Source organism: Poeciliopsis prolifica, unplaced genomic scaffold (assembly GCF_027474105.1).
Source record: "Poeciliopsis prolifica strain line A6 unplaced genomic scaffold, Auburn_PproV2 SCAFFOLD014, whole genome shotgun sequence".
Taxonomy (NCBI): domain Eukaryota; kingdom Metazoa; phylum Chordata; class Actinopteri; order Cyprinodontiformes; family Poeciliidae; genus Poeciliopsis; species Poeciliopsis prolifica.
The window spans coordinates 7,780,988-7,910,250 of NW_026562389.1; the positions used below are offsets into that span (position 1 = coordinate 7,780,988).

General features: G+C 36.9%; 6 protein-coding genes across 7 annotated transcripts; 3 read left to right on the forward strand and 3 right to left on the reverse strand.

Annotated features, from left to right (window-relative positions):
• Positions 1 to 32,754: 32,754 nt before the first annotated feature.
• Positions 32,755 to 63,862, reverse strand: nf2a (NF2, moesin-ezrin-radixin like (MERLIN) tumor suppressor a). The gene is made up of 16 exons (XM_055039740.1): positions 63,193 to 63,862; positions 61,938 to 62,063; positions 61,709 to 61,831; positions 57,849 to 57,932; positions 52,113 to 52,181; positions 51,867 to 51,949; positions 50,248 to 50,323; positions 48,593 to 48,727; positions 48,350 to 48,424; positions 48,150 to 48,263; positions 47,101 to 47,223; positions 46,533 to 46,750; positions 45,274 to 45,379; positions 42,532 to 42,650; positions 41,691 to 41,850; positions 32,755 to 33,953 (listed from the first exon to the last, which is right to left on the reverse strand). The coding sequence occupies exons 1-16, from the start codon at positions 63,304 to 63,306 to the stop codon at positions 33,903 to 33,905; spliced, it is 1,776 nt and encodes a 591-aa protein (XP_054895715.1). The 5' UTR covers positions 63,307 to 63,862; the 3' UTR covers positions 32,755 to 33,902.
• Positions 63,863 to 64,382: 520 nt separating this feature from the next.
• Positions 64,383 to 72,108, forward strand: fbxo21 (F-box protein 21). Its single transcript, XM_055039934.1, has 12 exons — positions 64,383 to 64,632; positions 65,139 to 65,274; positions 66,145 to 66,254; positions 66,428 to 66,549; positions 67,225 to 67,371; positions 67,563 to 67,696; positions 67,769 to 67,905; positions 68,700 to 68,879; positions 69,176 to 69,308; positions 69,518 to 69,708; positions 69,790 to 69,947; positions 71,170 to 72,108. The coding sequence occupies exons 1-12, from the start codon at positions 64,409 to 64,411 to the stop codon at positions 71,394 to 71,396; spliced, it is 1,899 nt and encodes a 632-aa protein (XP_054895909.1). The 5' UTR covers positions 64,383 to 64,408; the 3' UTR covers positions 71,397 to 72,108.
• A 636-nt stretch (positions 72,109 to 72,744) lies between these two features.
• Positions 72,745 to 81,549, forward strand: tesca (tescalcin a). The gene is made up of 8 exons (XM_055039256.1): positions 72,745 to 73,015; positions 74,129 to 74,198; positions 76,209 to 76,289; positions 76,821 to 76,960; positions 79,586 to 79,647; positions 80,584 to 80,691; positions 80,775 to 80,822; positions 80,900 to 81,549. Exons 1-8 carry the CDS (start codon positions 72,955 to 72,957, stop codon positions 80,981 to 80,983), a joined length of 654 nt encoding a protein of 217 aa, XP_054895231.1. The 5' UTR covers positions 72,745 to 72,954; the 3' UTR covers positions 80,984 to 81,549.
• An 85-nt stretch (positions 81,550 to 81,634) lies between these two features.
• On the reverse strand, positions 81,635 to 103,039 carry fbxw8 (F-box and WD repeat domain containing 8). The gene is made up of 11 exons (XM_055039253.1): positions 102,195 to 103,039; positions 101,472 to 101,581; positions 100,180 to 100,339; positions 98,963 to 99,051; positions 95,638 to 95,795; positions 94,698 to 94,894; positions 94,373 to 94,591; positions 86,544 to 86,671; positions 82,678 to 82,851; positions 82,458 to 82,574; positions 81,635 to 81,992 (listed from the first exon to the last, which is right to left on the reverse strand). The coding sequence occupies exons 1-11, from the start codon at positions 102,630 to 102,632 to the stop codon at positions 81,827 to 81,829; spliced, it is 1,956 nt and encodes a 651-aa protein (XP_054895228.1). The 5' UTR covers positions 102,633 to 103,039; the 3' UTR covers positions 81,635 to 81,826.
• Positions 103,040 to 104,738: 1,699 nt separating this feature from the next.
• rnft2 (ring finger protein, transmembrane 2) lies at positions 104,739 to 117,116 on the reverse strand. Its single transcript, XM_055039255.1, has 10 exons — positions 117,002 to 117,116; positions 116,834 to 116,902; positions 115,842 to 116,356; positions 115,662 to 115,738; positions 115,094 to 115,194; positions 114,638 to 114,791; positions 111,270 to 111,419; positions 107,443 to 107,508; positions 107,175 to 107,276; positions 104,739 to 105,324 (listed from the first exon to the last, which is right to left on the reverse strand). Exons 2-10 carry the CDS (start codon positions 116,878 to 116,880, stop codon positions 105,190 to 105,192), a joined length of 1,347 nt encoding a protein of 448 aa, XP_054895230.1. The 5' UTR covers positions 116,881 to 116,902; positions 117,002 to 117,116; the 3' UTR covers positions 104,739 to 105,189.
• On the forward strand, positions 116,831 to 120,681 carry spring1 (SREBF pathway regulator in golgi 1). 2 transcript variants are annotated; one of them, XM_055039258.1, is made up of 6 exons: positions 116,831 to 116,910; positions 117,623 to 117,806; positions 118,592 to 118,748; positions 118,839 to 118,990; positions 119,265 to 119,378; positions 120,165 to 120,681. In XM_055039258.1, the coding sequence occupies exons 2-6, from the start codon at positions 117,708 to 117,710 to the stop codon at positions 120,246 to 120,248; spliced, it is 606 nt and encodes a 201-aa protein (XP_054895233.1). In that variant the 5' UTR covers positions 116,831 to 116,910; positions 117,623 to 117,707; the 3' UTR covers positions 120,249 to 120,681. The 2 variants fall into 2 exon arrangements, with proteins under 2 accessions (XP_054895233.1, XP_054895232.1); XM_055039257.1 differs by lacking the exon at positions 116,831 to 116,910 and adding an exon at positions 117,148 to 117,265.
• Positions 120,682 to 129,263: the final 8,582 nt, after the last annotated feature.

Consider the following 129,263-nt stretch of genomic DNA (forward strand, 5'->3'; position numbering starts at 1 on the left):
GGGCCGCTGGCACTAGGAGCCTTAGGGGAAATTTCGAAAGCATTTTACCAGAGCAGGCATGCGTATCAATGTCATGAAAGTTTGATACCGATAGGGCGATACTTGTGGGCTTGACAGCGATTTAAAAATTTATTTAGGGTCAAAAATCCACTTCATTTGTAGCTCTAATGGAGTGGCAGTTGGTGGCGTTTATACTCTGCGTTTCGGCAGTTGGAAATTGTAACTCCAAATCCCAATAAATGTAATATCTCCCTTCACCAAATCAAGCTGCACGTTTTGATATCATTTTTGTGGGGGGGACACGCAGCGGTGCGAGCCGCATTAACATAAAATGACGATATTTCCAAGACTAAATGTGGGGACATTTCTCACTCGGTGATAAAGTGAAAGCAAATTTACCAAAATAAAATGGAGAAACTGGGACAGTTACTGTTAACATATTTATTAAACTTCAAACATTAAAGGCAAATATAAAAGCAGGAGCGTGTCTCTCTACAAAGTAGTAATATTACTATTAATAATAATAATAAAAGTCATAGAAAACTAAAAATGTAAATATGGGGGCAAATTGTGTACATAGTTTGTAAGTGAGCATACATGAAAAACTGGTACCTTCTGTTAATGAACGAAAAGCCCACAGTGGCAAGTAGCTTGAAACTGACAAAAATAGTAAACAATTGTTTCCTGACAAACTGATTTTCATTGTGGCTCAATTAAATGATGGTAGTTAAAACGTATTAGCGTTTTTGTGTCTGTGACCATAGAGCTGATGGACATTTTGTCTCATCTGTCTGAAGGTCAGATGAGACCGCCTCACTTTTTAATGATTTGCTTTCTTCCTTGGTCACCTCACATGACCTTGACCTTGTAGTTCCCCTTTACTTCCTGGACGTGGTTGTTCTGGACTTTTAGTAACAATTCATATCACAGTTCTCTTGAATTTGTCATTAATTTTCCTCCAGCCAGGGAGGATTGGACCTTAAGTTTAAGATAATCTGTGTAATTGTAGTCATCTTGCTCTGTCATTTTCTTATTCTGTTCAACCTCAATTCAAAATAATTTTTTTATTGGTTAATTTCAGTAAATCTTCATTTATCCCTTTTGTCAATTTCAGGTTGTTTCAGTGACACTGTGGGTCCATACATACATGAGGTTTGTGTAAAGTTATGTAGTTGATATGTAAAGACATTGTGTGTGTTTGATGAGTGAACTCTGGTCAGGAAGTCCACTAACATGAGCTCATCTCTTTATCTCTGGACCTGAAAACCACCCTGGGTCTGAAGAGCCTCCAGTCACATGATCAGGCAGAGACGCCTGGATAGAAGAAGAGCAGAAAACATGATGTGAGAAACACCATAATATATATACACAAGAATAATAAAGAGAAACACTTAAAATCAAAATATAAATAAATAATATGTTTATATTTCATATTTCTCTTCAGCTTTGCCAGTTTTTCCATTTTCCTCAATCATTCAGTTTATCAGAATATTAGATAGTATCTCATTATAGATACTATCTCATATTATGAGATAATTATATATTACATTGAGATATTATCTCATTATGTATATTATGTCATTATAATGAGATACTATCTCAATGAGATACCCTGTCATTATTCTGAGGTAGTATCTCAAAAATAGTGAAGCTATAATACTAAAGTTATAATGAGATACAATCTCATTATAATATATAATTATCTCATTATAATAATAATGAGATATTATCTCATCATAATAATATAAATAATGAGAGGGGTATATCATTATAATGAGATACTATCTCATTATTATTTTAATGAGCTAATTTATTTTGATTTTGTACAGGGTGGAGGAAACGGGCTTCCAAAAGTTTGAGTTCATGCTCATCTTCATTCAGTTTTCTTGTCACTGAGTGATTCCATTTTTTGTGAGAAACTTCACATGTATAAACTCATATCTAGCTTGGAAAATACAACTTGATGATCACCAGTTAATTCCCAAACATCTTCCTTTACAATGAATTTATTTATTTTAGCCTTCCTACTATTTCTAAGATAATGCAAGTTAATATCATTGCAGTGCCTATGGCGCTGCATTAGCCACAGACACATATTAAGGCTTTTATTGTGAAATTTTCAGTATGTTTGATTTTAAATGGCCAATCTAATCCCATGTGTAACAGTGATTTGGTTAAATCAATTATATAATGGTCAAAAGAGCAATTACTTGATGGAAATTTGTCAAGGCTTTTATTTTGAATTTTTTTTAGGTTAATTTAAAATGTACACACTAATTCCATGTGTAACAATGGTTGGTTAAAATCAGTTATAAAATGCCCAAAACACAAGCAGTTTTAAAGTCCAGCTTTTTCCTCAAAGTTCTGCCATAGTAAAAACTACAGTGATGCGTTTTTGTAGTCCTAATCAGCTGCTCGGCCCTCTGTGTTCCGTTGCTATGGTAATGGATCCTCTGCCAGCTGTGAGTCATACAGGGGGAGACGATCAGTTTTAGGCAGCCATTTTCACTAAAATAGGCATGAGCCAGAAAGGAATCTTAAGGCTTTTATTTTGAAATTTTCAGTAAGCCTCGTTTTAAATGTCCAATCTATTCACATGAGTAACACTGATTGGGTTAAATCAGTTATAAAATGCCCCAAACCGCAATTGATATAAAACTTGTCAAGGCTTTTATTTTGACATTTTCATTAAGCTTAATTTTTAATCGCGACACTAATCCCATGTGTAACTATGGTGTTTTGAAATCAGTTCTAAAATTCCCCAAAAAACAAGTACTTCTCATGGCCAGCTCATTTCTCCTCAGTAGTAACTGACAGTTCTGCCATGTTGTAGTTTTGACAATCAGTTCAGACCTCCTCTTTAGGCACGGAGTGTTCCGCCATGTTGTAGTCCTAACCTGCAGTCACTGTAGTTCTAAAGAGGAGGTCAACTGTCATGTCAGTGTGACACACAAGGAGAGACTTTCTCCAAGGGTGTTCTCACACCTGATAATCAGGTCAAAAACCTTCAAATATTTTTCTCGTGCACAATCTCAGTTGATACATGCTTTAGACTTGTGCATCTTGTAAATACAACATATATCAGGATGCAGCTGTTTCAGTGAATCAAATCAAGTGAATTTCTGAAGATTTGCAAAGACTTGAGTAATTAATTTGACCTTATAACTTACATTCGGGGTCCATTTGAACAGTAAGTTTATTGAACTGTTAGTTAAAATGAATCAGCTATTTATCTACATTTTGTATCTATTTATTATTAATTGTTTATGTAAAAATAATCAGTTTTAGATCTAAAGCTTGGTTGATGATGGAACGTAAGTTTCCTAAAAGGTCTTTGGTTTTTGAATCCCATAGAAATGAAAACTCATCCTTCATTTTATTTCCCCAAGATTAAAATCTTGTACTGATGTTGTGAAAAGCAAGATCCAAATTGTGACAGCTTAACAAACGAAATTTTATAATGTTCAAATACCATATCAGGCTTTTGCATGTTGCTAAAATTCAAAATAAAATACAAAATTTTACTCATAATAATTCTACATGCACATTTACATGCAAATAAAGTGTTATGCTTCCTTTTAATCAGTCAGGCCTCCTCTCATTAAAACAAGAATCCCTGTGAAGTGTGTGAATGCAGAGCTCCTCCCCTGCCACTTTATGAAGCTTAATGCACCATTACAAACCAGTCAGTCACATTTTAAATTATGTGGAAGCTTGTTAAACCTTTCCAGCACTCCACTGAGACCACTCCTGGTGTAATAATGGTGAACAGTCACAGGAAGCCTTGTCTTTTAAATGCTTTAATGTTAGGCAAAAAAATGCTAAAAAAAAAATTGAGAGATCGTAGCAGCAATGGCAGAATGTGAGAAGTGCTTAGGCCTCAAAATTCTGTGTAGACTTCTCCACCTCCCGCTCCAAGGTTATGGAATATCTTAAAAACACATCACAAAGCCGACTCTCCCTCTAGAATGTTAATGTCATCTCCCAAACATCAAAGTTGAGAAAACTGGGGTAAGAAAAGCCTCGTCATGTTTACCTCCTGCGTGAGCTTGCTGAGTGTTTACACACCTTTTTCTGCAGGAACTGTCTCCACACATCAAACATGCCCAAGTCTGTTTTCCCTCTCATGACCCAGAAATGAAAGACAGCACTGAAGGCAGCAGGAAAGCAAAACCACCGGGGAATTTAACCTTTTGAAAAAAGTTAAGCAAACTCCAACTTCAGTTAGGGTATAATGAGATCTGATTAGATAACTGACACCGGTGAAACTGCCTTCCGGTGAAACTGCCTTCTTCCTTTTTTTTCTTTTCTTTTTTTGCATAAGTTTTTCCATGAGGCTAAAATGTCCCAAACAAAATGTTTAAAGTGACATTTTATTTATGTGCTTGTTTTTCTGAAATGAGGTCATGTCAAGTGTTTATGGACAGACAGTATCTTACCTGCAGTAGTCAGCTGTCAGACATGTTGCTACCTGGAGAATAACAATTCTAAAGATGGAATGGCTTAGAACTAACATCTTCCTGTCTTGTTGATACAGAAATGGGTCAGCAGCAAACTCTCCTGACGGTACGTGTCTGATAAGACTCAAAACAACATAAGTGAGAAATCATTTAAAACGAGATAAATTATAGTAATTCAAGAGTATCACAAATCAATTGTTCTTATTCTGAGTCATTTTGATTGTTTAAAGAATTTTTCAGCATTTGAATGTAAAACAATTTGTACTTTGACAGCAAACTGTCTAGCATTTGTGTTCATAATAATTTTGGATCTGTACCAACAGTTTGGTCATACAATAGTTTCCTCCAAACAGATTTTTTGTGAAGATTATTTAGACACTTTAAGTCTTCTGGCGTTCACCTGTGGATGAATCTCCCTGCGTTTAAACACTAACTAAAATCTAATATTTTCAATGTCCAAATGTCTTTAATCATAGAATTCAATTTATTTCTTCACATTTCATTAACTACTCATTTTTGTAATACGATTGTGATGAAAGTAACATCACTTCCATTTTCATTTAACTTTGCTTGTGTAAATATGATCAATTAAATATAATTGCATTTTGATTTTTTTTTTCTTATGGTTAATATTTTCATTTGTGTGTTTTTGTATTTTTAATATGTATGTATTTCCTCATCCTGAGTAAAAATTAAGGAAATACAGCCAAAACTGCCTAAACTTATAGTTTATATAAGAAGTTTTAATCCAAATGTTTAATAATTATTACTTTTTTTTATTTAGTTTTTGAATTTTCAATGATGATTTAACATGAATTCAAACATGTAGTTCACCTGGTATCAGCTCAACTGATTTCAAAAAGAAAAATCTGTGCAGCTTTACATCTGGAATCAAGCAGACTTACAAATCTAACATTTCTTCCAAAGTGTTGCAAGTGTCAGTCAGCCATTGAATCAATTCCTGAAGGTCCCTCTCTATATGGAAATGGGTAAAAATTCAAACTTCTCCCTGGGAAAAATTGATTATTCACAGTCTCCTCTAGGGACGTGCAGTTGTTTTTTTTTAAGATGAGTGTGTCCATGTGTGTATGTGCATGCAAAGCTCACAATAAACCCTTTAGCAGCATGTAAGTAATACTCAAGAAGGAGAAAGTGTTCGGGGAAACACTTCCTCTGAAACTGCGATCCAATGAGAAAACAGTCAGATCTGTGATGCTGATAAAACATTACAGTGACTCCGTGGAAGGGATTCTTACGTAGTTGAAATATATGTTAATTAAAAAAGAAAAGCTCCTCACAAATGCTACATATCCTTCCATGGTTTCACATTTTTGTCCTCTTCTATCACTTTCCTTAAATTTATCATTTTCAGCTACGATGATGCAGGGGTAAAGAAGAGACTGCAATACTTATGGCAAATCAATTCTCACATTTATTGGTGACAAATAATAATTGGGATACTTACTCTACTGAGTAAGTTCTCATATACATAAATACTGCACTAATCTGATGTCTGCTTCATGTTTGTTATATCATGACAAATCTTGGGGAAATAAGCCTGGATTAGGTTGCAGTTGTTCTCATTGTTGCCTCATAGCTAGAAGGTCATGAGATTAAATCAAAGTAGGACGGATTGATGCTGCATCTAAAACTCTCCGCTAAATCCAGAATATCTGAGTTACCTTTGCTGCAATACTTCATTCTGTGAATGAGAGTAGAAATCCCCTTTCACAGGGTGAATCATCCAGCAGACTCCTGTGAGAAACTATCTGCCTTGTCAAAATGACAAGTTAGAAATTTTATTGAAGTGAAATTTAAAGACTTTTGTTTTTATATGTCTCTGTAAACGTATCATTCTTGCAGTCTAGCAGCATACAGCATTCGTGCCTTTGTGTAAAATATGTGGAAGGATCCAGGAAGAAAAGCACCCTCATGACACTGCACTGCCACCAACATATTAGATTGTAAGATGATTTTTTTTCTAAAGTTATGCTAGTTTCACTTTGTTGTCTCATTAGTCCACAAAAATATATTTTCACAAAAAACTAAAAATTATATTGGGTCTGCAAATACATCTATAAGCATGTGCATGTTCTCTGATATATATATATATATATATATATATATATATATATATATATATATATATATATATATATATATATATATATATATATATATATATATATATATATATATATATATATATATATATATATATATATAAATATAGTAGACTGGATAGCTCAATACATAAGGCATCAGTATCACCCGAGAGGGCAGGGTTCGAATCCAGTCTGGGTCCTTAGGCAAGACCCTTCAAGCTACTGCCTACCTCATACCATGAGAGATACTAAGTTGCATAACATGCCGGCTCAGACGTCGCCCGGCCAAACAAGGTCTGCGTCAGGTGTTGGGGAACCAGAGCACCTTCATGACAAATGGGCTACTGGAACAAGACGGAAATGGGCGAGAGATGAAAATGTGGATCTGTTGGAATGCTACTACTCAAGTAACCCTAGTGAGAGAGGTTACATGCAAAGACTGGGGAAGGAATGGTTACTTCGACATCCCCAGTCAACACTAAGCGCTAAACAACTAGTAGCTCAGTGTTCCAACATCCGCAAACGGCAACTGCTATCACAACTTGAGATTGACGAGATACAACACAAATGCTACGGCAAAAGGGAGGAACCCGGATGTCAGGACTGTGGGACTTAACTACAAGTCCCCACCCAGTGAGGGGATACACGGCCCCAATGAGCAAAACAGAGCTGAACGAGACAGCTGCTGACCTGAGAGAGAGAATCATGACCCGAATGACAACCAGGCCTCCCCGGCGCCAATTACAACGGCTGAGTGAAGTACCATCTGAAAGTCTCATTGAGAATGTGAATGCAGCATTGAGAACGATCCCTACCAACACCATAACAGAAACCAATGAGCTGATCTACAACTCAGCATCAGTGATCCTTGAGATACTTGGCTATAAGAGCAACCATGAGACCCAATACCCACCATGGAAAAGACGGTTAGAGGCTAAAATCAAGGTAACAAGGAGGGAAGTGAGCCAACTGTCAGAGCTCCACAAGGGTGCAATGAAAAGACCAGTACCCAGAAAGTACAGGCAGATACCCATACCTGAAGCACTTGAAACTGCCAAACAGAGGCTCCAAGCCTTGTCCAGCCGCCTAAAGAGATACACAAGGGAGAATGAATCCAGAAGGATTAACCGGCTCTTCTCCACTCAACCAGCTAAGGTGTACTCTCAATGGCAGGGTAACAATAACAACAGAGCAGACCCACCAAGGCTGGAGACGGAACAATACTGGAAAGGCATATGGGAAAGGGAGGCGTCCCACAACAGCAATGCACAGTGGCTGATCTCTCTACGAGAGGACCACAGCAACCTCCCTGAGCAAGCCCCGGTAACCATCACTGACAGATGTTCAAGAAAGAGTCTCAGGTATGAAAAATTGGACAGCACCAGGGCCTGACATGATCCATGCCTACTGGCTAAAAACTCACTGCTCTCCATGAGCGAATGGCAGCCCAAATGAACCAGCTGCTACAAAGTGGGACTCACCCTGAATGGTTAACTGAAGGGCGGACAATCCTAATCCAGAAAGATCCATCAAAGGGTCCAGTCCCACCCAACTACCGACCAATAACCTGCCTCTCCACAACCTGGAAGCTCATGTCAGGCATCATAGCGGCCAAGATAAGCAAACACATGGATAAACACATGAGCACGGCACAGAAGGGTATCGGTGTAAATACCAGAGGAGCCAAACACCAACTCCTCGTAGACCGCACAGTTGCCCGAGACTGCAAAACCCGACACACCAACCTGTGCATGGCTTGGATTGATTACAAGAAAGCCTATGACTCAATGCCGCATACTTGCATCATTGAATGCTTAGAGATGTATAACATCAACAGGACTCTGAGAGCCTTCATTGCAAACTCGATGAGGCTGTGGAAAACCACCCTTGAAGCCAACTGCAAACCACTTGCACAAGTGTCCATCAAATGTGGCATATACCAAGGAGATGCTCTGTCCCCGCTACTGTTCTGCATAGGCCTGAACCCCCTCAGCCAAGTTATCAACAAGACTGGCTACGGATACAGACTCAAAAATGGGGCCAATATCAGTCACCTACTCTACATGGATGACATCAAGCTGTACGCCAAGTGTGAGCGAGACATCGACTCACTGATCCACACCACCAGGATCTACAGCACTGACATTGGGATGTCATTCGGACTAGAGAAATGTGGTCGGCTGGTCACAAAGAGGGGGAAGGTCATCCACACGGAAGGGGTCTCACTCCAGAAGGAACAATAGCAGACATAGAGGACAGTTACAAGTACCTAGGTATACCACAAGCAAATGGCAACCTCGATGAGGTCACAAGGAAAGGAGCCACAGCTAAATACCTCCAACGAATAAGGCAAGTCCTGAGAAGCCAGCTCAATGGCAAGAACAAAATCCATGCGATAAACAGCTATGCCTTGCCAGTAATCAGATACCCTGCTGGAATAATTAGCTGGCCAAAGGAGGAGATAAAAGCCACAGATATTAAGACCAGAAAGCTACTAACAATGCATGGAGGGTTCCATCCCAAATCCAGCACCTTGAGACTGTACACGAGCCGCAAGGAAGGAGGCAGAGGACTAGTGAGTGTGAGAACCACTGTCCAGGACAAAACAACTAAGATCCATAAATACATCAGGGACAAAGCCTCAACAGACAATGTGCTCAGTGAATGTCTCAGACAACAGGGAACGGAGGTTGAGGTGCCAGAGATACCATCATGGGAGGACAAACCCCTACATGGGATGTACCACCAGCAAATAACTCAAGTGGCTGATATCAGTAAATCCTACCAATGGCTGGAAAAAGCTGGACTCAAGGACAGCACAGAGGCCCTCATCCTGGCCCCCAGGAACAGGCCCTAAACACCAGAGCAATAGAGGCCCAGATCTACCACACCAGACAAGACCCAAGGTGTAGGTTGTGCAAGGAGGCCCTGAGACAGTCCAGCACATCACACCACAGGGTGCAAGATACTGGCAGGGAAAGCGTACATGGAGCGACATAACCAAGTGGCAGGCATATGTACAGAAACATCTGTGCAGAATATGGACTGGAAACCCCAAGATCAAAGTGGGAAACACCCCCAAAGGTGGTGGAGAACGCCAGAGCTAAGATCCTGTGGGACTTCCAGAACCAGACAGACAAAATGGTAATGGTGAACCAACCAGACATTGTCGTAGTGGATAAACACCAGAGGAAAGCCGTTGTGGTAGATGTAGCAATACCAAGTGATTGCAACATCAGGAAAAAGGAGCACGAGAAACTAGAGAAATACCAGGGCCTCAGGGAAGAACTGGAGAGGGCCTGGAAGGTGAAGACCACAGTGGTGCCTGTGGTCATCGGGGCCCTCGGGGCAGTAACCCCCAAACTGGAGCAGTGGCTACAACAGATCCAGGAACAACATCAGACATCTCAGTCCAGAAATGTGCAGTCCTTGGCACAGCCAAGATACTGCGCAGAACCTCTCAAGCTCCCAGGCCTGGTAGAGGACCCGAGCTCAGAGGATAAGAACCACCCGCGGTGGGTGAGAAGGGAATTTTTTATATATATATATAAAGTAAATGTTTTTTAGTTTTAGCTCTTTAATTAAATAGTCTTTTTTCAGCTGCCTGCAGGTATATTAATATTTGGCAGAGCACAATAATAATTAAAAAAGTTCATGCTTTGATTGGCACAGTCCATTATCAAAGTAACTGGAAAGAACTAAAGAAATTATAGCTAGTGGTCAGGGTTTGTATGATTTTTTGTGTTTTTTTCACAAAACTTCTTTGGATAGTTTACTATCCAAAGAAGTGCATGTCATAATTTGCAACAGTTAATTACATTATATCTTTTAACTAAATATAATGTTATGCTTTTCATTAATATAATTGTTTTCAGAATGCTGGCAATTTATCAGTTCAAAAATCAGTAACAGCAAGTATGACAGGAACAGTAAGAGTAATTCAATCTGGAGAGACTCAGATGGAGAAAGAAAGCGATTAGAAAAGTTTATTGACATGCATGAATTAAAGTCTTTGGCGCTCGGGCCCCGGCTGAGGACATCGAGCTGTGATTTGCGATAAGCTTGGATGAGCATTCCCGATGCTGATAGGAATGTTATCCCTTGGGCCTGACACTGGTAATGGAGGTCAGTGAAGGAAGGGTGCCTGGAGAGCCAGGAGAGTAGAGGTGGAGAATGGGTGGAGGTGGGTTGAGTGCAGCTGCAAAGCGGAAGACGCCATGGATGGAGGTCCTTATCAACTGGGGCTTGGTTGGTGAGTGACCATGACGTGGTCCAGCGTCGATGGATCGTCGGTGATGACCGGGATGCGTCGATTGGATAATGTAGGTGGGGCTAAGTTTGAATTTATGCCTAAGCTTCATACTACCACAATTACTACTCAGTCTTCAGTGATTCTTTAAAGCTGCCAAAGCCTCGTAAAAAATAATGAATGGAAAAAGCCTGTCTATGTGTCAAACAGTCTACCCTCCCTCTCTCCAAACCAGGTTTTCCCTCAGAAGAGCATTTTGTCCTGGTAACAGCCTGTGGTCGAGACGTCCCTATTGTTTAAGAGTCCATTTCACTGTGACACCATGACACTGTGACGCTATGGACACAGATGGACTCGTGTCGACTGCCCGCTCTTCACTCAAGCTGTGTTGGATAGAAGCATGTTGAATAATGTGGCACATTTGGCCTGCCTGAATATTCTGCAGTCATTCAGATCTTCATCTCAATGTGTACTTGGAGAATTGAATTTTCATTATCAATTTTAAATGGTCAATTCACATCCAAACTGTCAGTGAGGGACATTTGTTGCATATTTTAAGAAATTCAAAGTCCAAAAAAAGTTCAAACATTATGAAAACATGATCAATAAACATGATCAGTTCAGTTGTTTAATGTTTAACTAGGCCTCTGGCTAAGCATCTTGTGTTGTTTGGGCTGTTAAAGGTAATTTTACACAGTAGTAGTGGTTCCGGAGGAACTTACAATTGCTGACCATATAAGCAGCAAGCACATAAATGAACACTCATTCCTTCATTCCTCAGATGTTACCAAAACTTCATAACAACTCAGCTGTGTTGTAATCAGCAGACCACAAAATCTGCGTAGCCTGCATACAGAACATTGTGCTGACTGTTAAAATCTGATTGGCTACAAAGAGATGAACCATTAACCATTCAGGATCAAATAAATTTATGACTGCTATGCAACAGACAGGGTCAACTCCTGTATAATCTCATACTATACTGTCTTCTGCATTCCTAATGGTTTCTGCTCATCCCTGTTGTTATTTGCTTTACCGACAGCGATGACTCAGGCTCTCAGTGAGAGCTTTACAGGAAAATGACAAGAGGGAGTTTCCAAGGTGGTCTTGATCCGTCTGTGCCTTCCCTTGCCTCTGTCTGCCTGCATTGATGCCACATGGCAGCTGGAAAGACAGAGGATAATGCATTTCTGCCTGTCAGGAAATATCAAACTGTGTGTCTTGTGGGAAGGTTGACGTGCCATCATTAGTGTCAAGAAGCAAATAAGAAATTCTCTACTTTCCACAGCTGAGATTAGGGATTCTGTTTCTTTCTGCATTTAAGGAAGCTAACAGATAAGATGTAAGATATTCAGAAGGCACATCTGTAGCTTTAGGTTTCTAAAAGAAAAGCAGATTGTTAATGATAAGCAATGAAGTGGGTCATCTATATGAAGCCTGCGTTACTGAACTGTATGCTGAGAAGAATAGATATATATTGGCATAAAATTATTTCTCAAGATATTTTAAAGAGAGGCTCACATCAGCACACAGGCCTGAGATGTTGGTAAAAGCTGATGACCCAAGATGAAAAGAGCAACGGGAGAAAATGACTCCTGAGAGACACTGGAAGTAAGATTCATGTACTTTTAATATTCAGGTAGTGTTACTATTAAAGCCAAAAACTTGTATGGATATCACAAATAAGGACATGACAAATTTTTATTTCTATGGGATTTACTCTGTGTAGACGAGTCTAAAGTTGAACTTTTTGGTTTTCATCCAAATCAGTAAAATCAAACATAGTGGTAGAAGGATGTAGAACATCTGTTTTATGCAGGAAAGGATTTGAGGCTGTCACATTCCAAACCAAAATCGCAATAAGAACATGTGGCAAGACTTGAATCCAGACTAACTGAGATATGTTTTCAAAAAGGAATGGGCAACAATTTAAATTCTGTGTTCAAAGCTGGTAGAAATGTTCTCCAAAAGACTTCCAGTTATAACTGTAGTGAAAAGTCAAACTATTCACTAGTATTTCTATTTCAGAAATGTATTTGTATTTATGCATGTACTTTATGTTTGTCTACCACATAAAACTCCTGTAAAATACATTGAAGTTTGTGTCTGTAATGTGACAAAATGTGAAGGAGTTCAAAGGGAAATGAAAAGTTTTACAGCACACTATGACAGTCACGCAACTGTTGGAAATACGCATTCCAACAGCATTTACAGACCTTCGTCCTGCAGCCACGTTGCTTCTCCATCTGTTAATTCTTCTGACAGCTGATGTTGCATAAAGATGAGCCAAACTGATCATGCTTAAGTGGTTTTGATTGTTGCGTTTTTGCTTTGCACTCAGTGTTTCTGAACGGGGGCCACCCTGTCAGACACAGCCTGAGGCGAGGGCCCAGCCGAGACAGATACCGCAAATCCATACAACATCACTCACGGCTATCGTCAAGTAAATGAAGCCTTTGCACGGAAGTGAACGACACACAGCTGAAGAGCTTTGATGTGGTATGACTTCAGTGGTGACAAGAATGTTGTTGACACATCAGCAAAGGCATGTTTATTTCTTGCAGAAGACGAGATACAGAAAGCCAAAGACTAAAATCTTCTAAAAAGTTTAAACTTCATCTAAGAGGAAGATTTTTACTGTGGCAGTCACATTTATTTTCTGTTCTATGTAAGGAGAACAATTTCAGCAAGAGTTAAAAATCCTAAATATAAACCACAGACTATCAGTTGTAACTGTGATGAACAAAAGAACATTTTCTCATTCTTCTTATTATGGATGCCAACATAATGAAAGAGCAATCAAATGTTTACTAATATGAATTTAATTAGAATCCATAAAGCATATCTAGCAAACTGTTTTGTATGTCTGCTATGAATATCCAGACATGCAAAATATGAAGTCATTTGTAAAGGCAGCCTCGTCCTCATCTCATGAGTTATTTAATCAAGATTTTAAATAATTTTAAAAAAATGTCAAAATGTTCTAAATCAATCTGATACCTGTATTTTTATAGCAACTTAAAACAGCACATTGTCAAAATGAAGTAATTATGCTCAACAACATGTATAAAATATCTAATATGAAACATTAAAACATTGCCTCAGGCTTTAGACAACATTGGTGCAGAACCAACCTGACTCATGGAGGTACAGCCACCATACTACCATTCTCCTGAGACCAGACATTGTGTCTTGCTTCATATTATCTTCTCAGGTTTTCTCTCCATATGTTCAGCCTTAGAGTTAAATCTTTATTATATTACCACAACTTATTTCCTTCCACCATGCAATTTACCATCTGGGTCGTATCCACATTCAGCCAAGCAAGTGAAACAGACACCTTTTCCAAACTCATTATGTCTGCACAGCTGTTCCAGTGGGAACTTTCCAAAATCAACAGTCACTTTCTGGACAGCATTTGACAGTCACTGCTGGCTCGGGTGGCACTGCTGAAGCGACTCTTGTGCTGCCATTTTCAATTCTTAACTGATCTCAATTTGGCATGCCAAGGTGCTGTTTGGCCGGTAGGAGAGCATATACAGAGCTGGCGCTTATTAATGTTTTATGAAGTAAAAGTGAAGCGGGAAAGTCCACAGCAAATTAAAATAAGGAGATCGGCACTTTCTATTGGAGATGCGCTCTGAGTCCACTTGTGTGTAAATGAATGTACATGACCACGTACTCCCACTGAGAAACAGCAGCATAATGGTTATTCTCTCTCAATACTGCAACACACTATGAATCCTATAAAGAGCCTAAAGTGCCACAATTAAATATACGAATAACTTATCAAATATTTATGTGACGGTTTCAAAAGAAAAACAAAAACTGTATTTATATAAATATGCCAGCAGTCTATTAAACAAACTTATAAAATTATACTTTATTGAATAATTTCATATTTCTTGTGATTAATTAATTTAACCTATTAGTATGTTCTATTTTAATATTTGATTAACATTGTTAATGGAAAAGGGTGATGATATATATTAAGAATATATCAAAATAAAATTATATAATAAATTAACTATATTTGATGGATGTTATTTAGATGATCACATACAGTAAATATTTAATGAGCATCTGAAGTTTTAGTACTTTTAATGATAAACATTAAGAGAGCTTTATTTGTCAGAGAGTGGATGTAAACAGATGTTCAGTCTGGTGAGCTGGTGAGAGAAGAAGGGGTCAAGGGAGACTGGAAGCCGTTTGCTGACAGAAGCTCAACCATTTCTAACATTCATTTGCGGCCTGTTCTGCAGAGCCAACAGCAGAATGGGAGATGTGGTGTGGTCAGTCCTCAGTGGACATAATGTATGTGTGCACAGATGTTCAGCTCCAGTTGAAAAGGACCAGCACCAGACTGACGTACAGCTTCACTTCTGCGTAGTCTGGACAGTCTGTATTAATGAGGTCTCCATACGCATTTGTTTTTGCACATCTACTGCTTAATTTGGCTTTTTTTTTTAAACATGGACCATCTGTGGCAGGAGTACGAATTGTTTAATGATTAAACAGCTCCAACAGGTCAGTCCATGAATTTCGATGGAGTTAATCTCTCAGAAAAGCCCCTGGAGTTTTCACAAACATGGTTTTTCACTTGTATACATTCAGAAATTATGAATTATATTTACCTCTCTCGTGCTTGCATTATAGTTATTAGTAGCACTGATAATAAGTAAAATCATAATACAATGAAAATGGCATGTGCCAGTGAGGTAGATTGTAACCATATCTTTGTTTTTCATGTACAAATATTATCTAACTACTGTGTGCTCTGGAGTCAAACTATTTGTTATGAAACACACCATCAAACATGTTTAAAAATACTTAGTTTGACGGTTCATTCTTTTATGAATTGCTTCGATCAGTTTGACTTGCACAGAACGAGTTTAGTGTTTGCCTACCAATTACTTTCTGTAATAAAACACATAAATTACATTCACTAACTTTGTGACAGGTGTACCTCTGCTACCCAGCTCCATAACTTTTGTCTAATTGTCGTTTCCTTGTTGTAAACAACATAATATATCATTATGCAAATCTCCACTTATGAATGCATTTGCAGTGCGATGGTGTCAGGGTCTCCTGAATTGGAGCACTCAAGAAAGAAAATGCCAACAGCTTTATCAGTATGCAGGAATGTCGCTCAAACTCAGAGGGAGAGAAGTAGTGCTTTCCTAATTTCTGGCTTATTTATAGATACTAAAACCTTCCCTCACTTTGGCTCTAATGAGGACACGCTAACACAGTAACCACTAACACAGACAATATTTAACGGAGAGATTTTTCAGTGCCATAATCCAAACCAAATTTTCTAATTAACCCTCTCAGGCTCAAATTACTTGAAAAGACTGTTTAAGTTGTTGCAAATCTGCAACCCCTGCCTGGAAAGGGTTAAAACAATATTAGAAAAATATTGTGCCAGTCTAAAAAACTAATTAATATTACTAATCAGATCAGTTGGAAATCTTGAAATGTGTGATAGCTAAACATCGATATTGCAAATACTGAAAATGACTGAAATATATTTCCTAATCAGCCAAGTTAATCAACTTTTACTTTTCTAAATGTAGGTGTATGTGTCGACAAATGGTGTTTATTTATTATTCTTTCATTCTAAAACTTAGTATGAACGAATAAATATTATTTAATCTGCGACACAATAGCAGATTAAAATATCAAGTTTTGCATATTGGTCCAAGTCATGAAAAATTAACATGTTATGATGTCTGTAAGACAAGAATATATTCCTTGAGAAGCATTTGCTTTGTCCAATTGTAATGTTTGCATAATGTTGGTATATTTTTATAAAATATACCAAAAGTATATGATACTTATAAAAGTTGTTAGTCATATAAAAACTATTTAATTATAAAATATGTGGGATAAATTGGGCATTTTTCAAACAAAAACAGACGAATGGATGACAAACTGACACAATTGTTTGCCAAATTAGATATAATAACTAGTTCTGAAAATTTAGGGTGAATTATTAACTTTTCTGTCAAGCATTGGAGATATGTGTCAGTGTTTTGATAAACAAAAATAAGTTTTCCTCAATGCAATATTTTTAATTGATTTTAAGATTGTGGTTGCTGACAATTCACACACCAACTCACCAAAAAAATGCACATGTAATCAGATTCATTTAAAACCCATTTTCACTATCAGCTGATGAGCAAAATAACTGTAGCCTGTTCAATAGACCTGCAGGCTTGTTGGGATATCGAGGAAAGATAATTGAACATTGGTTGACAGAACTGCAATCGCCACATTTTCCCTGACACTATTTTTGCACGAAAACACAAATTTGTGAAAGAACTTTATCTGCACTGGTGCATTTCCCCTCCCCTAAGTCCTTTGTGTGAATGGGTGTATTTGTGTGTGTGTGCCACTATGCATCTGTGTGTCCTTTCTGTGTGGAGGCTTGGATGGTGAAACCCTGTATCTGACAGTGGAGTCCATTAAAATTCAGCTCAGCACACTGAGGTTTCACTTGAGGGTGGAAGGGGTATTCTCAGGTTTTACCTTCCCTCTGCTTCTCTCTTCTCTCCACCTTTCAGCTCTATCCTCCCCCTGCTCTCTTATGAGACAAGGCTCTGGTCACATCCACACACACACATTTTATGGACTCTTTGCTGAATCTGATAACATTCTTCTTGCCCAAATAATTCATTTTTTTGTTTTTTTTTAGATGTTCTTCAGCTGGAAACATTTTTGTCCGTGGAGCTGCAATGTAACATCAGCGCAGTCCAGTTAAAAATCTGTTTACCCTGTAGGAGAGTTCCTACACCCCCAACAAGCCCCTCTGGCATAACAATGCTTATAAGATAAAGGAGGGGAAAAAAGAGAAGAAAAAAAGAGAAGAAGAATAGATTAGGCTGTAGGGTGATAAACTCTCAACCCCTTTTCTTGAGCCAGCATTTCAGAAGAATCTTGCTTTTTATTCCCCTTCTTCTTTTTGTCAAACACAATCCATAGTCCTTTTGAAGCTTCTTGAATTTTGAAAGCGGAAAAAAAGGGATGATAGCTGTTTGTGATATTGTTGAGAAAGAACTCAAGATGGGCAAACATTTTTCTTTCTGTCTGAATTTTATGATGATATAAAAAAATTATAGTTTTACATGTCAGAAAAAAGGTTAGAAGTAACTTGAGAATCCTGTCTCTTCAACCTTGATGCCCTAATTGCATTTTTTTTAGGCTTTTTATGAATGCAGGGCCGGCCGCCTCCATGGGGCTCTAAGCGAAATTTGGCCTTGGGGCCCTTTAGTTCTGCTAACAATGTGGATTGCTGGAATCAACAGTGAGACAATTAGATCATTCGCACACCTGCTATAAACTTATTGTATTTCTGATATATTATTGTAAAAACAAATTCATGATGAAATTGTGTGTATTTGTTATTATAATTACATAGAAATCCATACAAAAAAAATAAAGAAATAAAATTAGCTCCACTGAGGGGCCCCTTGGTAGCTCTAGGGCTCTAAGCGTCTGCTTAGTTTGCGTATGTTTTGGGCCAGCTCTGTATGTATGTCTGGAGGGCTGCTTTTGCCAGTTTTGCCCTCTCTCAAGACTCAAATCCAATCTAGAGGCTCACTTCCCCTGCAAATTGTTTTTTATTAATAAATCTTTTAACTTTAACTCTGATTCTGTTTTCAATTCTGCATGTGGGTCAAATAAAATCCTGTTTTCGTGAAAAAGAAATGCATCTAAAAGACGCAAGATAATAACTCTTGCATCTTTTGTTGTTGTTTTTTCCTGACCTAGATGTTAAAGTCATTTATGTAGCAACCTGAAATGTGTTATTCTCATTCTAACATGATAAAAGTTGAATTCCCTCCTCTTTCATGAAGTTACACAAACATTGCCTAACTCTTTCTACGGGAGACATTCCTTGATCTTATTTTTTTTTTAATGTGGGGTCTATTCCTTCGTTCCAAAAAGTCTTAAGAGGAATAATATTTAAGTTATTTAAAATATATAAAGAACCACAGGGTGCCTATACTTGGTAATCCCTAAGGAAACTTTTGCAAGATTATTCTTGGTTCTGGGGAAGTAGAATATAAAGAAACTCTAGTGACTTGGACATTTTTAACTGTTCAACTGATTATATTCAAGTGTAATTGTCAGAGTTTCTTCTTGGTGCATGGGAGTTTGTATTATTCTGGATGGACAATGGTTCTGTGTCCCAATGATGAACATTTTTTGGGTGTGAAATTTTCACTTCAATCTCAGAACAAAAGATAAACACATTGTGATGTGCTAGGTGAAGCTGAAAAAATACTACCTTTATCCATAGAGTAATGAGTCCTATTGGCTGAACTACCACTCTGACAGGAAGAAGATTTTACTTCAAAAGCAAAATAAAAAGCCACCCAAGGATGAAAAACTTGATTTTTGGAGACAAAGTTAAAGTCTTCGGCCATAAAGTTTGTAGCAGCCATAATTGTATTTATATGTGTTATGATTTCATAACATACTGTAAGAAACAGTATTTTGTGTCATTTTCTACAGTGAATGGAAATACCTGTGGGTATCATATCTGAGAAACCAATATCTAATTGATATCATATTAAAATCTATCAATATTTAGAATTTAATTTCTTACTTTTATTTAAATTAGGTCCCTTTGAAGCTAAGTTGAAATCATAAACAATAAACAAAGTTTGTTTTATATTGTCCAAGCAACAATGTCCATTTGTCAAAAGCTATTGTTTTCCCTGAATTGAGCCATCTGCTACATATGCAACAACAAAGAAAGGACAATGTGGGACAGTTATCTTTTCAAGGACATATGCTGTCCTCAGGGTGGACTTCAATATAAAACCAATGACTTATATAATTAAGCATCCACATTCACACCACAGAGAGCAATTTACAGTTAGTGAGGACTTAAACAAACATTTGTGAGTTGTTCTGGATACTTTACAAGAAACAGATGCACTCCTATGCATCTCATTCTGTCTCATTTCAGCAGCCAATCAAAAACTAAATACGCCTAAGGGCTGCATTTCTCTTCTTCAGTGGTTTAACATGGCAGCATTTTGCTTTCTCCGCACATCTTTTTTGTGTAACAACATTGTCACCATGATTGTTTTTTAATGACCTTGAAGAACTTTAGGTAGTCTTCTGCACCATTATGCAGTGTCTTGCAAACGTGTTCTTTCTCCTTAAATGTTTCCACTTTTTCAAGACAAACGTCAGTTTGTTTAGTGTAAACTCAAATGATAAACCAACACAAACTAAATAAGTGTAGAATTTTGAAGTTAAAGGAAACATAATTATGCATTCAAAAAAGACTAATTATAATTATAAATGAATAATGTTCAGTAATTAGTTTACAAAAATGAAATATTTGTATGTACTACATGTAATTTAAATAAAAGAACACTAAAATTAACCACAACAGGACAACAAATAAGGAGTAATAGCAGTTTTTATGTGAGAGATTGTCTTGCATGAAAACTACAATATTATGACTTCATTACAATTATGCGGGATTAATTAGATTTGCTCCTGAACATAAATTGGCAGCTGAAGTGTGAAATAGTCACAAACGCATCTTAATTCCCATTTGACTGAATTGCTTCTTGCAGTTTATCCACATAATCCTTAAAAAAAAGGAATCTCATGCTTTTGTAACCAACCACATCTCATAGGAGAGATATGAAGGACATTTTCCCCAAAAAAAGTTATGAAAAAGGAGAGACGGTGTGAGCAGAAGGATACATGTTTTGTTGAAGCCAGAACACTTGCAGAACAGATGAAAGTCCCCCAGATGGTAGCGACTACAATGATAGACGTGAGAGGAATATTTTCTGGAAATGTCTGAAAATGTTCCATCATCCATGTCAGCTGTTGTTTCAGTAAAACCAAAAGTTTGTTTTGATTTGCAATACGGTTACTGACCACAGTGAGTTGATTTATGCAGTAGTTTTACTTTGTGTGAACTGGTGAAAGTAAAACAACAGAATCAGACTGCTGTGTGAAAATGTTTATGCAATGTTTTGAGCTGATCAAGGTTAAACATTAATTAATGCTTGTTGGAATGATAAAATTTCCTTTCCCATCTGCTTTTTCCTAAAATTTTGTTTGAAAAACATTAAATGTTTCATTTTGTTAAAGATGAGCACCATAACCATCTGTTTCAACTGACCGCATCAGCTGCAAAGAAAACCCCAACTAAAATATGCAACATTTAAAAGTTTGTGGTAGGTGGGATAATGCACATTTTATCCATAACCACACACAAACAAATATGTATTTTTCACTTTCAGTGCCTTCCTTTTCATCCTACATTCATGTCTACCTATACCCATGGATCGCCTTGGTGTCAACTAATAACTCTTGATTTGTTGTGGTGCAGTTTCAAATTGGGTAATTGATATAATTTGGTTGTTTGCTTTTTCATAGAAAACCAAACTTGCATTCTTTTGTTTGAAACAACAGAGAGAGTTAACAGAGGGGGAACGCTCAAAAAGCTGATGATGGCATGCAGCCGAAACACATTCTCTTTTTGTCCACATTAAACCTTTACATATTTTTGGAGTTCTGGTTATTTTCCAATTTAGATAGTTCTTCAAAACTGGACACTCATTTACTTTTTTCCCCTTTTCTTTGCATTGGAGTTGTGAGCACTACTTTCCTCCCCAGAGACTTTCTCACACCTCAATAAATGTCAAAAACAAAAACATGATCTGTTACAATGATGTTCACTCAACCATGAAAATTGGACAACAGAAACTCCCTGTAACATCTCATCTGCTAAGCTTTTCACATTCATTTCACCTTGCTTATTTGTATACCACTTCTGAGGGTAATAGAAAGAGGCTGGAAAGCTGATTGTGGGCAATCCCAATGAAATTACCCCTGCAGAACCAGGCATGCATCAGTTCCCAATCCGGTGTATCCTCCTTATTGATAGCCCCCAGATGAAACTGCCTCCCAATTAAAGTCGCTGATGTGTTAAAAAATGTGAACTAATACTATCCCTTTTGGCAAACCACTGCAAACCACAGGGAGGCAAATAGAAATAGATCTAATTCATTCTTCTTCTTTTCTTTTCTCATCTGTTTTTTCTCAGAGGCTCAAAGAAAGAAATTATTTTCTATCAATCAGCCAAGAGTGAGACAAAGTGATTTGCAGAGGACAAACAGGCTCTTTCAACAAAAGTTGTAATTTCCACTAATAATGCAGTTAAATTTCTTTGGGATAAAATGTCAAGTTATTGTTTAAAATGTAACTTCTTTAAAAAAACAGAATGAGTTTAGTGGATTTTATTATGTATTTACTGCCTGAATATACTTTTTTTTTTTGTCTAAGCTTAAAAACGAGTAAGGGCTAAACAATATAATATGATACCCACAGGGAAAAACAATTTCTGATAATTATTTAAAAAATGTGTTTTTATTCATTCTGATTAGAATTATTGTTCCTAGTGGGGCAATAATTGGCACAATCTGAGCTGCAAACAGAGATCCATGGAGGTCCAAGTGTAGCGGTGAAACAATTGGACGAGCTTTGCTTTTAATGTCAGTGCATCATAAACTAATTAATAGACGTCAAAAGAATGGTCAGTTTGGACAAGTCTTTTAATTAGCTCAAATTTAGTAACATTGGTTTTGCAAAAACAAATTTCTTTAGCATAAATCTACTTTCCCCAATACAGCAATAACAGATTGAATTTGAAGCAAATTGCATCTTTTTATTAGAAAAATGAACAGTTTATTAGCTTAGATTATTTCCTTCAGGGTGAATATTTATTTCCCTCCTGGAGGAGTGAAAGTGAGATCTCCAAGAGGGATGTTAGACACTCAGTTGGAGGCCCTGAGGTAAACAGAAATCTGCAGAGGAGGATTACGGGATCAAAACCGTGAGTGGACTTCAGAAGACCTGGTTCCCTGCTCAGTGGGCATGAAATTGAGGAAAACAGCAGTGGTGACATAGACATCACCATGCATCTGTCTTTTTTTCTATCTCAGATGTTTCCAAAATTTTTGCAACTGTGCATACATTGTGTGCCAGCCATAAGCAGTGCTTTTCTAGTGTATTTTGGACTCAAGTTGCCCTGTCGATTGAGAAAACAGTGTTTGTAGCAGCGATTGTGCTACTTTGATCAGTGGCGCCCCCAAGAGGGACTGCGGGGAGGGCATGATCCCCCTCTTAAAAATGCTTCCAGTCCAAAGCCCCTCCTGAGAATCATGTTCAGGTCATAGAAAGGCATACAAAGTCATCTTCTTCAATCAATTCATAAATATGAAATCCAATAATGCATAAAATAATTTAAAAATATTTACATATATCAAAATACACATAAAAAACAAACATCGATGGAAACACAGTTAATGATCCAAATTATAAATGAAGCATATACTGGTGGAATGGTCCACTCAATGGAAGCCTGCGACAGCTTTCAAAATTTGTTTAGATGAATGGAAATCACATCTGAACAATAAACACAACTGGTAGATTACTTGTGGTGTTTCCACACCTCGTAAATTTTGTGTCAAAAGTCTCGAAATATGTTTACAGTAAAAATGTTGTGTTCAATATTATTTTTTATCTCTGTACATCTCATGAAAAGAACACGATGCAGGATCTATAAGGTTTAAAGATCAGCACTTCTTCACTCTCACACAGAATAATGTGTCCTTTGTGCTGATTTGCTGGTGGCTTCAAACAGACATCTATGCAAATCAATGATATCTGTGGGAAGCAAAGAGGTGACAAGCCAGAAAAATGTTACACTTTCTGAATAACAAGTAGGTCACCAAACCACAACCTAGAGAGAGCAAAAAAAGGAAGCAATGTCGATGTGATTCGCCAAAAAGACAAAGACATGACCATGACAGAAACCCCGAAGTCGACTGACAGCAACTGCTGATTCAGGCAATGGTTGTGAAAAGCTTCTAATTATACCACTCCAGACAGACTCAGGCAGTTTCTCAACATGGTGATTTAATGTTGTGTATGTTTGGTTGTCAGAGTGAGTCACATAACAGTGTGTGAAGTTTTATTTTTTATTTTTTTTGATGTTTGGTCTAATTGTCTGTCACGGTGACTGGAGAGAGCGAAGGCAAAGAGATGTGGTCCAGCAAGAAAGGGAGGAAAAAAAATCACAGACAGACCGAGCTGACAAGAGCGAGGAGAAAGAGATGTTCTTCTCTAGCTGAGACTTCAGACTGGTTGGGGGGCGGCATAAAGGAGAACTGAAATGCACTGGTTTACTGCCAGCCTAAAAATAGGGCGTAGGCACAAGCACTTCCAGACTTGACAGTGTTTTGAGTTGTGTTTCTTGAGCTGTTAAAGAAACAGAGAAGGAGTGTCAGAGAGAGAAGCCTTTGCCGAGTGAGTGTGTGTGAATCCCTGATGCTCAACCAGAGCTACTGGGAAGGATGCCACCAGGATGTTAGAGGAAAAACAGCTTGGAGGGAAAGTGAGAGACATTCAGTCATGGACATGAATGAACGATGCTGCTGACATCAGTCCACGGCAGCCCAGCCCCAATCCACACCAGCACACGAACACTATATGACATCCAAATTCCCCAAAGATCAAGACCTGGAATCAAAAACGTCTTTGTCGTTTGGTCTGTTTTCACTTCACACAGAAATGTTGCCCAGCATTACAGATTTTTTTTTTTCTCTTCACACTAAGCCGCATTATTTCATCTATGGTAAGATTTTAAAAGTGTCTTAGTATTATAGCTTCTCTATCACACAGTTTCAAATATGCAAAAAGTTTATCTGCTCTCATTATTATGTTTCCTAAAACTCCAGGGAATTGCGGATTATTAAATCACACTAATGCAGGAGGAAACTGCATTTGTGTTCATTATTTTCTCATTTAAAACTTTTTGCATTTTTTAAAATCTATTTATGGTACAGAGCAAAACAAAGTCTATATTCAAGACAGTTAAATAGAAGTGCAATAAAAGTGCAACAATTATCATAAAGAGGGATTTTGTCAGTGTTCTTTTTTTTAGGAAGAAAAAACAAACCCAACCCCTCAGCATCTACAGGACACAGGGACTCCATTGTGCTTTTCTACTTCTACCTTAAGCATCTCATATGTTCTGCTTAAATGATTGTAAGAACATAATAAACTGTGTTATTTTGTGGTTAAAAGTTTGAGTTAATGTTTTTATGTAGAATTTATGCAATTTTCTTGGTCCACTGGTGGAAAATGTGTTTATGTGACTCCAATAAATCATACACATCAGAAAGAGCTTATTTGTTATGTTGGTTTGAGCAGAGGTCATGAACTCTAACATTTCAGAAATGAACTGTCCATAATAAACTCAGTTAATAGAAACAAAGTGAATTATCTTATTCTCTTGTGTGTGTACTCAGCCAACGAGAGAAATTAATTGAATGCAATGTCTAAGTGTAAAATGATTTGTTTGCATGTGCAACATGAAAGGTTAATTGGATGGAATGGTAAGAAACAAATGAGCATATCAAGTATGATATTGTCCAGCATGTGTTTTATTCTCTCCAGTTGTCTTTGTTCATGTGAATTATATTTCAATTCCCAAAACAACTGGAAAATGTGTTTATGTGACTCCAATAAATTAGTCCTCTCATTGTCAAAAATCAAACTGAAAGAGTCCAAAATGTTGACTGCACAATTCTTCATTCAGGCTGTGAATGTAATTGTGATCAGTTTAACCCTCTTATGACTTTCAAGATAGAGCAGATAATTTGGCTGAAATACATATTAAGTCTGGATAATTGGCACACAGTAATTAAAATACTGTCAAAATTCACTAATGATCTCTAACAAACTTTAGAGATCCACAGAGAGAAACTGCACATGATCAGAGTTTAGGTTGGACAATGTTTACTAATTAGTAAACAGCTGGCTTCATTTTGGGGCAACTGGTCAAAGGGGGCAGAAAAAAAAATGCATGCCAAAATCTTTTTATATTTTTAATTGTAAATTATTTTGGAAATCGTGTTACGCTATCTTTCTTGACATTTCTAGTCCCAGTGAAATACACAATCTATTTTGCGGCATGCTTATTACAAAAAAGAAAAAGCACAAATAAATCACACCTGTAACACATCTGCAGCATTTCTTTGTGATTAATCTTGTGACTTTATGCTTTAAAATTATTTCTCTAGAATGGAATGATTCATAGCTTTCTTCAGCTTTCTTTTACATACCAACAGTGGGTTTGAGAACAAGTTTAGACATTCCCAGAAGCACTCCTTAGCCTCACAAAACAATGTTACGCCATCAGCAGGACTATTTCATGTTGAGACAAAATGATGAATTCTTCCCAAAAAAGATGAGCAGACTAGAGAGGCAGTTATACAGAATTACAAAGAGGAATTAATCTGAAAATGGATAGTTTTCAAACAAAAGGTTTATTAAACCACAGCTCAGGATATGTGAGTCGATATTTCATTAATTCTCGCATAAGTCCTGCTCCCTTCAGGCGCAGCTTTTCACAAATAATGTCCCGGCCATTAATAATTCACAGCTCACATATTGTTTAATCAGAGTCATTATTGGATTCATCGAAGTGATAATCTCCGAGATGCTTCACAGCCAGCAAAACGACGGTGGTGAGGAAGAAAACAGGGAGAGAAAAGCATTGAGTTAAAGATAAAACCAAATAAGAGGAGACCACTGAATCATTACTGACGACTGATTCACATCATGATGAGCTTGGCCAGCACAGATATTCCTATTGTAATTTATAATCTGCTGAGACAATTAAAATTGTTTTCATCTTTGTTATGTCAGGGTCAAAAAGAAAACGCATTCTTGGTACCGAAACAAGAATCGACTGAGAGTGGCATCAAAACAGGCAGGCTGCAGCTCTTCCTGAGCCTAACAAGTGGATGATTTAAAGTGGCAAGATTTCATTTTTATTATTTTATTTCAGTCTAAAATACCAAACTCATTTCCATGCAGTTTATCTCCAGGCAACATAATGAACCCAATCATTGCAATTTTTTGTAGGTATTTCGCTCTGAGACATCTGCATCTGGAAATGGAGGAAGATGCTAATTGCCTGGAAGGACCAGAGAGGATTTTCTAAGTAATTTTATGTCTCTCAGACACACATAAAGCAGTAACCTGAAGAAGCACAAGAAGGCTTTCAGGTTGTTTTATATATATATATATATATATATATATATATATATATATATATATATATATATATATATATATATATATATATATATATATATATATATATGTTTTATCTCTCTCTCTCTCTCTCTCTCTCTATATATATATATATATATATATATATATATATATATATATACATATATATATATATGTGTCTCAGACAACAGGGAACGGAGGTTGAGGTGCCAGAGATACCATCATGGGAGGACAAGCCCCTACATGGGATGTACCACCAGCAAATAACCCAAGTGGCTGATATCAGTAAATCCTACCAATGGCTGGAAAAAGCTGGACTCAAGGACAGCACAGAGGCCCTCATCCTGGCCGCCAGGAACAGGCCCTAAACACCAGAGCAATAGAGGCCCAGATCTACCACACCAGACAAGACCCAAGGTGTAGGTTGTGCAAGGAGGCCCCTGAGACAGTCCAGCACATCACAGCAGGGTGCAAGATACTGGCAGGGAAAGAGTACATGGAGCGACATAACCAAGTGGCAGGCATTGTGTACAGAAACATCTGTGCAGAATATGGACTGGAAACCCCGAGATCAAAGTGGGAAACACCCCAAAGGTGGTAGAGAACACCAGAGCTAAGATCCTGTGGGACTTCCAGATCCAGACAGACAAAATGGTAATGGCGAACCAACCAGACATTGTCGTAGTGGATAAACATCAGAGGAAAGCCGTTGTGGTAGATGTAGCAATACCAAGTGATTGCAACATCAGGAAAAAGGAGCACGAGAAACTGGAGAAATACCAGGGCCTCAGGGAAGAACTGGAGAGGGCCTGGAAGGTGAAGACCACAGTGGTGCCTGTGGTCATCGGGGCCCTCGGGGCAGTAACCCCCAAACTGGAGCAGTGGCTACAACAGATCCCAGGAACAACATCAGACATCTCAGTCCAGAAATGTGCAGTCCTTGGCACAGCCAAGATACTGCAGGACCCTCAAGCTCCCAGGCCTCTGGTAGAAGACCCGAGCTCAGAGGATAAGAACCACCCGCGGTGGGTGAGAAGGCAATTTTATATGTATATATATATATATATATATATATATATATATATATATATATATATATATATATATATATATATATATATATATATATATATATATATATATATATAAATAATAATAATAATCAAATAATAATCAAATAATATCTTATTTAATAAGATATTAAATAAGATATATATATATATATATATATATATATATATATATATATATATATATATATATATATATATATATATATATATATATATATATATATATATATATATATGGGCTATCAGTTGAGGCTGAAGTTTGTTTCTGGATGTAGCATCTAATTCATTACATTACATTACAATACATTATTCTGCACTAATAGCAGAATAAATAAAACATTTGTGAAACCTTCCAACTGAGTTGTGAAATTTGTAAAACGTGAATGATGAATTTCAGAAAATGTTTTGCATCTGCAACACATTAGATCAGGATTATCAAATTGGCATTATTTGTTATTTTAACTTTCTGTTTTCTTTCTTTTTTTATTTTTATTACATCTGGAGTTGGACAGGAGTTCTGTTTGGTGGCTTACTTAATATTTACTACTTGTAAAATGCATGTTAAAATCTGAATATTTTTTTGAAAGTATGCAGCTGAAATTAATTTAAACTACTAGCAGACGCAGCACAGGGTTTGCCTTTTATCTGTACCAACACAGAAAATACAGAAAAATTATGCATAGAAGAGGCATTAGTTTATAAAAGTCCAGGCAAACATAAATTTACCATTTTAATAATAAAGAGCAGCATAGCCTCATTTTCTAAGCAGAATCTCAGAGCGAAAAAAAAAAATACATCTGTGTAGCACAAGAACAGATTATAGCAGCCAAGTTAAAAAAACAAAACTTTTTTTCTTGCAGTTTTGGATTCAGAAGCTTTTCTGCACACTGTAGAGCTCAGTCATTTCTACCTATAGTTTGGTCGCAACAAGCAGTCAATCTGAAAGAAGCTGCAGTGATATTAAAGTTTGAAATGCAGGATGTTGTTGGAGTTCTGTCATCCAAGATGTCGTACGGACACTTTTATACATGTTGACTGTCTGGAAAAAAATACACCCCAATTATTTTTGTCCAAAAATAGGCACCTCTCTCTGCAGCACTGTTTGTATTCAGAAGCATCAATACTTCAAATAAACTTTCCAAGACTGGAGTTTTGTAATATGTTGTGTCAGAGAGCACATCAGAACCCCAATGGAGGCCAATATAATTCAATCTTTTAGCAGTTTTCAAAATTCCTTCCTGTGTTAATTTTGCTGAACTATTATAGACAGTGAACAGAAATAGATATTGGTGAACTTCCTTTTGGCATTGCTGTATTTTACTGAACGTCATTTGGACAGGAGGGAGAAGGGGAAGACATGCTTCGAATGGCCGAGATCTGAACCCAGAACAATCATGGCAAAGATCATAACCAATAATTAGTTCCCACTTTCTCACATTTAATAACAGTAGAAAATGGTGTGTGCCATCTTCACTGCAATTTTCAAGCTGTGCAAGAAATGATTCCATATGTGAACACAACAGAAATTGTGGCTCAAAAAAGATCCCCCCTTTTTCACAATTTCTATTGAGGCTTTTACAACAAAGCATTTATGTTCCACTTTCATCTATTAAATCTCAGTTTAAACAGGTTAGCAAGAGAGAGTTTACCAATTTTTCCCATTCATAAAGTGCTCCAACCTTTCTGGTAACATAGTTTGTTTTTTTTTTCTAAAGAAAACTCAAATTTAGAAGCTATTTGGAAGTAATTCAAGAGTCATTCAAAGCGTAAGCAGCAAGCAAAAGGACATTGTTAGGTAGGTAAGCGATAAAAGAGGAAAAGGTCACAGAAAGAGTAGCTTTCAGGCAGCATACTCCCTCTGGGAAAACTCGACTAGGAAATACATGAGCAGCGTAAAAAAGCAAGTCGTTCCACGGGCAGACCAGCCTTTGGATCGACTGTGAATGTGAAGGCAGTCTGGATATCTGATGAAAGAAGATTTGTGATATGAAACAAACCAAGAAATCCTAACTTAAGCCTCCTTTCCTAATAACTTAAGCAGCCTGTAGAAAAGCCTTGTCCACATAACCCAACAGTAAATAAAATAAAATAATTCCGAACTAACACAAGATGTGAATATACGGATCCATTTATTGGGAATGTCATACATAAAAAAAGAAAAAAAATTCTAAGCTAGCTCACTTTAGAGAAGGTACTGGTGGGAAGAGATTAACACATGGGAGCAGATTTAAGAAAGCGGCCGATAAGCCCTCCAGGATATAGCAAGCTCCACCGTAGCTGGTGAAGATAAAACACATAATGAATGGTTCAGTATGTGGAGCTCAAAATGTCTTGGGAGGACACAGTGGATAGAAAAGAGATGCTTTAGATGGAAAGTTGAAGACTCATATGCTGGGTAGCTCACAGTTTGGAGAAAAGTTGATGTTGGGGCACAGCATAAATATTAATGAAACACCTACTACTATTCACAATAAATTACCTATAGAGAAATAATCAGCTCAATCTAATCCCCACATGGAAGTTAGATATTATAGTATAAAACTAAAATACTTAGTGGGACATGATGTGCGGGTTCATCTCTGTAAATTGAAATATTTATAAAAACATACTTAATTTTAGTTTAGCTAACATCAAACCTAATCTTCCTTTCTTCTGCATCAGCTGACAGTACAGATCAGCAGGAGGGTAGACGATTTTGTTCTGTACTACCTGCATGATCATAGAGCTATGGAGGAGGGGATCACAATAGCTCATCCTTGATCTTCAGGGGTCCCTACAGTGGAGGAACATGAGTTGCTGGGTAGTGCGTGGGCTTATTTTTCTAAATGATCTTATTCAGCTACACCTCTGACAGTGTTCATAAAAGGCTTACCTTGTGAGACATGTAGTGGGGTTCTGTCAGTATTACAGCTTAGCACAGTTGTTTTTTTCTCCCAATCAATTAGCCTATTTATAGTTTTGAAAAACTGTTTTTCTTTGCTCCATTTAGGTGCATCAGTGTGCGGCAGGGATTATCATACCTGGCATAACATTCTGTGGTTATGCCTTTTATAGAAATAAAAGGAGTAATGGTGAAGAAAAAGATTTATAAATCTATTAAAAGCTTTTTGCCTCGAACATTTCATTAGGAGAGGTAAACATGTGTTGTTAAAGTGATGGATTCACTGAAGTCAACTCGTCCAAAAAGAACAGTAAGCCTATAGATTTTTATTTGGTGACTACCTAGGAACCCAGATCTTTACTTCTGTATAGTTTCTCTGTGCATAGCTTTGTCTTTCTTGAAACCATTACACCTTCCTCACTTATAGATAATTTGAATGAACATATCTTAGAGGTAACAGGTTGACTTAATTTATAGACTAAAGGTTTGTGTTTATTGCAGAAATGGTTTTGGAAACCATTTTTGTGAATTGTAATAAGAACAATAAAGGTCTATTGTTGAAAAATCAAATTGCACAAAACTTAAATATTACATCATCACTGTGTAACTTAACTCTGTTATGTAAAATTGACTTTTTTGAGCTTTGCATCATGTTATAATTTTAACCCCCCAACAAAGCCATACTCAGTGTTGCTTTGATTCTTTCATGTATGTTTGAGAAATTCATACCGAAACGTTTGGTCACACAAAGCACCACATATGTGCAATCTCCAGCTGAGACTCCAACCTCAACACCTCCTCCAGACTGGGGGCAGCAGCACCTAGTAAACACCTGGTAGTGTTTACCAGGTGTTGACCTAGAGGTCAACACACATTGAGGCTCCTAAGAACAGCTGAAAACAATAAATTGGAAAAGGCAATGTTGTGATGACATACTATATAGAAAGTGTTGTAAAGAGCTGGAGCTTCTTAAAGAATAACTGCCCCGTTAAAGCAAAAAAAAAAAAAAAAAAAAGAAAAGAAGAAAAAGAAACTATTTAGTTTTTGGCAACCAAGAAATGTTACTGTAACAAATCATATTCTGCACAGACTAACATAAAGCAGTTTTGCATGCGCCTGTTATTTTTAAAAAACATTTTGCAAGTTTCAGTGCATCAACTAAAGTTCAGGTTTGTTGCACAATGGGTGTGTTTGTGTGTGTACACCACAGTGTGTGAAGATGTGATGCCAACCATGATCCCTGGAGAGTGGATGGTTGACAAAAATGTGGATCTTTTTTTCTTCTTACCCCAATCCTATTCCCCCTTCCACCTCACTTAGAGAAAAGTGGTGAGGGGCAATGAAGAAGAATCTGTCAGTTCTACCTGATGCCCCTGCACACCATTCACTCTCCTCTGTGCAGAGCTCATCCCTGAAGACGCCACTCTGTCAGAAATGTGACACGCCAGTGGAGAGCAGCCTTTCTCCAGCTCAAGCCGAAGGTGACAGAGGAGCCTCTTAAACCTACTGTCACTCTGAGGGCACCCAGAGCCACAAGTTGAATTTCACATTCTGTGGTGAAACATTCAGATGCCGGCACAATGCACAGGGCGTGCGACACACTCCGTACACCCACGCATCCGCAAGCACACGCACAAAAACCTTGTCACTCAGGCAAACATGGTACGTGATTCGACACAAGATGGAGGCTGCTGATGTAACACTTGATTCATTTCATAGGTGTAATTGGGTGTCTTGTTTGGGCTTGGAGGAAGAGGCTCTTGGCATCAGCAATTTTATAGCTGGCATTAATCAGAATCTGCCTAAGCAACACAAAGATCTGTTTTGAAAGTAAATAAAAAAAGATGACACAAAATAATTATGTTGATTTATTTTACATGCAAAACATACAACCTCTTGTTAGGTTTTCAGTAAAAATGTATATGCAGTAAAAAAGGTATACAAAGTTTAATTTTAAATACTGTTAATTATCCCTTTTAATATCAGATAACACAAATGTTTTCTTCACATTATATTTTCTCCAAGTTAATTGCTTTCTGAGGGAGAGCAAAAATTAATTCCAAAGTTCACATTAATTCAAAATATATGCAAATTAAAGTGGTTTTCTTTGCACAAACAAACTTTGCACAAAAACATCTTAGAAGTTTAGTTAAAATTCAGAGAACCTTCCAGTACTTAGTGTCTCCTATTAATTTTTTGTGAAGACTCCCCTATCTGAGATATGAAATATGTATTCACAATGTGAACATGGTTAATAAGGCCTCATCGGTAACAGTTCATCCACATTCACAACAGAAAGCGAGGCAGGGACCTTCTTGTAAATTCGATGGGGATTTCAGTGTTCAGTACACGCTTAATATTCTCCACAGATCATAAACTCCACAGATTTAACAAATGGCTCTTTCCATTCAAGATGGCAGAGAAATGACCTGAACTTTCAGCTGAAATATTCAGTTTAAATGAAGATAAATTCTAACAAAAAATAATATACCAAGTGTGTAGTGTTTCAGCAGAGGCAAGGTAAAAAGAATACTCAACATGGAGTAGCATATCTAGATATCAAGGGGTTGGTTCGGGTAATGTTAGTGGTTTATTTCCCTGCAGAACTGCTAAATAGTTCATCACTCATATAATGTAGGTCACTTCAACTGGAAATTATACAGTAACTATTCCAAACTCTCAAAACACAATCTCATTAGACTCACAAGGGAATCGGAGCAGTACAGCTTCTCCTGTAGCATAGACAGACTACATTAAATGACTTTGATAAATTCAACATGCAAATTCTTTCAAACAATCTCTAAAAAAAAGTCTTAGACTCAGTCTTATTGTAAACACACTCACACATGCACAGCTCATTTTTAAATGCATTTTTCTTAGAGGTGATGAATTCAAAGCAGTAGATATTTTTCTGGCCGTTGGCAGGTTTTGTTTCCAGCAGTAAGGAGTTTGTAGTGCAGTCGGGAATGTAGCACTTAGAAGTTTCTCACGGTTACAGAATGTTTAAAGTTCTTCAAAAAAGGCCACCCTTGACTTGGTGCTTTGCAGGGTAAGCTGTGAAGGACAAAAAAAAGTCATAAAAGGGTTTGCTTAAGTGAGAGAAAAAGCAAGTGTCAAATGTAGAGCTGGGTAGCAATCAATACAGATGCAAAATGCATTTTAAAAAAGGAACAAGTGCCGAGAGAAAACAACCACAGCTTGTCTTCTCGATTAGCCTTTCTTTCAAATCTACACAACTCTGCAAAAATATTCATGGCCTTAACCCTCTAATGCACAAGTGCTGACAGTGTTATTGTCACAAATCAACTTACTAGCCTTCTTTGAAGTTAGCTAACACTAGTTATTAACCAAGGTAGTTAACATTACTTCCTGTACTTTATTGTGTATGTGTATTATTTGTGTGTGTGTGTGTGTGTGATTGTGTGTCTGTGTGTCTGACACCCTGGATAAGAAAACGAAAAGAGAAAATGTGTTGAATGACATGCAAAACCTGTTGATCAATTTGTTCAAGGTTCTTTTTTTTAATCGCAATAAATAAAATAAAAATTCATAGCTATATAAATAAATGCATAAACAAATGAGCTGAAAAAGAATAGAGTGCTTTCTCCGGGTCGGAGGGGATGTCTTGAGATCGACACACAGATTGCCGTAGCATCTGCAGTGAAGCAGGTGCTGAACTAGTCTGTTGAGGTGAAGAGAGAGCTGAGCGAAAAAGCGAAGCTCTTGATTTAACGGTCTAAATTCTTACCCTCATCTATGATCATGAGCTTTGGGTCATGTCCGAAAGAACGAGGTCATAATACAAGTGGCCGAATTAGTGTTAGTTTCTTAGGGTGTCTGGGCTGTCCCTTAGAAAAAATAAACATACTTCTTTAGAACAAATCTACAAAATATAAAATTGCATCTTCCTGTGTCTTCTCAGTCATCGGGGAGGGAATCAGAGTAGAGCTGATGCTTTTTCGTGTCGAGAGAAGCCAGTTGAGGTGGCTCGGGCATCTGATTAGGATGCCTCTCTGGTGAGATGTTCCAGGCCTCCCACCGGGAGGAGGCACAGAGGAACATCAAGGAGACGCTGTGGGACTATGTTTCTCAGCTAGTCTAGGAACTCCTTGGGATTACCCCGGAAGAGCTTGAACAAATGGCTGGGGAGAGCAAACTGTGGGCATCCCTTCTTAGGCTGGTACCCCGCAAACTGACCCCAGATAAACAGAAGAAGATGAATGAGTGGATGGATAAATAAATGCACATACATACACACACTCACATGCATGATACACACAGCACAATAGAATACAGACGGCAATGTTAGCTAGCTTGGTTAGCTAGCTAGTTTCAAGAAGTGTGCTTTTTCTATCCCCTCCTCAGATAGAGAACTGTAAGTGTTGTAACAGCGGACAAAGGAAGAAGGTATGGCGTAAAATATGTAATTATCTCTACAAGGGAGGTACAGTGGAACAGTGCAGATCAAGCCTGTTTCGCTGGTGCAAACTCCAGACCTAAATCGAACTAAAAATCTGGGGCAAGACCTGAAAGTGAATATTCAGTCATGGAGAGGGGCAGAGTGCAAATTCACCCCACATTTTTAGATTTGTTTTGCAAGTAAAATTCTAACCATGTGCATTTTTCCCTCCACTTCAAAATTGTGCACTACTTCACAAAAAATCAAAATAAAACAAAATGAAGCTTATGGTTGTAATGTCACAAAATATGAAAAGGATTTAAATACTTTTGCAAGGCACTACAAACCCTTGAATGGGCTAATAAAGCGGTTTACAGAAATTCAATGGTTAAAAAAAAATAAATAAAATAAAATCTTGTTGGGTGAAAAATTATTACTAAAACATGGATTTTGCCATTTTTCTGCTGTCAACAGCCCTTTTAGAGTGTGCATACACGAGCATGCAATGCAGAAAGCAGTGCACCCTGACTGAGTTTCTTTTCATGGGAGTTGGCTGCATCAGAGGAGTCTGCTGTGGTGTCAGGGTTTGGAAATGTTCCACAATTCAAATTTCTCAAACTGTGACAATTCAAGGATCAAACAATCCCATTTTCCTTTGTTCATGCTCTGCATGTGGCGCTCACGTCAAATATTCTTCTGAAATCAGTGATAAAGAATGTATGAAGGTTCTTCCCTTCAGGAAAAAGTAGAAGTACTAAACTTTGAGAATTTTTAAGGTCGTCCCATTAAAAATGTAATTACAGACTGCAGAGCCCATGGCTGCACTGCTGTCAGGGGAAGGCCATACTTGAGGGGTTTTGTCATGGACCATTAGAAGCCATCCATCCTGGACTACTCTCAAATACAGATGAAAAATGAATATCAGGCTGTACATTATGTGTAAAACATAACCCGTACATGTCTTGTGAAAACTAGGTTTATCTTACTGGCCCTTGCTATCACTATATCCAAATCGGCACCTTACAATGTTAAATCACTACAAAGGAGGTTTGAAAAATGTATGTTTTATAAGTTAAAAGTTCTGGTTTAAGACGGACCACAAAATGCATAGCTTAAACTTTTAAGTTAGAAGGCAGATTTAGAAATACCATCATATGTGGGTTTTTTGCCCTTCCAGAGATTGTGCACTTCTGAATTGCCATAATTCGGAAGTGCACAATGAGTTTTATGGTCCACAATAAAACAAGATCAACAAACAAGTTTGTTTTTTAACAGCTCTCTGTGGTAAAAATCAAAAATAAGATCAAAAGTGTGTACAATAATTATAAAAATGTAAAAGTGGCATAGTTTAGTTTAATCCTCATGTTTTCCTTTAAATTTGTCACTAAAAACAAAAAAAATGTACCAACAGTATATTTAACTGGGACCTGCAAACCAATCGTATCATATGTCATGAGTGCCAACAACAATCTCCAGGGAGACAGATTGAAGACAGGCCCACATGGCTGAAAATGAAACATAATCCATAATCCAACATGATGCAACCTGTTCAGTTTTATTCCCTTGTTGGACTAAGGTGTTACTATTTAAAGTATAGCGGTGGGTTTGTGTGTCAGCTGTCTGAATTAATTGACATGTCACATAATTGAGGCAAAACAGCACAATAAGATTTAAGAACGGTGATAATGCACAGAAAATCAATCAACTGAAAAACATAAAAATGTAAATTTGCATTGGTTTAAGCTCTGAAGTTTATCATTATCCCCGTCACTGTTCGTTTCAGCCTTTATTTAGAATCTGTCATAGTTAAAGGATAGTCTGAGTCACATTCTGGGTCAAACATGTAAAATAGAACTTCTTTCAGCAGAAATATTTTCTATATTGAAGCTTCCAAAACAAAAAGCCTGGCTGACTGAATGAAAATGCTGAAGAATCCATGTAAGGAACAGCTAACTCGCTTTTTGAGCAACAAAGCCCCTCTCAAACTCTTAATTTTTGTCAGCTCTTCTATATTCTAATTAGTAGATCCATCTATAGTCTTTCCTTTTGGTTCTTTAATATGACTGCACTAGACTAATCATACAATGTTATTTGGCTTTGTTTTTTAAGTGTGGTTTTTAAAAACTTTGGATTTTGGTGACATTCTTTATTAAAAACATTGTAATTTTGGTTAAGGTTTGCTTTACAAAAAATTCTAACTCTGATTGGCTTTGAGTTTCTGCTTTTTGTCTCTTCTCTTTGATTCCTAAAGTTCAGACAACAAAACTAAATTTTATTCTGCGAGACGTGGATTTAAATCAATTTAATTTAGCCTTTCGCATCACACTGAAATACCGACTTATCTTATTCAACAGAAGGAAGAGAGAGAGTAAGTTTCCTACTTGTACAAGCTGCAGGATAACAGGAATTAAAGTGACTGCCAAGGTGAATATTAGACTGCTAGGGAAATCCAGGTTATTTCAGGGAAATGTGGATGAAGGACTTAAGCAAATCCTAGATAAGGTGTGAGAGAGGGTTGGATTTGCTGAGCAATATTTACTGATTTATGTGCACTGTCCCTGTAGACAGGCAGCCTGAATATTGCTTATGAGGACAAAATTTTGACTGTACATTGGTTTAACTACCCAATATTGCTGTCCACAGAGAAATTCCTCAATTTAGTTTCTACAAATATAATCTATGAATGGCATCGAATAAATAAAGATAATAGAGATGTACTTAAGCTCTTCTGTTTCCCTGTGTGGCACTGTGTGATTACATGAAAAAGAGAAAAAGACAATTTCTTTCTTAAACATAATCCCCAAAGCTTTCATTTTGTGGTGAAGTTGTTGTAAATGAGCTTTCCTGAAAGGGCCCAGCACAAGCAGAGCAGAAACCGTGACCTGGGAGAAGGGTAAAAGTGTACTGATCCGTATCAAGGGAACGTTCATTAATCATTGTGAGGGAATTGAAGGTCTGGATGCAGAAAAACTTTGCCTACGGTTGCAACCGGTTCTGATTCTCTTCCCCAGCAGACAATGTGCTTTGTTCCACATTACATTATTGGTCACTCACTTCATCCCCTTCTGTTTATCTCAGTCACTAAGCATTCTCAGCATTTCTCCAATGTTTAACCTCCAGGAGACTCATCAATAAGGGAATATATTAGTTCAACTTAACCCACCTAAAAGATCTCTTCCCATTTTGCTGACTTGCCACAAAACAAAGTCTTTTTCAGGTTTGCTTCTCCCATCATCCCGAAAACATTGTTTTCCCTCAAAGGGCCTGTGTCTGCATGAAATATTTAATCCATTAAGGAATACAGAGTGAAATGAGAGCTGTCAAAGAAGTTTCTACCGGAACATACTGCAAGGCGCTGTCAATAACACAAAGCATGCTTACCTGAGCCTGAATTACAACAAGCCTTAAATCTATACTTTATACAAGACCAATAAACTGCAGCAAAATTTAAAGTGGCACTGCAAAAATACAACTTATTGCCAAGTATTTTTGTCTAGTTTCTAGTGCAAATATCTACGTGCACTTGAAATAAGATAAAACTAGTTTCCAATTATCTTTTCAGCAAAATATATGAGCTTGTTTTACTATTCCTTAATATTGATAAAAAATACTATTTTCACTGGCAATTATTTCATTAAGGCAAGTTTTCACATTATAATAAGCCGCTTTTTAGGTTTCTTGGCAAAACATGCAAAGTGGCAACTGTTTAAATAAAAACAAAAATAATTTCTGTAAGAATGAAACTCAAAGTGACACTTTAAATGTGTTTAAAATTATTCAGCTCCTTACTAACAAGTACTTAGCAGAGCAACATGTTAGTCTGTTATGACCTGTTACAAACATGACACAGTTCCTGAGGAATCTTAGCCCATGGCTCACAAGCAAACCTTATTAATATGCTTGGATTTGCTTGCTACTTTTCAAACCGCACTATAGATTTTCAACAGAATTGAAATCAGACGATTACGATGACCAATCTGGAATCTTCCAGGACCTTTTCTGAATCCAAGGGTTTCTGTCAAGAAGGTAGCTACACAGCATCACAGAGACACCGCTTCACTAAATGTGTAGTGTTCTTTTCAGTGCATGCTTCTTTTTCCCCCTGACAGGCTTACTACTGATTGGCCCAGAAAGTTCCAGTTTGGATTTACTGCATCACAGAGCAAAATCCCCCAATCTCATTGGCTTATTTATTTAGTTGTGAGTAAATTAAGACTGACTTTTCTTCTCCTTAAGGGTCAGTGGTCTTGGGGATTCAGGCATGGAGGACTTCACTGTTTGGCCAACCATAAAAAAACGAAACCTCAGTAACTGCTGCTACAAAGACTTGCTGAATGTCTTTTGCAGTAAATTGAAGATTTTTCACCACTTGCCTCCTCAGAAGTCTTATGGCAGAAGTCAATGGCATAGTAACTTTAACTTTCAAACTATGCTGCAGTGACATCTCTTTCAAGGAAAGCAAAATATTTCTAAGTGCAACTTTAACAATGTAACCAACTAATCTGTTTTGGTTGAAAGGGCATAGATTATTAAGTGTCCAAAGTATGAAAAGTAGGAAACGAGATGGCATGCCTCATTCACTGAAGAGGTTCAATTTTTCATTCAAGATTTTTCAGTTCGCAACATGGATTGGCCATTTTTGGAAAAATCAGAATTGAAAGATTCATCTACCAGAGTAGCGTAGCAGGTGATTAACAGGCCAAATCTGTGTTTAATTGGTTAGATAGTCTTCACTTCTTTCAGACATTTACCTTTGTTGAAAACGTGTACTGTGATGCCCTTAAAGGAGAGTCTTCAAACATTGGGATGTACTGTGCGTTGATAGATAAGTCTTGCCTGAAGGGTTAGCTCCTGTGACTTGCTATATGTGTTTTGGTTAACAAGCAATTTTGGGATTGATTCATAGTTTATTTTTTTATTTATCTCTTTCTTTTCACCACAGTGCAATGTGCCCTTCCTGCCTCAAACAAGATGAATGTTCACCGCCACTGGTTCAATTAAACAAACACTTTTAACTTTGCTCGTTCTCGTCCTTCATGTCAGAGGTTGCCTTATCAATTCAGATGACTAATGACCAAGGAGGAATCAATAAGCACTCTCTTAGCAAGTATATTTTACTCCCAGAAACAAAAAGGATAATGCACGCTGCTACACAAGGTCTTCGGAACATAAATCTAAACTCAAATATTCTGTGTGAGTTTTTTCTTAATTAGACTTATACTAGAGATTAAGATTAAGGCAGTTCAAGAGAACAATAGCAACAAATTTTAAATAAAATGTCTATAATGAAAACATAAAATCAATTATAAGGTTAAGATTTAAAAGTTTAAATTACTACTTACTCAGACATTAGATGAGATGAAGAGTTGACATACAAATCATAGAAAACATAACTTCACCTCTCAGTTCTCTAAGGGCTTTCATTTTAATACAGTTAATGCTCACTGAACATGTTCAGAGGTCACAGCAGAAAATGAATAACGACTGCTCATCTCTGCACAGGCTCATGAACCTACAGACTGAAGAATGAAGAGGGAACCAAGCGGAGAAAGTTGCTATTAAGTGATGGCTGGAGAATCAATACCTTTCTTTGATATAACAGACAGTGAAGGCTGACTGTTGTACGAGAGAAGACTATGAATTGATGATGCTCGTCTTTGAAAAGATGGTGCTAAACCAAAGTTTCACTTATCAACTCAGGTCATTCAGCTGGTTAGACAGTGATGAATGGAGTATCATAACATCAACAAAATGAATGCGCTGTCGATGTTCAATTTTAATAAAGTTTTATACAATTATTTAAGTTCAAAACTTGTTTGTGAAATATTTTTTTTAACATAAGCTTATTTGTTGTGTGATTTAGATTTTCAAATATAAATAAAATAAGTACATTTCCTCGTTTAACTTCACAGAATAAGGAGAATGTCAAATACAAGTCTTTTTAAAGACACTTGTTAATATTTTTTTTAAGATTTCAAAATAGGTTTTAACTTTCTACCAGCATTTTACGAGTTGTTTTAATTACTCTACTACGGGGGGGCGGGGCGGACAATTCACTTTACCAAGGGCCTATGTGAGTAACTAGGATTGTTAATGGCTGGACATTCGGCTGAACTCAATTATTGCAAAAATATATTTGAGAAAAAAAAATCTGCTAGCATTCAGCCAAGATCTTCTTTTACTAGCATTATCCAATTTTGAAATATGAAAATTGTGCTTCAGTGCATGTTCAGGCTGATCATTTCAAAGTCATTAGTCTGTTCCAGAACCAATTCATCTCTGACTTCAGTCAATAAATACACAAGGGTTATGCAGAATTCTCTGCAATGTGCGAGAAATTTCTCTTAAATTTCTCACACATTGCCAACGATTTTATATTTATATGTATATACCTTTTTAAAGTTGCTTTGCTTACTGGTCCCCTGTTCTGTGTTCTGGTTGTGAATGACGTCCAGAGAAGTCTCCCTCTCCTTAAGCTTTAGACTTTCAATCTCTGTCTTCAGCTCATTCAGCTGCTCTTGCAGGTGTTTGCTCTTCTCCATATATTCGACTCTTGAAAGCAAAGCACAAAATAGGGTTAAAAATAAACTGCAAAATAATATAATAAGAACAATTGAAAGATACACATTTTTAAATATAGCAATTTGTTTGTCACTGTAGTCCAGCAGCATACAGTCCAGAAAAGTAACGCTACAAAAGGTGCTTGTTCAGGGATATTCATTACATACACAATATTGCATCGTTTGATGCTTATGTTTAAAGCATCAGAAAGTTGTTTACAAAGCAACAAAAGATTTTAAGTCATTAAGAAATTAAATTTTAATTTATTTGAGGAGTTTACTAGAAAAATATGTCTATCCTCCATCTAACTAAATCAATAAATTATGAACAATCTCTGCTCAAGAATTAACATTTCCAACCAAATATTTAAACTTCACTCAACTAACTTACTCATTCTTATTCGAGTTTTATTTCTGCTCGCTTGTCTCCAAAATTAGCTCAGGTAAATGACCTGAATGCAGGCAGCATAATTATGTAGAAATAATGCTAAGAGCCAAGTCTAGAATCAAAAAGTGCATTTTTAAAACTAAGTCTTTATGGTGCAACTCTGCAACATTTATGTCTTCTAAAAATATTGATAGATTAACTCCCTTCTCTCAATTAAAGATTTAATCTGGAACCACAGCACTAGAAAAGTACAACTAAACTTCCCAAAATGGACAGGTGACTCACTTCTCCTTCTCAATCTCCATGGACAGGCGTTTCATGTCGGTGTCTTTGAAGTCAAAACTGAGATTCTCCCTGCTAAAGTTAAGTTCTTGAGGGACGCTGTCAGATGGAAGTCCAGGTGACTACAATAGAAAAAGGAATCAAAGATGGGTTTTCACTCAATAAAAAGTGTGAGAAGAGAGTAGAGAAAGATAGAAATTAGCGCATGGATCTATATGACACAAAGTATGTGTAGAAAAAAATCACCTTCAAAACAATACAGTGGAAAATACACATTTACATGGCCTGAGATACATCTGAAATGCATACTGGCATGCAAACCTCAGACTGATTATAGCTATTGTCTTGCTGTTTCCTATCTTAATAATATCACATTACAAAATGTGTCAAAATAAACCAAATCTGAGGAAATGAAGCAAATTTTGCAGCACAATAAGTTTTGTCACATCTTTTAAGTAAGTGTGTCATTTTCCTTTCTAAATGATGCATGTGTAATGGGTGTGGAGTTCACTGTATCCTGCTGCATCACAATGGGGTACGCTACTTTACCATAATTATGGATCAACTGACCATCTAGGAGTGAAATGTCAATGTTTTGAGTGCCTTCGACTGCTTAGATAATTATTAATCGAATTAATTAGTAAATGAACCAGGCTACCGGGTTAAAGCATACTGAATAAAGTGAGTCCTCATTTTTGCAATCTACATATTTTTGGTGAATATGGTGTGGGAATGTATGCTCACACACCATATCCATGGCATCATTTCATGATACTGTGAAATATTTCAAAAAATCTCTGTCAGCCTAACTTGGCTTGGGATCAAATTATGCATATACTTTAGCGTGAAATGAAAAGTAAAGCAACACCAGAGCATTATTCGCCGAAGGCAGCAGATCTTTATATTTGACTCGAAGGCACATATAAGTCACTGCTGCATACTTTTCTAGGAAGGTATGCAGCAGTGTGACAGAGGTATAGGAAATGAACTAATGAAATACTAATATAAATATAGTACAAGTGGAAAGCTTTCATTTAAAAATATGAAAATACTCATCGGAAAATGAGTAACAACACATCTATTATAAGCATGTAGAAGTACATAAAATCAGTATTCATACGCTGAAGAGACTCTCTGTGTCTATTCTCTGTGTGTGTACATGTGTACAGGCAGATGACTGTATACTGTGTGGGTTTTAACATGTTTGGAGCTCCTGCGTAGGCTGACTTATGTACAGCCTGGTTTTATGCAAGTATCATCAGTTTAACATGGCTTTTCAATGTTACCTCAATCCTTGTCAGTGTGTGTGTATGCGAGTCTCTGTTTATCTTGTGATATGGATGCTTTTGTGTTGCCAAATAGAGAATCAAGAAATAGCATCAGTATCGATGTTTACACACAAAAATAGTAAGTCTGCATTTGCTTTGGACATTTATTTGTTTTCCAGACCCAGTTAGTTCTGCTCAGGGCTGCATGGTTGCTGGAGCATATCCAAGCTGTCATTAGGTGAAAGGTGGGGGACTGTCCGCAATGATCACCAGTTCATTACATAAACAAACAACAAAGGAAAAACTCAGAGCACCAATTGACCCAACATGCAGGTTGAATAAAAAAAAAAAAAAGCTTTCACAGCCAGAAACTAGAAATAATGTTATTCCATTTTTTTTCCTCAGAGCTATTTAAACAATTTTCTGCCATTACAGTAGTGTGGTCAAAACCAAGACTTGCCATTTTAGGCACCACTGCTATAATCATAATAATTTACTTGTTGACCTGAAAAATGTTCTTATTTTCTGCTATTTTTATAGGCAGACATAGATCCATATGTTTGCCCTGGAAAATGTTTCTCTGTCTTGTTTTCTCAGCCCTCTCATCTTCAGCACACAGAGTTAAAGTGGAGGTGTTGACATTTTCAAAGTTGAACACTTTATTGGTTGCATTTCAGTCCAGTCATGAGTTTTTTGGTCTTAAGAACAAAACTGGACTTGAGTACCAAAACACTACTTTACAGATGAATCACCATGTGCAAGAAAACAATGCTTTCAAAAGAAAAAAAAATGATATTATAAGAGTTTTTTTTTTTTTTAATGCACTGATGAAGCCAATTATTTCTCCATATGTTATAATGTTTGTTCTGGTCTTTGCACATTTGCTTTCAGTCTAATTTGGTCACATGAGCTCTGGAGCTGAAGCCAGATTTGTTTTAAAGAGATGAGAAGAGCACCTCTTTTCTTACAAACAACATCAGGCTTGTTTTAGCTTAAGCTCTCTCACCCAGACCAAATATTTTATTTAACATTCCCTTGTTAAATATTCTGTCAATTTTTTAAAGCAAAATGCATTTCAAATGATCAAATATTAAAAAGTGACAGAAGTTTGAAAACAGGGCAAATCTCCCATTATAAATATAGCGTTGGTTGTAAACTGCTTTAGTAGGCCCCGATTTAATTTGGCTAGCAGTAGAACACAGGAAATCATCTTACATTAAACTGAAAAAATTCCCAGACAAGTACAAACAGATATTGTGGGTATGTCCCGTGGTAGAAGACATCATTTAGTGTCCAGAAAAGTTGAGTACAAAATACACCTTTACATTTTTATTGCTTTACAAAGAGGCAAAATGCCCTACACCTGTTTCAATCTTCCTGGTTGACAGTAACATATCAGTTAGATTGCACATACACATTTAGTGCATCTGAACACCACTCTCTGTATTGGACAGTTTGACATGTGCTGGTCCATTACCGTATTGATGGCCTTGCTGGTAATCTCCAGCAGCTTGTTTTTTGCTCTCCGCTCTGAATTCCTGGCTTCCTGCAAGTCCTGCTTCAGCTGCTCAGCCTCTTTAGCCCTGATGAACAAACAGATACCAAATGACATGTTAATTAACCAACCAGACCGAAGAGACCAAATAGTATAAAGCAAATCTAAATGATATTTGATAATTAACACACAGTGATTCAGAAACATCACACCCAGGTAATCAGTGTGAAACACTACAAGGCAATTATTTCAAACTACCTTTTTTTCACCAATTAGTGTGCAAACAGAGATGTAAGAGTGTTTTTACCCACTGATTGTGTTTTTTTTTTCCCTTTTGCTCATTTTCCTGAATGCTCTGAAGTTCTTTGCCAATGTGGGTGAACTATGTGCCTCCAGCGTTTGAGTGGATGTAGTCATTTACATGTTGAGTGGTGCAGGTTAAAATTTTCCCTGCTGCAGAACAGTGCTCATCCAGAAATTGGAGTTACACCCAAGTGGTTAATGGTGCCTATTTGAAGCGATTGCCTAATAAACCGTGGAGTAGTAGAGACTGTGAAGTAATATTGGTGATGGCATGTATACTATTTTGCTATGAATATGAAATGATTGTTATTTATTGAGCTTTATGGAGAAGTGACAAAATATTTTCCCATCTTAAGTCAAAATGCAATGTTCTTCTTTATTACTAATCCCATCTTCTGCAGAAAAAGTACTTTATACAACTACAGATAACACAAAAATCTCAAGTATGGAAGATAAACTATTAAAATCTCCCAGAATCAATCAAATGGCAAACTCACATCTTAATTGACCTACTTTTTGACCAGGTCTGTTATTTTATGCTTTAAGAACAGTGAGTATTCAGAGATGCCGAGCAAACTTGATATGAATCACAAGCTTCATATTAACTCAAAAACATCAGAGTAGTGTGTGAGCTCTACGAGTTATTGAGGAACTACCTTTTCAAGCTTCTTTCTTTGAAGGGTTTAGATTTTTAAACATAACTCTTGGAAAATTAATACAAAGAGGGAAAAAGTTATTTAAAGATGTAAGAGTATCGCATGTTTTGAGCACATATATGCGAAGTAGAAATAATAACAGGACCTGGTTATAAATGGTGGCTCTAACATTGAGAAAGACATACAATTCACAGAAGCCAGCCAGATATACTTTTCAGTCACTTCAGCATGGATGGCACATGTTATATTCTACCAGCCAGTCGTCTTTGTTCTCCTCCCCACCTCCTTTCTGACTCCTCAGCCATCTTGAGCGCTCGCATCTCAGCCTCCAGCATCTTCTGCTCCATAATGCGTCGCTCCTCCTGGCCACGCATGGCGGTCACTTTGATGCGCTGCATCTCTGTCTCAGCCTCGGCAGCTTTCTGGGCTAACAGCTTGGCCTCCTCCTCTGCGATCTGGGTCTTTTCAGCCAGCAGGTCTGCCGTCTGTTCTGAGCGCAGCTGGAGTGGGGAAAATAAAATCTCACGTTAGGAGGGAGATGGAAAGAAGAAAAGTCAAAACTTTGCAGGGAATATGCACAACTAAAACAAAGCACAAGAGATAAAATAACATTGTAGAAGACAGGACAAAAGTAGATATAGAGGAAATAGAGAATATTTTCAAGGAAATGATAGTCATTTAAAAAAAAGAAAAAAAAAAAGGGAAATGCAGTAGGTAAGCAATGTGCAAATGCTTTGTTGCTTACCTTGCCAAAGGTAAGCAACAACTTTTCTTACTTTGAACCTTTCCTTTATGTGTTATTGTCCAAAATAGGCAAGTCTTGGACGGAAAAAAACCATTTGAAACTTACTAACGCCTCATTGGCCATGTGAGCCTCGTCCTGCAGCTGAATGAGCCTCCTCTCCAGCTCGTCCCTGGCTCGCTCTGCTTCCTCTCGCAGCTGCTTTTCCCTCTGCAGACGTTGTCGCTCTACCTGGATGGCATAAACAGGGAAGAGCAATAAAAAAGCTCTATTGAAAGATTCAAAATAAACACACACAGTCCTTAGACTGACAGGAGTTTTCACAGGTTTTTCTTGTGACTGCAGAATGCGTTTTGAGAATCAGCCATTGCGTTGCTTTAAATGCAAAATGTGAGAATATTAGGACTGCAACTAATAATTATTTTAGTAATCGATCATTCAATTAATGCATTCATTTATTGCATACAAAACTGCCACATTCTGCAGACTAAGTAAAATTGAGAAAGCTCTGCTTATAAGTTCTAGTTAATCCACTATGTAGCTGTTACTCAGATTTTTGGGTAGATTAACTTTATCAGGGAGCAGCAGCAGCATATAGGCTAAACTAGTTATGTCCTATATATACAATAAGAAAAGAAAAATATGCCTTGTATGCAACTGTATGATATAACAACATTCAAACACACAAAAGATTTTACAAAATACAATATTTAAATTAAACTAGACAAATTACAGTAATTTAAAATATCTATTAAGGTACAGATGGTGATAAAAATAAAAGAATCCTAAAAGTAAGTGGAATTCACTCTGAGTGGAAGATTTTCCAAGCTTTGGATGTGCATGGCAGCATTAAATGGAACTCAAGATTGCCCTAATCTTCTTCTGCTTTGCTTGGTTAAATCTAACTTGTGTGCGCTTTCACACCATGATAGTCCAGGGACTTTGATTGTGTATAAAATGTGGAATCAAACTGCCAGAACAATGTCACACAGTTACAACTGGTCTGCTCTGCTGCGGCAGTAGCACATAAGATGAGTAACAAATTAAATATTTTCAGATCAAACACAAGTCCATCAATCAGCTTTCTTTGGATGACTTGACAGTAGATTTATTTTCCCACTGTAAGTGAACCACCCTTGACCTTCTGATGTCTCTACCTGCTTTCTGGCCCTCTCTTCTTTGGCTTGAGACTTCATCTGCTGGACCTCAAGAGAGTCCACTCGACGTCGGCGTAAGAACAGGTCATGGTTCCCTATGCACAGCTGCAAAATCTAAAAAGTGAAATCGAAACCAAACACAGGTAAAAATCACATTCGTGACATCATTATCAAAACCAATTTATGTCTGCTGAGCTCACCAACTTGTTGACTCTTAGTCGTGAAGAGATGAACTTGAAGACATCGGTTTTCTTGTCCAAAGGTCTGATGGTAAACTAAACATCGAGACAAGAGGAAATACCAGAATTTTTAACTTAACAGACAGGAGATGCATATTAAACTGTTAAGTGAGTCTGCATGTTTGGAATGAAAATTAAAAATGTTTTGAATTCTGATTTCATTTAAGCGAATAAAACAAGAACGTTAACTACAAATTCTCTCACCTCCTTCTCCCTGTAGGCTATGTTGCGGATCTCGTTCCATGGGAAGGAACATTTGGGTGTCAGTTTGTTTTCCGGCTCGTAGATATGCAGACCAAGGGCATCCACTCCCAACAGAAGATCGGTTCCCTTTTTATTCTACACCACATCAGAAGAATTAAATATTTTCGACTGCTTGACACAGGCAAGCAGTTGTGAGACCAACCTTCTCAGCCACCCTTCATTTGTTACCTGCATTTGATAGAGATGGCTCTGCTTGCTGGAACAATTGTTAAAATCAAGCTGAATAATTCAGCTACCATAGTTTATATTGTCTCTACGTGTTTGTTTGAAAACAGCTAATTTATAACTGACAAATGCAGTTATAAACTGCATTTGTCTTTCTACAAATGCATTATTCAAAGTCTGATCCAAATCAAGTAAATTTCAGTTTATTTAGAGTGAAACAAATATTTTACACATCTAGAAAACATTTGAGGTAAAAGTACTTCCTAATATGCCCTCCATGTATACCTAAAATCATTCAGAATTTACCACCCATATTTTTAAGCAATGAGGACAGGTGAGTCATTTCATAACGGCACGGTTCAGCTAACCCGCCTCATCCGTTCATATTGGCTTCAGGGTTTCGACACCCTTTTTCAGACTGAATTTTCCCACAGCTCTTCAATACAGCACACTTTAAACACACCGATTAGGCATAACATTATGACCACTTGACATTATGACCAAGTGGTCATTATGACCAGGGAGGTCAAACCTCCCCGACCATTTGAGATATAGATTCTTCCAGACTCCTAAAAGAGTCTGGAAGTAGCATTTGATCTAATAACAGGAGATCCTTTAAGTCCTGGAAGTAAGAAATGGGCCCAATCTAGATTGGACTGGCTTCTTAAACACATCTCGATTGGCTTTAGATCTTTAGATTTAGAATACCAAGGCAAGGTTTCAGAACCGATTCTGGTTCTCCTCAGGATTTCCCCCAGATTTATAAGCCTGGTAGGCTGCCAGGCTTTACTTGCACTGCTGACAGGCTAAAGCTAGGTTTATAGTTGATGCATTTAACACAATCTTGCCCCTGTTAACTTTTAACAATTTTTAATACAAAAACTTGTATGGGCTACCGTAGTGCCCATACCGCCAGACTTAGCAAGTTTTCTGAGGGAAACCTGACTTTTTAAATATTTCTCTTTTTGCTTTGGGATAGGGTATGTTATTCAAATATGTACATGGGCTCCAAAAGTGCTTTGATGTCGATGTTACTTCGGTCCATGTCGAAGTAACATCCACATGGACATCAGGACCGCAAGCTTCCCAGCAGTACATTGGCTAATGTATCACACTTTCTACTTAACACATCCCACCTGCTCTTAAGGCCCATAACCAAAAATAACTAGTGGTATTCACTTCAACTGTTATCGGTCATAATGTTATGCCTGGTTGGAGAAGTAAACCTGTAAAAACCACCAACCAATTCAATGAACAAAGGAATGGTTAGTTCATGGACAAAGAGATGGGGAAAATTTAAAAATTGAATGCTGAGAGTTTAAAATTGGAATCGGATAAGTATCTACTGTATGTATATGATATGAAATAAATAAAAAAGACTGCATAGGAACTTACTTGATGAAAAATAATGAAATGCAGTATCAACTCACCGTGATTGAAAAGTAATTGATGCCATACATGTCCAAGTCCTGAGCTATTTTTAGATACTCCATCTCGGCTTCGTCCCTGGTTCAATGACGAATGGAGGTAGAAAATGATTGAGAAGAATCCAAAGGTTTGGAGAAAAGACGGGGGGGAAGGTGAGAAAAGGAGAAACAGAAGTGGAGAGGGAAAACAAAGATCAAACCTTGTTTCATTTGTTTTTCTGTGCAGCATATGTCATGTTATGAGATCTGTAAAAACTTTGTCACAAAGCCCTTGCTCGGGCAAAAAAAAAAAACACATAGGCACAGAAACAACACAAACACAGCTCTGTAACAGATTTTAGAGGTCATGTTTGATGGAAACAAGACTTTTTCTTATGCCTCCAAGAAAGTAAATATTGCTGAAGAGAAAACACAAGCATCAGTTCTCTTTGCTCCCAGCAAGTTGGCAAATTTGTGAAATGTATTGGTCAAATTAGCAAAAAGAACATAAAAACAGACTTTTCTGAGAGTCTGTTTGGTCTGGGTGATTAGAAAATGTTATACTTTTCAAAGATTAACTGAGAAAGAGGGGACATTGCCAAGTACAAAAGATTAGACACTCCAATTAAAGACTCTATCAGAATAAATTCACACAGAAATGTTGAACTTAATCAATAATGTCTAGAGCTGCAAAATGTGTGGTTTCTCCCAACAAATAACATGCAAATCGAAGGTCATGGATGTTAATCAGGTTCAAAATGCAAGCGGACCAGTATAAAGACGAGGGTTTTCCATCAAAACAAGGTGACTGAGTTCCTCCCACTGCCAGAAGCATCAATGAGCTGCTTACATTGATTGCTTCAAAGGACAAGCTTAAAAAAAAAAAAAAAAAAACTGTGCAAAGTGGAGTGGACTACCCAACAGGCTGTGGTAAGACATGTTAGACAGTGCTTTATATTCACATTTCATAGCATCTATTTCACATTCTGTTGTGTTGCAGCCACAGACTTAAATGTATTCTAGTGGAATTTCATTACAAGGTAAATGCAATTTTGTCCATTTTTTTTTTTTTTTTTTAATTGGTCCCAGTTGAATTTCTCTGGATTTGACTCCATCTTCAAAATTAATTGTGGACAGTTTCCCTGTCTCTGCTGAAGACAAGCATTCTCTCTGCATTTGTCATGAATAGAACCTCATGTGAATTTTTACAAGAAGTTACTCTTCCACAAAGTTTGAGGTAAAGTAATACTTGTCAGCATTTCCCCTAATCTTAGCTGCGGAACTCTGCACCTCCTGCAAAGATACCATGTGGCTCTATTTTTTACTAGTTTTAATTTACTAGACCAGTGACCTATATTTTTTGTAGGTTTGTTTTTAATTGCATCTACAGCTGATACACTGCACTAAGTAAAAGATCCTAACTCTGAATATCAAGAAATGTATAATGCAAAATCACCAATTATTCGGCTTCCCATCAGAATTACTCTTATAAAATACATTGTGTCTTTGCACCTGAGTGGACACTATTTCTGCACAAAACCTGTTAAGTACCAAACCTTCAGCACATACAACATGAACTCAAGACTTAAAACTGTGCTAGCAGTAAAACTTCAGAGCAGTCTATTCATAAGCAGCAGTTTTACTTTAATCTGCCTCTGTGCTCAGCGTAGCATGCTGTGATCCTCTCCTCCCACATTTCTGCAGTCATCTGGTACAAGTTAATAACCTGAAATGGAAAAAGACACATAAACGCATAAATGCTCACAGGCAAATAGAGTATATTTTAAAATGCCACATACTGTTCAATCTAGGCGGTTGACAAGATAGAATGACAAATATGTCAGCATCGTATCTTATGAGTGACAGTAAGTAAACCAGCAATCACTCACCCGCTTTGGCAGCAGTTCCTCCTCATCCAGGAAGCCTGGTTTGTGAACTTCAGGGTCATACTCTCCGTACTGTAAAAAAATACAAATAGGCCAACTGATGATCTGCTACTGCATTGTCTACAAAAACAAACCAAACACTCTTCTCTCCCTTTATTCTCCAAATGTTTCTTGGATGATGTTTTAGGTCATTTATGTCCACTGTGGCCACATCGTTTACTATGCACTGTGAATGATGCAGTTAATTATGGAGCTCTATGGGAGAACAAAACTAATCTACAACTAAAGTCACTGGGGTATATATCGGAGTTATCTTCAGCTGTATGGGACTATTGTTTACAGGAGATTTCAAGTGTTACCTCAAACTGCCACACAGGCCAGGTGGCTTATATATGTTATTTATGACTGTTTATGTGTATTCAACCTATAAAAATATACACACATGCCATTTCACTAAGATGAGCCATAATCACAGCCCTACCAAGCTTAAAAATGGTAAGACCACAATCATTTTTGTTTTGAAGTTTTACAGGGAGCCCCGCACAGCAAAATGTTGCCCCCCATTATAAATACAGCGTAATTTGCTATATCATTTCAATGATATAGCATTCAAATATACATATAGTCTGTATATACAGACAGTCAGATAGATAGGTATGTAAATAGATCTTTTTTTTTTTTAAGTTCTCAAAGAGAAATAAATCATAATCAGTCAAAAGCAGTACCGCCAGCTCAAAACTTTACAAAACCTGAAGATCAAAAACTGGCCAAACAACTCTGATCAGTTCTTCTCTATTAAAAGTATGTTCTTCCAAATGGATTTTTCTATTTAAAACATTTAAGTTGTTGGTTGCATTAGTGGAGGAAAAATTTACCAATAACAAATTTATCCAACAAAGAGACCATCTTGGAAACTATTATTTATGGATGATAGTACATCGTGTTAAAAACAACAAAAGAGACAATAGATTACGGATTTATTTCACAGCATTACGTTTTACAAAAATTATTTTGAGTTTAAATTTTATTGTATTTCTATGTATTCTTTTGAATGTTTGGAACTTTGGAACCCACTTGAGGGTTATGAGGTCTTAAGATGATCTCAAGAAAAATCAAAGAGGGCCATAGGTTGGTGAGAAATTATCAAGTTTTTTCTGGTATTGCTGTTTAAAGCTTGTTCAAGCTCTTTGTGTTGCCATTATTTCCTTGTTAAATTGGCTCATTAAAAATATTTGCTTCACCCAGTGATAATCCTGGTCCCGATCTCTGTTACTGTTATTCTGTAGGGCAATTGCTAGAATGTTCGTGAAACACTGGTTTTGAGTTAATTAACAAGTGAAACAGCATAAAAAACAAACTCTGGCGACCCCTTTTTATATAAAACAATTTACACACAATGTACAGAAACACCAGGGTGGTAACCATGTCAGCTTAGATTCAGAGACTTATTTAATCGGATGAATCTTTTTATTTTCCATCATCATTTTATTTACTCACAGGGTTGTAACCCGTTTATTTCTAATTGCTAAATAATTGTTCATACAGTAATTTACTGAGGTAATATAGCATTACTAAATTCTTTTGGGAGAGACAGGGTGGTACTTTTCACCCTCTGGCATCTGATTACTCTTGTAATTTGAAAGTGAAATGTGCCAGAAAATCTCTGAGAGCATTGTCACCAGCTCATCAGTGACACCCAGTTAAAATACTAACTGTATATCCACTAGATAAAACAATATTCACAGCCCTGTGAATAAACAGCACAACCATAAGAAAGAAAGATTCACAAGCAAAGAATATATTCAGGCCAAAAGATAATGTAATGGGCATATCTGCTAACCATATGCTTTTGTGCTCTGGATTCTGGCACACAGAATCTACAGCAAAACAGTTTATTTGGGATTTATGTATTCTTTTGCTATGAGCTTTCAATAACTTTGAACACTAAAAATTACATTCAAGGATTTTCTATGTACACAAAAAGATAATCTTATTGTGTACAAAAGAAGCAAAAAATTACTGCTTCAAAGTAAACAGGGATACACATTTCCACAAGCTAAAAAGAAATGATACCGATATCAGATGCTGTCTTGTTTAGATGACTTAATAAGGACACCAATTCCAGTTCAATTGAAATCTATTATTCTGCCATATTTGTTGTCACTTAGCCAATCTTGGCTTTTATTGCTGAACCTTAATGGAAAAGAAGTTAACCTCTCATGTTTTTAAACAGCAGATGACTTCTGACCCAGAAGACATAAAATCTGAGCTCACAAAATAAACTTACTGGTAAAATAATGGCTAAATAAGAAACACTAAAAAACATGATTGTTCTTTAAAAGCAGTGTCAGCAGATAATAGCAGCATACCTGCCTACAAGCTCAGAGAAAACCAAAAGTTTGTTCGAGCATTTACCAGAAATGTCAACAGACAAATATCCTGTGCATTTCATAACATGAGGTACTTTAAACTGTAAAAACAACCTCCGGCACATTTGCATAAATATTAATTTGAAACACTGGTTATAATAAGTTCTGTTTTTTTGTTGATAATTTTCATAACTCAATTTTTTCAGTAGATTTTTTGAAGTGTGAAGTTTCTGTTGAAATGCTTGCATCTGGTTCAGTTTTGTTCTTTGGACAGTACTGCAGCATATAACAGTGTGAAGCAGACTTAAATACATGAAACAAGCTACTCCGTTGCCCAGGCAGTAAAGAAATCATAAACCAAAACACTGTGACCAAAGATCAAGTTTTCTTTTCATCAAATTTAAAAGCTGATTTTTGGCCTGTTTGTTGGCCTGAAATATACACGGTGGGATTCATCATGATAAGTGAAAAACATTTCAGTCAGCTAATTTTTTATTTTTTGAGGAAATCCAAGGTTCCTAGGTTCAGAAACAGAAATGCTCATTAGAACTGCAAAAGAGCTAAGTGCTAGGTAACTCTACAGACATTCACTTGGTATTTTAAATGTTGAAATGCAGAGCGTGCCTGTTTAGAGGGCAAAGCTTTGTCTTTTGAAGAAATATGGCAGCAGAATATAAGTTTACAAAGTTACATTTTGATGAACGAAGAGTCTTCTAGAACCATGTCCTTTGGAAAGACAACAGAGTAAATGTGTATTACCCCATTTGGAAAACCAGGAATCTGCACAAACTACTGGTTGTTACTTATGCAAAATGTAGTTGCCTTAATTTTGCGGTACTATAAATGAACTAAAATTACCGTTTTTTGTGCTTGTATAAACCATTATTTGAGGTAAATCAACTTAGAGAGATTCAAACTTTTGGTAATGATTGAACAGTACTGCAGATATTGTTGGAACATAGTCTGACCACCAAGCTTAATGATTTTATTGCTCGCTTCAAGTTAGAATTTGTGCTCCACATAAAGAAATGCTTCAATGACTACCTCAATTTTTGGATTCCCAAGAATTTAATTGATTAGCGGAAACAACAAAGTCACACCATTCACAGATTGTCCAAGGCAACCGTAATTCTATTAATATTTTTGTTTACAGTTACTGAACTGTTTACTAAAAATATTTATTGCTGTTTTGATGTTCTAATTTTATAAGTCTTTACAAGAATAGAAGGTAAAGCAGGCAATAACATAAGCAATAAAAAAAGACATCTTTCAAACATTAAGAGTCTTGAAATATGATTCTCTCTTTAGTGCCAACTTCAGGCTGGCATCATTATACAGAAGTCACAGCACTAAAGTAGATTCCACTGTGCAATATACTTCTCTGGTGGCATGGTGATTCTGCTCAAAAACAGATTATGAGGAGAAAAGGAGAGGCTGCCAAACACCTCTCAACAGCTGCAGTGCTTAACAAGAACCTGCTTCCCCTTTACACAGCCACTTTAGTCATACTGACTCTAATCAAAGCTGACTGTTGATTAAATGAAAACAGACTGGGGCCTCATATTTGTGTTGTTTACCAATCAGAGTGCAGACACCAAGAGGCACATGGCACAAGACGATGTTGCAGGTTTTTCTCCATCCACATGCTTGTTTTCACCTGGGCCTGTTAAATTGGTATGGAAAAGGCAAGTCTCTGGGGGATCCAGGCCAAATCTTTTGAGACAGAGCTCTGGTGTGACTAAACCATGTGCGCCTGTCAAGAAGCTTCATCCCAGTCCTGTGGTTTCCTAGGACTTCAAGATGGAAGGATCTTTCAAGCAAAATGTCTGACATTGCTGGAGGTTTATTACCGGAGTTTGTTTTGGTTGTGGTTTTCCCAGACTATAGCTAACTTGTTTTATCCCAAAGAAAGACAGTTTTTTTTTTTCTTTTATCCACCAACAATATGGAACAACCTACCTCAACGTGTTAGGTATGGATAACCACTTTGTTTCTAAACAAAAAATAAAATAAAACAGTTGTATAATGTGGCGTAAAAGCTGTGAGTTGTCAGTATTATTTGCTCCAATTACTTTTTTCTTTTTTTATTATTTTGATCTTTTATACTTGTAATTTTGTGCATTGATTTTATCGTTTCATGTGAGTTTTTATCCAATGTACATCTTTTACACCTTACCCTGTCCATAGGACTTTGATCGAAAGTTCTTTATAAATAAATGTGTTGTCAGTATCACTATTCTTATTAATTATCTAGATGCTGAAAGCATGTGACTTCATCTAGAGCAGGAGTGTCCAACTTCAGTTCTCAGAGGCCGATGTCCTCCAGGCTGTAGATGTGTCCTTGTACCAATAAAATGGTTAAATTATCTCCTCAACATGTATTTAAGTTCTCCAGTAATGAACCAATTAAAAAATTGTGAAATGAATCTTATGTCTGAAAAAAATAATCAGAAAAATTTTAACTAGTTCTTAGACATAAGCTGTACCGTTTCTCAAATATGAGAAGAAATTCAGACAGTTGTTATCAAAACTAGCAAAGGAAAAGGTATAGTGTGCCCCACAGATCCTCATTGAGATTTTGACAGCAGTGATCTGGATCAGCTGAGCTGATTTATGACTTTTCAAAAGAAAATCCACATATAAGAACCTTATGATAAAAGGAGGCAGTGTTCTTGGATAACTAGAAAAAAAACTTATAAGGGCTTATAATGGGTCATACATAAAAATAAAGATAGACAAAATGTAAGCACAGCTCTTGTTTAATTTGTTGAGAGTTAAATCTCAAGGGAATAGTAGAATTTTCTTATAAGTGGAGTACTGGTAAGAGGTAATGACTTGAAGTGTATGACTGTTAAAGAGTTGTACAATAATACAGTGTTAAGGAGTGCAAGAGTAATCTAGCATGACAACAATGCTCCTCTGAATATCTTCATTAAAAACTGCAGATAATATGATGATGGAGATGGGTGTCAAATGTGTATGAATAGTGTAACTCTTGAAAACGTTCTTCTGCTGTCTATGGTGTAGCTTTAAGATTTTACTTACATTTTAGCTGTATGCAGTTTCAACAAAAAGAATAAAAACTGCTGTGTGTTGGTTAAATGTGTTAAGTCCTAGAAAAAGGCAAAAAAATGCAGCATCATAACCATATATGGAGGATTTACTTTTTGAGGAAGACTTAAAAGAATAGAACATCTTTACTATGTAACTTTTATTTTGGTAGTGTCTTCAGTTAACAGCCGAAAAAGAATCTGTGCCATCAATATAAGATATGCAACACATCTGTTCCAGGTGAGACGATTACTTGCCAAATTTCTCAAGAAAACCTTAAGAGCAAACTTTACTCCTCTTGTGGGTTACAAAGACTGACCTTGGCATGGACTGCATAGGACGCCAGCAACACAGAGGCCTCTGGAGGACAGTGAATTTCTTCTTCGAGGATCTTCTTCCTTACCTAAACAAAAATTTCAATAGTTTTCAGGCTTGAATGCTTGAATGATGAAGTTATTGATTTGTATCCCATCTTTTCATACAGACATTACGTTTAGATATAGCAATTAATTTCTTAGATCAGAGAAAAAGAGAGTTTGTTGTGAATTTATTTTTCAGGAAATAATTTTGACTTTAAAGCAGGATGGCTGCTCTTCCCTAATTCCTGAAGATTGGTTCTTTTGTCACTTCAATAAGAACAGCAAAAGACACAAGGGACGTACAACCGAGATGATTTAATCTCACTCATGCAATAAAAAGAAAGTACTGCCCCAGAGATAAGCAATAAGAAAAACAACACTTTGACTGCTGAGTTTTTGTCTAAACTGAAGGATAAGGAAATTACATTTAGTGACAAAAAAAAAGTTGTGATGCATCTTAAGCTTCCTTTTAATCTCTGTTCCTTTGTTTTTACACTTTGATTTACTGTGTATCAATGGTGCAATAATATTAAACTTCACCTGCCTTCTCTTTCATTAAACTTCAGCAGAAGTAACAAGTTTTGTCATGATAAAAAACCATTACCTATTAGGTGAGTTTTTTTTTAAAGTCCTGTGTGCAAAATAACTTTATTTTTAAAATATAATTTTTTGCAATGAGACAACATTTGAAATGGTTGTTAAATCTGAGTTATTATTATTCCATAACCTTTTATTTTCCCCTGCATTTTATGACTATGACACTTGGTATTAAGCTTTGACCTACAAAATGTTTTGTGTATTCATCACGTTGAAGCACCTACTGACTGAATCTACAGTTTATGGCTGAATCTTATATTAAAACTCCATCAAAACATACACCGTGTTCAAAATTATTATGCACATTGGATTTAAGTGTCATAAGGATTAAATTTTTTGTTGTGCTATTAAATATATAGATGGTATTGTATGTCAGGGCTCTATGAATCACTATAACTAATTTCAGAGATCTGGGTTGATTAGTTTGCCTGGTGAACTCAATTAAAGGAAATCTACTCAAGAAGGATGTTCCTCATTATTAAGCAGGCCACAGGTTTCAATCAATATGGGAAAGAGAAAGGATCTCTCTGCTGACATTTCCACTTGTTTATGATACTAACTGCAGAATCAGTTTGACTCAGGAAGATCAGCTTTCTAATCAGTACAGTTGTGAGTCCTTTCTACATCTGTACAGCATCTGATGCTGAGTTCTTTGTTTTATTCTAAAATACAAAAAAGTCAAATTAAATCTTCACTTTATACAACAAGAAAAGACTCATCCAAGTTTAAAGTGCTGATTAAACTCTCAGGGCTCACAGTAATAACATTGTTTTTAATAGGCTTGAATTCACTCCAACCAAGATGAAAGCAGAGCTTCCCACCAAGGGTTTCATTCTCAAACTCCATCATCACTCAAACTAATTGATTCACAAACCTAAGTTGCATAACCACATATACATCACAAAAGCAGATTTTAAGGTGAGATGGGGCAAACATGCTGTAGCAGCAGTTATATAAGAGGGCAATTTCATGCTTCAGGCCTCGTCATTTATAGAGCCAGTCAAGCTGTCTCTTCTTGTTTTGAAGTAACAAAGGTGCAGAGCCAAAGGTGACAGCCTTAATCATAACCAGCACTAAGTGCTTAGAATGCCATTCCCTTTACAAATGAGAGCACGTTATCATCCCGGCCTGTTGTGATGGAGATGTGCATGTGTCTGTTGGCGTTGGAAGTGCTCAAATTTGCGGGGTGTGAGCTTGAGTGTGTACGTATCTGGATTGGTGATCATTTCTGATAAGCACTAATCCAGCTGTCACGCCTGTGACATTATCTGAACGGGGGCCGCCTTCTGACATTATTGGAATTAATGAGAGCAAAGAAATAAGCAGGGAGGCAGTGTGATGCACTATGCATTTATATTCTTCTTACTCATGACTGTGTGTTGCCTTAACTGAGTAATTGGTCTGTTAGGCTTTTCTCAATAAATTAACTCAAGCGGATTTAAATGAAGTAAGAGTATAGTTAAACATTTAAAGTATATGCCAAAGAATAGAAGTGCAATATCGTTTGCTACATAAATAAACTACTACAACTGACAATTTCTAAGATTACATTAGGATTATGTCAATACGAGAGTCCAAAGTATTTGGGGGCAATATGGATTAAAATAAACTGCTGGATTTTCTTCATATCAGATCCAATTCTGCTCAGCTTTTTTCTCAATTTCTTTTCTTAAAAAAAAAAGAAAGTGATTTTTATTTCAATCATCCCTTCTGTGAGATGTATGACGTATTCTTGGGACCATGTTACGAGAAGCTTTGTTTAATTATGTGAATATAATCAGAAAGTTATCCGAATAAAGACGTAATTTTGCCAGAATAACATTTCAAAATTACAAGAAAACATGTCATCTTAATCGGGCTTGGATTACAAATTTTTGGTCATTTACGTGTTGGGAATTCTCGTAAAATTTCTACGTCATTCTTCTAATATTACGACTTTATTCTTGTATCATTTCAATTTTATTTCCATATTACTTCATTCTCATATTATTGTGACTATTTTGTTCCATTATGACTTTTTTTTTTTGCAAAAAAAATAATCTTAGTCTGACCTATTTCATTGTAGATTTGACTTATATTCAAAGTCAGAATAAAAAGAAGCTGTAAAACATACTGGTCAAACAACAAGATGGGCCTTTGAATTATGAAAACCAAAGGAGTCCATTGATGAAAAAATTCTGATTTTCCAAAGACAAAAATAATAAAAAATAATCTATTAATTGATAAATCATTTGGTGATAAATCAATTAATCGATGTATCTCCTATCTTTATTTTAAGACCTAATTGGTAGTTGATAAATGACTAACAGGATGGATGATGAAAGCAAAACACCAAAGCTCATCTCTGGCTAAAAGAGTGATAGTGCAAGCTCTGTAGGAATGCCCCAGGTAAGTATTACTGAATGTAAAGGGCAGCAGTAATATGCTGTCCCCTGATTTCACATGGCTGCACACGATCAGAGCAATGGAAAAGGTGCGTTACAGAACGTTCTGATGACGTTTCAGACAAAAACTGTAGACGTGTGCCCCCTGTAGGCATTGGGACACACTGATGGAAAATACAGATGCATGAAAAGAACTTCAGTTTAAAATAAACTAAGTCATCTTAAATACAGAGACTTTATTTCACCTCACGAGGCTGAGAGTTCTCTTCCTTAAGTGTCACACTTGTTGAAAGCATAGATTTTATTTTCCTTGCTGCTTGTGCCTGCTTTTATGAATGCTTTACCTTAAAGCACCTTTCTAGAAGAAAAAATATATATTTCCCCAGGTTTTTGCTTTTTTAAAATTCTGAATTTTTGCATCAATATTTGATATAAACCAAATATCATATCCTTCTGATATTTTTACGATGTTCTGGGCATTTAAGTACACAACCTTCATCTAGTTGAGTTCATTAACTGTCATGTTCTATAAAACATTAACAAACATAGAGTTATTTTTACAGACCTGAAAAATGATCGATCGTGTTTTCTACTTTCCAGACTTTGTGGGAGCAACAAAAGCAATAGAAAAATGTGTCCACTATACAAATGGCAATTAAATATTCTTGAGATAGATTATCTGGTAAAATCTGTAGCTTCAAATCTCTAACCTAATACCAACTTCTGCTTTTTTGTGTGTTTGCAAAAACTCCTCAGACTAATCAGAAGAACTGAATTGCAAAATTGTATAAGCAGAATTGAATAGGATATAAAAAAAATGCAAGTGACAATTGGCTTACCTGTAGAAAGAAGAGATGCTGAGTGATATCTTGTACTAGTTCCTCTTCAGCATTTTCTGGGTAAAACTTGGCCAGAAAGTGGAAGGTAATTGGTTCATCTTTTGAGACATCTTGGTCTAAAACCTAAAAGCATAAACCAAAGACAACAACAATACTTCATAATTGATAAAATAATTCCAGTAGAAAATGAACAAGTATTTTAGGAAAACAAAGAAAGTGGCACATCAACCTTCCTTTCCATCTTCAGCCAAGCCACTGTATCCTTTATGTTGTACTGGAGCCCAAAGAACCAGGTTTCTCTCAGTCCCAAAGTCTGGCACACCAAGTCAAAAAGGTCTTTTCCTTTCCACTTCATCTAAAAGTTAAAGATATATATTTTTTGTTCTACTTTTTTCAATGAAACAATATTCCTTGTCTTACAAAGAAGGAAATATCATAAACATTTGATACATTTCAAATCTTTTCAACATGCTGTATTTAATATACAACTTCCTATTGAAATTATTGTACGTTGGAGATGAGTAAAATGTCATAAAATCAAAGATTCCTTGAATTTTACATGGCTTTGGAGCCAAAAAGATGCAAGTAGTGAAATCCCACCCAGTGAAACACACAAGGACTTTTCCACACACTGAATAAATAAGTGTACAAGTACAAGAAGTGGACTGAAAATGTTTTTCTAATTTTTGTCATGCTAGATTAATCAAAACAATGGTTAAACAATACCAAATATAGCTGAAGTTGATCTAAACAAAACCATGCGAAAACATTAAAACACATAAATATTGAGCCTGTCACGCAGCAAGGATGAAACTGGTATAGTAAAAAATAAATCTAAAATAAGGAATTGTGTTTATTACAGATACATAATACTTACTTAGCCAATAAGTGAGATAATCGTGAGACCCACGCAAGAAAATAGAAACCTGTAACTAACATTATACTGGTGTGTATAATTACCAAAAAAGCAGCTGCTACCCATAAACGGTTCCTCCCTTTTAAATATAGTGTTTGCAAGTAAATTTGATGCCTTTCATTAAAAAAAAAAAAAAAAAAAAAAACGACAAACTGGGAGAAACAGTCCACTATCAAAGGGAAAAACATATAAATCACGCAATACGGGTCAGCACTGATTTCAACTACTGTCTAAAAAGTATTTAAATGGGCTGCGGTAAACACAGCAATCCCTTAAAACGTATGTTTAAGCAACCGCGTGGGCGTCACATCCTTTTCCTCTATTGACCCCTGCTGGCGTTCAGCAAGTGAAATACATTGGTTTCGTGGGAAAATCTGAAAAACTTAATTTTTACTCGCTCATGAGCCAACAAACAGTTTCTACTTCCTTCACGTTTCATCTGTATAAATTAAAGACTTTTTATTTATTTAATGTTTTTACAATTTGAAATTAATGAGCAGAAGAACAATAAAGTCAAATGTTTACAGCATGACTCATAATAGCAAAATGAAAGATTGTTTAAACTCACCTCGCACTTGAACTCCATGTCTGACTCCATGGTGCATATCTTTACGTTGAAGTATTTGGCTTGTTTTCTAATCAAAGAGTTGAATCCCAATTTTGCTGCTAAGGCACTTGCCATGGCGACTCGTAAATAAACACTGCTATTCAATACACCAATGATACTTTAGACATTCATTATAAAACTAAAATCAAAAAGTCCTATTAAGACATTCTTCTCTAAATTAGTTCCTCGTATGGTTCTAGAACACGAGAATTTAGTTAGCACAGCCAGTTATCCACAGATAAACACAAACATGCATGTGACTTTTCAGCTGATCCTAACAATATTTGCAAACAGGACTAATCAAGAATCATTCGTCTTTAGCGACATGTCACTGATTTCTCAGACTCCTTTGTATTGAATATTTATATATCTTGTTAATACAAGAAGGTCCATAGATGAAGTTTAACAAAAGCAGATATTTACAGTATAGTACGGCTGGCTGCTAACGATAGCTTGTCAGAAGGTAGCCAACTAAAGTTAACTGTTTTAAATCGAGACGTCCAAATACAGACTTCCTGTATAAAAGTTCCTCGAAAACCATGTAAAGTCATAAAATTATTCTTATCCGGTACTTTCCTGTAAAAAAAAAAACTTGACACGAAAACAACAGCTAACTGCGGCTAATAACTTGTTAGCGATGGCTTTAAACTGGAGTGGTGCATTCGCGTACCGTCTATAAAGTAGTACTTACTGGATAAAGCATGAGATAGAAGTCATTTTGAGATGATAGGCACATAATTATGATATCATTCTGCTTCTGAAATACCATATTTCGTATTTTTTTTTCTGTTGTGTATCTGAGTAAAGTAAATCTGGTAGTCATAGTTGTGTAGCTAAAATAAGTTAACGGGGAGATTTCCCCTTTCATTTGGTCATGTTCTGTAAGAAAACGTTTTGTTTTTCTTGAAAGAAAATTACATGTATGCATATTATTTCAAAATAAGTTAATTACGCAATATGTGCACTCTTCAGTTTAAAATTATGCCCACAAATCCATAGAAATAGGTGTATATTTCAAGAGGACATTGAAGGCAGCATCTTTTCCCTCGCCCTTTCCTTTCGGACCGATCTGCCAATCACAATGCAGTACACGCAACATGCCCCACCCTTAGCCAGGCCCCCTGCGCCATAAGGAGGCGGGGCTACAGCAATGAGGTAATCGGGGTAAACAGTAAAAATGGCGACGTCTGTAGCCAGAGCGGAGCAGCTGAGTTTGAACGGAATCATTTACGAGTCCCAAACCAAAAAACTGACCGACCTGCCGACCGAGTTGCTTGAGCATATTCTGTGCTTCCCTGTCCTCAAACATGTCGACGTTTGTAACGTGTCATGCTGCTGCAAACGGCTGCACGATGTCTGCCATGGAAGGGGAAAGGTCTGGGAACACCAATACAAAATCAGGTGCTGCAAATATTTTTAGCTTCTCTTTATGCAGATTCTTGTAACATTTCGTCTTTATCTTCAAAAAACAATCCAAATGTTATCCAGAACTTTAGGGTCATGAAACCATCCTTTTCGCTTTGAGGGATGGATCGTTTACTGCGAACTCACAGGAAGCTGTCATTCTGCTGATGCACCAAATTTGTCCTTATGTCACCTGTGCTAAGCAATATGACCGTGGACATCTTTGAACTTCGTAAGAAAAATAGGTTTTAAAATGTATCATTGGCAAATCGTACATCCTGCTTTTTGCAGAGTCCCTTAAAATGAATTTGTTTGACCTTGAATCCTATATGTAGTCCTTCAGCTAGTCTGACAGAATCAGTTCTTTCTGTAAGGGACACATCTACTACAGTAGGATGACTGAAGGTTTTAGAGCCTGATTTAACCTTCTCAACAACAACAACAACAACAACAAAAAAAACTAAGTCATTCTGAAATTACAAATTTACTCCTTACACCGACAGATGGCCAAGACTGCAGAGATTTTATCGTCAAAATGAGAGCTGTGACTGGCTTAGGGAATACATAACCCGGCATAGAGTTGGAATACAGATACGAAGAACAGTGGAATCCATTTCAAAGCGATTCTTCACAGAAGTTGTAAGTAATCACCTTCTTATGAAGTAATATTATGCAAGAAAAGATTTGACATAATGTAGAATCAATGATGCTGTAACCTGGATAGAGCCATGAACAGGTTACTCGTATGCCAAGGTCTTAAAAAGTTTCGATACTACTAAAATGAAAGTCTTGTAATACTGTTGTTATGGCTTAAAATCAACTGAAATTTCTCAATCTTCATAGAATTGCACAGTGTGTCCCCTTCCCTACCTGCTGCTGAACATACCAGTCTATTTTTTTTAAAAGTCCAAAAAGTTAAAATATCATATACCAGCAGTTTTTGCACAATAAAAATGTAAAACCACGATGAACCTGAATGTTTCTGTCAAGTATTAATTATATCTTCAGGGCTGTCAGCCATTTAAAAGCCTATTTGTTTACTTAACTCCTGAAATTGATTTTTAGTGAAAATGATCAGAAATGCTATATTTTTTCCTACGAGAAACATTTAAATTTATTTCTGTTAATTACAAAAACTTATGTTGTGAGATAAGCACATGAAAACTACATCCACACACAGATGGCATTTATTTTATTAATTGTATCCATGAAAATAAATAATACAGAAACATGGTTATGGTTAATTGAGATTAATCTTCCTGCAATAGGAATGGCTTTCACTTTTCTATAAAAAAAAAAAAAAGGAGATAAGCTATGCTGTAAATTGTAGTTAAGTTTATAGTAATTACCAGGCTACAGTAAATCTGTGGAATTTTTCTCAATATCATACTTTGAGAATTTCATACTGACTCATGTCTAATTGGAAGGGATAAGTGTGTGTGGGCGCATGTTTGTGCAATATTGTGAATCTGCTTGGTTGCAAACTAATCCATAGTTCTTGTACTTCAGCCATGCGTTGGCCAGGTGCTTGGAGACAGCTTTGCAGAGATCGAGTCACTCGGAATGCCAGAGCACTTCTGTGAAGACGAGCTCCTCTTCATACTCAACTCAGACAAGAGGTCAGAGTAACACTGTGCACAAAGTCAAAACAAAACCAAAACACTCCAAAAACAGAACATTTTGACCATTGGCTGGGGTTTGGATGTTGATTCAGATAATTCTTTGTGATTACAAAAACTTTGTTGCATCACTCATTTATGATGCAAATGTTTGTCTCTCCACCCTCTTCCAGGAAAAGCTTGACCCTAAAATACTATGCAAAGAAAATCCTTTACTTCCTGAGACAGCAGAACATCCTGAGGAGTCTGAAGACATTCTTAGGGCAACCAACAGAGCAGCAGTCAGCTCTGGAAGGTATCCATCAGTGCTGGCCTTTACCTTATTAATATCATTCATTGTGAAGGTTGCAACATATCAGCAAATCAGTTTTTGATTTGTAGCATTTTCTAAAGTAAAAGTGAAATTATTATAACTACTTCATAGAACACCAGAGATTGATTACAAGTGCATCTTTTTTATAACCTCAAGGTTTTGTTATTGTGTGAGAGTTTGCACTTTCACAAAATGTGAGGAGGTTTATGATCCTTAGAGCGACTTTAACAGGAACAATCCACATTGGACAGCTGAGACAAGAATTAACTTAAGATATAAAATCTCCTGGTTGGTTCAGTATAAGACAATGGATTAATATGTAGAAATACACCTCATGCCTGCTATTAGGTACAGTGGAGATCCTATGATGCTGTGGGTCAGTCCCTGAATGAACAAAAAGTGGAAGATGAATAAAATATATTTTCAGTTATAGTTATACAGTTACACAATGTCTTCATTCTGGATTTATTTAGAGGTTAGAAAGTCTTGTTTTGAGTTTCAATCACATTTTGAAAAGCTAGTCAAAACAAGATGCAAAACCCCCCCTGACCCCCACCCCCTTTAAAAAAAAACAGTATTCTCCTCCTCCCTCGCCTTAATTTAAAATTGTTTGTTTTCCTCATACATGTCATTTCTGGGTTGTATTTGCTTTGCTAGGTGCTGTGCTGGTGGATCAGTATTGTAACCCATTGGCTGATGTCACACTGGCATCCATTTCACAACAAATAGATGATGTGGCAGAAAAAGCAAAGAAGACGTTGAGAATCAAGAACCCTTCTCATCCCAGCCTTCGGGTCACTAACAGTAGGTGTTTTAGAAAAAAATAAAATAAAAATAGTGAAAAAAACAAAAATCAGAAACGCTCTTATTTTGGGGGGGCCTTTTGCTTGTGTTTGTGTTCTTCACTCACTATTGTTTCTTTTAAAATATATTGCAAGTAGAAATATAAAGCATGAGCAGCTGAGCTCTGTTTGAAAGAACTAACTTGTGTGAAGGTGACTGTATGACGGAGGACTTTGAGCTCCAGAGGCAGGTGTTGTGGGCCCTGAACGCAGTTTTGTATGAACAGCTTCAGTACAAAGGCAATGAGTGCGACTACTACAACCCGCTCAACTCCTACATCCATCAGGTAGGCACCAGCTGGTAACCTTTTCTAATGTGTTGTTCTGAAATATTTTCACTGCACTTCTTGTTTACCCAGGTGCTACTTCGGCGGACAGGTATACCCATAAGCCTCTCTGTCCTTTACATGACGCTCGCCCGGAAGCTGGGCGTTCAGCTGGAGCCTGTCAACTTTCCCAACCACTTCCTGTTGCGCTGGTGCCAGAGACAAAGGAGGTACGGCTTGAAATTAGAATATTTACATCTTTCTTATTTACACACTGATTTCAACCTTTCAGTTACACATTTTACCACAATAGCCTAAAACTATCGAGCAATCACTGATTATGTTTTTGTCTTTCTCGATTTCCACTTTTAATTTTTTAATATACAATCATGTGATCTTATGTAGATATTGTGGTGTAATTTCTGTCATGTGACAGTGCAGTTTAATTAATATGTTGCTTATTAATGGACAACTATGTTTTATCTAAATGACTCCACATTTCTGAATTCTACCTTTGCCCGTTTTTTGGCTGTGTGATTATAAGTCAAAGTTAATTAGATTGAAAGCGTTTTGCAATTAATGGACATGACAGAGTTGAGTTAAAAAATGGTGCTGCTTTAATTATTTTTTAATATATTAATATTTAAATTTTCTACCTTTTGTATGAGTGGGAATACAAAAAAAGAGCCTTTTAAGACAGATTTTTTTGGCCTTGATGCTCAGTTTTACATTTATTCCAAAGACATTTCTGCCAATTTGTTGCTGATCTCCTGACTATTAGAAAACAGATGCACTTAAAAATATATCAAAATCGTTTACATTTGCATCATAAAACATTTCTTAATATTTATTGTAAATAAATCAGAGTTTTTCTTGTTCTCACTGTAAAACACTGCAAGAAATTTAAATTGTCTTATCAAGTGATTTTTTAATTTTTTTTTATAATAAATGCTTAAATGCAGTACATTTTCTAAGCCTATTAAGTAAATGTCCACAGAAGCCTAACAGAACATTCCATATGCAGGAGTGAGGACATCTATGACTATGTCTACATTGATGCCTTTGGGAAAGGCAAGCAGCTGACGGCGAAGGAATGCGAGTACCTCATTGGCCACCAGGTGACAGCAGACTATTACAGTGCCATTAGCACCACAGAGGTGCTGCTCAGGATGGTGGGGAACCTGCTCAACATTGGCAAAAGAGGGTAAGAAGAACCATTCACGTTATTAGATGACGTGAATGGTCATCTAATGCAAGATTATTGTGCAGGTACAGACATCTTAATCTTTCAATTCCATGCTAATAAATTGATTTACTTATGACCTTCTCAGCTCCTGTTACTATCTTCTGCAGAAGTCTATTGTTGTCATTCAGTGGTAGTATAAGCATAGTCTTGGAGCATTTAAAACTGAATAAAATGTTACACCCCATCCTGTGCCTGCTGTATACAAAGTACATTTTCAGTTTAAGCTGTATAATCTGTGGTGTGTTTTCCATCAGGGAAGGAAATGAGAAATCTTACCAGCTGCTGAGGGATTCGCTGGATCTCTACCTCACCATCAATCCAGATAACGTTCAGTATTTGCTGCTGCAGGCGCGCCTCTACTTCCACCTTGGAATCTGGCCAGAAAAGGTACGACTTGAGCAAAAATGTTTTCAAATACAAACTAGATTTTTGTATTATTATTTTGGGTCTAAATTTTAATAACTGTTTTATATCTTAAGTAGGAGTAAAATGACAAGAGCACCAATCTAGACATAACGCCTATATTGTTAATGTGTGGTATTTTAATATTTAGTATTGTGCTGCTCTTCACATATTTTCCTTCACCTTGCTCCCAGGTGTTAGACATCCTGCAGCATATCCAGGCTTTGGATCCTTCCCAGCACGGAGCTGTGGGCTACCTGGTGCAGCACACACTGGAGCACATCCAGCACAAGAAGCATCCCGTCACTCCTGAGGTGAAGCGCCGCAGCGCTCCCGAACACCTGGAGGTCCAGTATTCAGTCGGCCTTATTATGAAACACAAGCGGTAAGTTTCTATAAAACACAACGCAGATAAAAAGACAAACTACCTCAAATTGTAAAACACTTTTTACTGAAATTCTTCCAGGTCGGGGTATAACTGTGTGATTTACGGCTGGGATCCTAAATGCACCATGAGCCAGGAGTGGATCAACACCATGAGGGTCCACCAGTTGTCCAGTGGAGCTAACCAACCATTCTACAATGTGCTGGTACAAGACGGGACGTGCCGTTACGCAGCTCAGGGTACGCCTCATATCCACCAGCAGGGGGCTTCTCCTGATGAACCACAGATTGTAGCTTTGAATGTTAAAGGTGTGCAGCATATCAAATTTATTTTTAAAAAGTGAAGTATTTCTCAAGGAGAACTTGAAATCTAGGTAAGGTCAGAGATTATTGTGTTCTGTAATATTCCACAAGGTTAAAGCATACAGAGAGAAAATGATCTTTGACCATTCCCCTTAGAGAACCCCTCAAGGTGGGAGCTTGTACCCAATAAACTCATCTTCCACTATACCTCACAGGAGGCATGAGGTAATTTGTAAAAGGAAAATGTAATTATTAAAAAAAAAAAAACTTAATAAATCTTAAAATCAAGAAACAAGGATCAAAAGCAAGACTTCCAAACCATATCACCTAGGTGTACTACTACTATTCAAAAGGAGTAGCCATAAAAAACTTTAACATGAAAAAAAATACTATATCTAGGCTGCAAAACTTTACCAACACCTCTGATAGCCCTCACACTGCCAAATTACCCAGTAGCTCTTTTCCCAGCATGTGTGTCGTGATCATGATGAGTAGAGTAGAATCAGCTGTGCTCACATAACCTGTACGAGCCACACCCAAACCTGACCTGCTGCTCTGCATTTAAAAATAGAACAAAAGATACTGTCTTTCCTATTGGGGCGTATTGGCTTGTTTTTTACTTTCTGCAAAATCAGTTGGACTTTGTGCACATCTTTAGAAAGTTGAGTTGAATGTGCAAAAAGTAAGAAGAGATTGTTTTCGGTTTTTTTTAATCCTATGAATAAATTGCTTAACTTAAAGACAGGAGTTTTTAAAAGTGTGATACTGTGCTTCTGCAATTGATGGTGAATTTATATAAAGGCTAATATCACAAATGTACTACAAGGCATTAACAATATTATCTGCACCTCTATATAAAGAATTATAAATGTTATTCCAAAGGTTATATTTAATTGTGGCAGAGTTGAACTTACTTCCGCTTGTGTGAAATCTCCCAACTTGCATCTGCATGACTTTCATTGTTTGAACTTATCTGTTCAATCTTCAACTCTTCAGCATTTCCTACAGGCTGTTTCTCAAAGCCACAACATTCTTTAGATTTTGTGAAACTTTGTTGCTTGTTCCTCTTAACAGAAGCAGTATTGCCTAAAAACACCCTTAAGTTTTGTATTTAACCAAAGTAGCATTGCAGTGACATGTGTTCATTGGTATTCCTCAGAGAACCTGGAGCCTCACTCTGCCCCTCTTGAGATTGGGCACCCAGAGGTGGGCCGCTACTTCTCAGAGTTTGTTGAAACCCACTACGTTGCCAATGAAGAACTGCAGACACGATACCCTGAGGACATGAGGGAAACTTTGGGCACAGTGCAAGAGCTCTACCACAGAATGACTCCTGGATCTGTGAACCGAAATGAGGCGTCTGCCTCTGACCAAATGAGCCACTAGTTCAAGTCGATGTAGCAAGGTTAACAAGTACTTGTTCCCCTCTTACTCAATTTACAATCATTCTAGCTGTTCCTTTGTTGCACTCAGAGACTAGGACTTTTTTTGTTTTTTAAAGAAGGAAAGATGGTTATTGTTGCTTTGAGACATGTTCAGATACAACCATTTACCTGCTGTAAAAACAAAGTTCAGATCACTGGATACAAATACTATTTCTACATGATGTAACACATTCATTTATTTTTAATCCAGTCAAAAAAGCTCAGTTTGATTTGAAAAATTAAAATAAAATACAACCCAAAAATAAAAGGGAAAAAAAACAAACCTTCAAGTAAGCAGCTAGGTGGACTAGAAAAATCAGGATGTTTATCCAGGTGCTGTAGATCCCTCCTGCCCAAATTCAGAGAATGCTTGTGTTCCCACATTTTCCTGCTTCCAGCACCAGTCTGCAGAATATAAACCCAGTGCCACACCAGAGAACTGAAAAAAAAGTTACAATAGTTTTAACTCATGATTTAACAGAGTATCATGCACTTACGGAAGTTTGACTTTCACATTCCTACATTTACCTTTTATTCTGTATATTTACATGTGAAATATGTATGATGCCAAGACTCAGGATGTCTGTCATGGAATGCCAAGATGGCAACGACTTGAAATAGCAATGAGTGAAAAGCTTGGTGAAAACTACAAAAAATAAAGTGTTTCAAGTTTCTCTGTTGTTGTTTTTTTCTCTAATAATGCATTTATTACTTTATTGTGGGAACATATGCAAAGTCAGCCAAAGCTAAAGGCAAGAAAGAGGCCAGAAGGCTCCTCCCCAAAAAACTAATGTCTCACACAGAGTCAAATAGATTTTCAACTGAAGTGTATTAAAAACACAAATCTAACATTAAATGAGAGTATTGCCAAGATTATAACTGTTAAATTCCTTAATAAATGTCTTAATGTAGAAATGACCTGCTTTGCAAACTTGTCATTTTCACAATGTATGAATTTCATTCATTTGATTCAGATGTGTTGGAGCAGAAATGTATTTGAAAGCTGCAGGATGATAGCTCTCAACTATTGTAACTGGACTTGAGCGCCCCGACCTTTATGTGACATTAAGAAAAGAAAAGAAAAAAAAATACCACGAATACCAGCTGGGAGCGATTATATATACCCCCAGAGAAAGCATGCTCTATTTCAACTTTAAAGTACAGTAGTGGCAGTATCATGCGGGCAGGGGGTGTCTTTCTGTAGGAGGAAATGCATTCCAACCAAATAATCTTGGTTATCTAACTGACATAAAGCAGTAAGTGTTCAGATTGAGAGAGCAACACTTGTTAGGTGGATGTTTGCCGATCTTTATTATGCGTATGCTATGTAAGAATTGATATGTAAGCCGTAAGTTGTTTATTTCTTTTCGGAAAATGCTAAAACTCTCCACATGGAGGCAGCAGAACGCACCAGCAATGTTCTGCCCACTGAAGCAAGATAAAGTTGCAACAGTGAGTAAAAGTTTTAACCAGTCCAAGCAGACCGGGCGCCTCGACGCACCGCGCAGCCAGCCGGAGAGATGGGAGCCGCGCAAACACACTCCGAGTACCAATACGAGAGCATGGTGGGAAAAACTGGATGTAAGTATAAGAAAAACAAGACGTGTTTATTTTGGTGGTTATAGTTTGACAACGCCACTGTGATAAATACTCTGGTGTGAGAGAGACAAGAAATGCTTTTTAATTCTCCATGTTGCGTTTTCGACCATATTCAGAAATGTAACAGCATGTCTCGATGTTAAAGTTAAACTTGAAGAAGCTTTCGCATTCATTTAGTTTTAAAGCCACTGCATCTCTCACACCAACTTATAATAATGACACGCTGCTGTATTTCAACACTCTGCTTTAGCTGAACAAACCGCAGCTTGCTGTTTGCTTCTTTATGTTTCTAGTTAAACTTTCTTGCTTCTTTGTATTCAGATGAGTCTGTTTCCCCAGCCTAAACCATTACATGTTGCACATTCAAAAATGAAACCCAGCAGAAACTGAGGATATCCAGTAGTACTGGAAGTGCATGACATTAGTGGGATACCTTCACATGTGCAGACATGCACTTTGAGCGCATCCTTGACTGAGTCCAACTTTATTGATACTATCTGATGGAGACTTTGGACTGTTTATTGCCTTTATTACCATAAGGATTACAGCTTTAGTCTTGTTTCTTTTTGACGTAGTTCCAGACTTAGGAACCTCTTTATTTTGTAAGCAATGGAATTTCAACTGCACTGACAGGTACTGATCTCAGAGCGCAGAATTGTTGTTCAGCCTGTTTGTTTGTGTTTTATTGTGCAAGTTGATCTTGCTGTGTTGAGTTGTGACTCCACCTATCCAGAACAACAGTCTACTTTGGTCTCTGTGTGAGGTTATACACATAACTTACCTCCACACTCTGAGCGGAAACAGCTGATGACTTTATTTGACAGAGAATACACTGATAAAACCTTCCAATGGAGTTAATGATTCTGAGAATCATTTTAGATGCAGTTACTAAGGATGGTTTGTTTACTTTGCCAGCAGGATCTGATCAATTAAAGTGTTTCAGGCAGTAAAAAAGTGCATCAGGATGGATGGTGCAAATGTACTCTTGTTTATCAAGATTTTAATCCATGTTTAGCTCCAGGATTCCTTGAACTGAGAGTAACTGGGGGAGAATATTGGCTTATGTGTCAATGATAAATGTCTTTGTTTGTTCAGTTTCAACCGAGCAGATTAAAAACCTGCACATGCGATTTCAGCAGCTGAGTGGAAATGAAAAAACACTAAGGTAATGTAAACTCATACAGTCCCTCCATACTTATTTGCCTGATAAAAAAAAGCTTAATGTTGAAAGCATAACATTGTCCAATAGATAAATACATCAATTTATCTAATTTACTGCTTGGTAGCAGCCACTGGATTATTATTTTGAAAGTTCTAGACTTTTTGATGCAATGCACTCTGATAAGGTTCCCCACTTGAAAAAAGAAGCCCATAGAATCACTTGGCAGTGGGTATGAGGTGATTGTTCATGAGTATCATCTGTTTCACACCAAACATAAACGCGTTTATTACCAAAATATTAATTTTAGTCTGATAAAACCACACAATCTAAGTTCGGTCACTTTATTTGATGGGTTGTGAATAAGGTTGTGAAAAGTATTACTGATTAAACTTTAAAAATTATGAAGCTTTATGTTTTAAAGCAAAGTTTAATCAGTAATACTTTTATAACAAATTTATGTCAGATCATGATTTCTAAGTTAATGTCAAGTTGTCATAGACATTTTGAATAATGTCAACTTTGTATTAAAAGTGTCATAATTTACCGAATGACATTTTGACAACAGTCATAAATATTCATGAAGACTTACTTGTGTTCATGACAGGTCATATTTATGACTGTGTCATAACAGTTTTATTCACAACCCATCAAATAAAGTGTTACCCTAAGTTCAAGTCCCAATGGCCTTAAGAAAACCCCACATGCTTACGTTTGTGATAATAGGACAGGAAATGTCTGTTCCGTCTGTTCTACAGATAGTTCCCCATTAATATTTGCTTGAATCCACACTCGGCAGACAGACTGGTCCACATATCTGTGTGTCAATTTCTTAAAACCTAGACATACACAAAAAAATTGTTTGCAGCATGTCTTACTGTTTGGAAAATAAATTATGAATGTTGTTAATATTACAATTATTTAAATTCAAACAAGAAGTTTTTGTCCCACACACACGTTTGCTGATAACTATCACACCAGTAACAGTTTTTATGCAAAACGAACTCAGAGCTTTACAGTAGTTGAGAATAATACCATCAGAGCAACAGAAATCCTATTTGCTTGTTTGAAAAAAAGTAAATTGAAAACTAGAACTTTATATGAATTATGTTTCCAAAGACATGATTCTCTTCTTCTTACAGCAAACACGCTTAAACTGATGACAAGGAGTAGAACATGATAACATCAGTATTATTCTTTTGTGGGAGTCTTCCAGCTGAACAAACAGGAAACAACATTCCTGTTTTATTGCTTCACAAAAGTAAAACAAAGTGTTTTTATGTTTAATTGGTGAAAATCGACAGTCCTGTGGACAGTCAGTTCTGCCAAAGGCACCCAGTTTTGTTGGAGATAACTACCTCAGCCTGACACCAGCAGGTTGATCTCATCTAATCGTTGTTTTGAAGATTTAGTGAGTCAAACATGCCACTATTTGCTACAATGACCTAACAGTGAGGTCTGCAGATTTGTCTTCCCTTCTTTGTCCTCGGTGTTGTGGCACTGTGGGCCCTTGTTTGTTATTGTTCCACTTGTTTTAGGCTTTCTAGCAAATACAAGCATATGAGGGTAGCAATTTTCTAGTAGCAATTACCTGATTTATGAAGAGCAAAACACATCTGACTCATGTAAATATGTTCTAGTCTTTCCCATTTTGAATATTCGCTAAGACAAATGCCATGTTTATTTCCCAGAGAAAAATAAATTCAAGAAATCTGAATTAAAAGTCCTGAGATAATCATACCAGTTTGAAAAGTTAATTAAAAAATCTTTATTTATGTTAATTACATCAGAAATATTTAAGGTGTCATTGTCATCACTGCAGTAAAGACCGTATAGTTTATAGATAGTGGGAATAGCACTGCATTGAAAATTATATATGGTGCTCATTAATGAATGAAAATTAAGTTCTGTCAATACCAGAATGAAAGAAATCCAAGCTACATTTGATAAAATTGACTTAAAATCAGTCCTATGATGTCCTGTTTTGTAGTAATGTACTTTCTTGCTTCATTGCAGAAAAGAACACCTGGAGAAAATTCCAGCTCTCGCCAGTAACCCCATCAAAACGGAAATTATCGAGGCGTTCTTTGACAAAAGGTGGGTAGAGTCAAACAACACCGTATCCCATGTGGTCCTTTTGTTACTAATGGCTTTTTAATTTAAATAATGTTATAATTTTTCAACAAAGATAATTGTCAAGGTGATGTTTTTTAAAGCAGTACCATTCACTGATCCACATGTAGAAATTTTAATTGCACTACATTAGTTTGGATAAATAGAATCCATTTTAAATAGAATATTAGGGTTAATAGTGAATTTGTCTAAGTCAATATTAATGATTTCTAATTAATATTGAATTAGAAAATGACTGATTTATAAACAGCAATATGTTTTATAGGTTGTCTTTCAAGAAATCTGAATTAAAAGTCCTGGACTGTTGTCTGCATTGGTTTGTGGTATAATCATGTGGTTTCTGTTCTCTAAAACACAAGTCATGTGGAGGCTATCATGTGGGTAAAATGTTACTTCAACTAGTTAATGCAGTAGTGAGGTAGTTTACAGATTTAATTTGTTTTACATTTATCAATAATAATTAGGTGATTTTCAATGCTTTTGATTGAAATACAGGAACCAGCATAATAATGTGTCGGGATCATATGAGGAAATCGGCTTTGAGGAGTTCCTTATGGTCATGTCCCACTTCCGTCCTCCAAGTATTAAAACATCAGAGGAAGAGAGGCTGGCAATGAGAAAACAGAAGGTTCGCTGTGAGTAAAACTATTTTACTGCAACACAACTTGGCCTGCTCAGAATACCAGGCCAAAAGTACAACACCACACATGTAAGTGTGTGAATGAGCAGAGGATTTTTAACAGCATGTCAGCTGTTGCCACTAAGCAGCTCAAAGATATTTCTGGCTCATCGGGGGAATGTGGCCACAGCAAACTCACAAATCTAAATGTCACAAAGAAATGCATGACCTGGAGGCAAACAGTTGGTGATTATTTTCAGTTAACTATATATTTATCTCTTTCAAGATACGTTTTTCCACCTATCTTTTCCCCTTTAAATTGTTTTATATTTTTACGTCTAATATCCTGCGATAATATTGTGCATTTCCTATTTAACATTTTAGACAATGGAAAACAAAATAGATTCATTGGGATGTCTGAAAACTGACAGACTGGTTGGAATTGCCCTTTTTGCTGCTTGAGCTATTTTTCCCATTTAAAGCAAACTGCTATACAGTGAAAGACTATTTGTCAATTACAGTTTTTGTGTCTATGCAGTGACATAGTCACACTTACACTGATTCTGCAACCCAAGATTTGTTGCTCGAGACACATCAATAAATAGCAATATCTGGTTTATTAAAAAAAAACTATCAAAAAAATATTGGTAGTAATATTTCAGCTTATTTTCTGAGGAGTCTGTACTTAATTATGCTTCACCTCAGTCTGTTGTGTTCCAGATTGAACTTGCAGTTTAATCTCAGTGAGAAGAGGAAACCCTGCATGCTTTTGCATTCTGACTTGCAGCTCTTCCTGAATGTCTACATCTTTTTTTTTTTTACATATGCACCACAGACATGAACATCTCTAAGAGTAAAATGATGAAATCATGTATCAGATTCTTACTTCAGCAAAATGCAAAGCAATGTTCACTTTTTGGTGATAAGTCACAAGACATTCCATTGGAAAATATTGGGAATGATGTTTTATTATTTAATTTGTCATGAACATGTTGCAAGAAAGAAAATTTAAAGTGCTCATTTAATGTTTTTCTTTTATCTTCTCTCAGTGCGGAAAGGAAAAATATCCAGAAATTGTACACAAAGGAGACATTTACAACTTGTCTGTATTTCTAGCATTTAATTATTTATCTCCACTTAAGAAGTTCCTAAGTAGCAGTCAGCTGCCTTCAGCTCTTTCCAACCAGTAAGAAGAAGCTCCTTTTGGGTATCAGTTAGTGGCTGTGACTAAGACGCATTGCGTCACTTCCTGTTGCACTCTGTGAAGCTGTTTGTGTTTGAGAAATCGCATAGTTGTGAGATAGATGGAAATTGATCAGGGATTTTAAAAAAAATCCCTGATCAATTTCATTCATTCATCGAAGCTGTCAGCCTGGTGAAGGACTTATACACAGAACCAGGCAACTTTGGGGAGTTGCAGAGATCCACAGCTCATGTAGAATCATTTCTACATGAGCTGTTTTGAGGATATTTATCAATTTTGTGCACTCCATTGTTGAAAGAAAGCATTATGTAAAACATTGGGTAGAAAACCAACTTTACATCACCTTGTACGCACCATGCCCTCAGTAAAGCATCATGGTTGCAACATCATAATGTGGCCACATTTGTCTGGATGAGTTTGTCACATTTGCCACAGTTGATGAATGAGGGATAGACCTCAGGAGCTGATGGCCCTGGAAAAAATCCTGTTAAAGGCTGTGAAGGTTTTGAGACTGGGATGGCTGTTCACCTGGCAACAGGACAACAACCTGAAACATAAAAACAAGAGTTTTTGCAACCTTTTCCTTCCATTTACAAACTAATTTCATCAGATAAATTCTCATAGCAGTTGATACTTACAGGATAAGGTGGCAAAATGTGAAAAGGTTCAAGTATATAGATAAACATTTTGCAAGGCACTCTACCTACCAAAACCAATATTATTTAAGATAATATGTCTTTAAAAGTTGGTGTGATGAGAAAATGACAAAAACAAAGTAACTACCTGAAAAAAATAAAAGTATTCCTTCCTGTAAGTATAGCAAGAACTAAAGACCTGTTTATTGGCAAACATATGTTTAGACCAGAGTTTCCTAGTTTGTACAAAGAACGTCTTTCCTCAAACTTGAGAATTGAACTCAATATTTGACAAGAGGATTACAGACCCTGCTCTATACTCCTGTTTCAACCAGAAGATAGAAGTGTAAAGATAAGAACTCGAAAGCAATGAACTTTCTGATGTCTGAAGAGTCCAATTGTTTTTCTCCCAAGTAAAAATACATCTTTGTTTAGTCTAAACAGATTAAATACCTGTTTATCAATCATATCAACTATGCATTTTGTTTTTTATTGGAGCAGAAGTTTTATTTCCATCCATCTGAATCAAACAATTTACATCTCTATCTTTAAAAGGATCCAAATGTCTGATATGTGAAAGAACTATTTGAGCAATTAAGCTGCTGTAACTTGGAGAACAAAAAGGTTTTCTGGGCATTGCTGTGTCAGTCGTAATCCTGTTACGGCTTGAAGGATCTGCTTCATTATCTTATTCCTGAATCACCATGACAGGCCCTGTAATCGCAACTTCCTCTGGCACAATCCCATAATTTGTGGGTGGAAATTTTCTCAAAAATCTAATTGTTTTGTTTTGTTTTTCCAGTCCTTTTCAACATGCATGACACCGACGGTGATGGCAAAATTACGCTGGCGGAGTACAGAAAGGTAGGTGCTCATTATGTGCTTTATTTAACAGATTACATTAATCCTTGTTTTGAAATATGGTTGCATGTACCAGATACCCATTATGGACACTCAGCTTTACTTAGAATAAAGATGGCCGAATGCAGATCTGCAAGTAAAACATCTCCAAATTGGAAATTAATTCAATTAAAGCTAAGCTAACTCTTGTCAGTAAAATGACAGTTTCCTCAAACAAAAGGTGACCTTGAGTCCAAAGCTCTTAAGTTAAGAAAATTTGATTTCTGTCCCATTTGACGCATGACATATTTTTCTTTGTCATAATAATTTTTAATGCATCTGAACTAGATTGAGGTCAAATATGATGAAAGGAAACACTAAAGCATGCACAGTGCACTGGAAGTCAATTCAATTACATATTTTCTAACAGATCATTTTGCCAAGGTTACATTTTTGTGGATATAATGACTTGCTCCAGGTTGTCTTGCTATAGCAGCTATAAGATGAATCAGTGTGTGCACACTCTCATTGTCAAAAGTAGTGTACAATTAGTCCCAACAGAGGAGGTTAAAAGAATCTACCATTGAGGATTGGTCACTTAGTGAGCAATTTCACAATACTTTATAGAAATAATAGAAAGGAAGACTTTTTTTCTTTAAATTTAGGTAAACCTAGAAAGACATTTATAGAGTGTTGAAAGACAGCATGCAAAGTTAAAAGCAGATTTCCCTCAATTAATGGCTTTGGGAAAGAAAACAAAAATGCTGGATGAGTTGCATTTTCCAGGAGAGAGAAAACCAGATAGTTCATATTATGACAGAAATATCTCTTAAATATTCTGTCCAAAAAACATTTCAAGAAGAGTCAGAATTCAGAGAATAAAAGAATTATGTTTAATTTCTTTTTCCAGTTACCATTGTCCTCTTCTATAATTTTCTTCATTTTCTGTTTAAATCCAAGGCTGTCGAGGACCTTCTTTCGGAAAGTGGGACCATTGGGCAGGAGGGTGCTACGGCGATAGCAGATGCTGCCATGCTGGAGGTAGCGAGCACAAATGTGCCCAACATGGTAAGAGAAGTCACCAAAACCACGCCGCTGATATTCCATCCTCACTGTTGGACCAATAAAATGACAGATTTCTGTTTCTCTAGGGCCCGGATGACTTCTACGAAGGAATTACATTTGAACATTTTGAACTGGTTAGCACTTTTTTTCTCGCTTTGTTAAATATACAAATACGTTTGTGACTTCATAACAGCATTTTTCTTGTCCACAGATTCTAAAAGACCTTGAAATGGAGTCCAGGATGCATGTTCGCTTTCTGGATATGAACACTGCTAATCTGCGTTGTGGAAAATAACCCACCTGAGGGAATTGTTGGTCTAAGAAACTCTTTATGTTGCTGTTTTTAGCAGAACCAAGGGGAAAAAGCGAAACGCTTTTTTAAGCACTAACATGTTTTCAATATAAAAAAATGAGTAAGACTCTCAAAACTCAATTGAACTTGAGGTTTGATGACAGAAAGCCTTTTTATTGCTATGTGTTAACATGTAAAGCAGTTTAGATATTTTAAACCTCCTCAGACTTTTCTTAGTTTTATTGCATTTAGTTATATTTACTATGACCTAACACTGTTGCTTTGGAAATTGCTAATGTGCAACATTATAGATTTTTACCTTGAAACAAAAGGTTTATACACAAGATGAAGTATGTTACTGGTGATCTACTGTGCTGAGCATTTGGACAACAGGACCAGTCCTCCTCAACAATCAGAACACAATATTTTATTGTTTCTACTACTGAAACTGTACATAATAAACCACTACTGTTGTAAAAGAACACAAAACACTATTTTTAATTATTACTGAAATGATTTATTTTCCCCTAATTTCAAAAACATAATTTTAAATAAAAGTGGGAAATAAATATCTGGATTTTTCTCTTCTATTCTTCCTGAAAAACCGCAAAATATGACAATTTTTGTGGATAAATGACATGATATAAAAAGTCAAATATTAAAACAAATCAATGCACAGCAACGTTTTATCAGAGTGGCAATCTTGCAGCAGATGAGCTGTTTGCATCCTAATAAAAGCACCAAAATGGTACTTAAAGGTAACTAAAAATTAGCAGTGTGACAATCAGACAGATTAATGTGTCTTTTCTCCATTCTGCTTCCCAGACAGTATTTTGTTTGCAGCAGTCAGTGAGATGGATGGGAGCCGGACAGCCTGTCGTAGGGCACCGTCAGGTTAATGTTGTAGTTGTAGCCGGATGAGTCGATGTAGTCAGATCTGCAGATGGGCAAGATGTGATCCTGTGACAGGGCATCCTCAGAGAAGTCATAATGGCTGATTACTCCTCTGTGTCTGAAATGGAAAGAACCAACAACAGTTACAGCATTGCATAATTTTATGTAAGATCTGAAAATTAGACATGTCAAAAAGATTTCATTTCATAAGTGTGGAGGATTTTTTTAACTTTTTGCAGGGAGGGGTACGATTTTGTTGAAGCAACAAGCCAGACTACAGGGCAACTTCTTATTTTTGTTGTCTGTATGCTAATGATCAATACACATATGACAGAAAGCTCATGCAGTTCACTTCAATTCAGAGATACTTTATTAATCCCAGAGGAAAATTAAATAACCATCTAGAAGTTGCAGCAACTAAATAAGAAAATAGATTTTCTTTTAAATTTGATTTGCAAAAGTAGAGAAGTGGAAAATTCCTATTATGCAAATTATTTTTGACATGTTTTAAGAGGAGCAAGTGGATGTTGAAGGATGTCAAGCATAAAGTCATTTTAATAGGTGTAGAAGAGAAGATGGTGACCTGCGGTGAGCTGTGAGGTCATCATCTGTGATGCAGGCCCCACGTGGCGACTTGTCATCGGGGATGTTGGCTGTTACTAGGGTGCTGGTGTTAAAGCGAACATGCCTTACTGGATGCCTTCCAAAAGAAGCATAACAAAAAATAGCTAATAAAATAAAAATAAAAAGAGCTGGTGGCGCAACCGCAAGGTGGAAAACTGTCAGAAAAGCTTTAGTCCTACCTGTTGTGCATCTCCCATAGCTTAGTTCCCATCCTCATTTCCCAAACACACACCAGTCCTTCGTCTCCGCCGCTCACAATCTTCCAGTCGTCTGCCTGCACTGAAGTGACACCCAGGTGGTGGGCGTACAGGGATACCAGAGAGGAACTGGATCTGAGGTCAAACACTCTCACTCTGCGTCATAACAGAAAGGGAACGATTCTGGAATTTTTGTCTCGCAGGAGCAGCACATGAGCTTTTCTGTTAGTTTTGTGCTTTCTTTGGAGGCAAGCACACAATGAGCAATCTGCATCATCGTATAGATCATGTTGTATGGAAGAGGAGAGCAAATGAATACATTAGTTGGTATTACAAGTTGACTAATTATCTGAATGAGATTTGTTGCGACTTTGTTCCATCTTATTCTGATAAAACAATCAGGAAAGTGAATCTTTTCAGGACAAGCACAAAATTCAAAAACTATTCTAACAGGAACAGAAACAATGACCACTCTTACATTTTCTGCTGCGCGTATGAAAGTTAATAGTCCCACCCACCTGAAATAGTCTCACCATTAAAAGCATGTTTTATCCCACAATTATTATTGTTTTTGTTGGGGTTTTTTTTCTGCAAAAGACTTACATCCAATCACGATGAAACCCTCATAGCTTTTTTATTTCAAGAAAGGAATAACTATACTAATAAAACATGTAAAACAGTCTGGTTTAACATCAGAACCAACAAAATTAAAGAAACATAGAAAGGCTTAAGCCAAGTCATTCAGAATATGCAAAACCAACAAAAATCACATCATACTTACAAAAACCACAGCTGAACATTTGAGCTCCTGGTCATAGTGTTTAAAAAAATATGGAAGAAACAGTAATAAATGTTGATGTTTGTTCTTAAAGTTATTTCTATTAGAAGAAAATGTGTTAAAACAAGATAGTGCAACATTATGATTAAAATAATTATGATTATGGATTTTAAAGTGCTGCTTTCTACAATGGATTTAATGCAATAAGAGGAGGATTTTTGCTCAGTGTGTTTCATTAGCAACAAAAGCCCAGGGGACGTTCAGCTCCATCTGTTGTCGGCGTGGCTTTATTGCAGCTGAAAGCATCCAGGACATGACTCCATCCAGGATCAACCTTCTTCCAAGTCTTCATTACCATAATCAAATTTACTCTGGGGACTCAGGCAGATTTCATTTTCCGCTATCAAAACTTTTTTTTTTAAAGAATCAAAGTTAAATGGCTAAATGGGCACCGTGGACTTGTTTGTCTTCAGCTCGTTGCCTGTTTAGTGGCATTACGTGATGGAGGCGCACGTTTAAACAATGAGGAATGAACGTTACTGGCAGACCACAGGAAGCCATAAACCTAATGCTGGAGGCGACTGTCTTTGCTGAACTGTCACTGGCCAGAATCGTTTTCATTAATCACAAAGAAAGTGTGAGAGAGGCACAGACCACTCCTGAACAGTTATTTCTCTAAAGCCAGAAGAAGTCATTAATCATCCCAAGCATGACGTCTGATTTAGTCTAATGATCTGGAGTTCACAATCATCCACATGAACGATGTTTACTAAATTTCAAGTCAAAATGGAGACAAAGACTATTGCATACACTGTAGCACATCAAAGCAACGAATCTAGTGTTTAAGAATGCAATAAAATCTCCTTTAATGGCCAATGGAGCTTAATTTTATGTGTCCAGGTTCGAGTCTGAAAACTTATGGGTCACATCAAGTTCAAGTTATTCTAACAACTAAATTTTTCATCTCCATATGTGAGATAGAAATCTTTTTATTGAAACAAACTGTGTTGTTTTTAGAGTTAACCGTGCATTACTAATTCACAGAAACAACAGAGAAAAGACTCTGACAAATTCATGTTTTAAAAATTTTAATGTCGATAATTGCAGAGCTCTGAACAGCTTAATAGAGATAGAGGACACCCCTCCAGGATTTAACTATGATAGACTAAATATGTATCCAATGTTGGTCGACTCAACACAGACTTTAAAAGGTCAGGTGGTTTAAACATTTAGCAGGGAACATGTAGCCTGCATTAAAAAATTTGAGTTTCCAAACCTAAATCTACACTTTCAAATATTGTAAAAATGTTTGGATGTGAAAGACGCAAAATGCTGTTTGCTTTTAAAGTTTTTGTCGGTCTTTAAAAGACTCAGTTTTTTAAAAGGATCAAAGGAGACTAAAGGAGGATCCTTTGGTTATGATATCATAGATGTTAGTCCTCGGACATCTTTAAACTTTTGGATCTGAAAATTACTTTATCATAATTTACTCATGGTATATTATGAACTACAATGTGAAATAAACTGTTATACATAGATGAGGACATGCCTGCTTTGCTAACGGGTATCAAAAGAAGGTAAACAGAAACACGTACGAATAGGCAAAGCAGCAAACTGACCTGGAGATGTTTGGTTAAATATTAGTTGGTGAAATAATCAGATAAAGAGTTGAGTACAAATGATTTGCCTGTATGAAATGGAAGTAGGAAGGAATGAAATAGCAATGTGTTGGTGTGAACTGGTAACCGGGGGAATAATCTGGAGCTATTTGGTTTATGTGTTCTTGGTAACAAATGTCTTATTCTGAGATAATAAAAAAGAGAAAAAAAAGAAAACTGCTCAAACACCCTAATCAACTACAAAACAAGTCATTGGCTTACAAAAACCTGTTTGTTATAAACACTTGAGTTTTACATTGTTGAATTCTATAAAGATTTTATGGAAATTGAGTAAAAGGATCATAGTGCAAAGCAAACTGGTCACTCAAACTGTTTTGTTTCATGCCGTTAATGTCTGCAGAACAAAGTGTACCCATTAGCTAACAACCTCACACTTTTCTGTTTTCTCTTTATTTCCTGCTCAGACTTGTCTTGTTTGCACAGATGTGTTCTTTTTTCCACACAGGCCTTATCTGGATACTTCATTTGGTGTTTGGATCTCACAAAAAAATGCAGAGTGACAAAACTCATCTGGACAAAAAGAAGGGATGCATTAGGCTTTGGCTTGATGCCACCCTGACAAAGGGCCAAGAACACCGACTGTCCGTCAGTCTCCACTGTTCCCATTTGTCCTCAACACTGTGCTGCATCGGCTGAAGCCAAAGTGGCAGAGCCAAGCTAGAGTTGTTTTTCCCCCTATCTGAATGAAATCTGATCAAAAACCAAAGACCAAGAGTGAAGCCACTCACAAAACAAACGGAACTATTTCTTTGTCTTTGTGCAGGTGCTGTTAATCATAACTAGTAGGAATGGGAGAAACAGAACCTGAAGAGTATGATGTGGTCTCTCCTTCGCTTAAAGCCAACTACTTAACAGCCAGATGGGCTTGGGGCTGAATAGAAACAGCGGGGGCAGCTTCGGATGAAGACATGCCAGGGATTTCTCCTTTCCTGGCATCCTACACACCACGGCACCCTCTAACAAGTGCTGAATAGATGAGAATGGATCTTTTATGCATCTTTTCTTTAACAGGCAAGCCAAATGTGGCAAGCATGTGCACATTAGTGTGTGTGTTGTTGCTGCTGCTGGATGAAGTCATTACAGCCAGAAATTCTCGTCTCTTAACATCTAGTAGGTAATGGAGAAGACAAAGAGCAAAATATCACTCCTGTTAGTATTTCAATGCATTCCCTTTCCTCAATAAGCTTTCAGAAGCTTCTTGAATAATGCACAAATATAATAGTTATTGTCTTCTCACACATTTTGTAAACACCTGTTCTCTACTTTCAGAGTATTCTGCTAGGTATCCTTCATCAAACATTTGTCTACGTCCCTAGATATTTTTTTTTTTCGACTGGTGCTTTATGTTTGTGCGTTCTCTATCTGCACTTGTGAGCGTTTTTGTGTCCTACCTTCTGTCTTTGTTTCCACACACTAGTAGATGAGGGGGGCTGTCTTTCAGGTTGACACAGGTGAAATCTCCCGGCGAGCTGCCGACACAAACTGTTGGTTTCCCGGTCTCCAGGCTGTAAACGTGGATCTGAAATCCAGGATCACACATCAGTCGACCGAGGAAATCCGTTCATTTCAGATACAATGTAAAGTCACAATTTTGTAAAACTGACATAATGTTAAATAAAAAGGAAAAACCTCAATAAAAATTCAGACAGTAACAAATAGTTAGTGTAAATGTCGGTAGATGTGATAAAATTTTGCAGAAAATATTACAAATTAAATTATTCTGCAATATTTTATATGTAAAGAGTATATCAGGCTGCATGAAAACATTCCATGTAAATCCACACTTCTAGTACAAAGCAATGTAAAAGTCCAGTCCCGATTAGGTACTATTTATTTCTTAAACATAATTTTCCACAAATAAGACCTCATAGACAAAAATGAGGTAGAAGAAAATGTTTTAAAAACATTTAAAGTTATTTTTTGTTTGTTTTCTCTATTTAAAACTTAAGAAGCCAGGTAAAAATGCAGTTCTTCAAAAATGACAACAAATTTACAACACTAAAAATAACACGCTTTCTTTTTTAAACAGATCATGAAATATTTGCTGCTTTAAATAAATTAATTTAACTGAGCGGAGAGCAAAAATGAGTCTTTTGATTGTGAGGGTTGCAGAGCTTTGGCACTGTCTGAAGCTTAGGCGCCATTGCCTTCTGACTAGGACACTGATGCTAAACAGACCTTCGATAAGGTCTGGTTTCAGAGGAAGAAAATTTTTAGTGGAAAGTGGTATTTGGAGCTCAATCTGGACAGCCTATTTGAATTCAAACTTACATATGTAAGCCGCTAGTTTAAAACTTTTACCAACAAACACAATTTACAGAGGGGGATGATTATATTTAGGCAGAATTATATATTAAACTGAACTCAAATTAATTGAATTAAGGCCAGAGAGCAACAGAAAAGGAGTACTTTTTATAAAAAAGTGTTACTATTCCTTTAATATTTTACCACTTCCTGTAAGCAGACAAAAATCTTTCAGTTCACAAAAAGAGTGCTTTAAACTTGCAAAACTATTGATAAAACTGTGTATTAATAATATGGGATATCAGCTAATAAAGGTGCAGTTGTGTAGGAAAAAGCCTTGTTTGTAAAGTAAAGGCATAGAACGACTTAAATAGATTAATTACAGAGAAACTAAAAAGCAATCTTGAATTAGTGTCTTTTACAGCTTGATGGCTGCAATAAACTCTTTACAGAAGTTTCAATGATGTCATCTGGTGCTGGCCTAATTGATCAATTAGCAGCTGGTGTTTTCTCATCCAAACCAGACAGAACAAACGGGTTAACCGCCAGGCAGAACTATCTGAATAATTAAACAAAAAGGAAAACAGAGGGGGAAAATGGAAAGAACAGGAGCCAGAAAGTAGAAGAAAAGAAATGGCAGAAACAGACAGCAGAAAAGAAAGACATTTGAAAAAGAAAAAAAATATAAAAACTAATAAATAGAGGAAGGCAGGGTATAAACCTTCAGAAGGTGCCAGCAGTTTTTGTGTGTCCCCATATTTGGGCCAAGCGGAGCTTTAATTGTGCTCCACCCCAGGGCAGAGCCCAAACCACACTGGACTTCGAAATGACAGCTTGATAGGATTTGGACAGCTCAGGAGACTGGAATGCAGAAATGAGGTTCAGCCTGCTGTTCTCAATGAATCACCGCAGAATTAGGAAGATAATTTTATTAAATACATCCCCACCTCAGACACTAAAATGAAGAACTGTCACTGAGAGAGGATAAGCAGCTGATTTGTGATAGTACTGGGGGCTGTTCAAAGACCGGGAAGAATATTAGTAGGCACGGATACAGTGCAGTGGTTAGGCTAATGCTCTCTCTGGTGCTCGGCTATTGAAGCTTGCAGACAAAAGAAAGTCTGAATTACACTGCAATGTTAATGTGATTACTCTGCATGCTTTTAAACAGATGACATTTATAAAATCACTGCTGTTCCTCAGAGAAATCTTTTCATGTTGCTATTGCGACTATCACGGAACTCATAAGGCTTAACTGCAGCAGTTACTCATATTATTGAGCAGAAAGGAGAAATTATGTGTTGTGTTGGACCAAGTATGTGCATATTTTTGTCTCCATAAAAGAATTCAGCAGCGGCCTCCATACTCAGACCTAATCAGGGAAGGGATACGCTTGTACAATAGCCTGCTGAGAAAAAAAGCTCAACCATTGCTTCCTCTCTATGCAATGCTACATTAAATCTTATACAAACACCCACATCTGGAACAAATACGGGCTCAGGGCCTCATTTGGTTTAGACACCATGTGGACAAACAGAGATTAGTCCACTGGACCAGATGCAATATTATGCATAGAGTTTGTGCTTTCTCATTATTTGGTACTTCCAACACAACATAATGGACACAGCAAATCATTTGCAAACCCCCCCCAAAAATTATGCATTTACTTATGGAGATAAACTCTTCAAATTTGTATGAAGTTAATTTTGGATTCTTCACTGAAAATACAAGTGATTTAGTACAAAACTTAACCCCTAAAGTGTATTTTTGTGGCATTGCTTAACATGTTTTGGTTGGTCAGGCGATAGAAAGCTAATTAACTAATTAAGTTACAGAATCACAGAATGATTATACCCTAAATCCAGCCCTTATTCCAACCCTGCTTCCAATTCTCCTTCCAACTCTACTTCCAACCATCCTTGCGATCTTTATGCCTGCAGCATTCACATTAAGTAAAATACAGAAAAGTTTAGATTTCTTTTTTTCTTTTTTTATTGAAAAGCATCAAAACAAACTTGTATCTTATTTGATGCATAAAGAAAAAGAATGATTTTTTTCCCATACTTTTTAAAAACATACAGTTAGGGCCAGAAATATTTGGACAGTAACACAATATTTGTGAGTTGGGCTCTGCATGCCACCGCATTGGATTTGAAATGAAACCTCTACAACAGAATTCAAGTGCAGATTGTAACGTTTAATTTAAAGGGTTGAACAAAAATATGTGATAGAAAACGTAGGAATTGTACACATTTGTTTACAAACACTCCACATTTTAGGAGCTCAAAAGTAATTGGACATATAAACATAACCCAAAAAAAAAGTTTTTTCTCAATATTTGTTGCGAATCCTTTGGAGGCAATCACTGCCTTAAGTCGGAACCCATGGACATCACCAAACGCTGGGTTTCCTCCTTCTTAATGCTTGCCAGGCCTTTACAGCCGCAGCCTTCAGGTCTTGCTTGTTAGTGGGTCTTTCCGTCTGAAGTCTGGATTTGAGCAAGTGAAATGCATGCTCAATTGGGTTAAGATCTGGTGATTGACTTGGCCATTGCAGAATATTCCACCTTTTTGCTCTCATGAAACTCCTGGGTAGCTTTGGCTGTATGCTTGGGGTCATTATCCATCTGTACTGTGAAGCGCCGTCCGATCAACTTTGCAGCATTTGGCTGAATCTGGGCTGACAGTATATCCCGGTACACTTCAGAATTCATCCGGCTACTCTTGTCTGCTGTTATGTCATCAATAAACACAAGTCACCCAGTGCCATTGAAAGCCATGCATGCCCATGCCATCACGTTGCCTCCACCATGTTTTACAGAGGATGTGGTGTGCCTTGGATCATGTGCCGTTCCCTTTCTTCTCCAAACTTTTTCTTCCATCATTCTGGTACAGGTTGATCTTTGTCTCATCTGTCCATAGAATACTTTTCCAGAAACTGGGCTGGCTTCTTGAGGTGTTTTTGGGCAAATTTAACTCTGGCCTGTCTATTTTTGGAATTGATGAATGGTTTGCATCTACATGTGAACCCTTTGTATTTGCTTTCATGGAGTCTTCTCTTTACTGTTGACTTAGAGACAGATACACCTACTTCTCTGAGAGTGTTCTGGACCTCAGTTGATGTTGTGAACTGGTCCTTCTTCACCAAAGAAAGTATGCGGCGATCATCCACCACCGTTGTCTTCCGTGGACGCCCAGGCATTTTTGAGTTCCCAAGCTCACCAGTCAATTCCTTTCCTCAGAATGTACCAGACTGTTGATTTTGCTACTCCAAGCATGTCTGCTATCTCTCTGATGGATTTTCCTTTTTTCAGCCTCAGGATGTTCTGCTTCACGTCAATTGAGAGCTCCTTTGACCGTTGTCTGGTCACAGCAACAGCTTCCAAATGCAAAACCACACACCTGGAAACAACCCCAGACCTTTTAACTACTTACTTGATTACAGGTTAAGGAGGGAAAGGCCTTTTGAGTTACTTGCAGCCTTTGGAGTCCATTGTCCAATTACTTTTGGTCCTTTGAAAAAGAGGAGGCTCTGCATTACAGAGCTATGATTCCTAAACCCTTTCTCCGATTTGGATGTGGAAACTCATATTGCAGCTGGGAGTGTGCACTTTCAGCCCATACTATATATAAATTGTATTTCTGAACATATTTTTGTCAACAGCTAAAATAACAAAACCTGTGTCACTGTCCAAATATTTCTGGCCCTAACTGTATCTTTGTTCTTTTCGGATGAATTCAAAACTACTCTTCCTGTCGATCCACCAGCATTACACTGGTACTATGAAAAGTGGAAAAGCTGTAAGCAGGTCAGGGAGCAATATATAGCAAAATCTGCAAACAGACACTGTTAAGTTAAGAAGTTACTGGTATTAAGTTATGCTTGAGAAAGCTGCATTTTAAAACCCAAAATAACAATTTGACACTAATTTGCAGCTACACAGCCTGGCCTCATTCCTGACCATCAATTAAGCTGGGTGGTGAAGGTGGCCAGCAAAATAACAGGCCTCCCACAGACCTCACTATCTGTTGTAGCTGAGCAGCAGGTGGTGCGGAAAGCCAGAGCCATTGTGGGGAACCAAAACCATCCTCTGCACAGTGAACACAGAGTTTGGAAAACAGAGGAACACAAACTAATTTGATCTCCATTATTTTGGTAAAAACAGGTGATTTCATGCCACTATAGGATCCTAAAATCTAAGCTTTTTTAGTAATGATGTTATTCAAGTATTTTAATTGAATTCTCACTTTTGGGGAACAGATAAAGTTAGTGCTGCAGGGTTTTGCCTTGAAAGTCTCAGGTGGGTAACATTCACTTTAGAATATTTTAGTTTATGCTTACGGCATTGGAATTTATTGATTAGTTTATTTTAACATTAGTTACTGTATTAATTATTTTATGTTTTTGCATTTAAAGGTGATCTTTTGATCTGATCATATTGACTTTGTGTTCATTCAGATAAATCTGCTCATTTGATCTCTTCTTCATAAAGGAACAACAGTTTTTCTGACAGCACTGAGGTAGAGCTTCTGTGGTAGATGAACTGTTTGCCAAAGTGAATGCCAGCTCGTGTTGAAAACAGAGCCATGAGCTGGGTGTGTGCCCAGGTGATGTTGGTCCACTGACAAGAGGAAGGCAAGGAGTAACAAGGATCTGGAGGCAAGCCTCAGCCACACACACACACACGTTCTCGACACACATGCCAGGACAAACCAACAAAGACAAGAAAGAGCGACAGAAATATATATAGTTTGAACACAGTTTTACTAAAGCAACTGCATCAAAGTAAAAAAAAAATAACTCAAAGTCTGAATAAAGTTAACAAAAGAGGTTAATGTCATTCAGTTAATTCGAGTCGAGACGCTGTAAATGAAAAAGTGTCACTCTTACGTGTGAAAAACGGTGTGAGAAGATTTCCTCGGATATCAGCTCTGTGCATATTGACAAGTTTTAATGAAGCATATGTTTCTTTACTAAAGACAGTAAAAACGGTGGCAGCCAAATTGTGTTTTGTCATCTGTGCTTTAAGAAACAGCTGATAGAAGTGGTACAAAAGTGAAAGACTAGTTAATTAAATTTCCTAAATTTGTTAATTAGTGAGAGCATTCACTGATCATGAATTGGCATTATTTAGAGCTGAATTTTGGCCGGATCTGAGCTCAAAGAAAGATTTAACAAACTTCTGATTGAATTAAAAGTCTAAAATTAAACATTAAATTTAATCTTGAAGATGATAAAATTTCTAACCTGATAAGTCATCTTTTTAAAACGGTTTTGAAAGAGAAGCTTGAGATAATGACATGAATTTTAGAAATAATAATTAAAAAAACGTAATTTATAAATGCTTTAGAATGTTATGCCTCTTCAAATAAGGCTGGAGCTCCATTGGAAACCTTTAGTAGTCCTATTTAGTTTATTGTTTTTATTTTTTCCAGGTCTTAGAAGGGAACTACTCACAAAAAGCAATTGCAAATATCAGTCCCCTGGAAATTATTTAGATTTGAAATTCTATCAATGAGATTGCAGCATTTTTTAACTGAATCATATTTTAATTTGCAGAAATAAACAAAGCTGTAAAGAAGACTCAAACAATAGACTTATTATAGTCAGCCTTCTGTGTTACGCTCCTTTTGGTCCACTATGTGGTGCTTTAGGGCTACAGCTGAATAAGTGCATCCAGTTTTCCAGAAGCTATGATGTCAGTGTCTGTTTTGCCAATAAAAATAAATAAATCTCTCATAGACTCCAGAAAATATCTTCTTTCAAGATACCAATAAAAGCAAATTGTTCACTATGCATTTTTTGTGTCTGTCTACTTTTTAATTTATGCTGAAAAACAACAATAGTAACATACCCTCCAGGGCTTAAATGACCCAAGAGTAGTATCCCCCAAATGAGTATTTTGTCTCAAGGCTCTTCATACAAAGTAAAGGTTTAAGAGTCAATTAGCCACACAAGGTCCTTGGAAACACAGTATTATTAGAAACAAACAAAAGCTGGCTAAGAAACAACACTTGACAAAGGTACACTTGAAGGTTGTAGTAATTAAGACAAGCATCTGGGGAAGGCTTGCTGCAACTTAGGAAAGTTATTTCAGAAATAAACAAACCCCCTACAGATTCATGATTGTTGAATCTAATGGGAAACACGGTAATGGTGATTATGCCACTACGAGACTAAGCTTACATTTAGACGAACAAATGCTGGTTGTAAAAGTTCACAACAATATCTGAGTTTGGATCTTTTACAGCATGTAATATGTACTCTGTGTTTCAAAGAGATTACACACCTTTTACCTATAAGGGCTTAATTCACTTAATCCCTTTTAGGTAAAGGAAGATGGCCATTTAATTAAATCATTAGCATAATCCTGAAATTTCAGTTTCCTTTGCTTCTCCCTGCAATGAATTGTATTTGTGAATAACAACCAGCATATTTCGATTTAACCAAACCAAATTGCAATTTACTTTGTTCCACGTCTCATTTTTTCATTACGCACCTGCAGAGAAAACGAGTGGTCTTGTTAACGCTAATGGAAACCTTTCATTGAAATTAGGGAGATCAAGGTAGCTTGCAGTCCTTTTTACAGCACATCTAAACTCCAGATGCAGAGGGTTCAGGTTGCTTCATCCAGTTTGCCAACATTCACATTTACCCCAGCCAAAACCTTGACACAGCTCCATCTCTTCCATTAACACACAAATACTATATTGTCAGTTATATAAATATTGTAGAGGTGTACATAATATCCAAAATAATCATGAACAAATGTGATTTTGCTGCAGTATCTAGGGGATATGAATGCCTTTGATTTGACTTTTTATTGTTAAGAGCTGTATAGTCAAAACAACCTATTATTGAACACCTTAGAGTAACAAGAAATGCCTGTTGGGGTTTATATCTGAGCTACTGAACTACTCTTCTCAGATCTGTCTTTTAGTAGTTCCCAAAATCTGCAGGGTGAAACTGAACCCACCTTGTTGCCTCCATCATGCATGGCCCAGCCAGTGCGCTTTACTCCAAAAGCAGTGAGGGTGTTGGAGGCATCCAGACAAGTTACAGGATGACCATAAACAGAGTGCAGGGTCCTTGGCTGCTCCTCCTGAGGGTTCAACAAGTAGACGTCCTCTCCACCTGCTAAAACCACCAGTGGGGACTGATCTGCCCGGTTTGGTACGAACGTCAGGCTCTCTACCTACCATATATGTGATAAAAGTACAATTCATGATAAAAAATAAATAAATAAATCAGCATCTGTGGAACGTCATCTTTCATTAACACACACAAAGTGACCCACTCACTGTTTTGGGTAGCCGAGTCTCGCAGACAGTCACCCAGTAGCCGCAGTCATTGGCGCTGTCGAGCCGAACGTCTGATCCTGTGGCTGAGACCAGGGCCGGACAGTCAGGGCTCAGACTCAAAGCCTGGATCCTCCCGGGTATCTGATAGTGGTGGATGGGCTCCCCGCCTGTTTCTGTACTCCACAGGTCTACACAGCCTAAGCCAGAAACACAACCTCTGACTAAAAGGGTTTTGATTTCTATGTGCAACCAGTTTTGTGACAATGCCGAATGCTGAAAATGAGACATTGTGCATAAAGTTTTAATAGGCATCTAAATGTATGACAATGTTCAGCATTGTCCTTCTACTAGATATAATTATCTTTTTGTTCACAAATGTCATTATAGATTGGTGGTTTGAAATTTTAGTCTAGTCAGTTCTGCCTACTAAGCACTTTTTTCAGAATGAGCTGTTTTAGGGCCTCTTGTCACTTTAAATTCAAATAAGTTGCTGCTGCCCCCTCAACTCAACATTATACTCTCATGCATAAATGACTGCAAAGAGATACAAAAATATACCACTGTACATCTTTGAAAAGCAGAAGTAGAGCCTCAAGTACAACCAAATTATAAATGGTAAGTGAATAACCAACACTTGTCTTTTTCTGCAATCATTGTACTGCACAGACAGTAGTAAAACCAGCTGACCAAATGTGCTCATCTTCTAAGTGGGCGGATCTTCACTCTGGGAGCATTGATTGTGACTTACCAATTGGAAGGTCTCTGAAAATGATTACTTTTCAGACACACAAAACATTTTCTTATTGCCAAAAAACAGCTGGATGACACTTTAAGCACTTTGGCAGTTTTTTTTAGAAACTGTTGAAATCCAAACGGAAGTATAAAAACATGCAAAATATGAATTGTTAATAATAATAACATTACACAAACACAAACTTACCATCTTCATATGAAGCAGCAGCCACTGTGCTGTTGATCTGGACGTGACGAACGTGCGGCCTCGGGTGCGTGTTCGCTGAAAGACTGTTGGTCTTGAGGAACGAAGATGTTGAGTCCCAGTGCAACGTATCCCAAAGCCTCACATCACCAGAGGTGTAGCTGAAAGATAACGCAACAGATGAGTTACTAGATATTGCTCAAATGTCTTTTAGGATTTAGAGTGGTGTTATACAACCAAATTGTTTGAATAAAAGAAGTCAGATTAGCTTTCACTGGGATAAAAGAGAAGTGGTTCCCTGAAGTACTTTAAGGACTTGATGATCATGTGCAGTCATCCCTTCTCAGCACGCCTCCCTCTGCACACTTTTCTTTTGTTTGAGAAGAAATGTCTAACAAATGGAGCAGAGCAGCCCTCTGCTCTGAACTCCACACACCTCCTCTCCCATCTCTTTGCCCCGGCTGATTAGCTCTCACTGCGTGAGACGAGCATGCTGCCATCTTCACAGATTCAATCATGTCTCTGTGACTTGGAGCTGCAATGTGTCGTACAGTAACAGCCAGTTTGACACAGAGCGTATATGTGAGTAGCTCTCCGGGTGTGCGTGTGTGTGTGGGGGGTGGCAGGAGTAGAAGCACAAGCTTTTTCCTTAATTGGTGCAACATCAAAATGCCAGGGATCTGCATGACGACCATGCTGGATGTCACCCAACAAACTTCTGTGGGGAGAAGTTTCTGCTCAGACTACAGTGGTATTTATGCAGGCCTCAGCAGATCTGCTCGTTGCATTATTTTTTATTTACTTTTTTTCAAAAAGCCAACTCCTTTCCAACTGGTTTTCTGTCACCAATCAAATCAATCTTGACTTGCTCTTAACTGCTATTGATTCTTTTTTAGACAAATTCAAACGGTTTAATTCAGCTCAATTACTCTTTCAGTACCAATAATGAGGAACGTACTGACATTATGAATAAGTCAGCAGCATATGCATAAAACTGAGGATTTAGCAGTGAGTTCACATTGCATCAAGCCACTTATTAAATGTCTTCAATGTTTAAGTACTGTGTGCTGCACATCTACTAATTTGAAACCACACAAACAGGCTGCTTTCCCTAAAGGGATCCAGCAGGACTAATGGGAATCTAGTAGCCTTTGTCCCAGGAGACACTGTAGATCTCCTTAAAGGCACACTATTGAGCCCTCCAGGTCCCTCACAATTTATCACTGTCTCATACTAGATAGTTAAGGGCAGGTTTAGCTGATTAAGCTGCAATTCATGTCTTCTTTCCTCAATAAATGCAGTTGTTACTTGTGTTTTTTTGCAAAGAAGAGCAATAATGTGACTATATGATTGTGAATTAATTGTTTTAATTCACAATTTGTGATCAGAAAATACTCTGTCAATGTAAAAATCCTTGTTCCTGCTGTCATTTGCTCACATGAGGTTTCATCAGAAGTCTGACAACAGGCTTTAATGTGTGGCTGAAGTCATAAAACTGACCAGATTTGTTTAATTCTCAAATCTGGTCTTGTGAAAGCCTTTGAATGTGTCTGTAAAATCAGCTACAATAATTATATCAATCAGGCACAACTACTTAAATAATGGCCACTGTGGACTGAGAACAGCACAGACAAGGTACATTTTGTAAACATGCTATGACACGGTTGTCTTGTCATTACAACGTGACCCTTTTTTCCAGCTTATAACAGAAAATAAAGCATTCAATTGGATCTTAATATGGTCCGCCAACTAACAGGAAAGCTGAAGAAAAGATAATTAGTGAAAAGATTTCAATGGTCTGATCTGGACTCCTTCCCTTTAACTGTTATCTAGTTAATAATGACACTAACATTGGAGCTGAGGCATAAAAGTATACTGAATGAACTGCATTTAAATTAATTTGAACATTATTCAATTAGGGTCTTTTTCTTATCTAATGTATAAGTTCATATAGTTGAAATATAAATAAAATTAAATCTGCAAGAAACCTCAAACGGCCCTCACAGCTCAGCGCCGCTCAGGCCTTTTGGGGACCGCCGGGGTTGCAGCACCGCAAGCCTGCTCGCCACTGCAGACACTCTGTACGCCAGGCAATACGCACCAACGCGTTCAGCAGCGATCTCTGACGATGCACCCAAAATCTGGTGCATATCAGGCGATGTAGAGAGGACATATAGATCACGGTCTAACCTAGGGCGCGCAGTGGAGTTAATACAATACAATGCTTTTGGGCTCCTTAGAGGTTCAAATAAGTCAATCTTTAGCTTCTATGATTTAGAGACGACCGTATGCGTTTACTGTCTTATGCATTTTACATAAAAATAAAGGTAATTCCATTTCTAAATCTACCTACATTGGAAAAGCTTTTGTCAAAGTGCAGAGCTGGAGATCTTAGTTACAGAAAAGCACCAAAAACAACAACAAAAAGCCAAAAATATTTTTGTTGTTACGATGTCTATAAAAAAGAGAAAATGATGGCTTAAATCCAAAATGGCCAACTTCCTGTTGGGTTTAGACCATGGCTCTGAGAGACCTTTGTGTACGTCCTGACAAGATACATGTATACCAAGTTTCATAATTCCAGGTTAAAGCATGGCTTGGGGTTGATCATTTAAAGTATTGTCGGGGTGTTATAAAGAAATGAGGCCATGTCCACCAATGTTTGTTATGGATTCCTGTCGGCGAGTGGGTAAGGATCCATCCTAGTGAGTTTGGATCAGCTCGGCTCCACCTTTAGTTAATCTAATGCTGTTTGTCAATTCTTACAAAATAAATCAACTCCCTTAAACTTTAGAGTCAGTGAGAAATTGTGGGTGAAGTCTGCTCAGATAACCTGAGCTAGCCAATTAGAGGAAGCTGGGATTTAAGCAGTTGATTTCTTTAGCTTCTATTCTGACAGGAAAAAGTAAGTTTCAATTATAACTTGGCACATGGAAACTTAAATCAACTTTAACTTCCTTGTGTTTGTCAATAAGAAATACTTTACTTCATATAAAACATTGTGTATTTGGCCAAGTCCTCATTAGCATTCTTGTTGTTTGATGTTGTTGTTCAGCTTAATACATCGTTTTCAGTTGTAAAAATAAATCCAAACTTCATCCCCTAATTTATCATTTCATCAATGTAAATGCAACATTTTGGCATTGGTTTATACAGGGACAGACAGAATCTTCTACATTCATGTAATCCCCCGGCATTAAATCAAAAAAATCTATAACCAAGTTTTATTTAGTGCGACAGAGAAATCAATGCAGATGAAATGAGACCAAGTGAGCTCTGCTAAAACAAAGAGGACATCAGAAAGGATCTGCTCGTCCTTGAAACTCACCCAGCCAACACAAAGCTGTCACAGGAGCTGACGTCGCACAGAATTTTTCCCAACTCGAACTGCAGCTGGCTGACAGATCCCACTCGATTCTGAAGAGGTACAAATCCTGAGCTTAAACTATAAACAATTTAATTAGTGTAGTAGACCAACACATAGCAGTATATGATTGTGAAGTGGAAGGAACATTTTGTACAAATAAAAAAATCTGAAAGGTGTGGTGTGAATGTTTTTTCCGCTTTGCACATTTTAAGAATTACATTTTTGGCTTTTCGTCTTTGCAAAAACATTTTACACAAAGCATCAATGAACTTCAAATCAAAATCTTGCTTCGGATTCTAAATTGTATTTAGATTTGGGCCACACTAATGCATGAATACACTAAACTATTCCATTGTAGCTCTAACAGCATGTTTATGGTCTCTGTTCTGCTGAGAAGTGAAAAGCCTTCATTCTCAAGTTTCATGCATCCTTAGACAGGATTGTTATCACTGCCGTGAATTGCTCCATCCATCTTTCTATCAACTCTGACCATGGCCCCAGGATGATGCTGCCACCACCATCTTTAACTGTGGAGTTGATATACTTAAGGTGACATCCTTTTAAGGTCAATATTATTAAGAACTGTGCTCTGTAAAATGTCCAAAGCTTTAGACATTGTTATTAAACAAATGCTGTGTAAGTGCTCTCTATATCTGTGTTTTATGGGGTACATTTGTGATGTCATCTGTTCACTAACGATTGAAATGTTGAAAATAATGGCGACGTCAAGTAGTCAAGTTTCTATTTAGGAAATTATTTTAAAAAATCATGCATCAGTTTTGCTCCACTACTCTGGTAAGCACCACTTTGTGTTGATTTATCACATAAAATCCCAGTAAATCAATTTTGCAGTTGTAATGCGACAAAACGTGAAGGAGATGCAAGGAGATGCATTATGAATTTATTTTTCTTATCCATAAGTAAATCAAATGAGAACAGCACAGGTGACCTCTACAATCTGTGGTTATTGGCAATGAGATTTCTAAGTCATGAAAATATTGGCAAATAAACACTGTAGTGATCATGATCTGCTGTCAATCACGTGTTAGTTTTATTGTGTTATTTTGATATGGCGACTTCATGCCACCTTCACCTCTCAGACAGTTTTAGTAATTTGATTAAAAAAAAAAAAAAAAAAAAACTTCCCATTTCAGTGAATTAGAGCAGATCAAGCTAACCTTCCAGTTGGAGCGGACAGTTCTGGCCGAGTTCCTGCAGTCTCGCATGGTGCTCTTCCAACAGGGGGAGCTGGACACGGAGGCACCCTGGTGGTAACCTTCCTTCTGGCACAACCTGAACCACAGAACGCTATCCTCCGCGAGGACTCTCCATGCCCTGCTCACCTGGGAGGAGATTGGACAACATGACAGTGGTTTGAGTCAGCATACATTAAGAGCTTGCATCACTCATTTCCGCTTAACGAGCCCGGCCGCCTGCCAAAACGGGCTCTCAGCACCAGAGTGCTGTGGATCTGCCACTCAATATCTAATTTACTAACATGCACAAAATAAAGTCATGAGCTGCCCAAAGCAAAACAGAATGAAGAAGGTAAGTGCAATTAAAGTAACTAATCACCAAATTATGGACGCTGCACAAAGAAACAATAAAACTAAAGTTATACATGGGTTTTATTGACAGGCCATGATTTATAAGTCTCTTAAAAGTATGCTTGATCATCACATCTGTTTTAATTTAATTAATAACATAATCTGAACCCTATAAAAAAGCATGTAGAGCAGGTCAACAGTTGGGGTCAGGACCCAACCATCCAAGCATATGTAGTAAAACACCAGAAGTGAGAGCAGGAATAAAGCCCATTCACTTTAACTAACTTGTAGAGTGCAGCAACAGGTGGGGGCAGTAAGTCAATCTATGCGCAATAGGTTGGCATTTCATTAAAAGGGCCTTTTGAGACCAATTTCTTTAAAGACAAAAATGTTTTTTTTAACAGAATAATTTATGAACAAGACAATATAAAGGACTTTAGGTCATACAAATGGAAGACAAAAATAAATACAGTATAAAAAAAAAAAATCGAGTTGAATATGTTGACCGAAGTAAAGGACCCGGATAAACTTGTTTTTATGGAGTTTGTTCCAAAGCCGAGGAGGACAGAAACTAAACGCTGCCCTCCCCTAGTTTAATTCTGGGAAGGAACAAGGGGTCTATCTACATAGTAATTTTACACTGCCTACATTTATCCCACAAAAACCAAAATGTAATGTTACCATTTGTATTGAACTTCTCATGGCTATTATTTCTTCTTCAAACAAGAATTTTAATCTGCATAAAATTATGAAGCATAGCTAAAGAAAACCAACTTTAAAGGATTAAGTAATTATTACTTTCTCCCTCTACACTTCCCCAGTTTAGATTTTTCAAGTCAATAATTGACCGTTTAAAGACAAAAACCTCTTTAGAAGGAGCTAACCCATTCAGCTGTACACTATTTTTGTTGTTGTTTCTGCACCTCACCTGGGCACAACGACCAAGTTCCATGCAGTTGAGGTACTGGAATATCTTCAAGGCTAATTCGTAGGGCAATTCAATGTCAAAGAAGGGAATGTCGTTGACTTCATTCTGCAAAGAAAAGGGATTACAGTACAAGACACAAGATACAATGGATACAGTGCTGTAAAATAGTTTTTGCTACCCTGGAGATTGCCTTTCCTTTTGTGGTTCAAAAAATCTCAGGGTAATGGTGACACTCTGTACTCTACCAGAAATCCTGAAGAAGAACGCTCGACCACCAGCTCATAATCCTAACCCCAGGAGCACTTTGGTTATTGTAGAGCAGGACAACAGTCTAAAGTATATCAGAACCACCTCAGAATCACTAAAAACAAGGGATTTGGAGTGAAACTCTGGAATGACTGAAATATGGCAAAATTTATCTTTGAAATGCTTCAATATGACTGAAGAGACACTTCTGGGGAAAAGGTGAAGCTCATTCCTTCACATTGATGGGGGAAAAAACACAATACCCATTATCGCAAATACTTAATGGCGCAACTAATGATTAAATTAACAAACCAATTATGTTTGCACGTCAGATCATTTATGTGAGTCATTTAATTGATTATTCATTAACTTATTATCTGAAACATAAAAATCAAAGATAGAAGAAACGTGTAAGGGGGAAACTTCGTTTTCACACTGGATTTGTGCTCAACCAGTATCTTCCTTATCATACCAAATCCTGAATGAGTTGATCCACAAGCTCCTCTTCTTTCTTCACCTTGCTCTGAGGCTGCATCTGCTGCAGGGATACGCTGCACATGTTGGTCATGTTCTGATACTGCCTCTTTCTCCTCGTTCTCTCCTCCTGAATCCTGTCTAACAGGGGACTGGTCCTCCCATCCAACAGACTGCGTGCAATGGAGACATACTGAGGCTGATCGGCCTCTACAGCAAAGCTCCCATCACTAACACTTCCCTCATCCTCAGTGCAGCTCGATTCTTCTTGTTTTACAGTATCACTGGGTTTCTTTAAGTCTTTTTGCTCGGTATGATCCCTGGAGGAGGAGGAAGATGAGGAAGAAGGAACGCAGACCAGTCCATTCTCTTGTTTTCTATTATTTAACTCTTGTTTCCAGCGTTCCCTGAAGGCAACAAGCTCGTTCGCTGCCATGTCATCGTTCAAAAAGTACAGATTTGAGGTTTTACAGAACAGAACGTGTAATTTTAAGAGTAGCCTATTTCAGAGCAGCTGTTTTGATCGGTGTTTTGTGGCACCGACAAAAAAACAAACAAAGTCGCTCTTCTCTAAAAACAGACCGATGAGGAACAAAGCAGCACTATATTGGTTCCGCTGGTACTTAATTCCTTGTTTTCCTCCTTTTTTCTCAGTGGCACATTTGCGGCTAAAATGTGTAAATAATAGCGTAAGAATTTGTTCTGTGTGTGTGAAGTGGATTGAATAGCGTAAGAGTAATTTGTACATCACAGAAAGAGAACGTAACGTCCAGTCTCCTTAAACAAAAGACTCCTCAGATGAACCCAAACATCAGAGATCTGAGTGTGAAGCGCTGCATCTCTCTCTTGGAAGAAGATGATGTAAACCCTAAACACCATGTGACATGGTAATGAATAATACAGCAGCGAGAGGTGGGGAGAGTCTGGGGATCGCAAACACAGTTAAGGCTTGATGAGGGAGCAGGAGGAGGGTTCATATATCCTTCCCAGATTTAAAGAGAAGAGGGGGACAGCGCGGAGGCTCAGTCAGAGGAGAAGATGTGCTGGCTTCCGATAGACCAGCCTCTGCTGCGGCCGGGAGACTCCAGCTGCAGCGCGTCGCGCCGACGCTCCTCTGCTTGCTCCGTAGCTCAGCTGCTCGCGTCGCGGCTGCGGAGAATCGGGGACCAGCTCGAGAAGAGTTGGACAGCCGGGGAGACAACCGGCGACCTCGGCTGCGGAGACAGAGTGACGGTGGCAGCACTGGCCGGGCGCGGCCACTTCAAAGGCTTCCTGTGCCTCGCGGTGCAAGTCACCTTGCTTGTGCTGCTCAGCGCGAGGCGACACCTGTAGGACGCGTGGTTGCGACTTCCGCAACAGGTGAGATAACATCAGTGTCTATGAATCTTTAAAAGACAAGCTGTTCTTTCTCAGGCTGCAGCCCCTTTAGACAGGTGGTCCCATTGATTCTTCTTGTTTGTATGCATTGTGCAGACAATAGACAAAAGAAAAAAAAAAAAAAAAGAAAAAGAAAGAATGAAACAAGTCCCAGCTTTTAAAGACAAAGCCACATTTTTAAGCACAAAATGCCATCTTTGTTTTAAAATCCAGATATTTGGGTCAATTTTTCAAAAGAAATAGGGGGGAAAATAATCAAATAGCTCCTGATTTTCCAATAACTACTAGCTGCTTTGACATGTTTGCCTTTTGGGACATACTTTTATTTATTTTTTTGGAAAATTAATGTGTTTTATGTGGATACATTTCTCCCACTGTAGACTGGTGCCTTTAAAAAAATCACATGCGGAACAGCAAATGGACTTACATCATTTGCACTTAAAGCAAGAGATGCAGGAGAATGCTGTTGCTGGAGAAATGTGCAGACTGAAGAGGACGAAGGGATGGCCTAAAAGATTTCGTAATCCAAGATGGAAGGCTGACTGAATTGACTTAACTCCCACTGTGGATGGACTTGGGAGTTTTAAACTGACAGAATCTGCAGTTGTCCTGCCCCTTTCTCACTCTGATTCTGTCATCCCATTTACAAAACAAAACAGTGATGTAATCCTCCCTTGGTACCAGCGGAAGGAAAAGCTTACTAATGGTACGCCTTTGAATGTTCTCTCCTCCAATGATGCGAGTGCATCAGGGACAGTTGGATCAAACTAATTAGACCTGACATATATAGGCTGCAAATACTACAGGAAACCTTTAAAAATGCACTGAAATACACCCGTTCTAAAGCTCCACAATGCACTGTACTTTTTTTAGATAAGCTAAACTCTCTTTGTAAACATGTAAATAACAGCTGATGCTTTTATAGGTGTTTTTTTACAGTGTTTGAATCCTGTTTACAGATTTGTGTATGCTTTATTATTACCTGTTGAGGCTGTCTTATGTAGCATTTCACTATGAATGCTGGACCTGTGCATAAAATGCTTTTATGCTGTTTGTGACTACTGAGAATAAGCTCTTTTCGATGTAATGTTTTTTGTACAAACTGGGCTCTTTTTATGTGAAATATTTCTAATGAAATTTCAGCAATTATGATAATAAACAGTGAAAATGTTCCTCAGGTTGTCTTTAATTGAAACATGCTTCACAAAATCAAACGAAACTATGTTACTCACAAGAAAAGCAACAGAAAAATGGAATGTTGTCATTAATGGAGATAAAGCTGATCAAAAACTTCACATTAATTATAGCTTTTCACCAGTAATCTTGCTTAAACATTCCACTTCATTTAAATAATTAAACATAATTTAAAATCAAAGTTTACTTCAAATAAGATCCCTCACAATACTGATTGTATATTCTGTACACCATCATCACAATAAATAATTTTATGACATGATCAGAGAAAATATGTCACAAATCAAATGACTGACTTTGATGCTTTGACTCAGAGTGGATAATTAGACTTAAGTGCACTACCATTCAGTCTTCAACAGCATTGTCCAACTTGCTTCTAAGGACACTCGTATCCTCTTTGATTCTGTAAATCCTGTCAGAGCTCAGTAGATCTGGAAGTGAGCAGACGTGGTGCCGTCCTTCCAGCACCGCAGGGCCTCGATGACAGTGGAGCGACACAGCGGACACGTTCGCTCGCGGTCGAACCACAAACACAGGCACTCCTCACAGAACACATGCTGTGGAGGATCACAAAGCACAAAGGTTTACCTTAACATGCAGCAAAAAGCACAAATTTAAATGCTCAGGCACTTTTTATCCAATGTGTGGCATGTTTAATATGACACAAGTTCATGTAAGTAATAATTAGGGGTGGGTGATATGGATTTAAAGTTTTATCAATATTTTGTGTGATGACAAATGTGATAAGAACAAGGTATTACTTATTTTTTTAGGTCACTGTATGGCTGACTGCCTGACAGTCCCACAAACACTGCTGTTGAAAAAAACATTCCCATTTGTAATCTCCTTCTTTAGGAGACCAGTCACTTAAACAATGATTTTTATCACTAAACTACACCAGTATACGCATTTAATCATATAAATTTTGTATTTATTTATACTCTTTTTAAACAAATTGTGGAGAAAATAGTAAAAATGGAAATAATTATCTCAATACATGATAAACAATACAATAAATGCTCACTCCTAGTAATAAAAGTGGTTTTTTTTTTTTGGTTTTTTTTCCAGGAACAACAGATTTTAGACATTATTATTTTAAGAATCTGTCTATATCATGCTTCTGTCATGTTGACTTTATGTTCAAGTGTCCCAATTTCTGACCCCCACCCAAAAAAAATAATCCCACTACCATGCTCTGGAGGTCCTCTGTGGTCATCTAGAATTTACTGACATCATAGATGTAAAATTGATTTTGAAAATTTGTTCACAAAAATCTGAGGGAGACAGAGAAAAACCATAATTGCACTGTGGACATTTGTTTTTCAGTTATTAGTAGCAAAGGATTTAAGTAAGCGAAACAAGTATGACGGGTCTGGTTGCCTTAAATATCAGAGACAATTTCTCTGTAATGGCAGGACAGAGATATTTCCTCAGTTGCACAAATACTGAGTGACGGTGGCAGCACTCAGGCATCAGACTAGATCTGACTTTCATAAAGAGACTGAGGAGAAAGAACAAAAGAGGTAGGGGGAACAATGAAACAGCAACGATGCCAAAAAAAGAAAAAGAAATATAAATGCAACAGTCCATTTAAGCTGACTGAGCTGGAGGGGATGTGCAGAGAAGTATGGTAGAAAATACCAAAAACGGTGTACCACAGTTGTAGATTTATGCCTAAAAAGATTTTAGTCTGTAACTAAACTGAGAAAGAAAGTGGTCGGACGAATATGCACAACATGGATTCACATGCATCATGGAACGGGATGGGAGTCAGCGTCCCATCTACATAATATTCAATGCCAAGTTGAGCAACTCTAGTCTTGCACCGGTAAAACTAAGGGAACACTTCTTGAAGCTGCATGGAGATGGGGAAAAGTAAAAAAGTATTTTGTGGATTCAAAACGACAAAAAACAAACTAAATTAAAAAAAAAAAAGTAAGTTATTAAAAAATGTTAAATTCCTTTAAAAATACACATTTATTTTTAATCAGTAAAATATAAAAAAAAATATTTTGGGGGCTGGAATTTGTTTATGAACCCAAAATATTTCTGGGGGACCAGAATAAAGTAATACTGTAATTTGTTGTGAGTTCATGCACTGTGTTGGTTTTGTTCTTTTAGCAAGGTGATGTTCATGCATGGCTCATTTTGTACACTAGTAAAAAAAGCATATATCTATGTCTTGAATTTGGAAAAAAAAATTATATTTTATTTATCACTAAAGAAGAGTTCACTGAATGCACATATGAAACTGGTGGGTTCAGTACCTCAAAAAGGTTAAGAACCACTGCTCCAGGTGCAAAGACACAATCAATAGGGGGCGGTAAATCTCTATGTTTTTACTGATGCTTGTCTCTTAGGGGTACATGCAATATTTATTATTCATTAGAGAATTTAACCTTCTTACCTGACAGATGAGCGCAATGGGATCTTTGAAATCCCCCTGACAGATAGCACAAACGTCACCAGCCTCGCTGCACAGCTGAGTGCTGGCCCTGACTCCGTAACTCTAAATTGGACCAAAAAAACCCAAAATCAATCAACCTGAAAATATAAAAATGAATAATTGTTTTTTTTTTTTTTTTTTTACATTTTTTGCTTAAATGTAAAACACCACAAACAATAGAATTTTATTAATGGGTGTATGCAGGAAATTTAATTGGGTTGAGGCTGACCTGGGAGCTGCAGAGCATTACCAACGCCTTGAGTATTGCAGATACTCGACCACAAACATCAAAGGACTGCAATGAAAATGACAGAGTGCAATTAGTTTTAAATTTAAGTGATCATTAAAGATGCTCACCAGCTGCATGTGAGAATGCTAACTGAGGATGTCCAGGTTTTCTGCTGTATTGAAACATTTAAATATTTATGTTGGTGAAAAAACAAATTACAGATAAGGATTTGCAGCAGGAATACATGTGATAAACTAATACCACTTATCTAAGCAACCTTTTCTATGAAATATTTCTCCTCTGCTTTTCATTTCCTCTTTGTTCTTGATTCTGGTATAATAAAAAGATCAGGTTTGCTTATAGATTTGCTTCTGTCTGTTTAGATGAGTACAATCACAGAAAAGCTTCAGAAGGTATTATTGAAGTAAAACTGAAATATTGCTAAACGCTTAGTTACTGTAAGACATTTAATCATGTTTTAAATATGTTTGCTGATATTTAAAACACATTATACAACTAAATATATTGATATTTACATAAAATTTATATTTTTTCTTTTTCTTCCCTTTATTTATTAAATTTAAAACTTTACCTAAGTAGTTAAGCAAAGTAGGTAAAGTTGCCTCTTAAACTGTATGACTTGGGTCAAATTTTGTGTATTTTCTTCCACAAAATTCTTAAAATAGCTTATTCAAATTTGGGCCCATTTGGTGTCACTGGGTCAGGTTAGTAGGACTCCATGCTTGCACACTTATTTTCACCTTTACACATTTTCTGAGACAGATTTTTTGTGACAGTGACTTCAAAATATTAACGTTGTTCACTTTAAGTTGATTTATATATTGATATTATAGATTATAAGGGTCATTTTCCATGGGAAGATCTATCAAACTTTCTGGCGGATGCCTTGTGATGTTGCTTCAATATTTCTACATTATGTGGAAATATTGAAGCAATATCCCTATTGTGAAGTGTATTGTGAATACACCTCACAATACACTAATTTGTGAAGTGTATTGGCCAATCCAGCAGAAACACACCCCTATAAAATATGATGTTGTTCCATATTGTCGAAAAGTCACAATATGAAACTTTCCGACAATATGGAAAGTTGTCAGAAGGATTTCTGACAACCTATTCATGGAAAACAAGTTCATGGAAAATTTGTCAATTTGCTGATTTTTGTTTTATGGTGTATAAGAAAATCCACCTTGGGAAGCTGAAATACCTACGCACACCACTACTTGGCACACTACTGGCAAGCAGCCAATCTACCACCCGCTTCCATTATTATGGATAATAAATATATTTATCTTATGGATAATATTTATCCATAAGATAAATATCACCATCTGGAATATTTATCTTACATATTTAAAACATGATGAAGCAGACCTGGGGAGGTTTACCGTTCTCATCTAATATGTCATTACATTTGACTTTGTTTCATGATCTCACACAATGAAGCTCTGTGCTTAGGAGTGTTGTCTTAAAATATATCAACAGGAGTGTCTCCAGTTGACTCAAAAGTTGGGAATTTTGAATCTGAAGCCTTGATATTCTTTTCTGGGTTTTCCCAGATTGCTTACAGGCAAATTTTCTCACTCATTATTTTGGCATTCAGGAAGCATAAATAGCTATGACCATCTTTGCTGTCCTAAAAGGGAAAAGGCTAGTCTAGTTTTACATCAGAAAGTAACAAAAAAGAGATGATGTCTCTTTTAGCACAGTGTATATAAATATCTAGCTTAGGCTGAATACTTAAACCTCTTGTTATAACTGTTCACAGACCAACAGCAAATCAACTTATCTCCACTTTTTGATGTTTTGCCTAAGCTAGATGGTCGTTGAACCACTTCAGGCCTTGCGTTATCATTTTGGCTGCTCTGCTAAGTATAACTAAACCATAGAATGCAAAGGTGGGAGTCGAAGGAACTTGACAAGCGAGTGACAAGATAAACAGACGAACAAATCCTTCTGAAAACTGCTGACATTAAACTAAAAGTTAAGGTACTTTGCATTATCACAACTGTGCATTATCTTTGCAGGAGCCCAAAGGTTTCTCATATGGTTTTCTCCAGCACAAAAAAAAAAAAAAACACCTACAAAAAAACACCCTGGGCCTGTTGTGGTTATTATCCTCACTTTACTTTCAACGCGTTCTGCATTGACCTGTCTGAAATGCTGAATTTGATAAGCTACACAAAAAATCCACACAATTTTTATTAGCTTTGTAACAGACAATGGTTTTACTGTTAATTTCATTTAAGAAGTGTCAGAAATTCTATGTCATTTTTTAAATCCATAATTATATTTTATCTATATAACAAATATTAAGTAATTCAATTTTTCAGTTCAGATTCTAAAATAATAAAGTCATTTTATGTTTTACCTTTTGGTTCCAGTTGAAGTTTTATAGAATTATCATATTTTTGCATTGTGTTTTTGCATCCTGGTATTTTCTCAGAATTCTAAGTGCATAATTTGCACATAATATAAAATCCTAATGTGATGCAATGTACAATGTACAAACATTAAATGTTTAAAGGATACGAATGCTTTTGCAAACTGTCTGCAGTTCTACCACCTAAAAAAAACATAAAAATTTATATTTAAAACTTTTTTTCACTATTTCACTTTCAGAGCATTTGTTTGAAAATCATTTGTTTTCTCAGAAATGGTTCATAACCTTCCTCCCACTGAACTCTAGAGCTCACTGATCTAATGATGTTTATTTTAACTTTATAATTGCTCAGTTATCTAACTGACTAATACAAAGCTGACTAAACAAGACATGCGGATCAGCAAATGTTAATATCGAAACACTTCTATGCCTTGATATTGGAAAACACCTCTATCACGGCACAGGAAACTGTCCATCTGATTCAGCTGAGAGGCTCGTAATCAAGAACAGCAGCTGCTGAATCATGGCTTGGATCAAGATGACTGGTGCAATACAAACAGCGTTATAACAATAATCCTTGCATAATCCAGGGATTCATACGTTCGCATTTTATTAACTTTGCACTCCAAACTAACGGATATTTGACTCAGAGCTTTAAAAATACTTTTAAGTGTCTTTATTTGAACAGAGGTAGCTGTGATCTCTTGCTGCAAGTTGGTAACTTCCCCTTGTGTTCCACTTCCACCTCAGAGCATTTCAGTTTGGCAATCCATTCTGGCACAAAATATTACCAGAGATTCTTTAGGTTTTAGGTCAGATAAGCTACCTGGTCAATCAAGAACAGAGAAGACATAGTCGTTAGACTAGATAGTGACATTGTTGGCAGGTGTCAAGTCTGACTGGAAAACAAAGTCAGCTTGTCAGCAGAGGGAAACATGATCGACTCCAATATTGTACCATTGTAGGTTCCCAGTGGTTTCACACTTAATCAACTTTTATTCTGTGCCTATACACTCTTCCTTCAGACTGTGAGACCTTATTTTTCCTATTTAAATGTAAATTTTATATCAGGTTTATATTCAGGAGAATTCCACATAATGTGTACATATCACACTTTGGCCATTACGTTAGATTTCTGAATTAAAAGTTTCTCATGTAATGTTTAATTATTTGAGATTTTGAATGTGGGGTTACATCATGAATGTGAGTGAATATTTTCTGCAACTGTAGTTGAGAATAATTCCAAATCAGGCCCATAAAGTATGTGCAACTGATATGCAACCCAAGTCCAAGTCTCAGACTCAAGTCCCTATCGCTACTTTAGCTTAAAAACATAGCTGAAATCTAAAAACGAGTGTTTGTACTTCATAAGATGCGCATGCAAAGTACCAAAACAACATCCTCGCTCCCAGGTCCGGCTTACCTTGCAGAGGCTGTAAATTATGATGAGTGTTGCTCCCAGGAAGTAACTGTTTGACGGGTCTTCGCCCATGATGTACTTGTACCACAGCTGCACTGGCACAAGAGCCCGAAACAGCTGGCTCAGCTCCTCAATCAGAAGGTAGAACTTACCCTGGAAACCAAGCAAAATGAACAACTACAATGGCAGATGAGAAACCCAGTAACCAGACAGTGTGAATTAGTTAAAGCAAGTTTTTCTTAGATTTTTAAAAAAATAATACACAGAATTGATAATAAATTTTCTTTGTTTGAGCCGTCAGAAACCCAGAAAGAGCTCAGTAGCTGCAGGGCCTTCTTCTATCTAGTCAAGAGCAGTGTGGTATTAAAAGCTTAAAACAGCACGCCTCCGGCCCAAACATGGCCACTGTCCAGATCTCAGCAGCTTCACAGCAGTACAGGCAATTTCCCTTCACTGCAAGGGAAACTGGCAGCGCCTCTTTCCACCTGCTACCCCTGTGCCCACTTTAAGCCCAGCCCTACGGGGGCTCAGGAACTGTCTTTAAAGGGACTCCCTTCTAATAATCAGAAAAGAAACACTCTTCTGTCCCTACAGCTACAAAGTGCATTAAGTGAGTTGGGGAGATTAAGGGGGAAAAAAAACAACAGAGGTGGGTAAATGAAGGTAAACTTGATTCCCCACTGGCCCCTGTGGCATCCCAGCTTGCATAATGACTTCATGCATGGGAGAAGACAAAGATTGATGACTGTGGGTAAAGAGGCACAAGCAGCCAGGTCGGTAGGGGAGAAAGACCTCTGCTAACTGCTAATTCATCTTCCTTATTGTTCAGCTTTGCCTTACGTCCCACAGTGCCAATCATGCCCACGCAAAAACTGTCAAATTTAAAGTTTGGACACAAGCCAGACGCTTTGAGGAAGCTGCACTTCAGGCTCTGTTTGAGTAGTTTCTTGCCTGTTTTATTTTGTGTGGTGGGCATATCTGTGTTTTCCTTATAAAGGTATTGGTTATTAATGAAAGAAACCATGAAAACAAAGCAATATTTGTTTTTTCTGCAGGGGAATTAATTTGTGAAAGTCACAAAGAAAAAGACAACAGCAGAAATGAGTTGAAGTCTCTCCTCGTGAAATCTTAGACATTTTTATTTTGTAATAGTCCAATTTGTGTTTGTACTATGCGTAGGGTCACCTATTTCTACAAGTTTTTTATTCATCTAGATCAAAGTTAATCGTTTCCCAAGGATGTAATAGTTTTTTGTTTTTTTTTTTATTTACCTTTACAGGCCAAACGAGTAAGGGGGAAAAAAGGCAAATAATGATGAAGACCAAATATGTTTTAGAGCCACAAAACAGAGGTGGCTCTATATATGCTTAGATGCCTGAAACATAAATAAATCACAGTAGGCATTCCATTATTATTCAAACAAGAAATGTCTGAAGCACTTCTTAAATGAACAAAACACTGAGTGCCCTTAAAAAATCTCAACGGGATGTTAGATCTCCAAACTATCAGTTTGACATTTCTCCCACTCCTCAACTGATAAATTGTCACTCTTTCAGCTTTGTCCTCATCGGTCAGTATTTTATATTTCTTTCATACTTGTTTGCATTGTTTCTTAATGTCTTTTGTGAAAATGAATGCAACAACTATTACTTTACAAAACTGAAAAGGAAAAGAGCTTACTAGGGTTGCAAAACACATAGCTCAAAATCAATTGTCTATCCTATTTTTAATAATTTCTTGAAGAAATGAATCTGTTAAGAAACAACTTATCTTATGTTTTACATTTATGTAAATATACATGTAGATTCTGTACTGATGCTCAGATTTCCTTTGTGGCTCCTCACTGGTTTCATAACACAATGGCCTTCTGCACTTTGGACACTTTAAGTGATCACGTGAAATTATTTGTGCATTAAAAATACTTCATTTTAATGCAACAAGTAATAAAATTTATGTATTGCATTGATCTTTTTGAAGCGGATATGAGCTGACTGCATTCATTGTGTTAGATCTTTAGTGGATCCCAGGACTGCACGGAGTAGAGAGATTTATACATTGATAATGAGCTTTCATTAGGTTTAAGACCATACAAAGGATTTCTAAAATATATATATATAAAATAACCTGATAAAACAATTTGGGATTTCCCAACACTTAAACAGTCCTTTGTAAGCTTTTAAACCCTGAATGCGTGCACATGTGTGCGTGTGAGTGTGTGAGTGGAGGAAACAGGTAATGGTCCAGCTCCAGGGAGGGATGACCTCACCCCTGTAACTCCCTCGTGGCTAAATGAGCTCAGTTGCTTGCTGAAGTGGTTCTGATATGCCTACAGGTTTGTTTATCAGTGGAAAATTTAATCCTAATACTTTTTATCACCCCTCTCCTCCCTGCCACCACCGTCTACCGAGCACACAAACACACACCAACATAAAGAACTGCACCTGTATGGAAATCAATGTGAGTGTGTGTCTGCAGACATATTCTTTTTTTTCCCTCAGGCTAGAGCAAAAGTCTCAAGCAGACACAAACATGAACACAGCACACCTAAGGAGCACCATTTAAAAAGCTTATGAATACAAAACAGCTTCACACTGTGACCCTTAAGCACTTTCTTTACTCACGGGAGAATTTCATCATAGTTTAGAAAATCTTTTTTTCTTCACATTTGTGAACTCTTCGCTGCTTGAAATGTTGACTTCAAGTCTTTGTCTTTAGAAGGTGAAGTAAAGAGTTCGCTTATGTGCAGTTGTGTTTGAAAGTTCAAAATCCATTGCTAAACAGATTAACAGAGTTACCGGTATACCTTTTATTGTTAAGCTATCAAAAAGCGCTACAGTTACATTAAAATGTATGGAAATTTAAACTCACTCCAGACATATTTTTAGCTATTTAATATCACACCAGTTAGGTTTTGCTTTAAAGCTAAAAGAAGTATATAAAAAAAATTGAGTTAAGACAAACTAGCAGGTGTGACACATTATCAAAGCAATTATTTATCATTAGTGTCATGACAAATAATTTGTGAGCTAGGTACAATACATGGCCTGCATTGTTTCTGAACTGAAGTAAATAAAGAGTAAAATCTGCAAATGCAAAATTACAGAAAGCTCAGCATCTAAGAAGTTGTGCAGAAGAAGACAAAAATGTACAGAAAATCAGATAACTGAGGAAATTATTTTTTTCTTAGAAATGGAAATAATAAAGCAACGGTTATAATCATTGTTTTCATAGAAAAGCAAGCTTCTTTTCTTTGGCTGAGTCACTTCAAAACATAAGACTTGTAAGACATGTTTAACGCAGACAATTGTCCTCATACTAGCTGTATTCTATTTAAAATGTTACATTCTAAACTAATATTAAATGATTCTTACCCTTGACTTGAAGGCCATGATAATCTTGGGTAGGAAGAGGACGAAGCACTTCAGGCCGATGGTGACATATTTAAGTACAAAGTCGGTGATTCCGACCACCCAGATCAAATCGAAGAAGTCAAAGCTGTTGAGACTGGGCTTTGCAAATATAAGACTAGGGAAAAAATAACATTGAGTTAGACTACATTTAAACAGTTTTTTCTTCTTTTTTTTTTTACTCAGCATGGTGCATTTAAAAACAAGATCAATGAATAATGAGAAGCTTAACATAAAAAGACAAAACCTCCAAACTTAAAATACTCACAGAGCATGACCGACAAGAACTGTAACACTCCCTAAAGGAAATGGAAGTGAAAATAAAACACACCATGATGGAATAACGTCAAAATAAATCAACATAGGATGGTGGATGAACACACACAGAGCTCCTACAAAAGCACTTCAGCTTCCACTGACCTGTGGTGCAGCTCCTCATGGCTGAAAGTGTAGTAAATGTATACGATGTTTCCACTGAGAAACAAGATGAGCCACAGAGCAACAAGTATGGACCTCTCCTCCTTAAAGAAGTAGGCAAAAATAACAGGGTAAATGTAGCTGAATTAGCGCCACACCTTTCAGAGACTCATTAAGAAATTTGCAAAAGATCACTACTTTTTAGTATAATCAGCCCAAGACAGGAGAAAGGTGGTTAGAAACTCAACAATCACATCCATTCCTGAACAGATAATGCCTCATACAAGGAATGCTAGTACTGAGGGAAGGAGACTGGCAATCTTCTGCTTTAGAAAAATTTGTGAAATTTTCTGAGTCAAGTAAATCCTAAAGATGGTTAAAAATAACTCCTCTTGTATTTGTTTTAAATTAGCAAAGCTCTAGTGTATTGGTTAAGGTACACTGTGTACATTAAGCACATGGAACCTGCTGTTGCTTGCAGTACAAACACATCCACCTTATTAGTTTGTTGGTGCATAAAGACTGAAGCTTCAGTAAGAAAAAGTAAGACTTTTCTTTAGGATTATCTTACCCTCAATGAAACTTGATGCTTGAATGTAGAGTTGGCATAAGCAAATGTGCTAATCATTCCCACACAAACAGCGATACCTGCAAAGAAAAGAAACAACATGGCCAGTAAACATAACCATTTGTTGCTACTGTTTGTTGGTTATACTGTTGTAGATCAAAACAGATTTCAGTATCGAAATACCTAGCTTGTGTTGAAAGCAGACTTTAGCCAGCAGAATGAGGATAAATGGAAAGCCCCTCTGCAGCCACGTAACCACCGCCTTCAGCTCGGACAAAGCCGGAGCTGGGGTGGACTGGTCATCCTGTCCCTCTTCCCTGGAGCTGTGCCTCTCGGAACTGGCTGCTGTGGTGGCCTGCTGGAGCAGTGAGGATGTCCTGTGCTGCAGCGGCTGGTGGTGAAAGTGGTGGTGGTGATAGTGGTGGTGCTGGGGCGGCCGGGAGAGGAACGGGCCACCCTCCGCTCGATGGCTGCCTGCTTCTTCCCTGGAAGATGCAGTCATCTGGATAAAAACTTCAGGGGGAGAGCCTAGGACTAAACCAGCTGCTTGCAGTTGAGCAGATGAGACGGAGCTGGAGGGGATGCCCACCAGCCCTGAGAACATCTGCTGGGGTGAAGTGGATGAATCAGGTTTCAGGCAGTCAAACACACCACCCTCATCCAGGCTGCTCTCCGACCCCAATGTTTGGCTTCGAGTTCTAAGTTGAAACAAATAGATTATAAAACAATTACTATTCAATAAATCCCTTTTCCTTTTGCATTTATGTAATTAATTGGCTAAAAATCAATGTAACATATCAGAAAACAATCTGAAAGGAGGAGTGATCCAATATTTCATGGGGTGATGTTAAAAACTAATTTCAAATTCCTGATCTCAATAGTTGCAGCTAACAATTAGTTATAAGGTTTTTTGGGGCAAGTACTTTTTTTACAAAGATAATTTGGATACCCATGAATGAGTTGCACACTGATGAGTAATGCATTAAGTATATGTTAAAGAAAAGTCTTAAATTTCACTACTCATCCCACTGAACATCAGTTTTCCATAGTGGGCAGCTATGAGAACAGGATCTTGAAAATTGAGCATCTTTGTTCCTTAATCAGGAATAGTTACAGACCACCAAGGCATTCTAAGCAACATAACGGTGTGGATTGCGGCTTCCTTGCTGTCCCACCTTTCAGAGGACATGCCATCCGTGTTGCTGCTGTGTCTCCTCTGCATGGCATCACCACATGGCCCAGCCCTGAAAAGGTAAATACAAAGCAACGTGGCTATTTTTAAGGTCTCCAGCTTTACTTCGTGCATTTAATAGCTGCACGACTAGCCTACACGATTACTTTACCTGCGTTAGCTTCGTGAATTACCCTTGGGTTTCAGCTGCTGCCATAGTTAGCATAGAAAGCTTTGACTCGCTGGATGGATGATGGTGGTGATGATGCTGGGAAAACTTCCTGTATGACATCAGAGCACATCCGTGTGAGATACGTGCTGATGTTGTTGACAGCTAAATGTCAGATTTCCCAGAAAAAAAGAAAAAAAAAACATAACTGTTGCTGCTTTTAACGCTGGAAATTTCCGAGACGTCGTCGTCGGTGCAGATCAAAACGTAACTATTAGGCGACGTTAGCATTGTCTCTTTGGCACTGCTCACCAAACGCTAACGCAATGCTAACAACAGCTAGCTAGTTAGCAAGCAAACAAAGCGAGCTTTTATGATGAAGCGCGGTTAGCTTACCTTTCTACCTATTGCTTTTATTCAGTCACTGCATAATTTTAATTACCAGCTCCTCGGGAAGAATCTGTCAGTCTAAACTGAATGGGAAAAGCTTAAAGCGCAACATGGGTTAGCTAAAATATGCACGGAATCCATTGACAGATCAGGTTGACATTAAGTCAGCAGGCAGCTCAAGTTTGATTCAACACGTTTTGCACCTTTTGTCACATCGCTTTTAATTTCTCGAAGCTGAAGACAGTCGGGAGATTTACACCCGAGGAGGAGGATTGATGGTCTGGACTGGCACCTACACTTTCCTAAGAAAAGTCATGCTATGATGTTGGTGCTACGGAGGTTACTGAGGAAGCGCTGGGTGTTGGGGGTTGTCTTCGGGTTGTCCCTCATCTACTTCCTCACCAGCACACTGAAACAGGTACACACACTACACCTAAGAAAGATGGGCTTACTTTCTGCAAGTAAAGTGAGATTGTAAATGTGGGATATTTGCAATTCCACATTTATTGGTGGCAATCTAGGTAAAGATGTACAAAAAAGCTTTCAAATGTGTTTTTTATTGCGGTAGGATGTATAGATTATATATTATAGTTTGATTAATTAATTGCTGAAATCTCCATGTTAAGAAATTGTTTTTTCTATAGGTCACTATTGGCATTTAATTGAGTTCTTGTACTAGGCCTCTTGTATTTTAGTAGCAGAGCTAAAGACAACTCTCCCTAGTTACTTTGATGGATAAGCAGTATATTTTACTTAGATTTTAGTTCTACTGCTATTACAACAGATTTATATATATATATATATATATATATATATATATATATATATATATATATATATATATTAGATGTGTTGAATATAACGCCACGTTGTTCACAGAAAAAATATATGAATCAAGACACAGTTGGCGCTTGTCTTTATTTTTGTTTTCTACATTCTAGATGACAGGTTTTCTATGGAAATACAAATTTAGAAAAATGTGAAAATCAACACTGTATATGTGGGGAAAAAACAAGTCTATAAAAATGTCAATTTTATTGTGAGTTAGATTTAGCAAAACTTGATAGGTTCAGATAATGCAAAACTATTCTGATGGATTTCACGTACCAAAGTGAAAAGACATGCATCTATCCAGCTTTTTATTATGCATTTTTCTTTTCTTGGATGCATTTTTTTTTACATCTCCTTGCTTGGATTTTGCAGGAGGAGAGATCCATTCGGGACCGCACACTGTTAGAAATTAAAGATTCAGACCATCGCATCCCCTGGAAAGTGCGTTTCAACCTGGGTAACAGCAGCCGTCAGATTACTCAATGTCGAAACTCCATTCAGGGCAAGATATTACTCACAGATGAACTTGGTAAATAATGTGGCCATTACTCACTATCACTACAGTGATAACATCACCTTTTACTTATAATCAATGCTTATGCTTTCCTGTGTTTGACAGGTTATGTATGTGAGAGAAAGGACCTGCTGGTTAATGGCTGCTGTAATGTCAATGCTCCCAGCACCAGGCAGAAAATTTGTAAAAGTTGCCTGGCCAACGGCTGCTGCAGCATCTATGAGTATTGCGTGTCTTGTTGCCTCCAGCCTGATAAGGTAATCTGTCACATCAGGGCTGTATAAGATCAGGGTTAATAACCACAATGAGAAACTTATTTAATAGCTGCAATGAGAAGCTGTTTGTACCTTTTTTCAACATAAACTTTGAGAAATGTTCATAAAATGCAAGGATTCTGTTTCTACTTTTATCAAAGTTGAATATAATTTTGCATTATCTACAGGATTGCACAAGACAAAAAACCTCAATAGTTTATCTGCTCATCTTGTGTTTTGCATTTGACCCATTTCTTATCTGTGTATTTTTACCCAGCAACCTCTTCTAGAGCGCTTCCTGAATCGTGCAGCTAAAGGTTTCCAGAATCTTTTTACGGCCGTGGAGGATCATTTTGAGTTGTGCCTGGCCAAATGTAGGACTTCTTCACAAGTACGTTATAATCTCAGTAAAGAATATTGTTATAAAACTTTAGTATTTTGTATTGTAGCCTTGCTTATATTGATAAAGCATAAGAAATATGCAGTGAATATAAAACATCTTTGCACAGGTAGGAAATGAGACAAAGCTAAGCTACAATTCAACTTTTTCCCCTTGTTAATGTGACCCATGCCTTTCTAAAATGTAATACCCATTTCCAAATACGTTTATTAGTGTTTGGAACTGGGGTTTCTTCCCAAAGCATAATGCTGCCACTACCATCCTTCACTGTGTGTATTGTGTTCTTTTGGTGATGTGCAATGTTTTTGAGCCAAAAGGAAAATTATACACACAATTGACACAATTAAGGTGGAAAAAACATGTAAATGATTTATCTTGATGTCATGTTTTACACCATAATAATCTCGTACTGCATTGTGTACTTTTTATATCCATGGTAAAATTTGTGTTTTTTTCCCCCCCAGATACCTAATGACATGTACTACCAACAGTTACCCAAAATTTTTGCTTGTATTAGCATCTATGCAATCCAGATTAAAAACTGTGCACTAGTAACTTTTTATCAGTAATTTGTTACTGTTGTCTCATTCATTTCCTGTTTTAAAAATAAATGTAAATATATTTCCATATTCATTGTAGATTGTCTTTTTCATTCTCTGTGAATGTTTGCAACATTATGAGCCTCTTAAGTGAGAAATTTGAGTTTATAATAGATTTTGATAAAATAAAAATAAAGAAAGGCTAACTTTGTCCACAATTCTCTCTCCTTTTGCACAGAGTGTTCAGCATGAGAACACATATCGAAACCCCCAAGCAAAATATTGCTATGGTGAGAGTCCTCCAGAGCTTCTACCTGTGTGAACTGGAACTACCTAGTTGGTTTAAGAAGAACATTATGGATCATTAAAAAAAGTACTTTGAAGAAGAGACTTTATAAAATAAATGCTGTTTTGGACAGTCTGGCATTATCTTTGCAGATGAAGACATGCAAAACCTCCAACCTCAGAGAGAAGGACAAATGTTGTTTTTAAATTGTATTATTTACACTTCATAAGTGCATAGAACGCTTCATCCATTCATCCATGATGATCATCAGGTCTCCTGCAGACAGCTTCCTCATCAGGTTTTGTTTCATACATCTTCGTATTAAGAGACTGGTTTAATCTTAACATAGCTGTTTTATTTTGTTTGCTTTGTGGACGAAACTGAAATGGCTAATAATGTGTTGGTGCTTTTGTGTATATTGCATGCATGTAAAATGGATATTTAATAAAAAGTGACTGTGAAACAGAAACATTTACAGTTGTTTCCTTTGTGATGACTGCTGACAAGAGTAAATGTTCTTCAATGCTAAGTTTAAAGTACTATAAAATAATCATGCAAGTCAAAAAATCTTTAAATGACAATTTTATTGCAACAAAAGGTATATATATATTCATGAATATGGATCAGTACATTGATAAAAATAAATAAGTCTGGAGAATGTTACACATTTTGAACACAAACAGTCATGCATAAGAATAAATAGCAAAGAATGAATTCATCACCTGATGCGATGAGGATGAGACCAGAATTAATCATCTTGCGTTTTACAGTATTGTTTTCTTATTTCTGTGATGCAAGCCCAGATACCCATCTGGCTGCAAATTTTCCTGCTCAGTTTGTTGATTAAAGGCTAAACCAACAAGCTTCAGAAAGTGATTCTTTCAGATTAACTTTTCCCCTCAGGCAGTTTGGCCTTCTCACAGGGGATGGGTGACCAGAGCAAAACAATTAATCACTGTGAAGGCTAAGAAAACACCCTTTTATAATTAGGAAGTGCATTGGAACCCCTTCTCATCAAGTTGATTAATTACAGTCACAAAGAGATGTGTCAATTCCTGGGGGTTATCAAATTTAAAACAAAGCCATTTCCGATATAGCTTGTATGTAGTAATGTCTTAATATTAGTAAACTGGCCCATGCAGATGAAATTATGCCCAGGAAGTATTGCAAAATCCTAAACTAGATTAATGTTAGCACAACAGCAATAGTTAGAAGTACGAGAATATTCCTTTCAGCAAATAATCACTTCCATTTTATTTTGAAGTTTTCCACTTTTACTATAATTTTAAGTCTTGGTTTAGAAATCTATCTTTAGCATTTTGTTCTGTATTGCTTTGCTAAATGGCAGCTATTTATTGTCTAAACTACAGCAACTGGTTCTGAACTGTACACTTGAAAGATAAGTCAGTGAGTGATATTGGTTCTTTGACACAAGGCTAACATTTTATGCAAATTGTACCACTAGAGTTGTCAGTTTACTTTAAAATTTTTATTTTTTTTAATTATATAACCTACTTTCAATTATTTTAGTCTCACAAAAGTAAAAAGAAATAATTGCTGCATGAATGAAAGTCACTAATGGTGAAGTTAAAGGCACTAATTGTGATCAGATCAACATTTGAAACTATTTTCAGATGAGATCACAAATGGTGTATGCTGCCTTCTAGGTATTTAGAATCAGTGCTACCAGCATGAAGGGTCTTTTTGCCCTTTCTATCTGTAATTTTACGCTGCAGCCAACCGAGATATTTCTCAGCTGACATCAACAGCGTGTGACACCACTGTTTCCTTTCAAAAGTATATTCAGGCATCTTGGGTGGCAATATTTCCTTTGGGCATTCACTCTTGAAAGAACGCCTCATACAATTTTTAAGCATCTTGACCCGTGCAATTGTTTCTCTTAGAATATGATGAAGTAAGATATCTGTGGGATTCAGATCATTCTCCTGATCCTCCAAGATTTTCTCCAGACCTTCAGCCATGAAGGTGAGGCTACACACGACTTTTGATGCATTGAGAATAGAGTTAAAGTGAACCTCCAGGTCGGGGAATCCAGGTGACCAAGTACCAAGGTGTTCCCCATTGGCTTTGTCCTGAAACAGACATACATTAATAACGTTCATTACATGCCAAAGCTTATGGATACTTTGCTAATGTCTTAAATTTGATTTCGACATGATCTTAAAGTTATTAAGTACAATCTTTGAATGTGATGACAGTTATGAAATTAGGAAGTCTTTCTTTAACAAAAATGCACCTTTTGTCTACTGATAAGACTACTTAACCTGCATAACATTCAAGACTGGAGTCAGTTAAGATTGGTGCTGTTAAATACGGCACTCAGAAAATACTTACAGTTATATATAGTTTACCTTTGTAAATACTATGCTGGTGGGATGGGAACAAAAATGTACAACTTGCTGTCATGTTCTAAACAGAGTATTTCCAAAACTCATTTAAAGCATTCTGATATTTTAAATGAAGGTTTTATCACATAATTCTTATTTTTCTCCCTGTAAGTGCTGCATTTAAACAGTGATATATGCATATTAGGATAAAACATTTTCAAAGTGCATTAAAATGGCAACAAAAATTTAAAGTGCATTACAATGGCAACAACCTAAAAGCAAAGTAAACCATTCTGCACATACAAGCACTAGTGCATACTTACAAAGTTTGACAAGCTGTCTCTCATCTGGAGCCTTGTAAGATTTATCACCTCTTTGAGTTTGCAACTTCCTTCATTTTTTGCCACCAAGCCCTCCACCAGCAGCACCAAGCAGGCACATGCCACCTCAAGAAAACCTGTAAATGTGAGTGCATAATTTCAACATTTTGGAACAATCACTGTCTGCAAAGAAATATGTTAAATTATACTGTAGATTAAAATTCATCAGTGAAAAAAAAAAAAAAAAAAAAAAAGTTTATGGCATACAGCACCTGCTCTGTCTTTCATTTTTGTTGGACACAGAGTTTAAATGATGGCTCAATAAAAAATGTCATCTCAGTCGAACAGCTTCATGTGTATATTTATGACCTGGCTAAAAGAGGCGTGCAAGATGTGCAGAAGATAATCTTCCCCTATCTCCAGTCAAGTCCTTTTTTAAAAACAAAAGTGATACGCCTATCAGCACAGGGTTAATTCATTAAGTCAGCATCTTACCATGATTTTTGACGCCTCCACTGAAGAAAATACTGCAAATAACACAAAAACACTATGAACTTCACAAAACAGTCTCGAGCTGAACAGTGCTGTAACTTTCACATTACTAACATTTGTAGTTGTTTTATACTGCAGACCAGAAATCCAAAATTTGCATCAATTCTCTTTAACGTCAGCTGATTCCTAGGAACTTTTATGACGACATATTTTCGCTATCATTGATTCATTACCTTCCGACAGGCCTCTGCTTCCTGTGCGTCTTTGCAACTTACCACAAGTTAAATAGAAGTATTTCAGTGAATCTTTTTTTCACACTGACTTACTTTAAGAAGCTAATGAAAGGAAACCAGGCTGGCTAAAAATCACAAAACTTGCTGACATAGGACAATAAACTGAAATCCATTTATCTAAAATCTAATGCCTGTACAAAGGCTGGGACTGTTATATTGTTCATTTTCCTAAACAGAAAAACACACACTTCAAAATTTAATTGGAAAATATAATTTATAGAAATGCAAAATATTAATGCTACAATGTTGGGCATTCATAATTTCAAGCAATAAATCCAAAGTAAAGACAAATAGGAGTAAAAACATACAGAAATGCTTGGTGCTTCAATGAAAATGCAAAAAGTTGTTTTAGGAGCCTCACCTAGTAACTGGAACATACCACCTTCTGAGTAAGTGGGTAGCCCAAACTCATACAAACATCCCTAAGATAATACAAAATGATCATTTACAAAAACAAATATCCCAAGTCACTGACACCAACATTTTTGAAAGACTTGCTGAATACAGATATCCAAGAGTGTGATAGTTTAATCAGAAAAGAGTTTATTGTTAGAAAGTCTAAAACATACCTTCTCATATTTTGACAGTAGCTTCCTCTCCACTGTAACGGACCCAAATGATGCAAACCTGTTTTCACTCATCTCTTGATTGATCAGACAATTTACACCACAGTCAGAGAAACACCACTAAAATGAGCAGCAGTAGAACAGAAATACTTGGTAATGTCTGATAATGTTATCTATTAAGTTCAATATTAATCCAACTTTAACTCAGATACTGGCACTGTAAGTGACAGAACACATAAGAAGCACTGCATACTTTATAGAAAGCAAGGTACAGTCTTTTCTCCAGTCCAACTCCTGTTCATTACAATATACTTTCCTATTTAGAGCTCTATGGAAATTATAATAATTGTAGCAGCAATATAGGTTTTGTTTTTCATGCCATTAAAATCAGTTAATTCGGCCAGTATTCAGTGTTCAGGTTACTAAGACGTGCCTACAAGTCTGTTTAAAACAGGAAGAGTGTTAGAGAAGTGAGTAAAGCTTAAAGTTCTTATATTGCACGCATGCAAATGCATTAGGAAGACTGCACACTGTTTCAAAATAAGACCTTAAGCATAACTAAATAAATGTGTCATGCTATAGAAACTAAAATCAAGAAATTTTACGCTGTAAATAAAGCATCCCATATGAACTGAAACATATTTTAACAATCAGTTTACCCATAAGTCACTTCCTGAACATTGCTTTACATCTGTCAAGTATTTATGACACCTCTGGACAGGTATTCAAGCCTCAGACAAATAGACTCCATCTCACAGTTCCTCTGCATTTCTCTTAGAGTTGCCTCAGAAACAACATTTATGACGTCAAGTTTCCTCTTGAATAATAGGGTGGGGACGGGGTGGCCAGTTCATAATGTACGTCTGGAACCAAAATTCTGCTGGTTTACTGGTGGGTTTGGTGTTGTCTTCTTGAAACACTCAATTCAAGGACATTTCCTCTAGCGAATAAAATCACCTCTTCAAATATTATTATGTGATAAAAACAAGTAAAGTGTCAGTGGATGAGAAACCTCCCCATCTCATGGTGTGTGAGTCACCCTGCTGTCTTTTCAATCTTACTTTAATGAATCCTATATTTGGACAAATGACTAATGTTTTTCATACCAAAAATAATTAAAATTTACTTTTTTTTAATTCATCTTGCTTTCTGTTCTTAAAAATAAATTGCAGCTGATGAAAAATATTTGAAAAAAATTAAATTGTTTCTTCTGGGAACTGACCTAATTCAAAGTTGAAATCAAAACAAGCTGTAAAAAATGTTTGTAAAACAGGACGGTAGGCCCTCGACAAGTTGACATCACTCTGAACAACAAAAACACAAGAAACAAAATCCTGATTTTCTTAAAATGAACAGAAAATTCAATTCATCAATCAAATTGGTTGGTTTTACTGCAATTTTTTGGAGAGGAATGCGGTGTAAGCAGCATTTTGCCGCAATCAGCCTTAAATTAGGATAATCAATTTGAAACACTGCTATAGTATAATTCAATTCCACTAATTAAGCATCATGTATGTCATTATTTGGTGATGACTCTGTGAACCACAAAACATATAACTTCATTCTTCAAAACTCTTGAGTTTTTAGAGAATGGCACCTCTTGTTTCACTTCTAATGTCCCAAAGTTCACCATCACACCAGTTTATCCAGTCAGATACATTTATTTCATAAATAGTTTAAATACAATTATAAAAATTACAGGTGTTCCTTTTGTTAAATAAATACATATATTATAAATATCTAAATAATTTAGGTCTCAGCTACATTTTAGTGTGAACATTTCCAGTGCATTTAACTACTTAACGAAACTAAAATAGGCATCAAATTCTGAAGATCTGTAAACTGCAAAGGTTGACCATTATTTCATCATCATCATCACTGTAGGAGATACATGAGCTGAGCACATAACATATAGTCAGAAGAAAACCTTTAGCCTTTAGCAATATTTTCAAAGAAATAGCGTTATGCTATCTCACTCCAATATCAGTATAAATATTTAAACAAAAATCTTGACCATGACAAATAACATTAGAGAATACAAATTAATTTTCTTTTACTCCTCAACATTAAGCATGGACCCCAGTACCTCCTGTACATTCTGTCCCCAGTCCCTCAGCCTGACTAAAACTCCACATCCATAGACTTTCTTGTCATAACAATATACATAGGGCAGGTTCAGTGCAGCAGGTGGTGCAGGCAGAGCTGCCGATGGGTCCATGGTCTTGATATGGCATTTGGTTTTATTTAAAAGATGGTGAAGTCTAATCTTTAGCGTTGACAAGTAAGTCAGGATGGGACATGTCGTGAAAAAGCACTGATATTTTTGTACTTGGGAGAGATGCAAAGAAAAAATCTCATTTTTGGCATAGATGTCTTGGAGCTTCTCAGTCATGTTGAAACCAGCTACCGTGGCACTAGGAATTTCATCAGGAATCTGAGGATTACAGAACTTGCGCTCCTCCTGTGATAGAAGAAAAGCAAATGTAAAAAATTGTGGGTTAAACAAGACATTTTAAAATACACATTGAAATACACCAAAAGCATGAGCTTTTGTAAGGTTCAGAAAGCAGCCAATCAGTAATCTTAAGAGCTATGTCAAAGGTTAATTTTGTTTTACTTCTGCTTCTTAAAGAATAATGTATATGCTAGTATATTGGGTACTTAGTTCCACAATACTAGATGAATTCCTCTTCCTGAAAGGAGCTATTACACCCACTAACATCTTTCTTTTTATTTCCCCCCATTGAAAGTACTTCTGGGTTGGCCTTTGGTATTTAGTCATGTTTTTTTGTTGTTGTTGTTAAATTCAACAATTTACAAAGAATTGATTCAAATAATTTGGTGAGGGTAAAAATTGATGGCAACATTTGGACTTATTTAGCAACAGAATTATTCTTTGGTACAGCAAGTTATAAAATCACTTACACTGGTACTTACATATATTTGCAGTGTCTCATTTGTTTCGTGTACCAGTAGATTTGTTAGATCCGCAGTGTTTTTGAAAGAACACTTGTGTCCAATTGGAGTTGGAAGTGCGAAACTCCAATGATTCTCCAAAAGCATCAAGACCAGCACTAAACAGAAAAAGAAAACATATATATATATATATATATATATATATTATATATATATATATATATATATATATATATATATATATATATATATATATATATATATTATGTACATTCAGTTGGAATCAAACATTTACATTCAGTGATTAAGATCTTTTAAAAATATTGTTTGGTGATGTGGGATTCCGTGTTGTGTAAGATAATACATACTCATGAAATAATGTTGCTGGATTATTTTATGTAATTTATGTCTCAGTATTTAATTGTTTTGAGGCTTTTTCTTATCTCGGCCTGCAATGGGACTGCAGATGTGATTCAGCTATAGACAACGATCTGATACAGTGCATCAAATTATGACATGTGTATCTAAGTTGTACGTTGTCCCCATTTAAATAGAGTCAAAGTAAAGAAGAAAATCATAAAAATATAAATTATTTTCTTCCCCAAATGACAGTAAATATTTCTTTCATTTAGGATTACATAACATTTGTTAAAGGCCATTCTATCTCCTGTGGGAATTACCATGTCTTTAAACAATATGGAAAAAAAACAAAGAAAGTTTTGTAAGCTGCTTCTTAATTGATTTGCAACATGCTGGTTAAATCAGCGCTATATAAATTTAACTGAAATAGAGGAACGCATGTGGATCTCAAACATTCAGCATCCTTGTTTGGCATCGTGGAAAAATGTAAAAAACTTAGGCATCATTGAAAAGTCCTTAATGAAGGACTTAGAGAAGCCAAGGTCGGCCAGGCCTTTTTCAAACACTAAGTGACTTAGCCTACAGTTCACAAAGTTCTGAAAGAAAATCATAGCAATTTAACACAAATCTTCACAATATTCTGAAATTGATTATTTTGTTTGAGATTAAGTAGCATGTACCAGCAGAGAAAAAGTAAAGGTAAATCCAGTTGAGATAAAACAACAATAAAGTATTTATAAAAAAATGACTAAAACAAAAACTAATCTATTAAATTATACTTTCTAAATAGAAAGTATTACTCTAAAAAAATGTTTTTAGTTAAAAGTACTTACCATAGTGCATTAGACATGCATTGAATTTAGAGCCCATAATGACAATAGCAAGTGACTTCCTTAACTCAAGGTGTTGCTCTTCAGTGACAATAGTGGCCTATATTGCATTTATAGAAGATGACACCCACTTCTTTTGACTCCCGCACAAACTCTCCACAGTCATTCAGTAAGATTCCACTGAAATGTTTTTAGACACTTGCGTCACGACAGATAACATATTGTTTTAGAATATCAAAGACTCAGGAATTAATTTGAAGTTATTGTTCAATTTCAATCCCTAAAACGTTTTTCTTTTCCTTTATGATTTTTCTATTAGCTCATTCTATACCTAGGATACATAAAAATGCAAGTCATTCCTACGATATCAGGAGTTTCACAACAGTGGATTTATGTATGGAAGTTTAAGTAAGATTTTTCTCTAAGTCTCAATATTTAAGTAGAAAATATAATTGCTGTCCTTTATGCTTTTAACTAGATGACATTTATGTTATTTTCATTTTATATTTACATAAAACATGATATGTAAGATTTCCACCTGGTAACCAAAGATCAGAAAAAGTGACTTATTTGATGAGATCAAGGAAAACAATTTCTCATCTATGCTTTCTGATCTTGTACCCCAAAAATATGCTCAGGTTCCTTTTCATCTCAGTTTTTAGAACTTAATTTTTCATCTGACATTTAAAAATTTACTTTAGAGTCTTCAGATTAAAAATGAAGAAAAACAACAAATACCTTATTTTTCATCCCAAACTATACATTCTTTGAAGCCAGCGGTGAAGCCAAATAGCTGGAGTTTTTAGTTCTGAAAAGGCATTTTCAGAAAGCATCAACACATTCTGAAAATACGTTAATGAGTCCTAAGACGCCAGACCTTAGGACTCATGAACAATTTAACACAAATTTAACACCGGAGACCTCGG

Coding starts and splice junctions, on each gene's coding strand:
- nf2a (XM_055039740.1), bottom strand. CDS start 63,306: ATGGCAAGTGCCTTAGCAGCAAAATTGGGATTCAACTCTTTGATTAGA. Junction 62,064..63,192: donor ACATGGAGTTCAAGTGCGAG/GTGAGTTTAAAC, acceptor TTTAACTTTTAG/ATGAAGTGGAAAGGAAAAGA. Junction 48,425..48,592: donor TAGCCTACAGGGAGAAGGAG/GTGAGAGAATTT, acceptor CTCGATGTTTAG/TTTACCATCAGACCTTTGGA.
- fbxo21 (XM_055039934.1), top strand. CDS start 64,409: ATGGCGACGTCTGTAGCCAGAGCGGAGCAGCTGAGTTTGAACGGAATC. Junction 65,275..66,144: donor AGCGATTCTTCACAGAAGTT/GTAAGTAATCAC, acceptor CTTGTACTTCAG/CCATGCGTTGGCCAGGTGCT. Junction 67,372..67,562: donor CAGCCTTCGGGTCACTAACA/GTAGGTGTTTTA, acceptor ACTTGTGTGAAG/GTGACTGTATGACGGAGGAC.
- tesca (XM_055039256.1), top strand. CDS start 72,955: ATGGGAGCCGCGCAAACACACTCCGAGTACCAATACGAGAGCATGGTG. Junction 74,199..76,208: donor GGAAATGAAAAAACACTAAG/GTAATGTAAACT, acceptor GCTTCATTGCAG/AAAAGAACACCTGGAGAAAA. Junction 76,961..79,585: donor GAGAAAACAGAAGGTTCGCT/GTGAGTAAAACT, acceptor TTGTTTTTCCAG/TCCTTTTCAACATGCATGAC.
- fbxw8 (XM_055039253.1), bottom strand. CDS start 102,632: ATGGCAGCGAACGAGCTTGTTGCCTTCAGGGAACGCTGGAAACAAGAG. Junction 94,895..95,637: donor TGCTGCTTCATATGAAGATG/GTAAGTTTGTGT, acceptor TTTCTGGCTTAG/GCTGTGTAGACCTGTGGAGT. Junction 82,575..82,677: donor CTATGGGAGATGCACAACAG/GTAGGACTAAAG, acceptor TTCTTTTGGAAG/GCATCCAGTAAGGCATGTTC.
- rnft2 (XM_055039255.1), bottom strand. CDS start 116,880: ATGCAGAGGAGACACAGCAGCAACACGGATGGCATGTCCTCTGAAAG. Junction 114,792..115,093: donor CATGAGGAGCTGCACCACAG/GTCAGTGGAAGC, acceptor TTTTTTCCCTAG/TCTTATATTTGCAAAGCCCA. Junction 107,277..107,442: donor TAATGCTCTGCAGCTCCCAG/GTCAGCCTCAAC, acceptor GGTCCAATTTAG/AGTTACGGAGTCAGGGCCAG.
- spring1 (XM_055039258.1), top strand. CDS start 117,708: ATGATGTTGGTGCTACGGAGGTTACTGAGGAAGCGCTGGGTGTTGGGG. Junction 118,749..118,838: donor ATTACTCACAGATGAACTTG/GTAAATAATGTG, acceptor TGTGTTTGACAG/GTTATGTATGTGAGAGAAAG. Junction 119,379..120,164: donor AATGTAGGACTTCTTCACAA/GTACGTTATAAT, acceptor CCTTTTGCACAG/AGTGTTCAGCATGAGAACAC.